General features: G+C 47.3%; 1 protein-coding gene across 3 annotated transcripts; it reads right to left on the bottom strand.

The window, feature by feature from the left end:
• Positions 1 to 36,974: 36,974 nt before the first annotated feature.
• Positions 36,975 to 110,937, bottom strand: oser1 (oxidative stress responsive serine-rich 1). Of its 3 annotated transcripts, none has more exons than XM_038803720.1 (5): positions 110,478 to 110,937; positions 80,581 to 80,697; positions 49,754 to 49,862; positions 42,571 to 42,690; positions 36,975 to 41,487 (listed from the first exon to the last, which is right to left on the bottom strand). In XM_038803720.1, the coding sequence occupies exons 3-5, from the start codon at positions 49,831 to 49,833 to the stop codon at positions 40,770 to 40,772; spliced, it is 918 nt and encodes a 305-aa protein (XP_038659648.1). In that variant the 5' UTR covers positions 49,834 to 49,862; positions 80,581 to 80,697; positions 110,478 to 110,937; the 3' UTR covers positions 36,975 to 40,769. The 3 variants fall into 3 exon arrangements, with proteins under 3 accessions (XP_038659648.1, XP_038659647.1, XP_038659646.1); XM_038803719.1 differs by having other exon boundaries at positions 80,581 to 80,674; XM_038803718.1 differs by lacking the exon at positions 80,581 to 80,697 and having other exon boundaries at positions 110,478 to 110,936.
• Positions 110,938 to 144,179: the final 33,242 nt, after the last annotated feature.

Genomic DNA, 144,179 nt, shown 5'->3' with positions numbered 1-144,179 from the left:
CAGAGAGCCAGCATGGCCTCAATGGTCTGAATGGCCTCCTGAGCTGTAGCCATTATATACTTCTATGAATTAGCATTAATGCCAAATCAGGTACAGGAAAGGAAAAGAAAATTGATTAAGAGGGTGAAGTGACGGAAAGGAAGGATTTTTAAAAGTCAGAGTAGCAATTAAAACTTCGAAGAGATTCCATATTTGTGAAAGTTAATTTTCAGTGCCAGAGAGGTTGATTGATGGTAATGAACCATTATTGCGACGGTATATTAACCCTTGCTGCCACAAAAAATGAAGTTTTTTCATATGAGTTTTGTGCTTATCTTCTGATAAACACAATAATGTGACACCATTCAATGCATTTCAATAGCGAGGAAGGCAGGGAGAATCTGTTTCATAGATTCTGCGCACTTGCACCTAGACAGCAAATGTTGGCATGTAACTTCTCATCTGCCCCTTGCCTGAAGTTGCTGTACCATTTACGCATAAACAGCAAAGAATGTCACTATCCTCATTATTGCGACAGCAAAATCTAGGTCAAAGTCCCTTGAAAGAGAACAGGAAGAGAGAATAACGTGCTGACTGGGAAAGACCTCAGTCAGCGAAAACGTCTTGTGACTCAAGCACCTACTGAGCAATTGTTCAGCAAAAAAACTTAGCACATCACAAAAATAAGTTTAATAATCTTTATTAGTGTCACAAGTAGGCTTACTTTAACACTGCAAATGAAGTTACTGTGAAAAGCCCCAAGTCACCACACTCCGGCGCCTGTACGGGTACATGGAGGCAGAATTCAGAAAGCAAGCATGGAATTACCTCAGTCTGGGCAATACTTTGTACAAATGTATGTAGTTACGAGTTAGAATCATAAAAGCCCTACAGGAGGGCAGCACGGTGGCGCAGTAGTTAGCCCTGCTGCCTCACAGCGCCAAGGTCCCAGGTTCAATCCCAGCTCTGGGTCACTGTCCGTGTGGAGTTTGCACATTCTCCCCGTGTCTGCGTGGGTTTCGCCCCCACAACCCAAAATATGTGCAGGATAGATGGATTGGCCACGCTAAATTGCCCCTTAATTGGAAAAAATTAATTGGGTACTCTAAATTTAAAAATAAATTTTTAAAATAAATCAACGCCCTACAGTGCAGAAGGCGTGCATTCAGTCCATCGAGTCTATGCCGACCCTCCAAAAGAGCCCATTCCCCTGTAACCCCACCTAACCTGCACATCTTTGGACACTGAGGAGCAATTTAGCGTGGCCAAACCACCTAATCTGCTATTATTTTTGGATTGTGGGAGGAAACCGGAGCATCCGGAGGAAACCCACTCAGACACGGGACGAACGTGCAACCATTACACAGACTGTCACCCAAGGTCGCAATTGAAACTAGGCCCCTGGTGCTGTGAGGTAGCAGTGGTCACCACTGTGCCACCTTGTTGTTAATAAACCATTAAGGTTCAACTTTCCAAGCGTCTGAACTACTTCGAGAGGGGATTGGAATAGGCTTGGACGCAGTGTGGTACATTTCCATAGTAAAGGAGTTCGCTGCCGGACTTAATTAGGAATTAAATGAAAATAGTCTGAAATTGCCTGGCCCCACATTCCTCCCCTCAATCATCAGCCCAAAATGAACAATTACCCGACTGTACATTTCATTGCTTATTGTGGAGCCTCGCCTGGTTTGCCTTCCAAACATCTGGATCTACACTTCAAAAGTGATGAATTAGCTGTGCCGAGCTTTGGAATGGTCTCTTTCCTTCTTGTACATCAACACCTTTCTGACACTATTGCACATAAGAGTGGCTGAGTTTTCCCCGGTATGCTGGCCAACATTAAATCCTCAGCCAACATCAGTAAAATTGCTCTTTGTGGGATCTTACTGTGCACACCAGTGACTATTCTTCCATGCCACTTCATTGCCCTGAGGTTGCAACTGTATAGATGTCAGTTCCTTCCTACTTATTGTCGAGGGCTCAGCGTTTTAGGGGGCTTGCATAAGCTTTTGTAAATCTTCCTGTTAGCGTTAGATGAATTATGACAAACATGAAAAGCGCCTGACTCTGATTCAGTCCCTCCACAGCTAGGGTCATGACCACGAGCAGAGGTCGGATGTGAAACTGGCCGGGGGAAATGATGACGAACATTGAGATATTCCTTGTTAAAGTCACTGACGTCATGAACTAGTTACTAGAGGAAGAGAAACCGTCGGATTCTGGACATCGAAATTCAAACTTTTTAGGGTAGGAATGTCTCCACCAATAAAATAAAATAAATTTCTGACTGACAGTAGGTAACAAATGTCTCAACTGTGCCCCCTAGTTCTAGATTTCCCCCAAGAGAGTAAACATCCTCTCAGCATCTACCCTGTCAAATCCCTTCAGAATCTGTTTCAATAAGATCCTAGGACCGTAAAGCAAAGGAGCAGAATGAGGCCATTCAGCCCATCGGCCCATTCAATCATGGCTGATATGTTTCTCATCCCCATTGTCCTGCCCCCTCCCCATAACCCCCGATCCCCTTAATAAGATCGCCTCTCATTCTTCTAAACTCCAATGAGTATCGGCCTAACCTGTCTATCATTGCTCATAAGACAACACCCTCACCCCAGGATTCAATCACATGAACTTTTCCTGAACAGCTTCTGATGCAAGTAAGGAGACCAAACGTGTTCACAGGAATTCCTGTGTGGTCTCACCAATGCCCAGTACAACTCCAGCAAGTCTTCCCTGCAGATATACTTGTCTTGCAATAAAGTTGGACTTTCCATTTGCCTTCCATATTACTTGCTGGTCCTGCATACTAATGTTTTGTGATTCATGGAAACCCAGGTCCCTCTGTACTGCCACGTTCTGGAGTCTCTTTCTATTGAAATAATATTCTGCTTTGCTACCATTCCTGCCAAAGTGTCATTCACATTTTCCCACATTGTACACCATCTGCCAATGTTTTTCTCACTCACCGAACTCACCTACATCCCTTTGCAGACTCGTCGTATTCTGCTCGCAATTTGCTTTTCCAACTCTCTTTCTATCAGCAAATGTGGCTGCAATGCAGTTTGTCCGTTCATCCAAGTCATTAATACAGTATCGTAAACAGTTTGGATCCCAACACTAATTCCTGGAACATTCCTCTAGTTACTGTTTACCATCCTGAAAATGCCCCATTTATCCCAACTCCGTTTTCTGTTGAATTTATGTCTTTCTAGTGCTATAATGAATGGAGCCCAAACACGTAAAGATGCTCCAATAGCCGGCTGTCAATGTTTTTTTCGTGCTCCTCATCTCTCCCAGGATGTTGGGTGGCTGGTGGGTGGGAACACACGATTAGGAATGGGCCATTCAACCCCTCAATGCTCTTCTGCCATTCAATTAAGTTGTGGACCATCTGTACTTTAACTCCATCTACTCACTTTGGTTTGCTACTTATTAAAGCCTCACCTGACATTTATTAATGTCAGTTTCTGAGATTTACAAGTGGTCCCTTGACCTGAACAGCTCTCTTTTTGGGGCAGGGAGAGGGGGAGTTCCATATTTCCAGCTTACGTACATAAAGATATAATCCTTCTAATGGTCTGCCTCTAATTGTGTCATACCACGGTGTCCTGAACTCACCCACCAGAGGAAATGATTTCTCTTTATCGGCACAATCAAATTCCTTTCTTGCAATGTGATGGTGAGTAGAATTTGCACCATGACAATATAACTTAATGGACCAGCCTGTCCATTCAATATAACTTAATGGACCAGCCTGTTGTTACTACACCCAGGGCAAGTGCGCGGTCAATTACAGCCCTACTCGTCCCAGAGTCACAACACAAGTGAATTAACCAATAATTCTTATAAAAATTGACAAAGTCTTTGGCCCTTGTCTGCCCAGTAATTACATTCACCAGGAGTGTAAGTTGAAACGCGATTATTGTGTATTTTTATCAAGAATAACGAAGAAATATGCAGTCATTACAACTGGATAATAAGCAAGCTAACCTACTACCCCTTTTACTGTCCCACCCTCTGCCTCACACACAAGGTAGACAAACACAGAGGGGGGGGGGGGGTGAAAATAATAAGGATGAAGGACAAAAGTTAAGAGTCTTTGCTTTCAATGGTGGTTCTGTAGCAGGGTTTCCTCACAGACCACTGGCTGATAAAAGTCCTTGGTTTGCAGCTTGCAATGGTCTTTGCTGCAGTTTAGAAATGTATTACTCACAGCTTTTTCATGAGAGGCACCTTGACTTCACATCAAACTCTGCTTTCTGATCATGGTTCATTTCCAGGCCTCTGCCCTTTCTGGAAAGTGAGTTGGTCGGTTTACATCATCCTTTTCAGCAGAGAGAGTTGGTCAGTTCTTCCCTGCTTGCAGCCTGTAATGGCTCACCTCTACATAGATACATCCAGGCTCCCAGATGAGGGAGCCTGGACATCCCAAATATCGCCACGGTTTGTAAACCATGTAAAAATATTTCCATAGGGGTGGCACGGTGGTGCAGTGGTTAGCACTGCTGCCTCACAGCGCCGAGGACCTGGGTTCGATCCTGGCCCTGGGTCACTGTCAGTGTGGAGTTTGCACATTCTCCCCGTGTCTACCTGGGTTTCACCCCCACAACCCAAAGATGTGCAGGGTAGGTGGATTGGCCGCACTACATGCTGCACTAGGGGCTGGTTTAGCACAGTGGGCTAAACAGCTGGCTTGTAATGCAGAACTAGGCAGCAGCGCAGGTTCAATTCCCGTACTGGCCTCCCCGAACAGGCGCCGGAATGTGGTGACTAGGGGCTTTTCACAGTAACTTCATTGAAGCCTACTCGTGACAATAAACGATTATTATTAAATTGTCCTTTGATTGGAGTTTTTAAAAAGAAAATTCCATAAAACGGGCAGCAGGGAACAGCATGGATGTATGACAAAGTTCACACAATATTAGTTAATTGGGATAACATTTTACATCTGCTTTTGAATGCAAATGACTCTGACATGTTAGGCCACTGTCCCCACTGGTGATGCACAGAAATAGAGTTGGAGTTTAGTTTGAAAACTTCCTTTTTGACATTCATGGAAATTCCGAGCACAAAGCCCTTTCTTTGGAATTATTGACTAGCCAGTGCAGTGAATCATCAACAGTTACCCAATATGTTGCACAGCTGAGTCTGTGTTGAAACATTAATGTGGCAACCATGGTGAATAACACATCACGTCTAACCTCATCTTAAATGCTGACACGGCCTCTGCTTCAAATAACCTCGCTCGCAGCCTTCCAACCTGGTGTAAAAAAGGGAATCCTGCATTTTGGTTTATAACCATTAAATTAGTGACATGCGTGCTTTACAAATCACCTGCTACAATCAGGGAGGTGGTTCTCCTCCTGGTACTTTCAGCTGAGGTTTCCTGTGGCTGGAGAATTGGTAACCAGAGGGCACAGATCTAAGGTGGGTGACAAACAAATTCGAGGAGGAAATGAGGATTTTTCTTTCTGTACACAGTGATTTGATACGATTTAGAACATAGAACATAGAACATTACAGCGCAGTCCAGGCCCTTCGGCCCTCGATGTTGTGCCGTCCTGTGAAACCCCTCTAAAGTCCCTCTACACTATTCCCTTATCGTCCATATGCCTATCCAATGACCATTTGAATGCGTTTAGTGTTGGCGAGTCCACTACTGTTGCAGGCACGGCATTCCACGCCCTTACTACTCTCTGAGTAAAGAATTTACCTCTGACATCTGTCCCATATCTATCTCCCCTCAATTTAAAGCTATGTCCCCTCATGCTGGACATCACCATCCGAGGAAAAAGGCTCTCACTGTCCACCCTATCTAATCCTCTGATCATCTTGTATGCCTCAATTAAGTCACCTCTTAACCTTCTTCTCTCTAACGAAAACAGCCTCATGTCCTTCAGCCTTTCCTCATATGATCTTCCCTCCATACCAGGCAACATTCTTGTAAATCTCCTCTTGTAAATTTGGAATGAGCTTCTTGAAAAGGGTGACGGAAACAGATTCAATAGTAACTTTCAAAAGGGAATTGGGTAAATATTCAAAAGAACAGGACAGCAGTGTGAGGAAAGAGCTAGCACAGGCATGATGGGCCAAATAGCCTCTTGCGCTCTCTCATTCTAGGGAAAGAGGAGCTGGGAAAGAAGACAACATGAATCAGGAAGTTTTTTTTAAAATATAATTTTTATTGGAATTTTTTACAGAAAATATAAAACATAACGACAAACAATGAAATGCAACAAAATAACCCATAATAACTGTAACACCCCAGACCGTATCGACGCATGTATCACATCCCCCCACCCCCCCAACCCCAATGAACAACAAAAGAACTTAAAAATAAATTTAAATTAAATAAACAAACATAGTCATCGTCCGCCCCGCCCCCACCTTTTCCCTCCCCCACCTTTTCCCTCCCCCACCTTTTCCCTCCCCCACCTTTTCCCTCCCCCTTCCCCCCCTCCCCCCCGGGTTGCTGCTGCTACTGTCCCCGTACCCTATCGTTGAGCCAGAAAGTCGAGAAAAGGTTGCCACCGCCTAAAGAACCCTTGTACCGACCCTCTCAGGGCGAATTTGACCTTCTCTAGCTTAATGAAACCCACCATGTCATTGATCCAGGTCTCCACGCTTGGGGGCCTCGCATCCTTCCATTGTAGCAAGATCCTTCGCCGGGCTACTAGGGACGCAAAGGCCAGCACACCGGCCTCTTTCGCCTCCTGCACTCCCGGCTCCACCCCAACCCCAAAAATCGCAAGTCCCCATCATGGCTTGACCCTGGATCCCACCACCCTCGAAACCGTCCTCGCCACCCCCTTCCAGAACTCCTCCAGTGCCGGGCATGCCCAGAACATATGGGCATGGTTCGCTGGACTTCCCGAGCACCTGACACACCTGTCTTCACCCCCAAATAACCTACTCATCCTCGTCCCAGTCATGTGGGCCCGGTGCAGCACCTTGAATTGGATGAGGCTAAGCCGCGCACACGAGGAGGAAGAATTAACCCTCTCCAGGGCATCAGCCCATGTCCCGTCTTCGATCTGTTCCCCCAGTTCCCCCTCCCACTTAGCTTTCAGCTCCTCTATTGACGCCTCCTCCGCCTCCTGCATAACCTTGTAGATATCAGATATCTTCCCCTCTCCGACCCAGACCCCCGAAAGCACCCTGTCGCTCACCCCCCTCGCAGGAAGCGAAGGGAATCCCTCCACCTGACGCCTAGCAAATGCCTTTACCTGCAGATACCTGAACATGTTCCCCGGGGGGAGCCCAAATTTCTCCTCCAACTCCCCCAGGCTCGCAAACCTCCCATCAATAAACAGGTCCCTCAGCTGTCTGATGCCCGCTCTGTGCCAACCCTGAAATCCCCCATCAATGTTCCCCGGGACGAACCTATGGTTCCCCCTTAACGGAGCCTCCATCGAGCCCCCCACTTCTCCCCTATGTCGCCTCCACTGCCCCCAAATCTTGAGGGTAGCCGCCACCACCGGACTCGTGGTATACCTCATAGGAGGGAGTGGCCATGGCGCCGTTACCCGGGCCCCCAGGCTTGTATCTCCACAGAACGCCCTCTCCATCCGCTTCCATGCTGCCCCCTCCCCCTCCATTACCCACTTGCGCACCATCGACACATTGGCCGCCCAATAATACCCCGAGAGATTGGATAACGCCAGCCCCCCCCCCCCCCATCTCTACCCCGCTCCAAGAAGACCCTCTTCACCCTCGGGGTCCCATGCGCCCAAACAAAGCTCATGATGCTGCGAGTCACCCTTCTAAAAAAGGCTCTAGGGATAAAGATGGGCAAACACTGAAAAAGGAACAAGAACCTCGGGAGAACCGTCATTTTGACGGACTGCACTCTACCCGCCAACGATAGCGGCACCATGTCCCACCTTTTAAATTCCTCCTCCATCTGCTCCACCAGCCTGGTAAAATTAAGCTTATGGAGAGTCCCCCAACTCCTGGCCACCTGCACCCCCAGGTATCTGAAACTCTTCACTGCCCTCTTAAATGAGAGTCTCCCAATTCCCTCCTCCTGATCACCCGGGTGTACTACAAATACCTCACTCTTGCCTAAATTTAACTTATAGCCCGAGAAGCCCCCAAATTCCGCTAACAGCTCCATCACCTCCGGCATTCCCCTTTCTGGATCCGCCACATACAGCAGGTCGTCCGCATACAGTGATACACGATGTTCCTCCCCACCCCGCACCAGACCCCTCCATCTCCCTGACTCCCTCAACGCCATAGCCAAAGGTTCAATCGCCAGTGCAAAGAGCAAGGGGGACAGGGAGCACCCCTGCCTGGTCCCACGGTAGAGCCTAAAGTACTCCGATCTCCTTCCATTGGTAACTACACTTGCCATCGGAGCCGCGTGGAGCAGCCTCACCCATTTGATGAATGAATCAGGAAATTGATTGCTCATCAAGTCTGTGCTTTAAAAGTTTGTAGAGTTAAGGAATAGCGAGGGAGTTGATGCATGACATGTGCATCCTCGCTTTAGATTTCACGGCCCTGACCTTTCCCACGGATGGTGGCAACTCGGTGACAATGGGCTGGATTCTCTGGCCCCCGAGCTGCGTGTTTCTGGGCAGCGCGCCGTTCGCAGGCAGTGGGATACCCTGCCCCCACTGCTGGTCAATGGGATTTCCCATTGAAGCCTCACCACATCGCCGGGAAATCTGCGGGCGGGAGTGGGCTGCTGGCGGGAATAGAGAACCCAAATGGCCGAAGAATTCCAGACAATATTTCATTGAGCTGTATTTCACTGACAATGAGAAATAAAATAAAGCCTTGCATTTATGTAGCACCTTCAAGCACTTTGCAGCCTATGGAGTATTTTGAAAGTGCAACTACCATTGTTGCGTAGGAAAATCAGCACGCTATTTGCAAACAGCAAACTCCAAATACAGCAATATGACCAAGTGCGTAGCCAGATCTCTGTTTTTGTGATTTTTTTTAAGGGGTGATGCACTATCAATTACGACGAGATGAGAGTAGAGTGTAATCGAGGCTTTATTACGCAGAGATGTGTAGCCTCCCGCAGCTGCTGCCGAAATGGCTGCAGCTCGGTGAGCACACACATTTATACTCCGCCTACTGGGCGGAGCCAGCAGGCAGGGATCTACCCCCGTACCTGTAGTACGGGAGCCTTACCATATTACATCCCGTATGTGATATATACAACAGTGGTGACTACCACATTCTACCACTACCCCCTGTTAAAAAAATAGTCCAGCGGGGAGGAGGAGAACTATTTACATGCATTTTAAGATAAACATTTTGGGGAAAGTTCTCAAATTCAGCCGATCGGGTGCCTTGATCCTCCGTTGTGAGCGCCGCAGTCCCGGTGGCGATGCAGGCGCCTGCTCGGTCGCCATGACTCCTGGTGCGTGTAGTCCTCATCTTCAACCCCGGGTGGGACCAAGGGGAGGACAGATCGTCCAGGAGCGGGGGCTGTGGTGAGGTGCGCTAGGGGGAGGAAGGGTGGCATCAGGGCAGAGGGGGGTTGGGGACCCAGCTGGTGCCAGGTCACTGAGGGAGACTGTGTCTTGGCGGCCGCCGGGGTACACCCGTAGGCGTACTGTGGGTTTGCATGGAGTAGCTGTACCCTCTCGACCAATGGGTCCGCCTTGTGGAGCCGCACGTGCTTGCAGAGGAGAACGGGTCCTGGAGCTGCCAGTCACGTTGGGAGCCAAACCCCTGGACTTCCTGGGGAAGGCAAGGAGATGTTCATGGAGGGATGCATTAGTCGCAGTGCAAAGTAGCGATCGGATGGAGTGAAGGGCGTCGGGGAGGACCTCCTGCCAGCGGGGGACCGAGAGAGTTTTGTACCGTAGGGCCAGCTGGACGGCCTTCCAGACCGTCCTAGTCTCCCGCTCCACCTACCCGTTTCCCCGCGGGTTGTAGCTGGTCGTCCTGCTCGAGGCGATGCCCTTGCTGAGCAGGTACTGATGCAGCTCATCGCTCCTAAATGAGGATCCCCGGTTGCTGTGGATGTAGGTGGGGAAACCGAACAGGGCGAAGATGGTGTTGAGGGCTTTGATGACGGTGGCAGACGCCGTATCGGGGGATGGGACAGCGAAGGGGAATCTGGCGTATTATTCGACCACGTTAAGGAAGTACGTGTTTCAGTCGGTGGAGGGGAGGGGCGCTTTGAAATCCACGCTGAGGCGTTCAAAGGGGCAGGAGGCCTTCACTAGATGCGCGTGGTCTGGCCGGTAGAAGTGCGGTTTACACTCCGCGCAGACCTGGCAGTCTCTGGTGATAGCCCTGACCTCCTCGATGGAGTAGGGCAGATTGCAGATCTTTATGAAGTGAAAGAACCGGGTGACCCCTGGGTGACAGAGAACGTCGTGCAGGGTCCAGAGTCCGTCCACTTGTGCACTGGCACATGTACCTCGGGATAGGGCATCGGGGGGCTCGTTGAGTTTACTGGGACGATACAAAATCTTGTAATTGTAGGTGGAGAGCTCGATCCTCCACCTCAAGATTTTATCATTTTTGATCTTGCCTCGCTGTGAGTTATTGAACATGAAGGCTACCGACCGTCGGTCAGTGAGGAGAGTGAATTTCCTGCCGGCCAGGTAATGCCTCCAATGCTGCACAGCTTCAACGGTGGCTTGGGCCTCCTGCTCGACGGAGGAGTGCCGAATATCGGAGGCATGGAGGGTGCGTGAAAAGAAAGCCATGGGCCTGCCTGCCTGGTTGAGGGTGGCGGCCAGAGCGACGTCTGATGCATCGCTCTCGGCTTGGAAGGGGAGCGTCTCGTCGACCGCGTGCATCGCGGCCTTGGCCTGGTGAGCCTCGGCCGTCAATGGGAAAATGGTGGATTGAATGAGTGGGCAGGCCCTAGTTAGGGACCCACTAGGCGTAGTACGAGAAAATCTCCAGGCATCGTTTCAGGGCCTTGGGACAGTGGGGGAGGGGGAGTTCCATGAGGGGGCACATGCGATCAGGATCAGGCCCAAGAACTCCATTTTGCACCACATAGCCGAGGGTGGCTAAGCGATTGGTGCTGAACCCGCACTTCTCCTTGTTGGATGTTAGGTTGAGGAGTTTGGCGGTGTGGAGGAATTTGGAAAGAATAGTGTCGTGGTCCTGCTGGTCGTGGCCGCAGATGGCGATGTTATCCAGGTACAGGAAGGTGGCCCGCAGTCCGTACTGGTCAACCATTCGGTCCATCTCCCGTTGGAAGGCCGAGACCCCATTAGTGACGCCGAAGGGAACCCGAAGGAAATGGTAAAGGCGGCCGTCTACTTCAAACGCGGTATATGCCTTGGGATAGGGCATCGGGGGCTCATTGAGTTTACCAGGGCGATACAAAATCTCGTAATTGTAGGTGGATTCACCTTGCGAATGGGGAGCTGGTGGTAGGCAGATTTCAGCAACACTGTCGAGAAGTTCCGGTACTGTGCAATCTGATTGACCATATCAGATATGCGTGGGAGGGGGTACGCATCGAGCTGCGTGTACCAATAGATGGTCTGACTGTAGACAAGGACCATCCTGTTTTTCTCCCCGGTTTTCACAACTACCACGTGGGCTCTCCAGGGGCTGTTGCTGGCCTTGATGATACCTTCCCGCAGCAGCCGCTGGACCTCCGACCTGATGAAGGTTCGGTCCTGGGCGCTGTACCGTCTGCTCCTGGTGGCAACGGGTTTGCAATCCGGGGTGAGGTTTGCAAACAGAGAAGGCGGGTCGACCTTAAAGGTCATGAGGCCACAGACAGTAAAGGGTGGTAGGGGCCCGCTGAATTTCAGGGTCAGACTTTGGAAGTTGCACTGGAAGTCCAGGCCGAGTAGCCGGGCAGCGCAGAGTTTGGGGAGGACGTAGAGCCGGAAGCCGCTGAACTCTACACCCTGGATGGTGAGGGTGTCGGTGCAGTGCCCCCTGGCTGGTCGGTGCAGTACCCCCCTGGCCGGTCGGTGCAGTACCCCCTGGCTGGTCGGTACAGTACCCCCTGGCTGGTCGGTGCAGTGCCCCCTGGTCAGTACAGTACCCCCTGGCTGGTCGGTGCAGTGCCCCCTGGTCAGTGCAGTGCCCCCCTGGCTGGTCGGTGCAGTACCCCCTGGCCGGTCGGTACAGTACCCCCTGGCTGGTTGGTGCAGTGCCCCCTGGCTGGTCGGTGCAGTACCCCCTGGCCGGTCGGTGCAGTACCCCCTGGCCGGTCGGTGCAGTACCCCCCTGGCCGGTCGGTGCAGTACCCCCTGGCTGGTCGGTGCAGTACCCCCTGGCCGGTCGGTGCAGTACCCCCTGGCCGGTCGGTGCAGTACCCCCCTGGCCGGTCGGTGCAGTACCCCCCTGGCCGGTCGGTGCAGTACCCCGCTCGCGGTCGGTGCAGTACCCCCCTGGCTGGTCGGTGCAGTACCCCCTGGCTGGTCGGTGCAGTACCCCCCTGGCCGGTCGGTGCAGTACCCCCCTGGCTGGTCGGTACAGTACCCCCCTGGCTGGTCGGTGCAGTACCCCCCTGGCTGGTCGGTGCAGTGCCCCCTGGCCGGTCGGTGCAGTACCCCCTGGCCGGTCGGTGCAGTACCCCCCTGGCTGGTCGGTGCAGTACCCCCCTGGCTGGTCGGTGCAGTACCCCCTGGTCGGTCGGTGCAGTGCCCCCTGGCTGGTCGGTGCAGTGCCCCCTGGCCGGTCGGTGCAGTACCCCCCTGGCCGGTCGGTGCAGTACCCCCCTGGCTGGTCGGTGCAGTACCCCTTGGCCGGTCGGTGCAGTACCCCCCTGGTCAGTGCAGTACCCCTTGGCCGGTCGGTGCAGTGCCCCCTGGCCAGTCTGTGCAGTACCCCCCTGGCTGGTCGGTGCAGTGCCCCCTGGCCGGTCGGTGCAGTACCCCCTGGCTGGTCGGTGCAGTACCCCCTAGCTGGTCGGTGCAGTGCCCCCTGGCTGGTCAGTGCAGTACCCCCTGGCTGGTCAGTGCAGTGCCCCCTGGCTGGTCAGTGCAGTGCCCCCTGGCTGGTCAGTGCAGTACCCCCTGGCTGGTCGGTACAGTACCCCCTGGCCGGTCGGTGCAGTACCCCCTGGCCGGTCGGTGCAGTGCCCCCTGGCCGGTCGGTGCAGTGCCCCCTGGCCGGTCGGTGCAGTACCCCCTGGCTGGTCGGTGCAGTACCCCCCTGGCTGGTCGGTACAGTGCCCCCTGGCTGGTCGGTACAGTACCCCCCTGGCTGGTCGGTGCAGTACCCCCTGGCTGGTCGGTGGCGGTTGCAGGCGATGAGCCGCCCGATGAGGTGCCCGACGAGCAGGGGTCCTGAGGCAAGCAAGATGGCGGCACCCACGGGCCGCACGTGCGGGATGCAGGAACAATGGGCCTGGTTACAGCGGCGATTGAGCGGGCCTGGCACACAGCAGTGAAATTTCCTTTCTTCCCACAGGCTTTGCAGAGTGCACTCCACGCCGGGCACACTGCCGGGGGTGCTTTGTCTGTCTGCAGAAGTAGCACTTGGTTCCCCCGGGGTTGGCTGGCTGCCGCGCGGCACAGGCTTGGGTTTGGCTGGGGGCGGTCACTGGTGGGGTCCACGATGGGGTGTTTGCTGGTGGGTTCCACGATGTCTAGGAGGGGGGCGCCGTGTGGTCGGGGGCGTACACTTGGAGATTATGGTGACCGTTAGTGAGATTGTGAGTTTCTTGGTCACTGCGAGGTCGAGGGTAGCCCCTTCTAAGAGGCGCTGGTGGATGTACGCCGACCCTATGTCCGTAACGAAAGCGTCCCTGATTAGGAGTTCGGAATGTTCAACGGCCGAAACGGCCTGGCAATCGCAGTCCCTCGCCAGGGCGTGCAGGGCACACCAGAAATCTTCCACAGACTCACCGGGGAGTTGATGCCGCGTGGACAGGAGGTGCCTGGCGTAGAGTTTGTTGGTCTGCTGGATGTAGTTCTGCTTCAGTAGCGCCATGGCCTCAGCGTAGATCAGTGTGTCCCGGATGATGGGAAAGATGTCCGAGCTCAGCCGCGTGTAAAGGATCTGGAGCTTCTGCGTCTCTGAGGGTGGTTCTGTTGCAGATTTGATGTATGCTTCAAAGAAAGCTAGCCAATGGGCGAAGGCCGACTTAGTGTTCTCTGCTTGAGGGTGCAGCTGCAGGCGATCCGGCTTGATGCGGAGATCCATGGTTGTAAAATCTCTGCGTAATAAATTGATGCGCTATCAATTACGACGAGATGAGAGTGGAGAGTAATCGAGGCTTTATTACGGAGAGCTGTATAGCCTCCCGCGGCTGCTGCTGAAATGGCTGCAGCTCGGTGAGCCCACACATTTATACTCCGCCTACTGGGCAGAGCCAGCAGGCAGGGATCTATCCCCGTACCTGTAGTACAGGAGCCTTACCGTATTACATCTTGTATGTGATATATACAGCAGTGGTGATTACCACAAGGAGTACATATTAACCAGGACATCAGGAGTAACTCCCTTTGCCCTTCTGTGAAATTGTGCCATGGAATCTTTTTACATCCACGCTAGAAAGAGAAGGTTTAATATCTCATCCAAAAGATGGGGTCTCCAGGAGTGTAGCAGTCCCTCAGTATTGCACTGGAGTGTCAGCCTTGATCTTAGGCTTAAGTCCTGGAGAGGGACTTGACCTCATAACCACCTGATGAACCACCTTAAAAAATATATATGTACGGGATATATGTACGGGATGTGGGCATCGCTGGTTAGGCCAACATTTATTTCCCATCCCATGTTGCCCTTGAGAAGGTGGTGGACAGCTGTCTTCTTGAACCACAGCAGTCCTTGAACCTTGAGGTCCACCCATAGTGCTATTAGGGAGGGAGTTCCAGGATTCTGACCCAGCGACAGTGAAGGAACGGCTGATGGGGTTCCCAATTTATCTGCTGCCCTTGTGCTTCTAGATGGCAGTGGTCGTGGGTTTGGAAGGTGCTGGCTAAGCAACCTTGGTGAGCTGTTGCAGTGCATCTTGTAGATGGTACACACGGCTGCCACTGTTTTCGGTGATGTGGAGATGCCGGTGTTGGACTGGGGTGAGCACAATAAGAAGTCTTACAACACCAGGTTAAAGTCCAACAGGTTTGTTTCCAATCACTAGCTTTCGGAGCACTGCTCCTGCCTCAGGCGAATGAAGAGGTAGGTTCCAGAAACATATATATAGACAAATTCAAAGATGCCAGACAATGCATAGAATGCCAGCATTTGCAGGTAATCACGTCTTTACAGATCCAGAGGTAGGGGTAGCCCCAGGTTAAAGAGATGTGAAATGTCTCAAGCCAGGACAGTTGGTAGTATTTTTCAAGCCAAGGCCAGATGGTGGGCGATGAATGTAATGCGACATGAATCCCAGGTCCCGGTTGAGGCCGCATTCAGGTGTGCGGAACTTGGCTATAAGTTTCTGCTCGGCAATTCTGCGTTGTCGCGTGTCCTGAAGGCTGCCTTGGAGAACGTTTACCCGGAGATCAGAGGCTGAATGCCCTTGACTGCTGAAGTGTTCCCCGACTGGAAGGGAACATACCTGCCTGGTGATTGCTGCGCGATATCCGTTCATTCGTTGTCACAGCGTCTGCATGGTCTCGCCAATGTACCACGCTTCGGGACATCCTTTCCTGCAGCGTATGAGGTAGACAACGTTGGCCGAGTCACACGAGTATGTACCGCGTACCTGGTGGTGGTGTTCTCACGTGTAATGGTGGTATCCATGTCGATGATCTGGCACGTCTTGCAGAGATTGCCATGGCAGGGTTGTGTGGTGTCGTGGTCGCTGTTCTGAAGGCTGGGTAGTTTGCTGCAAACAATGCTTTGTTTGAGGTTACGCGGTTGGCATTTTTCTGGGCCAGAGAAACTGGCTAAAATATCACATTACTCGGGTCACTGTGTGTGGAGTTTGCACACTCTCCCCGTGTGGGTCTCACCCCCACAGCCCAAAGATGTGCAGGGTAGGTGGATTGGGCACGCATTGCCCCTTAATTGGAAATTTGCTTTTAAAAATCACATGGCTAAAAGGATACTGGAGTTGATAATCATGACCTCAGGTTTTGTGGCAAATTCAAAGGGTAATCAATGTGAGAATATGACCTTTCATGAACATCATGGAGAGATGAGGGTGAAATGCTATGTATGTGCGGCTAATGGTGAAGATACACAAATTGTCAGAAACTCAGTGATTTACAATTCCGGGATATTTTCTCACTCCGATTTGACAACAAATTTTGTGCCATCCAGAACTCATTGTTTTTTTCAGCAGATTTGGTCCCATACCCTCATATAGCACAGCGGTAGCACAGTGGTTAGCACTGTCGCTTCACAGCGCCAGGGTCCTGGGTTCGATTCCCGGCTTGGGTCACTGTCTGTGCGGAGTCTGCACATTCTCCCTGTGTCTGCGTGGGTTTCCTCCGGGTGCTCCGGTTTCCTCCCACAAGTCCCGAAAGACGTGCTGTTAGGTAATTTGGACATTCTGAATTGCCCTTGGTGTGCCCGAACAGGCGTCGAAATGTGGCGACTAGGGGCTTTTCACAGTAACTTCATTGCTGTGTTAATGTAAGCCTACTTGTGACACTAATAAAGATCATTTTTATACACATAGTTGAAAGATCTCGAAAATCTTGAAATTCAATGTGAATATTCAGACAGATCAAACAAAACACCTTGATGCTCGTAAATCTGTGGTTTGTGACTTAATCTCAAAGGGCAATTCCAAGAATTGACATCAATCGCAAGTCCAAAACAAGAAACACAACAAGGAGCTAATTCAATCTTTCAGGAGTTCTGGAACAGGTCCAGCTGGAGTCATCAACATCTTGGACTTTTTTTCTTTCATGTTCCATTGAGCTTAAAAAAAAATCAAATCCCCAAAATCACAGATAAAATACACTCAACCTACAAGTGCAGGCATGCATTTCAATTCCTGCTGTTTCCACATTGACCTTTACTTACAGAGTACCTCCCATGACTTCAGGACGAGTGTTTTATACCCATTGAAGTGTTTTGGAAGAACAGTCATTATTGTATTGTAGGAAAAGCAGCAGCCAAGTTCAAGGTTCCACAATGAAATAATGGCCAATTAAAAAAAAATGTTGTTTGAGGGATAAATAATAACACCAGGAATAACTCCCCTTCTGTTCCGTGAAAGTGACATGGGATCTTTTACATTCACTTGAGAGAGCAGATGGGACCCCAGCTTAAACCCCCATCCAAAAGAGTGCAGCACCCCCTCCACACCCCCTCATTGGGCAGCACGGTAGCATTGTGGATAGCACAATTGCGTCACAGCTCCAGGGTCCCAGGTTCGATGCTGGCTTGGGTCACTGTCTGTGCGGAGTCTGCACATCCTCCCGTGTGTGCGTGGGTTGCCTCCGGGTGCTCCGGTTTCCTCCCACAGTCCAAAGATGTGCAGGTTAGGTGGATTGGCCATGATAAATTGCCCTTAGTGTCCAAAATTGCCCTTAGTGTTGGGTGGGGTTACTGGGTTATGGGGATAGGGTGGAGGTGTTGACCTTGAGTAGGGTGCTCTTTCCAAGAGCCGGTGCAGACGCGATGGGCCGAATGGCCTCCTTCTGCACTGTAAATTCTATGATAATACTGCACTCTGAAATGCAAACTGAACTTAGAATCTCTTGACTTTTAAAAAATTCATTTACGGAAAGTGGGCGCTGCCGGTTAGACCAGCATTTATTACCCACCCCTAGTTGCCCTTCAGAAGGTGGTGGTGCGTTGCCTCTTGAACAGCTGCAGTCTGAGATGTAGGTACATCCAGAGCACCATTAGGGAGGGAATTCCAGGATTTTGACCCCGCGACAGTGAAGGAACGGCGATATATTTCCAAGTCAGGATGGTGAGTGACGTGGAGGGGAACCTCCAGGTGGTGGGGTTCCCAGGTATCTGCTGCTCTTGTCCTTCTAGATGGCTGTGGGTTTGGAAGGTGCTGCCTAAGGAACCCTATCTAAGGAACTCAGACGGATGGAAGTGTAATTTATGGCCAACATTTCACCTGCTCTCGTGATGCTCCAAAGCACTATAAAACACATTCGGTGAGGTAGAATCAAGTCAAGTACACTGCGGTTTCCATTACTTCCCAAGCCCAAGCAATTAATTCCAAGTACTCCAGTCAGCTTCAATAAAAAATCCATACTATTCTTCAGAATTTTAAAAACAGTGCAAGTGAAGAGAGACCCAGTATAAAACAAAGCACCTTTCATTCATTGAAGTATTTTGAAGTGTATAGCCACTGTTGTATTGTAGAAAAACTGGTGCACAACTTGGGTAGAACAGGTAATATCTTTGAGTAGTGTAGGGTGAAGGATCAAAATTGACCAGGACCTTGCTCTTCTTCAAAAGAATGTTATGGGATCATTTACATTAACTGAAGGGGTGGTCAGGGCCTCGGTTTAACATCTCATTCAACCTCCATCAGGTAAAGCAGTCCCTCAGTACTGCACCAACATCAGCTACAGTTTTGCGCTCAAGTCTTTGGATGGGACTTGAACCGGCAACCTTCTGAGGCAGTGGTGAAAGAGCTACACACAAAGCCAAGGATGAGGCCAACAATTGGATCGCTGATGCACTGTATTGGGGAGGGGCTAGGTGCTGATCAAAGGGAGCTCTGCAATGAACTTGTGTGTTTACCCAATTTGTGGGACATGAGCTGCCATTAGGGCGGAGGTGTATCTGTAAGAAATGAGAAGGTGGTGAAAAAAGTATGCAATCCAATACAGTCTGTCTGTCTTATGTTTGATGTGGTAATGAACATAAAAATGTATAAAGACCATTTTTTAAAGAGCTTCAAAGTGTGTGCTCGCCATGACCTAAGAAACATTGGGTGAGATGTAGTCATGGGGGAGGGAAATAATCACTACCTTGACAAGATGATAGAAAAATTAGGTTGTAACCACAAAGACTATATGCCAAGTGACAGCGAGTGTCACACATCCTTAGTTACAGCTGAAAGGGAGGGTCTTTTTTGAGACCAGGAGAGAACAATCTCATCCTTTGATCCTTTAAAGTCTTGACGTGCAATATATTTGTGGTTCTATTTTTATCAACTGCATTTTTCATTTGATGCTGAAATAAAACTCAAAGGCCTATTGTGTTAAAGCAGTATCTGCTGAATGAAAGAGATTCTTTATTTGAAATTGAAAGCAAACAATGAGCATTATAGATTGATAGCATCCACTGCAATAAGGCTTCTCAACTAATTAACGCAAGATGCCCAAAACCACATTCACAGCAATACGATCAAATGTTGAGAGACAAGTAGATACATCAACAGACATGAATGCAATGATAAAGTAATGTACTTCTAGGCCTACAATACAGGTGACTTCCATATTACCAACTTCTAACATTCCTGTCTCAGGAAAGCAACCGTATATATTCATACTAAATCGAGAAGACAAGCTGATCTATTTAGTCACCCCCAGAGCCTCCTGTCTCTCTCTCTCTCTCTCTCTCCCTCCTTCCCCAGCCATGTAATCTCCTAGAAGAGGGAAGCCCAGGGTCAATTAAAAACTCGGAACATATCATGTGAAACTAGTCCAGCAGCTCACCTGGCCAGAGTATTCTCTTTTAAGGCATATGCTTTGATCTTCAGGAGCTGATCCTTGTCTTCACAGAGGTTCTGTGTTCTATTAAACTATACAAACAATTGGGAGCACAAATATTCTCGGGAAATTCGGAAACACCAGACTTTGTCTGGCCCTAAGATGTCGGTCCATCAATAATTTAGCTGCTGGCACTCCTGTCAGAGAACGTTGTCCGATGTGACATTGTCCGATATCCTCGAAGAAAGTTGCTACCCAGGTTAATAGGGCTGATAAGAAGGCATATGATGTGCTAGCCTTTATCAGTAGGGGGATTGAGTTTCGGAGCCACAAGGTTATGCTGCAGCTGTACAAAACTCTGGTGTGGCCGTACCTGGAGTACTGTGTGCAGTTCTGGTCACCACATTACAGGAAGGATGTGGAAGCTTTGTAAAGGGTCCAGAGGAGATTTACTAGGATTTTGCCTGGTATGGAGGGAAGGTCTTACGAGGAAAGGCTCAGGGACTTGAGGTTGTTTTCGTTAGAGAGGAGAAGGCTGAGAGGTGACTTAATAGAGACATAGAAGATAGTCAGAGGGTTAGATAGGGTGGACAGTGAGAGTCTTTTTCCTCGGATGGTGATGACTAACACGAGGTGACATAGCTTTAAATTGAGGGGTGGTAGATATAGGACAGATGTCAGAGGCAGTTTCTTTACTCAGAGTGGAACGCCCTGCCTGCAACAGTAGTAGACTCGCCAAATTTAAGGGCATTTAAGTGGTCACTGGATAGACATATGGATGAAAATGGAATAGTGTAGGTCAGATAGGCTTCAGATGGTTTCACGGGTCGGCGCAACATCGAGGGCCGAAGGGCCCGTACTGCGCTGTAATGTTCTATGTTCTATGTTCTAAATTGAGGCATTCTGGTTTCCAGAGTCATACCTGACTGCTTTTTAAGAACCGCCTTGAAGATTTGGACTGCTCGTTCAGCCAGTCCATTGGTGCAGTTGGATGTGCTTTATACCATTCGTGGAGGTGAAATTCAGCACTGGTGAAAACCGTACCATGACTAATCTCTCCCTCTCTCACAATGACTTTTGGGCAGCACAGTAGCATGGTAGTTAGCATAAGTGCTTCACAGCTCCAGGGTCCCAGGTTCGATTCCCGGCTGGGTCACTGTCTGTGCGGAGTCTGCACGTCCTCCCAGTGTGTGCGTGGGTTTCCTCCGGGTGCTCCGGTTTCCTCCCACAGTCCAAAGATGTGCGGGTTAGGTGGATTGGCCATGCTAAATTGCCCGTAGTGTCCTAAAAAGTAAGGTTAGGGGGGGGGGGTTGTTGGGTTACGGGTATAGGGTGGATACGTGGGTTTGAGTAGGGTGATCATGGCTCGGCACAACATCGAGGGCCGAAGGGCCTGTTCTGTGCTGTACTGTTCTATGTTCTATGTATCCCATGGATGGAAAACCCTGATGCAATTTCTCAACCCTGACATGTGACGCCATAGACTTCATTTCTAATACTTCCATCCACTTTGAAAGGGCATCAGTCAGGAGCAAAAACATTGTGCCCAAAAATATCCCTGCATAATCAATGTGGACTTGCACCCATGGCCAACCAGGCCATTCTCGAGGATGCAAAAGGCAACTTCTGTTCCAACTGGCACTGATAATAATAATAATATTTATTGTCACAAGTAGGCTTACATTAACACTGCAATGAAGTTACTGTGAAAAGCCCCTAGTCACCACCTAGGCGCCTATACGGGTACATGGAGGGAGAATTCAGAATGTCTAATTTACCTAACAGCACGTCTTACGGGAATTGTGGGAGGAAACCGGAGCGCCCGGAGGAAACCCACGCAGACACGGGGAGACGTGCAGACTCCGCACAGACAGTGACCCAAGCCGGGAATCGAATCTGGGGCCCTGGAGCTGTGAAGCAAGTGCTTCCGTGCTTGATCGCAGTGCTTAACTAATCTCTCAATGTCAGCATCTATGCCAGGCCACCAAACATAACTCCTGCCGACCATCTAAAGTTTTGACACAATTAAGCCGAGAGCAACCCCCTTCCTGGTACAGGGACGACTACTCTTGCTCCCCAAATCTGATGCCTTCCTCACAACTTAGTCTTTCCAAATACAATATGGCTTTATCTCTTTGGACCTTGGCTCGTTGGTCCATCCTGTTAACACTCGGTGCTTCACTTTGGACAATTGCAGGTCTCTGCTGGCCCCATACGTGATTTGCTGCTCCGAAACTGACAATGTATCCAGTAGATTTAGCGCCATCACAATTTCCTGTGGTACTGGTGTGGATGCTACACTCTCAGGCAAGGGCAGGCAGCTCAGTGCATCTGCATTTGTTAATGTGTTGCAGGCTGATGTTGGAATGTATCCTCGTATGCTGATAAGATTAATGCCCAATGCTAAATTCTTGCTGATGCAATTGGAAAGATAGTCCTGTCTACCTTAAAAGGATCCAAAAGTGGCTGTGGTCCATTACAATGGTAAAATGCCTTCCAGGGCTTTTCACAGTAACTTCATTGAAGCCTACTTGTGACAATAAGTGATTATTATTATTATACACACGCTGGTGGAACTTCTTTACGCCATACATGAGTCAACCCTTCATTTCCAATCTGAGAATAGCCTTTTTCGGCCTGAGAGAGGGTTCTGAAGGCATATCCTATGGGTCTGTTAGATCCATCATCCATTATAGAAGACAAAACTACACCGACACCATAAGGGGTGTTCCAAGTTAACACCCAATTTCTGGATGGGACGAAGTGTACCAATAAACAAAGTGAATGTAATAACTGCTTTACCTTGTTAAAAGCTTCTCTCGGAGGCATCCCCCAAAACCAACTCTGGTGCTTCTTTAATAATGTATTTATTTATTTTTAAAATTTAGATTACCCAATTATTTTTTCCAATTAAGGGGCAATTTAGCATGGCCAATCCACCTACTCTGCACATTTTTGGGTTGTGGGGGCGAAACCCACGCAGACACGGGGAGAATGTGCAAACTCTAGTGTTTCTTTAATAATGTATGTAACGGCTAACATGCCGCAAATTCAAGCAGAAAACATCCATGATAATTCACCTGTACATAGAACATAGAACAGTACAGCACAGAACAGGCCCTTCGGCCCTCGATGTTGTGCCGAGCCATGATCACCCTACTCAAACCCACGTATCCACCCTATACCCGTAACCCAACAACCCCCCACCCCTTAACCTTACTTTTTTTAATACACTACGGGCAATTTAGCATGGCCAATCCACCTAACCCGCACATCTATGGACTGTGGGAGGAAACCGGAGCACCCGGAGGAAACCCACGCACACACGGGGAGGACGTGCAGACTCCGCACAGACAGTGACCCAGCCGGGAATCGAACCTGGGACCCTAGAGCTGTGAAGCATTTATGCTAACCACCGTGCTGCCACTTTTCTACCAAATCACTTTTCTACCAAAAAGGAATGTTTGGCAAAACACAGTGAATTTTGATGCAAGCAGTTTGTCAAAATGCTCAATTCGACGAGAAAATAACTTTTATGCCATTAAAGACTGTACGGCAAAAAATATTGAATTTTGATGCAGGCTGTTTGTCAAAATGCGTAATTTGCCGAGAAAATTACTTTTCTACCAAAAACGAATGTTTGGCAAAACATAGTGAATTTTGATGCAAGCAGTTTGTCACAATGCTTAATTCGCAGAGAAAAACACTTTGATGCAATAAAAGACTGTTTAGCGAAACATGGTGAATTTTGAGGCAAGCAGTTTGTCAAAATGCTTAATTCGCCGAGAAAATCACTTTTATGCCATAGAACATAGAACGATACAGCGCAGTACAGGCCCTTCGGCCCTCAATGTTGCTCCGACATGGAAAAAACTAAAGGCCATCTAACCTACACTATGCCCTTATCATCCATATGCTTATCCAATAAACTTTTAAATGCCCTCAATGTTGGCGAGTTCACTACTGTTGCAGGTAGGGCATTCCACGGCCTCACCACTCTTTGCGTAAAAAACCCACCTCTGACCTCTGTCCTATATCTATTACCCCTCAATTTAAGGCTATGTCCCCTCGTGCTAGCCACCTCCATCCGCGGGAGAAGGCTCTCGCTGTCCACCCTATCTAACCCTCTGATCATTTTGTATGCCTCTATTAGGTCACCTCTTAACCTTCTTCTCTCTAACGAAAACAACCTCAAGTCCATCAGCCTTTCCTCATAAGATTTTCCCTCCATACCAGGCAACATCCTGGTAAATCTCCTCTGCACCCGTTCCAAAGCTTCCACGTCCTTCCTATAATGAGGCGACCAGAACTGTACGCAATACTCCAAATGCGGCCGTACTAGAGTTTTGTACAACTGCAACATGACCTCATGGCTCCGGAACTCAATCCCTCTACCAATAAAGGCCATCACACCATAGGCCTCCTTCACAACCCTATCAACCTGGGTGGCAACTTTCAGGGATCTATGTACATGGACACCGAGATCCCTCTGCTCATCCACACTACCAAGAATTTTACCATTAGCCAAATATTCCTTATTCCTGTTATTCTTTCCAAAGTGAATCACCTCACACTTCTCCACATTAAACTCCATTTGCCACCTCTCAGCCCAGCTCTGCAGCTTATCTATGTCCCTCTGTAACCTGCAACATCCTTCCGCACTGTCTACAACTCCACCGACTTTAGTGTCATCTGCAAATTTACTTACCCATCGTTCTGCACCCTCCTCTAGGTCATTTATAAAAATGACAAACAGCAACTGCCCCAGAACAGATCCTTGTGGTACGCCACTCGTAACTGAACTCCATTCTGAACATGTCCCATCAACCACCACTCTCTGTCTTCTTTCAACTAGCCAATTTCTGATCCACATCTCTAAATCACCCTCAATCCCCAGCCTCCGTATTTTCTGCAATAGCCGACCGTGGGGAACCTTATCAAACGCTTTACTGAAATCCATATACACCACATCAACTGCTCTACCCTCGTCCACCTGTTCAGTCACTTTCTCAAAGAACTCGATGAGGTTTGTGAGGCATGACCTACCCTTCACAAAACCTACCCTTCACTATCCCTAATCATATTATTCCTATCTAGATGATTATAAATCGTATCTTTTATAATCCGCTCCAAGACTTTACCCACCACAGACGTTAGGCTCACCGGCCTATAGTTACCGGGGTTATCTCTACTCCCCTTCTTGAACAAAGGGACTACATTTGCTATCCTCCAGTCATCTGGCACTATTCCTGTAGCCAATGATGACCTAAAAATCAAAGCCAAAGGCTCAGCAATCTCTTCCCTGGCTTCCCAGAGAATCCTAGGATAAATCCCATCAGGCCCCGGGGACTTATCTATTTTCACCTTGTCCAGAATTGCCAACACTTCTTCCCTACGCACCTCAATGCCATCTATTCTAATAGCCTGGGTCTCAGCATTCTCCTCCACAATATTATCTTTTTCCTGAGTGAATACTGACGAAAAGTATTCATTTAGTATCTCGCTTATCTCCTCAGCCTCCACACACAACTTCCCACCACTGTCCTTGACTGGCCCTACTCTTACCCTAGTCATTCTTTTATTCCTGACATACCTATAGAAAGCTTTTGGGTTTTCCTTGATCCTACCTGCCAAAGACTTCTCATGTCCCCTCCTTGCTCGTCTTAGTTCTCTCTTTAGATCCTTCCTCGCTTCCCTGTAACTATCAAGCGCCCCAACTGAAACTTCACGCCTCATCATCACATAGGCCTCCTTTTTCCTCTTAACAAGAGATTCCACTTCTTTGGTAAACCACGGTTCCCTCGCTCTACCCTTTCCTCCCTGTCTGACTGGTACGTACTGATCAAGAACACGCAATAGCTGTTCCTTGAACAAGCTCCACATATCAAGTGTGCCCAACCCTTGCAGCCTACTTCTCCAACCTACACATCCTAAGTCATGTCTAATGGCATCATAATTGCCCTTCGCCCAGCTATAACTCTTGCCCTGCTGGGTATACTTATCCCTTTCCATCACTAATGTAAAGGTCACCGAATTGTGGTCACTGTCTCCAAAGTGTTCACCTACCTCCAGATCTAACACCTGGCCTGGTTCATTACCCAAAACCAAATCCAAAGTGGCCTCACCTCTTGTTGGCCTGTCAACATATTGTGTCAGAAAACCCTCCTGCACACATTGTACAAAGAACGACCCATCCAATGTACTCAAACTATGTATTTTCCAGTCAATATTAGGAAAGTTAAAGTCAGGGCAGCACGGTGGCCTAGTGGTTAGCACAACCGCCTCACGGCGCTGAGGTCCCAGGTTCGATCCCGGCTCTGGGTCACTGTCCGTGTGGAGTTTGCACATTCTCCCCGTGTCTGCGTGGGTTTCGCCCCCACAACCCAAAAATGTGCAGAGTAGGTGGATTGGCCACGCTAAAATTGCCCCTTAATTGGAAAAAATAATTGGGTAATCTAAATTTATAAAAAAAAAAAAAGGAAAGTTAAAGTCTCCCATAACAACTACCCTGTTACTTTCGCTCTTTTCCAGAATCATCTTCGCCATCCTTTCCTCTACATCTCTAGAACTATTAGGTGGCCTATAGAAAACTCCCAGCAGTGTGACCTCTCCTTTCCTGTTTCTAACCTCAGCCCATACTACCTCGGAAGAAGAGTCCCCATCTTGCATCCTTTCTGCCACCGTAATACTGTCCTTGACTAGCAGCGCCACACCTCCCCCTCTTTTTGCCCCCTTCTCTGACCTTACTAAAGCACCTAAACCCCAGAACCTGCAACAACCATTCCTGTCCCTGCTCTATCCATGTCTCTGAAATGGCCACAACATCGAAGTCCCAGGTACCAACCCATGCTGCCAGTTCCCCTACCTTATTTCGTATACTCCTGGCATTGAAATAGACACACTTCAACCCACCGACCTGAACACTGCCGCCCTCCTGCAAAGTCAAATCTGTGCTCCTGACCTCTCTACTCTCAATCTCTCGCACCCCAAAACTACAATCCAGGTTCCCATGCCCCTGCTGAATTAGTTTACAGGTCGTCAATTTTGCAGATGTATCCTTAAACTCAAAGTCGCAAGTACCTGTACACACCCGTGTTCCCCCATTGCAATAGTTGGCGCTCTAGTGTCTATTTCCATCTCTATAGATTTACCATTAACTAAAAGCAGCACTATGATGGCCACTTTCATGTTACTCAGATGTGTTTTTGGGGTACCTGTGCCTCCTCTGTTGCTCTAACCTTGCCTTCCATGGGGTCGACCTGGTAACCCAGGTAAGCCACTTTCATTGGCATGAAAAGTATATTTCTTCTTCTTGAGGCAAACTACAGACTTTTGATCTTCTTCGCACCTCTTCCAAGTTAACTAGGTGCTCGGCCTCCATCGATTGCACTATCAATACATCATCCAGATATACTATTGCATGTGGCAATCTGTGCAACAATCCATCGTTCTCTGGAATATGGCACAAGCTGATGATGGGCCCAAAGGCAGGCGTATGCTGAAACAACTCCGAGTGTGTTAATTGGAACAGAACTTCAGGAAGCATTGCCCAACTCAAGCTGCTGTCTAACTTCGTACAAGATTGGCCAGTGTTACATACAAATCTTCAATCTTTAGATGCGGCACGTTAGCACAGTGGTTAGCACTGTTGCTTCACAGAGCCAGGGTCCCAGGTTCAATTCCAGTCTTGGGTCACTGTGCGGAGTCTGTACGTTCTCCCCGTGTCTGTGTGGGTTTCCTCCCACTAGACGTGCTTGTTAGGGAATTTGGACATTCTGAATTCTCCCTCAAGTGTATCGAACAGGCGGCGGAATGTGGCGACTAGGGGATTTTCACCGTAACTTCATTGCAGTGTTAATGTAAGACTACTTGTGACAATAAAGATTATAATACCAATGATCTTGCTGGCCTCTCCTGTACAGGTCGCCAATTTTGCAGATGTATCCTTAAACTCAAAGTCGCAAGTACCTGTACACACCCGTGTTCCCCCATTGCAATAGTTGGCATTCTAGTGCCTATTTCCATCTCTATAGGTTTACCATTAACCAAAAGCAGCACTATGATGGGGCCACCTTGCCCACTTTCACGTTACTCAATGAATGAATAATCAAATCCTTTGTAGGGAAATCTTCTACACTGTGTACTTGCGATTTATTACTGAATTTGGCGCTGTGCAGGCTCTTATATAAGTGCCTCAAGTACACCTTCCTGTGGCATGAATAGTATTGTGCTCCTTAAATCTGCAAGCTTCTGGGAGTGATTACCTCCGCACCGGTAACACTGCTTTGATCCTTTGTGCTGCATTCATTCTCCTAACTCTGCTTGCTGCTACATCTGCTTCCCATTTTAAACCAGCGTCTTCACTTTTGGCACCACTGCTAACCGCAGCTTCCTGTCTTAACCACTGAACTGTGTTGCCATTTTGTCTGCACCGAAACTCCTGAGCACCCTACTCCATGCTCTCCATTGCTAGGTAGGGTGCTCTTTCGGAGGGTCAATGCAAACTCGATGGGCCAAATGGCCTCCTTCTGCACTGTAGAGATTCTATGAACCAATGTTTATTTACAACATACTAGCTCAGGCTCTTGCACCTTTGTGGCTGCCAGTCAGCGTCCAGAATCGATCGGAGGCAAAAATCCCACGCTTGCTCGGTTGAGCCCCCACCCTAGTCCCTTGATTGGACAAGGTCATGTGACCCTTTCAGCCAATCGCCCCTCACTGGGGCCAGACACCACAGTGTCTTTTTCCTAACGGCTCGCAGCACAAAGCCATTCTGCTGCCACCTTCAACCCCAGGTGGTCTCGGGTCCTCGCCACTTAAGGTCTGCCGACTGCAGCCTTAGAACATAGAACATAGAACAGTACAGCACAGCACAGGACAGGCCCTTCGGTCCTCGATGTTGTGCCGAGCAATGATCACCCTACTCAAACCCACGTATCCACCCTATACCCGTAACCCAACAACCCCCCCCCCTTAACCTTACTTTTTAGGACACTACGGGCAATTTAGCATGGCCAATCCACCTAACCCGCACACCTTTGGACTGTGGGAGGAAACCGGAGCACCCGGAGGAAACCCACGCACACACGGGGAGGACGTGCAGACTCCGCACAGACAGTGACCCAGCCGGGAATCGAACCTGGGACCCTGGAGCTGTGAAGCATTTATGCTAACCACCATGCTACCCCTTGTGCTTCATGGGAGTCTCTTTCTCTATAGGGTTTTTGCACAGGTGTACTGGGCCCAGCCTTGGCCCGAAGAACTACAAAATGTCACATTGCACATGTACCACTTGTTCCCAGTCCATGCAGGTGAGAAACTGTCTGAACTTTGAATTCTATGAAACTCCTGATGTTTGCCAGGACTTGGGAGTTCCTCACTGGCTAGCTAAAGGGGAACCTCACCACAAAAAATGGGGTTATGTCTATAAACAGTTACCTCCTACTCCTTTGTCTATTAAATATTCTTGATAGAAGAGGTGCAGTAAAGAGTGAAAACTGGAGGAACTGGCCCTAATTTTTTTTTTTAAACAGTCTTCCTTAGACTCGTGGGGGATGCCAGAGGACCAGAGGAATTGCAAACATTACAGCTCAAAAAGAGGTAAATGATAAGCCTGGCAAAACTTGGGTGCTGGGGAAAGTTTGACAAACACTAAATCAGGACAAATAGTCGTATGAACAAATGTTCTAACTAGTTGCTTGGACCTTTTAAAGAGATAACAGAGTGTTGATGATGGCAATGCCTCTGGAGGATAATGTAGAACTTCATAAGGACATAGCTGGTGGAACAAGACCATTACGGTACAACTCTAAAGAGGGTGCAAGGGCACAGGAAACTGTGGATGTGTATTGAAAGAAGTCTTACAACACCAGGTTAAAGTCCAACAGGTTTGTTTCAAACACGAGCTTTCGGAGCACGGCTCCTTCTTCAGGTGAATGGAAAGGCTTGTTCCAGAAATGTTTATATAGACACAATGTGGAGATGCCGGCGTTGGACTGGGGTGAGCACAGTAAGAAGTCTTACAACACCAGGTTAAAGTCCAACAGGTTTGTTTTAAACACGAGCTTTCGGAGCACGGCTCCTATTAGGTGGCCTATAGAAAACCTGAAGAAGGAGCCGTGCTCCGAAAGCTCGTGTTTAAAACAAACCTGTTGGACTTTAACCTGGTGTTGTAAGACTTCTTACTGTATATAGACACAGTCAGAGATGCCCCGGAATGCGAGCACCTGCAGGCAATCAAATCATCAAAGATGCAGAGAGAGAGGTAACTCCAGGTTAAAGAGGTGTGAATTGTCCCACGCCAGTTCAGTCGGTAGGCCTCTGCAAGTCCAGGCTTGTTGGTGGGGGCCGAATGTAATGCGACATGAATCCCAGATCCCGGTTGAGTCCGCATTCATGCGTGCGGAACTTAGCTATAAGTTTTTGCTCAGCAATTTTGCGTTGTCGCGTCTCCTGAAGGCCTCCTTGTAGAATGCTGACCCGGAGATCAGAGGCTGAATGTCCTTGACTGCTGAAGTGTTCCCCAACTGGAAGGGAACAGTCCTGCCTGTTGATAGTCGCACAATGCCCGTTTATTCGTTGTCGCAGTGTCTGCATGGTCTCGCCAATGTACCACGCTTCGGGACATCCTTTCCTGCAGCGTATACATGATGTGTATTGAAGCAGTAGGGCAGGTTGGTGCATGGTTAATAAAACATACAATATCCTCAGCTTTATTAAGAGCGGCATAGAGCATAGGAGCAAGGGTCTGGGTGCCACACTCGAGAAAAGATACAAAGGCACTGGAGAGGGTGCAGATAAGATTCATGAGACTAGTTTCAGGGATAAGGAACTTTAGGTGTGAAGATAGACTGGAGGAGTGGCAACAATTTTCCTCGAGAGATGAAGTTTGAGGGGGTGTGGACAGAACAGGTCGGGAGAAACCGTTCCCATTCATGAAAAGATGGGAGTATGAGAGAGAGCACAGATTTAAAGTAAACTGACAAGAAAAGCGAAAGCGACAGGGGGATAAACGTGTTCACGCAGTGAGTAGTAAAGGTGTGGAAAGCACTGCGGAGTGCAGCAGAGACAGATTCAATTCGGCATTCAAACAGGAATTAGACCTATCAGAAATTGGAGAATGTGCAGGGTTACAGGGAGAAGGCAGGAAAGTGGGACTAGGTGAACTGATCATTTGGAGCGCCAGTTCAAACACAATGGGTTGAATGGCCTCCTCCTGCACCTAAAAATTCATAAGAACATAAGAACTAGCAGCAGTTGGCTATCTGGCCCTTTTGAGCCTGGTCTGCCATTCAATGACATTATAGCTGATCTTTTGTGGACGCAGCTCCACTTTGCCGCCCGAACACCATAACCCTTTGTTCCTTTATTCTTCAAAAAACTATCTTTATCTTGAAAACATTTAATGAAGGAGCCTCAACTGCTTCACTGGTCAGGGAATTCCATAGATTCACAACCCTTTGGGTGGTGAAGAAGTTCCTCCTAAACTCAGTCCTAAATCTACTTCCCCTTATTTTGAGACTATGCCCCCTATTTCTGCTTTGACCCGCCAGTGGAAACAACCTCACTGCATTTATACTATCTATTCCCTTCATAATTGTATGTTTCTAGAAGAACCCCTGCATTCTTCTCAATTCCAACCAGTACAGTCCCAGTCTTCAACTCTGGGGTTAATCTAGTGACTCTCCTCTACACACCCTCCAGCGCCAGTACATCCGTTCTCAGGTAAGGAGACCAAAATAGGACACAGTACTCCAGGTGTGGCCTCACTAACACCGTATACAGTTGCAGCACAACGTCCCTAGTCTTAAACTCCATCCCTCTAGCAATTAAGGACAAACCTCCATTCACCTTCTTAATCACCTGTAAACCAACTTTTTGCGACTCATGCACTAGGACATCCAGGTCCCTCACCCATTTGGTGAACAATGGTAGTTAGGAAGCTATTTTTGATGATATCTGCCCGATTATAATTTCAGCTTCTTTCACGAAAGTTTATTCGTCAAATAATGATTCTCATCAAATGTAAACCTGCCTTTTCAACGAAAACAGTTCCCAAATAGGCCTTCATATTCCACGACTAGTCAGAAGATCAGACAGGTTTGTATTGATATTCTTATTTTCACACAGAAAGCTTTTAGTAACTTGTTCCACTTTTTCCAGAATCAGACTCTCTGTTCAGGTCTCTGCTCAATAATGTAAAAGTGAAGTCTCCGTAATCCCCGATGGCCATAGGTTGCTTTCCCCTTTGAGGGGAGAGAGCTGACTGGTGGCAATTTAACCAAAGGGTCATCACAACCTCATGAATAACCTCAGGCGGTATGGGAATTGAAACTGCGCTGTTGCCCTCACTTTGCATCACAAACCAACCGTCCAGCCAACTGAGCTAAACAGGCCCCTGGTATTTAAAGTAATGTTGTAATGAAGACACTGAATCGGGGCGTGAATGTTTGTGGGTTCTACTAGTTCTATTTAGGTCAGTTCGGCTCGAGGTAAATAAACATCCAGGAAGGTTGAAAAACCATCCCATTATAAAATGATTGCATTGAATATACAGTACAGAAACAGATCATCCAACCCAAACTGCATATCAATACGCCCACATTTTAAAGTTAATTCACAATTGCTTTGAACCACTATTCCCCAAAAAATGCTAGTGACCACTGATTAACGTAGAAGTCAGTGGCCCAATCTTCCAGTTGTTGTAGACTCTTCCCCCCCCCCCTCCCAAAACAAAGATACACATTAGGTGCCCACTGAGATCCTGATGCAGACTCCATGGGAATTGCCCAGGCAGTGTGACCTTTGTCATGAATTTGCCAAGCAACAGCAGAAAACCGAAGCGAACAAAATACAATAGGATGAGAGATGTCCAGCGACTACAGTATTCAAAAGGCACCATTGATAAATGTCTCTCTCAATAACGCGATTAGAAGGCCGCTTAGATAAGAATCTGGTGTGAATCTCTTAGGAGAAACAACTCCTAGACGATTGGAAAGGTCAATGAGGTACACACAAGTTAGTGTATAATCAAGGAAGTTGATGGGGCTGACAGCTGAATAGGTGTAATTGGTTCAAAGATCAGAAAGCAGAGACAATCATCTAGCAGCCTCAGAATGCACAGAGGCCAGTTTCCAGCCACCAAGCCTGAAGGCCAAAGTTTTTCAGCCCGCAACCTAGATGTCAAGTTTACATGAAATAAGCCTCTAAATCTTGGAGCCAAGGACAGTGGAGAAAACCTTTGTCAGGGCAGTTTTAAATATGTTTGCTGGACCAGGTAAGGATGCTCCCCAGACTGGAGTATCATCCCTATAATGTGCAGTAACTATGAGCTGGTGATTTAATTTGGAGGTTGATTGGGAAACAGTAAAGTCTTGCAGAGTTCAGGTAGCGTGGATATATTGAAACAAAGAGTACATTCTATATAAACTAAGTGTTTACTAATTCATCCATTGTGTATTGTCCTGTTAGAGTATATTTGTCTTTTCTTTAATCATTGTTACAAGGTATTTGCACTGCAGCTTCACGGCACCGAGGTCCCAGGTTCGATCCTGGCTCTGGGTCACTGTCCGCGTGGAGTTTTCACATTCTCCCCGTTTGCGTGGGTTTCGCCCCCACAACCCAAAAAAAATGTGCAGGGTAGGTGGATTGGCCATGCTAAATTACTCCTTAATTGGAAAAAAATTAATTAGAACAAAGAACAAAGAAAATTACAGCACAGGAACAGGCCCTTCGGCCCTCCCAGCCTGGGCCGATCCAGATCCTTTACCTAAACCTATCGCCTATTTTCCAAGGATCTACTTCCCTCTGTTCCCTGCCTGTTCATATATCTGTCTAGATGCATCTTAAATGATGCTATCATGCCCGCCTCTACCACCTCCGCTGGCAAAGTGTTCCAGGCACCCACCACCCTCTGCGTAAAAAACATTCCACGCACATCACCCTTAAACCTTCCCCCTCTCACCTTGAAATCGTGAGCCCTTGTAATTGGCACTCCCACTCTTGGAAAAAAACTTGTTGCTATCCACCCTGTCCATACCTCTCATAATTTTGTAGACCTCAATCAGGTCCCCCCTCAACCTTCATCTTTACAACGAAAACAATCCTAATCTACTCAACCTTTCTTCATAGCTAGCACCCTCCATACAAGGGCAATGTGTCCAAGTTTGCAGATGACACTAAGATGAGTGGGAAAGCGAAAAGTGCAGAGGATACTGGAAGTCTGCAGAGGGATTTGGATAGGTTAAGTGAATGGGCTAGGGTCTGGCAGATGGAATACAATGTTGACAAATGTGAGGTTATCCATTTTGGTAGGAATAACAGCAAATGGGATTATTATTTAAACGATAAAATATTAAAGCATGCCGCTGTGCAGAGAGACCTGGGTGTGCTAATGCATGAGTTACAGAAAGTTGGTTTACAGGTGATTAAGAAGGCGAATGGAATTTTGTCCTTCATTGCTAGAGAGATGGAGTTTAAGACTAGGGAGGTTATGCTGCAATTGTATAAGGTGTTAAGTGAGGCCACACCTGGAGTACTGTGTTCAGTTTTGGTCTCCTTACTTGAGAAAGGACATACTGGCACTGGAGGGTGTGCAGAGGAGATTCACTAGGTTAATCCCAGAGCTGAAGGGGTTATCTTATAGAAACATATAAAATTATGAAGGGGATAGGATAGATGCGGGCAGGTTGTTTCCACTGGTGGGTGAAAGCAGAACTAGGGGGCATAGCCTCACAAATTGGGTATTGTAAATTTATTTTTTTGTTACAAGGTGGGCAGGCTGTTTCTTCTCCCAGGGGTTTCACTTTCTCCTCACACGGAAATGAAATCATACACCGCTCCCAACTGGTATGCCCTCGCAGATAAACGGACTTCATGAAAACTTCTATTGGGCAATTACCCTGCTGCTTGAGATTTTCCAAAAAAAGGTCTCCAACTCTCGAGTTAGAGATGTCAGACTGTCCAAACTTACTTACTTGGATCATTATTCAGGAAAAGTTAGACAAATCTAACACTGGGTAACTATGCAACTTAGCCCCCCCCCCCCCCCCACCCCCAACTAATGGGGCCTCAACCACTGCCTCCCCTGTCCAAAAAAACTAACCTCGCCACCCTCCCCCTTTAACCCAACTAAACATTCACCCAATCTCACACGTATAATCACAGTAACCTCATTGCAGTGTTAACGAATGCTTCCTTGTGACAGTAATAAAGATTATTCGAACACAAAACAAAACTGTTTAAATGTCCTAGCTTTTCAGTTTTTCAAAAAGGGATGCAGCTTACCATCCAATGATCCAGTGCTTGGAGGAAGTTGTATTGAAAGGATGCTCTGCATTTGTGAAGAAGCCAGGATTGGAAGGCCCAGCCAGAAATAAGGATTGCCAATCCTCAGAAGAATCGAGCCATTAATATAAAACTTTAGGCATCAGAATTATACCAATGATAGAGGGGATGAATTATGAGGACGGGTTGCATCCACTCAGGCTTGTATTCCCTTGGGTATAGATGATTAAGGAACAGGTTAATTGAGGTGCTTAAGATGATAATGCAGGGCAGCAGGGTGGTTAGCACTGTTGCCTCACGGCACCGAGGTCCTAGGTTCGATCCCGACCCCAGGTCACTGTCAGTGTGCAGTTTGCACATTCTGCCTGTGTTTGCGTGGGTCACCGTCTGTGCGGAGTGCGCACTTTCTCCCAGTGACTGCATGGGTTTCCTCAGGGTGCTCCGGTTTCCTCCCACAAATCCCAAAAGACGTGCTGTTTGGTAATTTGGACATTCTGAATTCTCCCTCCGTGTATCCGAACAGGCGAATGTGACGACCACGGGCTTTTCACAGTAACTTCATTGCAGTGTTAATGTAAGCCTACTTGTGACAATAAAGATGTTATTTCCCGCACTTTGTTTTTATTTCAGATTTCAAAAGCCTGCAGTATTTTGCTTGTGTGTTGGGATATCAGGTAACACTTCACACCAGTAAGAATAAAAATCTGGAACTCCTTTCTCCAAAAAGCCGCTAAGATTGGTGACCAATTTAAAATTTCAAAACCGAATGAGTAAGTCCTTATTGGGAGAGACTGTTAAGGGTTATGGAAACAAAGCAGGTGGATAAGGGTTAAATTCAGATCCACTATGATCTAATTGGGTTTATCTTGCATCTTTAACATAGTAAAATAACCCAAGATATTTCATAGTTTAAACTAAATTTGATCCTCAGAAATCTGCCCAACAGAAGCAAACATCCCGCCTGTGGGTTAGTGCACCAATGGTAGCAAATCCACACCTACTAAATTAAAAAATACCAAAATAGGAATCACCTCGGAGCATGAACGGGCCATGTTAATTATGGTTAAATGAAGCCACTTATACAAAATGTGAAAAATTTAGAAATAGTAACATTTTAAAAGCCACCAACTTAACTTGGATTCATTGCATCAGGTCGACATCAATCTCGTACAATGTTTCTTTGAGTGGTGCACTCACCAATACAAAGTCACAGTGACCCCATTATATATTTACAGGTAGTTTTATTTTTGATGCATAAAATATTCACTATAAATGGGAACACATTATTAGCACAAGGTTTTGGAGAAATTCAAAACGGGGTTGTAGAATTGTGACTGTCCAATTAACTGTGCAAAACTAAGAATTCAGACAAATATTATACTGGATTAGAACCCTCCACTTTCAGAGTTCCTATTGTGAAATAACAGTTTATACAACACACATATGCACATTGCTAGAGTTTCATCATTGCCTACCTCAATGTTCCTTCCAGGCTATGCTTTTTTATCCCCCCTAAAGTTAAGAAAATCAGGGGCCATGAAGATTCTCCCATCTACTTCAAAGTCCATCTTGCAGAATAACTATACCCTCCATCACAAACATTCCCCTCAGCACAACATTGGTGTGTGGTAAAAGGCAAGCATATGGTTAAATAACACAGGTTCCAGATTCTATCTGAAAGGTCAGTAAACAGGGGGATGACTTTGTGGTTAACAGCAAGAACCTTTATACTCTAATGCAGTGCTTCTCAACCAAAGATGTGCGGGTTAGGTGGATTGGCCATGATAAATTGCCCGTAGTGTAAGGTTAATGGGGGGATTGTTGGGTTACGGGTATATGGGTTACGTGGGTTTAATTAGGGTGATCATTGCTCGGCACAACATCGAGGGCCGAAGGGCCTGTTCTGTGCTGTACTGTTCTATGTTCTATGTTCTATTTGATGTGTCGGACCGGCAGTTTCTTTTTCAATGTGCCAGGGACCGGTGAGCGAAACAAGCCAATCCAGGATTACTGTCTCTTTCTTTTCTGGAAACACTCCACGTACCGGCAGACGATGGCTCGCGTACCGGTGCCGGTACGCGTACCACACTTTGAGAAGCACTGCTCTAATGAACCTATAATATTTCTGTCAATGAGGGACCACGATCAATGGAATTTATAGATCCAAGTACAGTATGTAGGAGTGGGCAGATATGGGAAAGGAATTAAAAATAAAACTCTCAAATCAAACACTGAACAATAAGCAGCAAATTTTATAATTCAGATAATATTACACATTTTGTACAATTCAGAGGATGTTACACTGCAATCTCTACAGTGAACATTTTATACATCAATCCTTAATAGCTTCGTCATGAGAATTGTTGCAATTTTTCTTAAATGGGATCTCGGCAAAGTTTTACTGCACTCTTGGAAAAGTGCAAATTCCGGAATCTACCTTTCAAGTTGAGGCCCCACTTCGCTTGGGATGAATATACATGTTGTGCACAATGCAAATACTTTGCAAACAGCATCACCTGGGGATGGAAATGATTAGTACAGCATCGCAGAACTGAAATCTATCTACCACAATGCAAATTTTCAAAGCACGTAGCAAGAGGGAAGCAGTTCGCTAATTTCAATGGATTGCAGGCTCAGTTAGCACACATCATTAAAATTGCTCTATGAAGTTGTGATTACATTTTCAAAAAAAAAAGTTAAGGGTATTTTACTGGCAGTTTCTATCCCTGATCACTTTGCAATTGATGTGTTTAAAGCCCATTTGCACCTCACATCCCTGCCACTACCGCCTCTGTTAAAACCTGTTTTCCTAAATTAGTTTGCACTCTTAGGAGTAATTTGGCACATTGTTTGAATGTAGTGTTTATCATGCTGATGTTTTATTTTTAAATAACCAACAGCTTCCAGAAGGAACAGGATGTGTATGGGCACTGTAACCACATATGGTGAACTTATATAAAGTTACAATTATTATTAGTGATAACATGGTTTTCAATCTAGAATTCAAGGATGGCTATATTCTGGTTGACTGAACTGCCCCCTGGAGCGGCCCTCACAAGCAACTTGGTTGCATCAAACCACCCTGCTGCCTTTTCAGAGAAACCTAGTGGAAAATATATGCCAACCTGGTTACTGAGACACATGTCCAGGGTGTTTAAAAACATTAAAGCTGCATTACGGTACAATATTCCTCTTTTCTCTGCAAAAAAACAAGTTTCACCCTAATAAGTGGTCAAACCACCACCCAGCAGTGCAACAGAAACCTCAGCAGCTCTGGTCAAACACAAGCCTAGGATTTCAGTCAAGCTACCACTTCAATTAAGATCAAACAAGGCCACCGAACGAAGAAGTGTGAAGTTTATTCAAAAACGCAACGTTAGTTTCGAACGTTTGTGCCTCCAAAGACTTTCCCCACAGCCAAATCCGGCTTGTCCATTCAAAAGGACGTGAATTCAGTTTATATTAGTGTAATAGTGAACTATGTATAGTCCCACAGAGTATTCAAGACTACATCAGAATTGTCCCTATGTTTAACTCGACTTTTGAGCCATCAGAAGAGATGGCTTTATAGACACACTCCTTATCCTTGCTTCAATTTAGCTTTAACAGGAAATTGGAACAGTTAATTCAACTGACTCAGCTCAAACTGCCAGAAGTTACAAACCTAAACAGACTGGCTGGACAAAATTCCAAATTAGATCACTTCCTTAAAATTTCAACTCTGGCAAATTATTGAATAATCCCCATCGCCTTTATAATCCAGTCGCCCATGGTTGCATTACACAAAGAAATAGAAATACAAACTAGAGGAGTAATAGAACCAACCACAGCATTTTCATCGTCAATTCAGCTGAGAGTATCCAACCCAGCAGATGAGGAGTCAATCCAGGGACATTCATTCTTTACTTTGTTGCTCTGGACTCAATAACTTAACCAGAGCAGAAAACATCAACAACAAGCTCTTCAAAAAAATTGAAGGGCACAGATTAGATCAGGTAATTTGCAAGTTACAGTATCTATCCAATAACACCTGGTTAACAAATCCCAAATCAAAGCTGTAGTGGCTGTCAAGGTATTAATACACTTGTTAACCTCCTCTGACACAAGGAATAAGCTGATGCTAGCAAAGATAGATAGCAAAATGGATAAGCACTCCAATAAATTTATATATATATAATATATATATAAAAATAAAGAGATTAAAGTAACACTAATATTATTAATGCAGATCATGAGTATATAACCCTCTTAATTAAGATAGCAATCCTGTCATTCTTGTTGCCGAGATTTGCACAGCCTCAATATTTATTCTGCAAATTATTAGTTATTACTAGTGAATTAGCATGCAACTCAATCAGAGCCTCTCCAGTCAGCCATGTCAAGGTTACCGGTAGTGGGCGTGGGAAGAAAAAAAGGAGGGACTATAAAAAAATAAATCATTTTCCATTGCCCCCAACATTATGCTTCACCTCACCATGAAAAAGGTTTCTCACTGAATTTTGACAACAGCCATTTTACTGGTACTGTTGGAGACACTTGGTTAAACATTGAGCAGGATCTGTTGGAAGCCAGTTAGCCTCATTTCACATTGTCACTATGAGGGATGCAGATCGTCTTCATCCAAAGATGGTGTTGGGTTTAAATTCAAGTGTCAGATAGGAAGAGACAATATTTTAATTCACAGCCACGCAACAGTTGCAAGCTATTCTATGGTTTGATTGGTGAGCTGTGGCAAAGTGAATTTTTTTTTCCTGAGTTCAGCTTGGCTAAAAGAGACTCCATAATGGAGATGTTCTAGGGATCTCAGAATTATACAAATCAACACCAATATACGTGGGACATTTAATTGATGGCTAAAAACTTATCTTTGTCTATTTGTACCACCCATGTGTACACTAAGAAAAAATTCACAGCCCAACAGATACTAAAACAATTATTTCTTTTAATTTAGCCATTATAGTCGCTTAATCCATCACAAAATAGATTTGATCAGGAGTCCTCCTTTGAGCGGCTCCAGCTTACTTTATGCAGAGCATTGAAATGCCAAGAAGTTAGGTAAGCTCTTCTTTAAACCACCTACTCCCAATGTGTTAATGTGGTACGAATGCCCCCCACTCCTCACCCATACTTAAGAGATGGCATCGGGCTCAAAGCAGTTTGCCATTTTTGGAAGCCTCTGGTCAAGCACAGCTCGGTTGAAACTGTAACATTTGGTCTGCATGCTGTAAAAGGTCAAAGGAGCATATATGGCACGGGTGGTAGAAATACTAAGAGTTGCTGAAAAATGTGCAAAGTCTTGTGCAATGTTTAGAAAGCTTCAGAGTTTAACCTACCGAAGAAGAGACCCAACTTCTGTAAATAAATTAGAACCAGGCTATACTCATTCCTTACCTCCCTTCTCAATTAAGAAAAAAAAACACATTGCGCAGAGAAGAGTGAAGGCGACAAGGCTTGGGCACCACAACTTAATACTTACAGGAAAATGCGACATCAGAAATGGCTGTCATACAGGCTTAGTTCTCTTAGGACCACCTAGATTTAAATTATACAGCAATGCAGCTTTAAAGTTCTAAACCAAGGGATTTTAAGATGTTTTCCTGTTAGAGGAAAATGCACACTCAGGCAGTCAGGGAACTTCCCACTACCCATTCCTTTTTTAAAAGTTAAACAAGTCATCTGCCTGCTATGAATGTTTTGCGTGAATGCAATAAACTTTGCTAATCAAGTTGCTTGCTGACTTTATTATGTAAACAGTTAGCCGTAGACATCTTAAGCCCGTGCTCTTTTAAAAAAAACACATTAGTCTAACAGCTTCATGTTTTTACTTGCGTCTTACACAAAACCTCCAAACTACATCAAGGGCAAACAAAAAGAGTGAGGGGAGCGGGGGTGCAGAAATATTTTAAAGAATCACCAAATCAAAATTAGGTCTTGCATAATTCCTTTAAGCCAGCATTCCTTTTGCCTGTTCTCATTCCAGTCACATTAGTTTGAAAATAATCAGCCACTGAGTATCAGATCTTTCTCTTAAGTGTACATCATTTCTGCCATGTGTGACATTTTCTTTGGGATGTACAGGTAATATTCCATATATCCCGAAAGGTCTTCGATTGTGATGTCTTCGACAAATGTCCTGGCTTCCTCGGAGCAGGAACGCGGGGAACCAGAGACCCTGGAGCCCGTCTGAGTTCTTCTGCGAGGCGTCGTGTGGCGGCTTGCCTCGGCTGTGGCTATTTCGCACTCCGATATGACGCTGCGGAGCCCAGTGAAGGAGTACACCTCAACGTCTTGCCATCGCTTGCAGCAGCACTCTTTCTCCTTCGGTGAGCAGTGGCATGGATCGGTCAGGTGAAGCTGCGAGAGGGATTGGAAATCGGAGGTGTTCTTGGCCACCTGACTCGACTCCAGTGCTCCTGCCACCGCTAGTTTCGGAGACTCGTGTGGGGAGTTGCTGCGGGATTCAGTGCCACTGCCACCAGCAGACTCTTCTGATGATTCCAGTGAGAAGACGGTAGGAACCTTAGCACCGAACACGGCTTCTGGCTGTCTGGCTTTGCAGCACTCTTTTGGAGGTTGGACAGACAGGCCTTGGTAAGCCTCTGTTTGGTTGCTGTGTTTCACCTGACAACTGGCTGCAGGAGCTGCAGAACTGCAATAGGTAAATTTAGGAGGATGAAGAATTGGTGATTTTGAGCGCCGTCTTCGCTGTGTTCTGATGGCACCCCGTGCTGGTTTTCTGGTAGAACTGTATATTCGGTTTCCCATGTGCAGATGAGAAGATAGAGAAGAGAGAAAAAAGGTATTTTAGAACAGTGGGTGAAAATTGCAAAGTCTTAAAATCTCAAATGTCTGCTCTTATTGGGCTAGGAAACATGAAAAACACAACAGTATAGTGGCAAACCTGCACAAGAAAGCTGTATAGAAGGATAAATGTTTCACTTATTTGATGCTATCACTGTTTTGCTACTTTTAACATATCCTTGAACAGAGAGGTGGTACATCAGTGAATTGTCTCACCTGAAGGGTGATATCTCTAACACAGTGAAAGTCAGCCTCCATTATGTGCTCAAGCTCGGAGCTGGAGATTGAACCTATAAATGGTCATGGGCGACAGGACAAAACATTCCATCAGTTAAGGCAGGCTACACTGATGAAGGCATCACCAGTCATTGTTGCTCTGCATTGGCCCGGAAGGTGGCATACGTTTTAGAAGATGGCTCACCTTCGGCTTTCTTACTCCTTAAACTTAAACTCCTTAAAACGCAGTGAAAATATTCACTTTATAACAATAATAATCTTTATTAGCGTCACAAGTAGGCTTACATTGTCCGCGCGAGTTTCCTCCCACAAGTCCCGAAAGACGTGTACTTAGGTAATGGGGACATTCTGAATTCTCCTGCTGTATACCCGAACAGGCGCCGGAATGTGGCAACCAGGGGCTTTTCACAGTGGCGACCAGGGCTTTTACTGTTAATGTAAGCCTACTTGTGACAATAAAGATGATGATTAAAAAAAAAAAAGAGCACCCAGAGGAAACCCACGCAGACACGGGGAGAACGTGCAGAGTCCGCACAGACAGTGACACAAGCCGGGAATAGAACCCTGGTCCCTGGCGCCGAGGCAACAGCGCTAACCATTGTGATATTGTGCCGCCCTTTTTCAGTTCGAACGTTTTCTCCCCCAAACATTAGCCACCCATCAGTCGATCATGGGGATTTGGAACATTAAAGAACCACAGACTAGATCGGCCAGTCTAATGGTAGGTTTTCAAAAACTTCAGGCAGAATGTAGAAGCACTGATTAAGAAAATAATTATCAGTTTGCTTACCCGTGCCAGCTTTCTTTGGAAGCACACGTTGTCCTCGGTTTAGCTCCATCGGGACTGCCTCGCACGCATGTCCTTGAAGTTGTCGTTTCGGTATTTATGCGGACTGATGCAGGTGCAGCACTGATAAGAAACACATAAAAAAGCAATGTTAAAATTCCAGCACATCCAAATGCTTTCTTTCGTGTTCAACACAAACTTCCAAAGGCAAATCCTGTTCACCAAAGACGGAAATAAATCGAGAATCATGAACTATTAATCCTTTTACTGCCACTGAAAATGATATCCCTGTAGAGAGGAGTCTCCGCTGAATTGAAACGTAGGCAGAGAGTACAGTTGGGAATTCAGTGCACAGGAGCAAAGAGATGCGCTTTTCTGTACTTTTTGTCCAGCCTCCAGGAGTTGTTGAGCTTTCATCCTAGTTGAGTTTTCTTCCTAGTTTCCAAGCTAAGTGCAACTTTTGATTACTTTATCGGTGCAAATTATTGACCAAGAAGATAAATTAAATAAATAAGGTTGGGCAGATACAGCAGGGCTAATGGTGTGCTGTGGCTGGCAGCATGTGGAAATCTGTGGAATGCACTGCAATCCTGGAACAATCATAACTCCAGTAAGTGTCAGCAGCTTAGGCAACTTTGGCTCAGAATTGCTGAGCTGGAGTCTGAGTTGCAGACATTGCAGGGCATTAGGGAGGGTTAAGACTTTGTATGAGGAGGCAGTCATACCCCTTGGGTGTTGCTCAATGGTCAGGAACAAGTGTGGGTGATTGTGAATCAGGTAGGTAAGGGGAATCAGCATGTAGCGTTGCAGAAAGTCCACGCTTGCTACCTTCATGGATGAGGAGGACTGCAAGATGGATGAACAGATTGGCCATGGCATCATGGTGAAGGACGTCATTCAAAGAGGGCAAATGTGCAAAGAGGAATGTTGCAGTGATAGGAGACGCATAGTTAAGGGGATAAATATGTTCTCTGCAGCTGTGACCAAGAACCCACCAAAAGGTTGCATTGCCTGCCCAGTACCAGGGTCAAGGACATCTCGGTGCAGTTAGGAACCGGTTATTTTGGTAACGTGGGAACCAGTATCATAGCAGAACACCATTCCTAGTTTTACTCAAGAGAATTTAAGGATATTAGGGACCAAATTAAAACGTACAACATCAAAGGCAATCATTTCTGGATTGTTGTCTGAGCCACAAGCAAACTAACACAGGGTAAAGCAGTTTAAGGAACTAAACATGTGGTTCAATGCAGGATTTTTCAAAATGCTGATCGTGACCCGCAGGTGGGTGTCGGGAGGATCGTGAAGTTCCCTTGGGGGCCCCGATCGTGAGGTAAGCACTCGCAGCCATTACCAGTATTTAAATTGAGAATGGGGGCCATTGCTAGCTTTTAAATGAGAACTAAATGAGGCTGTGTTCAGTCATAATCGCTTATTGTCACAAGTAGGCTTCAATGAAGTTACTGTGAAAAGCCCCTAGTCGCCACATTCTGGCGCCTGTTCAGGGAGGCTGGTACGGGAATTGAACCTGCGCTGCTGGCATTGTTCTGCATTACAAGTCAGCTGTTTAGGCCGCTGTGCTAAACCAGCCCCTACTCTTCCAACCATAAACGGCAGCAGTGAGCAGGTCACATGCCTTAGAACATAGAACAGTACAGCACAGAAGAGGCCCTTCGGCCCTCAATGTTGTGCCGAGCCATGATCACCCTACTCAAACCCACGTATCCACCCTATACCCGTAACCCAACAACCCCCCCCTTAACCTTACATTTATTAGGACACTACAGGCAATTTAGCATGGCCAATCCACCTAACCCGCACATCTTTGGACTGTGGGAGGGAACCGGAGCACCCGGAGGAAACCCACGCACACAGGGGGAGGACGTGCAGACTCCACACAGACAGTGACCCAGCCGGGAATCGAACCTGGGACCCTGGAGCTGTGAAGCATTTATGCTAACCACCATGCTACCCTGCTGCCCCTTGTACTTATACCGGACGGCAAGCATGGTTTTGGTGCCAAATCAGAGGAGAGCTTCTTCCATTTTCTGTTGTCACAAGTAGGCTTATATTAATACTGCAATGAAGTTACTGTGAAAACCCTCTAGTCGCCACGACACTCCGGCACCTGTTCGGGTACACGGACAGAAGTTACTGTGAAAAGCCGCTCGTTGCCACATTCCAGCGCCTGTTCGGGGAGGCCGGTACAGGAATTGAACCCACGCTGCTTGCCTTGTTCTGCATTACAAGCCAGCTGTTTAGCCCACTGTGCTAAACTAGCCCCTGAACTAGTGGCATAAATAGAGTTAAATGATTTAATCGCAATTACAAAAACATGGTTACAAGGTGATTAAGGATAGGAAATAAATACTCCAGGATCCACAACATTTTGGAAAAAACAGACAGAATTGTAAAGGAGATCCTGATGGCAAAAGATAACAAGGACACTACTGAGAAAGGATCTGGCCTCAGGTCATGAAATAGAATGAGAATGATGGAAACTATGAATAACAAAGGTTGGAAAACAGAGTAGTTTACAGCACTTCCCCAACAGTAGTTATACTGCTGGGCGGAGCATTAAACAATAAATTATTGAAGCTTGTAACAAAGGAAATCCAATCTTTATATGGACTAGAATGATCAAGTTACTAAGAGTGGTCTAGAAGATGAATTTATGGAATGTTTTTGAAACAGTTCCTTGGAGCAATTAGTTGTGGAACTGAGAGATTAAGCTATCATAGATCTAGTATTGTGTAATGAAGCAGGTTAGTAATGTAGCAGTGAAAGAGCCACTGGGAAATAGTGATCATAATACCACTGAATTCCATGTTGCGTTTGTTTAATTTAAGTGACATAATCGCAAACAGGAATCTTTAGAAAAACCAATAACAAAGATACGAGGGAAGAACTGGCCAACGTTAACTGAATAAATAGGTTAAACGGTTTGGAGGTAAGTAAACCTCCAGCAGGAAACATGTAAATAAACAATTCAAGATCTTCAACAAGAATACATTTCATTGAAAAACAAAAACTTGGCAAGATAGAGACATCCATGACACACTCAAAGTTAAGGATAGTAGTAAATTTTTAAAAACATTAACAATGTTGCAAAGAACATTGATACATTAGCAAGTCTGAAGATTGGGAGTGTTTTAGGAACCAGCAAAGGACCACCAAAGGTTGATAAAAGAAAAAAAAAAGTAAACTAGCCAGAAATATAAAAGATCCTAAATTATAAGTATATGAAGAGGAAGAAAGCAGCTAAAGTAAACATTGGTTCCTTAGAAGCAGAGACAGGAGAAATTATCAATGGGAATGAAGAAATGGCAGAGGCATTGAACAAATATTTTGTGCCTGTCTTCACAGTAAAATATACAAGTTTCATACCAAAAATAGAAGGCCAGTTACCCTCAGTTGTTGGGAAAATGCTGAAATCTATTAATAAGGAAGTTTTAACAATGCACTTAGAAAAAAACATAGTATGATTATAACAAGTCAACATGGTTTTACTAAAGGGAAATCCTTCAAGATGTGTAGCCATCTGTGATGGCCACGACCCGATTACAAAATGGACACTTTGCAAAGAATGCAGAGAAAATGGACAATGCTGAGAAAGCAAGCAGGTGCAAGGTTTGTCTGTTGATTGGAGCTGTAGCTCCCAGACAAGACCGATACTGCAAAGCCATTACATACTAATCAGCCATCTCCAGGGACAAAAGAGCAACATTTAGGTAAACGATACTAAAGCAGACACTCTGGCGCCAGAGGAGACAAGAACAAAGCAGGCCAACAGCCACCTAGGACACACCCAGCAATCAGGACACCCACCCCTTTATTGGAGGAAATCGATACCGATGATCAAGATACGGTCCAATTAATTGGGACCAGGTTCAAGCCCCGCCCAAAAGCGCGCAAAGCCCTCTTGGCGTATAAGAAGCCCCAAGAGAGAATCGTTCTCTTGGCCTTGGCCCTCAGTGAGGAGAGACCTGCCTAGCAGCTGCACCAGAACAAGTAAGTGCAAAGTCAACGCACGCTACGAGACAGACGCTCCTAGCTACTATTCCATACCAGCTCGATCCCAGCAGCCTGAGAACCGGACAACGGCCATTGTTCCTCTGACTGAGTGGGCACCCGAAGCTAAGTATAGGCTTTAGTAGTAGTGATAGTTTAGGTGGTAGAGTTTTGTGCATGAGTCTATTTGACTGTGTGTGTAAATAAATTAGCATTGATTTCGAACTTACTAACTGGTGCATCGAGTCTTTGATCAGTATTTGGTTTTGAACCGTGTGGCGGTATCGAAAGATACTTGGTGACTCTTGAGCAAACAAAATTAGAATTAAGGAAGGCGACCATATTAACCGCCATAAACAGAGCCAATTAAAGAGAGAACACAACGAGCAACAGATGTAACTAATAAGGCAGTCAAAGAAACTAGTAGATGCACTATAGCTGGATTTCAAAATGGCATTTAATAAGATGCTACACAAATGGCAAGATTGTGCTCATGGAGTTAGAGGTGATATTTTAGCATGAATAGAGGATTGGTTAACAAATATAAAGCAGAACATGGGCATAAATGGGGTTTTTCCAAGTTGGCAGGCAGTGAGTAGTGGAGTCCTGCAAAGTTCAGTGCTGGGGCCTCAGCTATTTACAATCTATATTAAACGACTTAGATGAAGAGACAGGGGGTAATGTATCGAAGCTAGGTGGGAAAATAAGTTGTGGGGAGGACTGAGAGACTGCAAAGAGATATAGGCAAGTGAGAGACCAATGAGATGTCAGGAGGAGTATAATGCAGGGGGAATTGTGAAGTTATTCAGTTTGGTTGCGAAAATAGAAAAGCAAAATTAATAATAATCTTTATTAGTGTCACAAGTAGGCATGCATTAACACTGCAATGAAGTTACTGTGAAAATCCCCTAGTCAACACACTTCTGGTGCCTGTTCGGGTTTTGGTGTTCAAAGAGACTTGGGTATGCTCATATAAAAGTGATAGAAAGCTAGCCTGCAAGTGCAGCAAGTAATTCGGATGGGAAATAACATGTTTGCTTTTATTGCAAGGGCATTGAAATAAAAATATAAAGTCTTGCTGCAATTGGGGAGACCATATGTGGAGAACTGTGCGCAGTTTTGGTCTCTATATTTAAGAAAAGGGCATACTTGCACTGGAGGTGATACAGCAACCATTAGATTGGTCCCTGGGTTGAAGAGGTTGTCCTGTGATGAAAGACTAAGTAAATTTGGCCAAAATATGCTCTGGAGAGAGATGAACTAATTGAAAATTCTGAAGGAACTTGATACGGTGGACAAATTGTTTCTGCTGGCTGTGGAGTTTAAAACATCGGTCACAGTCTCAGGATTAAGGGTAATCATTTAGAACTGAGATGGGGAGAAATTAGTTCACTCAAAGGGTTGTAAATCTTTAGAATTCTCTACCAGAGAGTTGTGGATGCTCCATAATTCAAACATAAATAGAAAACAGAAGCAGGAGGCCATTCAGCCCTTTGAGCTTGCTCCACCATTCATTAAGATCATGGTTGATCATCAAGGTCAAACCTTGATCCCTTGAACCCCAAGAGGTATATCTAATTAATTCACAATGTTTTGGCCTCAACTAATGAAAGAAGGATGCAAAAGACAGATTTTTAGTCTCAAAAGGAAATTAAGGGATATGGGGAGTGGGCAGGAAAATTGGGAGTGGGCAGGAAAATTGAGTTGAAGCCAAAGATCAGCCACACTCATATTAAATGATGGGCAGGCTCAATGGGCCGTGGGGTCTACTCCTGCTTGTGACGTGTGCTAATGGAGCTTGGGAAAATCAATCAGCCCATTGTGAATTTCTTTGAGAACTTGAGCACTCGTATAGCGCAATGGTAGGGCCCAGAGATGGCAGAAAGATGACAATGAAATGGAATGGAATGAAAGCAATGAGATAGCACAAAGGGATGGTATGGAGAAATGAAGATTATTGAGAGGATAATAAATGAAGGCTCTCTACAGACATATGGACCGCAAAGGAAAAGAGAGTGGGTAGCTTACCGTGGCTGCTCTGCCGAGGTAATTAAACTTTTATCTTGCACTGTAAAGAACTCTAGGATGGAAGAGTGTGGTCAGGAAGCTACCATAACTAATATGTTCGCCTCCCTCAAGTAAGTCTCCGATTCTTCACCTGAAAATAGTTCATCCTTCAGATCACAATCCATAACATTGCACAACCAAGATAGCAACTAATTTGACTGCTACCTCCAGTGCTGTCATTTAAGTAGGTCTTGTATCCTACTCCGTCTTGGCCTTTCCTCGAGCAACCTGATGGTGCCCAATCTGGCACATTTTTAAGACTCAAGTAGCCAAACTCCCCTCTGGCATATAGGAAATGTTACACATCACCTGGGCTATCTTGTGATAGGCAGGGAGCAAAGGAATCCTGAAGGTCAGGGAGGCAGTGGTTTTGGTATTGTTTCACAACTGATAATCCAGACACCCAGGGTACAGGTAGCACAGTAGTTAGGAATGTTGCTTCACAGCGCCAGGGTCCCAGGTTCAATTCCCGCTTGGGTCACTGTTTGTGTGGAGTCTGCACATTCTCCCCGTGGGTTCCTTCCGGGTGCTCCGGTTTCCTCCCACAAGTGCCTGTTAGGTCAATTGGACATTCTGAATTCTCCCTCGGTGTACCCGGTGCCAGAGTGTGGCGATTAGGGGATTTTCACAGTAACTTCATTGCAGTGTTACTGTAAGCCTACTTGTGACAATAATAAACATTATTATTATTATGCGCTGGGGACCTGGGCTCGAATCCCACCATGGCTGTTGGTGAAACGGAATTTAAAAGAAATCTGGAATTTAACGTTTATCGATGACCATGAAACCACTGTCAATTGTTGAAAAACTCATCTGGTTTACTAACGTCCTTTAGGGAAGGAAATTTTCCATTCTTACCTGGTCTGGCTTATATGAGACTCCAGATCCACAGCAATGTGGTTGACACTCGGTTCAAGGGCAACAAATGCTGGCCCAGCCAGTGACACCCCAAATAAAAAAGACGGCATTCACTACGACAGCCATCTCCCTCCACATGATTTGACTCTCTACTCCAGATACTTGATTGTTTCTGTATTGCATCTCCATTTCAGAATCCCTGACATTAGCAGATGATGAGATATCTAGCATCACTGCCATTTGTACTTACCGCTCAGAGTCCACTTTAAGTTTTTTGAATGCCATCTGCAGGCTCTCATCATCCTCACCACCTTTGCTCTCTGATTCCATGTTGGGGCAAACAGCTTGGGAGATGCTATCTGGAACAGAGAACACACGCACACCATCAATTTTGGAGCAATTCAGACTTTGCTCGAAAAATATGTGTTTTGCATTTTCAACAGACTTCCATAAAGCACTTGAAAAAAATGTTACACAGATTCCAAAACAAATCTATTAATCCCCTACCTAGTTAAATTCAAAACACTGAAAATAAATTTTAAGTTAGTCAAAGTCGAACTTGGCAAGATAGTTATCTTTCCTGCCAAACACATGGAGAGTATGGATAAAAAAGAAACTGATCTCGCAACCTCTTCCGAGAACTTAAGATTTATTAATTATTGATTTTCAGACCTGATCTGTATGACTGCCATTCAGATGTCATGCTGTGTCCCCTTTCCAGCAGCTCAGATCCTCCCCAGGACATTGTAACACAACTCCAATACTTTACCTCGAGTCTATATCGAGTTTGAGAACCACAGTTCCCAGTGGGTTTCGGGACTTCTGCACAATTGTCAGCTGGGAAAGGGCCGCACATGCACAGTTTGTCCATTTTCAAGTGGTTCCCCGTGCACAAGCACAGAATGGAAAAAAGAAAGTGCAAAACTAGTCAAGTGACCTGAAGAGAAGTGCCATTGCGGAGTCGGAGTCGGAGGAGGAGGGAGCGAGAGCACTAGCACAGGCTTTGTGAAGCAAAGTGGGCTCAAGAGAAGGCCTGAAGATCTGAGAGGCCAGCTGAAAGTACCCTTTGGAGCAGAGTGGTGTTTTGTTTGGCACAGCTGATAATCTGAAATTGTGCTTGGAAGGCGAAACTTGAGATTCTTTTCTTCGGGATCTCTGCATACACAAAAGGCAAGACTGAAACCCTGGAGATGGATTCTTGTTGAAATCACTTGCGAGAGCGTTCCAAGGAGAGTTCTTTGAACATGGAGATTAGAAACCCTCATGAGAAAGACAGAGTTCCAATGAATTCTAGAAAGTGGCCAGAACAAAGATGTCTAACTCTCGTAGCATTTCACAGCCACATGTGCAATACGTTTTTGTTCTCCATCCTAAATCTTTTATATACAATTGTATATTTATGACGTTTCGTTCTACACACCTCAATCACCGTAAGCAGTCCTATTCTATCCAATTGTTCCATTCTAATGAACACCAATATTTTCAAGTCTATCTCTGGATATACATTTCATCATTTCTAGCAGCATCCTAGAGAATCTGTGCTGAAACTTTCCCAAAGTACTATGATGGGGAAAAAAAATAATAAAATCATGGAAGATATACACGGAAATATTGAACTTTTTAAAAAGACCAGGGTTTTATATTTTAAAATGGCCATAAACCCAAAGATGGCTGAGAATGTACAGTTTGCCACTGACTGGAATGGCTGCAAGGTTGTTCCCTATATTTCCAGACAAGGTACTTTTAACAGAATCCAAAGAATGATTACCATCGCTAGTAAAGACCAAAGGAACATAACAACCTCATCTCAAAGACCCTGGGTGTAATTTCTCAATGGACTGGTGTTTTCCGGGTTTCAAGTTGGAATATATAAAAAAAGGGGATTAAAAGTTAGTTGAAAGTTTCCCAGGGCCAGCCTGTCTGCTTCTCTCTGTTGGTCTGTGTGCGCACGCAGTGAGAAAAGTAGCTGGAAGTCTTCCCGCACTGAATTGTGTGATTCAGTACCAGAAGCAGTGTCCTTGTAAAAATATCCAAAAGCTCTCGCTGACTGTGGAAGTCAACCAGCCAGCAAGCAGGAACGCAGTTTGAAAAGAGAACAAATATCTCTACCAAACTGAACACCCGAATTGAAGAATCAACTAATTGCCTGAGGAAGTCAACTAACTATACTGGAATAGATTTGTAACGGTTGCATGCTTCATCATCTATACCTCACAACCAAACGACTGGTCTCCATAACTTTTTATTTATATTTACTTATGGTGGGTGGCATGGTAGCACAGTAGGTAGAACTGCTGCCTCACAGTGCCAGGGACCCGGGTTCAATTTCAGCCCTGGGTGGTATTTGTGCGTTCTCCCCATGGGTTTCCTCTGGGTGCTCAGTTTTCCCCTCACCGTCCAAAGATGTGCAAATTAGGTGGATTGGCCATGCTAAAATTGCCCCTTATAGTGTCCAAAAGGTTAGATGGAGTTAGTGAATTACAGGGATAGGGTGGGCCTAGAAAGTCAGTGCAGACTCGATGGGTCAAACGGCCTCCTTTTGCACTGTAGTGATTCTATGATTGGACTTCATTCTTACTTCTAATCTGTAAGACTGTAGATTCAGGCGTTTCATCATTTCTCCTTAACTTTTTGTAGTTAATAAATTGACTCTATCTTAACACTAGAAAGTCTGGTTACATTGGCTCCTTTTTTTAAAAACATAACTATTGGGTCTATAAAAGGTATCCAAAGGAAAGCGGACCATGTTGGATTAAACCTTGTTGCCACCAGCAGAGGGTGTGTTGAATAAAGACACGGAGTCAGTCATCCATTCTCACCCGGGTTTGTCACAATTTGGGGGTTTCCCAGTGGAGGTGTCTCGCCCAGGTCAATAACTAGAGGCCACAATTTAAGGTGACTGGGAAATAGAGGCCGTAGATAGCTTAAACCCCTCTCCACAGCAAATGGATTTGGTTGCACTGACTGCCTGATGAGAGATTCAAAAATAGTCAATCCTTCAAAAAGTAAATTGGATGAACAGTGGGGGAAAAACATTTGCAGTAAAATGCCAAAAGAGCAGAGAAACAGAACTAACTGTAATCCTTCTCCCAACCAACTGGTGCAGACTCAATTATCAAATGGTCTTTTACAAAATTTGTTCAATCGATGTGATAATTAGTGGCAAAGCCAGCATTGATTCCCATCCCTAATTGCCTTCAAGAAAGTAGTGGTGAGCTGTCCTCGAACTGTGGCAGTCCCCCTTGTGAAGGTACACCCATGGTGCTGTTAATGGGGTGTCCCAGGATGTTGCCCCTTCTGTGCTGTATTATTTTTTGATTCCATAATTACAAGTTGTGCAAATTTGAAAAGAACCTCTGATAATCTTTGAAGTGTTGGTGCCATCATGTGGTCAATAAAACGTACTGCAGTATTTCAGCAGAGTAAAAGCACCTAAGCTGGCTGTTTTGCTTCAATCGCAATCATATAAAAGAATAATTCCAGGGCATCTGAAATATCTGTAACTCCTTCCATGAACTTCAAATGGCCACCAAAGGAATCACAAATATTACTGCTGACAAGTAAAAAAAAATAATTCAGGCTTATGGAGAAAGAGCACGCGCAAATGTCCTTCTATGCTGTATGTTTCTATGATTCGATTCGTAACGTTCAGGCAATTAGCCACGCTGCCTCAATGCACAGGTAGATTAGATACGGAAAAAAAGGAGATATTCTTGGAGAGAGTGAAAACAGCAATTTTAATTGAAGGCAGTATTTTGTAAAAACACATTGGGCTCATTTTCGCAGTCTGTGGATTTTGAAAGATTGCAGCCACGATCCAATTCCATGATTTCTGACCCTATACCCGGGGTTTCCAATTTTCCCCAGGGCCTAAAGGGAGTGAACTGGTTCAGTGCATGAGCTCGCACCCCACATTCCCAACCTGGCTGGCTCCATAACAGGGATAGGCAAGTCCTAGTCCACCACATTTTTCATAGACAGGCCAGCTTTTCAAAGACTCATGGTTCACTGCATCTCAGGAGGTACTGTGAGCCATAATCTGCATGAGGGAATCTTTTAAATGACAAGTTCAAAAAGTCCGCTGCATGCTAAGGAATGCCCTTCCAACCCTAACTCCCCCTCCTCAGTCCCCTATTCCACGCTATTCCCCTATGCCACACTATGGTATTTCCATGCCCATTCATCTGTTGAACACAGTCGGAAACCAATGAACCCTCTGGTGACAATAGGTGGTGTAAAATATAAGTTTTTAAAAAGGTCAATGACTGGTAACTTTCTACTTTACTTAAAAAATAGTTTCTACTATTGGTCTCAATAGTCAAATCCATTAAATTTCAATATCTGCCAGAACAATGCAGCAATGGGTAGCACTGCTGCCTCAGTGCCAAGAACGCGGGTTTGATCCCGGCACCGGGTCCCTCTCCGTATGGAGTTTGCATATTCTCCCCGTGTCTGCATGGGTCTCACCCCCACAACTGGAGCACCCGGAGGAAACCCACGCAGACAAACAGAGAAAGTGCAAACTCCACAGTTACCCAAGGCCGGAAATGAACTTGGGACCCTGGAACTGTGAGACAGCCGCCCCAGAACTAGTGTCGTTAATCAAGCATCTTTTCCCTGGTGCTCAAGTATTTTAACACAGAAATTTCCCGGCAACCTTGCTACTCACCTCAAGGATGAAAACCCAGCCCATTCTTTCCATACATTACGTGGCTGTGCATCCATGTTCATTTCCCATTAAAAGTTACAATCCTCTTCCTCCATTCATTAAATCTTTATTTGTAATTCCTTAAACATTGCAAAGAGCCCCAAGTTGCTTCACAAAGGTTAGGCAGTAGGGCCGATAAGCATAGGAATAAAAGCAGAAAATGCTGGAAAAAGTCAGATCAGGCAGGATCTGGAAAGAGAGGAAGAGTTAATATTTCAAGTTAATGAAGACTCTTCATCCACAGATGTTGCCTGACCTGCTGAGTATTTCCAGCATGTTCCATCTGAAGCACAGTATTTGATATTTGTAGATGAATTATTCCTAAAGCACTGTGGGCGTACCTACACAATACTGTGCAACAGATGGAACATGAACTGCAGCAGTTCAAGGAGGCGATTTACCGTCACCTTCTCAAGGGCAATAAGGCGGGCACAATAAATGTAACCCTATCCAGCAACGGTTACATCACCATAACAAATACATTTAAGCACAGGGATGCAGACTAGAGCAAGGATGGTGATAAAGGAGGTGAATTTTAAAGTATAGAATGGTATTGGCTCCACACTGTCCCATTGATGGTGAAAGAGAGAGAAGAAGCTCAGTCACAAAAATGGAAGATGTGAAGTGGGCTATGAGGCTGGAAGGAGTTTCTAAGATGGTTCAATTGAGGATTGTTGGGATAACAGAAAGCTGAAGCAGATCAATCAGGAGGGGTGGAGAAGCATTAGAATGCTAGACAATAGAATACAGGCTAAATGAAGTTGTGGATGTGGACATCCAGCGGTGGCCATGAACTGAGCTGTCACAGGAAAGGTCGCTCCCGCCTGGAAACTTCTTTTTGACCCAATGAACGGGCACCAAACCCGTGAAAAAAACAAACCAATCGGTCCGCTAACACATCAGATTTGGGATGCCGGCAAACCACCAGACAGGTTGCAATGAGAGTAAAAGCAAAGAGAGAAAGACCCCATCTTCAGAGCCAGGGGACCCGCTTGGCAACGTGAATCCGAACATGGAGGATCCAACAGAGTCGCTAACACCATCCCAGCCATCAACGGAGAGGCTGATGGAGTTTCTCTCGATAGAACTAGAAGTATAGGAAAGCAGTAAAGGTGGTCCGTCGGCAGTTCGAGACCACACTGGGCCCCATATGTGGAAGGATGGACAGGGTGGAACAACAACTGGAGGTCCAAGGAAGTCGAACAGATCGCCTCGTTCGAGGCCAACGGCGACCCAAAAGACACTGAAGGCCAAGTTAGATGACCAAGAGATCCTGTCCCGGTGCCAAAACCTCCGGATCGTCCGGCTACTAGGGGGCACAGAAGATGGGAGCCCAACCGAGTTCATGTCAAAGGAGGGTAGCTTCACCAAATCCCCAGAGCTAGACCGGGCCGACAGGCCGCTCTGCAACAGCCGAGACCAGGGGAACCACTGTCGGCAGAAATCGTAAGACTCCACAAATCCAGAGTTGGGTGAGGAACAGGTAGTCTTGCAAATGGGAAGGGCATATCATTTGTGCCTGCCAGGACATTAGGGGTGCACTGGCCAAGCGCAGACCGGAGTTCAATGTGGCCAATGTAGCACGCTTTAAAAACAAAGTGCGATTCGGCATGCTATACCCTTGGTCTTACTGATCCCAAGAAAGACAAAGACCCGGCGATGTGTGGGTCATACAGACCCATCTCACTCCTGAACACTGATGCTAACCTTCCAGTGAAGGTTCTGGCGAGACGATTGGAGAGTTGCTTGCCAGAGGTGATCGCGGAAGATCAGACCGGGCTTGTCAAGGGCAAACATCAGATGCCTGCTGAATGTGGTCATGTCCCCACCTGGGGAGGAGACACCAGAGTGATCATCTCCCTGAACATAGAGAAAGCCTGGCCAGGTGGAGTGGAAGAACCTCTGAGGTACTGGAACGGTTTAGGCCAGTGTTCACCCGTGGGTGAAACTGCTGTACAGCTCTTCCATGGTGAGCGTACGGATGAATGCCACCAGCTCAAATGATTTCTAGCTACACAGATGCCCGGTGTCCCACTGTTGTTCACTCTGGCAATTGAGCCACTGACCATTGCACTCAGCAGAGGGGTGGAGAAGCATTCAGAGAGGAGACAGGTTGCACACGATCTCTCTCTCTCTCTCTCTATGCAGATGACTTACATCTCAAATCCCCTAGCCAGTATGGAAAAGATAAAGTGGGGCAGCACAATAGCACAGTGGTTAGCACAATTGCTTCACAGCTCCAGCGTCCCAGGTTCGATGCCTGGCTGGGTCACTGTCTATGCGGAGTCTGCACGCTCACCCAGTGTCTGCATGGGTTTCCTCCGGGTGCTCCGGTTTCCTCCCAGTCCAAAGATGTGCGGGTTGGGAAGATTGGCCATGTTAAAATTACCCTTAGTGTCCAAAAGAAAAAGGTTAAGTGGGGGTTACGGGGATAGGGAAGGTAGGTGGGCTTGAGTAGGGTGCTCTTTGCAAGGGCTGAATAGCCTCCTTCTGCACTGTACATTCTATGAAACTCCCAAGGGAGCTTGGAGCCTTTTCGGGATACAAACTAGATCTGAGCAAGAGCAAAATCTACCTGGTGAAGCCCCAAGGGAGGAGAAGCAGAGCAGGGAATGCTGTCGTTCAAACAGGCCCAAACCAAGGTCAGATACCTGGGAATCCAGGTAGCCTACAACTAAACCTGGGTCCACAAGTAGAACCCGTCTAGCCTGGGGAGGAGATCAAGGGGGACATGCGAAGGTGGGACTCACTCCAGCTTTCCTTGGCGGGGAGAGTGCAGACGATAAAAACGATCCCAGGTTCAATTCACGGCTTGGGTCACTGTCTGTGCGGAGTCTGCGTGTTCTCCGTGACTGCAGAGGTTTCCTCCGGGTGTTCCAGTTTCCTCCCACAAGTCCCAAAAGACGTACTGTTAGGTGAATTGGACATTCTGAATTCTCCCTCTGTGTACCCCAACAGGTGCTGGAGTGTGGCGACTAGGGGCTTTTCACAGTAACTTCATATTAATGTAAACTTACATCTGACAATAATAAAGATTATTATTATTACTAAGGTAGGCAAACTAATCTTCGCCTTCGTGAGGGCAGGAAATAATCTCAGGGTCTGAAGAACCGTCCTGCAGGGAGGGTGACGCTCAAGGGGGCTTAGCACTGCCAAATCTCCTGTTCTACTACTGGCCAGCAAACATAGAAAGAGTGTAGGGTAGGCTGGGGGAGCCAGGGAATGGATGCAGATGGAAGAGGCTTTGGAACGTCCCTGCGGGCACTGGTCAACATCACACTCCCACTCCCCCCAACCAAGTATTCGGCAAGCCCGGTGATGGTAGCCTCAGAGAGGCTGGAACCAGCTTAGGCACCATTTCAAGCTAAATGACATGTCCGTCTTCACAGCTCCTATCTGCAAAAACCACAGATTCATCTCGGCCTAATTGACGCCATATATAAAACCTGGAGAAGGGAGGAAGGAATATAGAGGGTCAGAAACCTGTATGTTGACGGCAGAGTGGTAACCCCGGGGGAAACTAACAGGAGGTCCACCTCCCGAAAGGGAATGAGCCCCAGTACTGTAAGATAGAGGAATTCCTCTGCAAGGAGGTTCCATCGTTCCCCCAGTTACCCAGGCACACCCTGCTAGACAGACTGAGTGATAGCAGGACAGGTTCGGGGAGAGAATGTGGACGACTACTTGTTGAGGTATGGGCTCCACTGGACGAAATGAGAGAGAGGGGTATGAGGAAGAAGTAGGCTTCTAGCTAGGAGGATGACTCTGGAGCAAGATCTTACGGAGTGAATTCCACCACCCCATCAACCTGATGCACAGAGCACATCTGACCAGGACATGCATGAGTAGGTTTCACCTGTGAGCAGAAGACAGATGTGAGCAATGTCAGGGAGGGTCCAGCCAACCACTCCCACATATTCTGGTCCTGCCCAAGGCTGATCAGATTCTGGATCACGTTCTTTAAGGCCACGTCAGAGGTCGAGGGGGATAAGGTGGAGCCATGCCCATTAATGACGGTCTTCGGGGTGTCAGATCAGCCAGAACTCTTCAAAAGGGAGGGGAGCGACACCCTGGCCTTCGCCTCCCTGATAACACGGCAGCAACTCCTACTCGGATGGAGATCGGCAGCGTCGCACAAGGCCTCAGACTAGCTGGCCAAACTGGTGGAATTCCAGAGGCTAGAAAAGATCAAGTTTTCCATCAGGAGTTGGAGGAAGGGTTCCATTCCAGGTAGAAGCAGTTTACCGCCATCTTTAAAGCCCTGTTTGTGACCAGCAGCTGGGGTAGCATCTATACTACTACAAAACAAATTGTTCGTATGGGTGCCCGCAAGCAATTTCAGGTGTCCTGCAACTTGTTGAATAATATATTTTTAAAAGAAGATGGAAGTTGCAATATGTACTACAAAATGAATATTTAGGCTTGCAATGGAGGCGGTTTGGATGAGATTTAAACACATTGGGTTTGGGGGGGGGTAAGTAAGTGCAAATGTGTCAAGAAGGCGGTTGGGAAATCCGCAAGGATAAGGATTCAGGTGGCATCAGTAATAATAATAACAAGAATCTTTATCAGTGTCACAGGTAGGCCTACAGTAACACTGCAATGTGGGTATGCAGAGGAAGAATAGGTAATTTGGACATTCTGAATTCTCCCTCCGTGTATCCGAACGGGCCCCGGAGTGTGGCGACTCGGGGATTTTCACCGTAACTTCATTGCAGTGTTAATGCCAGCCTACTTGTGACAATACAGATTATTATTATTCAGAATGTCCAATTACTTTGGATTTGGCTTTTGTAAAGGGCATGAGGTGAAAATCAGCGAATCATTTAAGATCTATTGGGAGAAAAGGCAAGCGCACAAGTCCACTCATGATTGGGCAAAATAGATGACTTTGTGTTCCGAGATTAAAAATGCAATTCATTACAAGGCTCATTTGACTGATGCTTTTCTACCTTAAGAATAAACCAGCCCTCTTTAATATACTGTGCCGCTACAGTTAGGGTCGTAACTACACTCACCTGACAATCACAGAAAAAAGTTAAACGAAACTGCTACTACATCTCACTTTATTTATGAAAGTAAGGAAAATAAGGAAATGATACAACCTTCGAAACAAACAGTATTTCTTTCCAAGTAAATATTTTCTTGTCAAAAGTTAAACAATTGACAATGGAGACAATTGTGTGCAAAGTTGCTCCTATTCACTGCACATTATTAGTTATGGGGCTGACGAGGCTGACCAGGAGCCTTCAAACAAACAGTTGGGCAGAAACAGCTCTCAATCTTTAAAGATCAGCAGGCACCAGAATTTTTTTTCATCAACTTTGTAGAAACAGATTTGGGAAAGAGGAAAACAGACAGTCCTGGTCGGAGAAAGCTCAGTACCTTTAACAGTCATGTTTTATTGGAAGCAGTGATTGGGCCCCCATATACGTCTGAAATCAAACACCATTCTCTATCCGTGATAGCTCAGAACTCTCTGCTGATCAGCACTGTCAGTTGAATTTGTAATGATAATAATGGTGTGGGTACGATAGGCAGCGATTTGCTAACATTAAAACGTAATTTAAAAAATGTGAGCAAGCTGATTTGCTGAAACAGCCTTATATTACTTGACCAAATTCACTGAGCTATCAAATCTGCAACCTCACTCCCTAGCTAATAAGCTGCTGCAGCATAAAAACCACTTCGACCATACAAAACAGCAGCACAACTAAGCACAATTCCACCTCCCAAAAGTGGTGCTCTCCCCCCTCTGCCCAGCAGGTCTCTCCACAATTTATTTGCCAAACTAGTGAGTTAATGTAAAAGAAAGTTCTCAGAAACTCAAACACAATTAAATTGAAATAGAAATGGAGAGATTTTTGTTTAGAAAATATCTTATTGAAAGAAATGGCAGAGATACCCAGCAAGTCTGGCACCATCTGTGGAGCGAGGAACAAAGCTAATATTTCAGGTCAATGACCCAAACAACAGACCCAAAATTGTTAATTCAGTTCCTCTCCCTCTACAACGGTGGTAGACCCCAGTATTTTCCAGCATTTCCTCCTTTTATTTTAGATGTCCAATATCATACAGTGAGAAGTTACACAACCCCAAGTTAAATTCCAACAGGTTTATTTGAAATCACAAGCTTTTGCTGCTCCTTCATCAGGTAAAGGTGACTTTAACCTGGTGTTGTGAGACTTCTTACTATTGTAGCCATGCTGGCCACGCAAAATGGACACTGAGCCAAACTAAAATGGAAGGCTGCTGAGAAACAGACAGTTCAGCCAGAACAGCAGTCTGCAAAGAGCAGTTTGCATTCTGCAGCAGCAGAAACCAGTTTGGGCTCAGGTGAAGAGACCTTAGCTAGGTGCAAATGGCAAAACGCTTTGCATGCTAATGAGGCCATCAGACTTGAACACCCACACAATAGATACATTTGGTTCTGAATGGACACATTCCAATCAAGACCCAGACATCGAGGCACCAGAAACCTCCGAACAAAAGGACATAAGAAACGCCCCCTCCATCACGGAGACCCCCTCGCATTGGGGAATTAATCCAGTATCGATAAGAAATTGATCCAATAGGTAGAGCCCGCCCGAGAAGAGGGAAGGACAACGGAACCCCTATAAAAGATAGGGACCTCGTGTTGTCCGGTCTGTTAAACCTGTGCTCCGGCCCCGACTGACACCTGGTATCCTGACTCCAGCCGTTGAGCACCAGCCGCCGAAACCGTAAGTTCAACGCCCGCTACGCGATCCAAGCCCGCTAGACTCCCAAGTGCCAGAACGCTTGCTGAAGGCTGCAGACAAAACCAGGACGAAGGCCTCGTTCTCTGACCTTGCCTGTTCCTGTTAGATAAGTATTCTGTTTGCTTATGTTTAGTTGTAGCTTAGTCTCTTAGTGTGTGTGCATGAGTATTTATTATTAACTGTATAATAAATATTGATCGTTTGAACTTGACTAATCGGTGTATCGTCTTTATTACTTTGAATTTGACCTTGGAATACTTGTGACGTTGCCTATACGGCAGCTGGCGACTCCAGAGCTTAAATAATTACATAGAACAGAGCCTAGCAGTGTTAAGCACACGTCGAACTCGGAGGCGTGTTAATACACTCCAATAAACGCGTTTTACGCCCATAGTAAAACGTGCAACATTTAGTGGCGACATCCGCCGGGACCCTGTTGTAAGTGGAAACACCACAGTGTCCAGGACCCTGAAATTTGAATTAGAACTCCAAATTGCAGAGAAAGAAAGAGATCACAAGTATTCAAGGTGTTCAAAATAATAAGCGAAATTCGGAAGTGTGTTTTAGTGCATGCGTACTAACAGGGCTGTAAGGTAAAACTGAAAGCTTTTTGTTGCGACAAACTTTCGGTAGTTTTGTGATCGGAAAATAGCGTAAGCCGTACCCTTTTTACGAAACACCACCCCAGCAACCCCCTGTTCCAAATTATAAAAAGAGAGTCAGAGGAAATGGCCATGCAGGCAATGGAACGTCTGATGGATCCAGCAAAGTTTGTGGTCGCAGCGACCAGCAGCAGTAGCAGGGTAGGCCAGTGTCCCACGTGGGAGCTGGAACTCCGCAAATATTTACAAGGAAAGGGATGGCCCCTTTGGAAAGAGTTTTGTGCAAATGAGGAGACAGGTCCCGGAAGTATAGGTCATACTTGGTGGGAGAACCTCTCTCAGATACACAAAAAGAGTTTAAGTAAAGCACGCAAGCCGATGGCGATTGTGTCCTGCTTGGCACAGTTGCGAGGCGCAGAGGAGGTCATCAGGACGCTCCGGGCAGATTTAGAGGAAAGGAACCGAATGAGTAAGGTCGATGTCAGGGACATCGAGAAAGAAAACCTGGAATTAAAAGGGAAGTTGGCAGAGAAGGGTAGAGAGGTGGATGATGCCAAGAGGGCTCACCAGTCTTGTCTAGCTCATCTGAACAGTTCCCAGACCCAGTATGAGAAAGCCTATCAGGACGTGCAACGTGCCGTTCTGATAAGACAGGAATCGGAAAAGCAGGTGGAGGCATTGCAGAGGCAATGTTCCGATCTCAAAGCAGCTTTGAGAGCACTCCACGCTGCAACGACCGAACAAAGACAAAGCACAGTTGACCACGCGAAATGCAGGAAACAGATTGCGGAACTGCAATCTCTGCTTTCGGTGCAGAATGGCTTCCAAAGCACCTTTGGAGCTCAGTTAGATGGGGAAAATGCCCCAGATTGGCAGGAATTAAGCGAGACAGCGCAGCGTTATGTTCAGGGAACATGTGCGCCCGCAGCTCAGCAGAAACGACAGGCACCCCAACCCCCCACAGCTCAGATCATAACCGCACCCATGAATCCCGTAACCACACAGAGGAAAGCCGAATCAGAAGGCGCCCCAGACATAACTTACACCACCCCGTTAACAGTAACCCAGCTAAGGGACGCTTGTGAAAAGATCACTCCGTTCCTCCCCACCGCAGACCCCCACCAGTTCTTTGCGAAAGTAAAACAGCAGGCTACCATGTACGGCCTGGATGAGAGAGAGCAGGTTAAGCTCACCGTGCTGAGCTTAGACCAGAGTGTAGTGGCAGCCCTCCCCGACCCACAAAACGTGGCAGGAGGCAGCCTAGAGGAGATGCACACTGCTATTTTAGATGCCATCGGGTACAATAGAGGTGACCCCGTAGAAGGCTTGAATAAGTGCAGGCAGAAGAGATCTGAACACCCCACAGCATTCGCCGGAAGGCTGTGGATTCACTTCAGCGCAGTTTTCGGACAGCTAGATAGAGCGCATTTAACCCGCGAAAACATGGTTAAGTGGACGCGCACAATTATCTCACACGCAACAGAGGCAGGACAGAGCGCTTGCAATAATTACGACCCCTCAGAAGAGGCCCATAACGAAAAATGGGTCCTCAAAAGATTGTCCCGCGCTTGGGAGCAATCGCTTCAGGCAAAAGCAAAGGTTAGATCCCCAGAAGAGGCTCAGGCTGCTGCAGACATCCAAGCAGTCAGAGAGCACCAGAAGCCCGCATGGGTAAATGAAGGCAAGAGCAGCCCTCAACAGAAAGGTCAGGAATGCTATAACTGTGGACAGTTAGGGCATTGGGCAAAAGAGTGTAATGCACCCCAGCGATCTCAGAGAGGCCAGCAGACAGGCACTCTGAACCGCAACAAGGCAAAACCCATCCACAATGTAGCAGTACAGTCAGGACCCACCAATGTGGACGAGACGAACTGACGGTGTTCGGGCTCCCCCACTTGGGTCTGTGACACACTATGGGACTCATCAGGGAGGCCCGTAGTCACGGCAAAAGTCAAAGGGAAGCCCATAGAGTTATTGTGGGACACAGGAGGATCCCGCACCACCATTAACTCCACAACCACGGCACACGCAGACACGTGGCCGACCACCTCCACCATCACACTTAGCGGGTTCACCGGACACTCGCAGCAGGGACATATCACAGCACCCGTAGCGATCCAGCTAGGGAACATTAGCACAAGGCACCCCGTAGTTTTAGTAAATCTTCCCCGGACAGCAGAGCACATCCTGGGGATAGATTTTATGAACGCCCACAGCTTGTCGTTCGACCCAGTGAACCAGTGTGTCTGGCGAATGGCGAGATCAGACAGAGCCCCAGCCACCCTCACAGTAGGAGACTACGCTAATCGGATTAGCGCAGTGGGAGAGTACTCATTCGACCTGACTACACTCCACACCGACCGACAAATTAAGGCCCTACTAAACAAACACAGGACAGCATTTGCAAGTCACCGTCATGACTGTGGCAGAATGACTGGACAAGTTCATGTTACCGGACAGGACCCCCGACCGCAAAAGCAGTATAGATTTCCCCTTGAAGCAGAGGTGGAAATAGAAAAGGTTATAGGCAGCTTGTTGGACCAAGGTGTACTGAGAACGGTAGCCTCCACCAACAATGCCCCTATTTGGCCAGTGAGGAAGCCCGATGGATCATGGCGTCTGACCATCGATTATCGGGAACTCAACAAAGTAACCCCCGCAGTAGCCCCAACGGTAGCTACTAGTCCCGAGACCATGCTCAAGCAGGGTCTCAACGCCAAGTACTTCACGGTATTGGACATCAGTAATGGATTCTGGTCAATACCATTGGCAAAAGCGTGCCAATACAAATTCGCATTCACTTTTAAAACACAGCAGTACACGTGGACATGCCTCCCACAGGGATTCCACAATTCCCCCTCCATTTTCCACCGACAGCTGGCAAGTGGATTAGAGAAATTTTCCCGACCCGATTGTCTGGTACAGTATGTAGACGACCTACTACTGCAGACAGACACAAAGGCAGAGCACATTTCGCTTCTGGCCGAGCTCCTAGAACTCTTAACTGAAATTGGCTGTAAAGTTAACCCGAAAAAGGCCCAAATATTGGAAAGTAAAGTGATGTATTTGGGATCAGTCATCACGCACGGCAAACGCGAGATCGAATTCAAAAGAATTGATTCGATTGTCAAATTGCCCCTTCCCCAGAATGTATCAGCCCTCCGGTCGTTTTTAGGACTGGTTGGCTACTGTCGGAACCACATCGACGGATTCGCGACAAAAGCCGCCCCACTTTCAGACCTCCTTAAGAAAGGAGCCCCCTGGGAATGGCTTCCGCAGCATACAGGCGCTGTGGAAGAGTTAAAACGAGCCCTTAGTGCAGCACCCGCGCTGCTAGTCCCCGACCAACTTTCACCGTACGCAATAGAGGTAGCGAGCACAGATCTGACCCTCTCGGCCGTGTTGCTTCAAGAACGGCACGAGCAGCTAAGACCAGTGGCTTATGCCTCCCGACTGTTAGACCCAGTTGAACAAGGATTTTCTGCCTGTGAGAGGCACCTCCTTGCTGTCTTCTGGGCAGTGCAGTATTTCTCATACATCACCGGACTCAACCCCATCACCATTCTAACCGAACACACACCCACACAGCTACTACTAGACGGTCGACTGAAGGACGGTTCAGTTAGCCAGATTAGGGCAGCTAGGTGGACCCTACTTTTACAAGGACGGGACATTACAGTAAAACGGACACGCACCCACACATACTTAGCAGACAACCTCCAATACCCCGGACAGCCCCACGACTGTGAAATCGTAGCTCCCCTGCATAACACAGGACCCTTTTTAGCAAAAACACCCCCCAGGAAGATAGGGAACCCAAAACAAAGCCCCCAGCCCACAGACACGTGTGGACCCTTGAGGATTTATGTAGACGGTTCCTCCACAGTTTTAAATGGTGAGCGTATCACAGGATGCGGCATCTATGTAGAGGACGCGCTCTCGAAGAGATAGCTCTTAAGTTACCAGGTCACTTAGGCGCACAGGCAGCAGAGCTAGCAGCCATAGCGTACATAGTGGACCACCCCGATTCTTTCCCCAGCCCAGCAGACATATATTCAGACAGCTTATATGTCTGCAACAGTTTAACAGATTTTCTGCCCCTGTGGAGGACACGAGGTTTTGTCTCCGCAGACGGAAAACCCCTTCCATCAGCCCCCTTACTCCAGCATATTTTAGCGAAAGCGAAGGACAGGACCTTCGGCATTATAAAAGTTCGAAGCCACCATAGGTCATCACCCCCTGGGAATGTAAAGGCCGACGCGTTGGCTAAGGCAGGTTCCAGGAGAGGACACTTATGGACCCCCCCAGCTAGCGCACCAGCTAGCGCCCCTGTGAGCGCAGTCCAAGTCTCACAGACTGATATTAAAGATCTCGTGGCAGCACAAAAACAGGACGGAGACCTCAGGGAGGTTTTCAAGGGAAACTTTGTGCCTGCTTACGAGCACTTTAAACACGCACTGACCACACATGAGGGTGTGATCATTAAGGACCGACTTTATGTGGTCCCACAGCAGGACAGGAATCAGATGATTGCCTTGTTCCATGACGGACACGGGCATCAGGGAATTGATGCAACAACGAGGCACCTCAGGCAACTCTGTTGGTGGCCTGATCTCAGGAATGATGTAACGCACTACATAGAGAATTGCCTGATTTGTGCTCAGAATAACCCGGACAGGTATTCTAAGAAGGCACAACTTCGGCATACTCGCCCAGTTAACGGCCCTTGGACAAACCTCCAGATCGACTTTATAGGTCCATTGCCCCCTTGTAGGAATGGCTATAAATACGTTCTGGTGGTGATAGACACCTTTACCAAGTGGGTAGAGGCATTTCCCTCACGAACAAATACAGCAAAGACAGCTGCAAAGATCCTGACCCACCACATCTTCACGAGATGGGGTTTACCCCGAAGTATCGATTCGGACCAGGGATCTCACTTTACAGGACGGGTCATGAGGAACGTCCTGACAATATTCGGAATCAAACAGAACTTCCACATTGCGTATCATCCACAGTCCAGCGGGATTGTGGAGCGCATGAATCGGACCCTAAAAACTACCCTTAGGAAAATGGTTCAAGAGAACAATTCCACATGGGATTCAGTGCTCCCCTTTGCACTTATGTTCATAAGGAACACTGTCTCCACATCGACAGGATACACACCACACACACTCATGACCGGACGCCCTATGAAAGGTACAGAATTCCTTTTAGGACTGGACATGACAAGCCCCGAAGTGACGGCCCTCACACATGAAAAGGCAGTTAGAGATCTAGTTGCGACTGTGAGGTCTGCACAGCTCGCAGCCGCAGTCCAGCTAGGGAAACGCCGACAGCAACGGACTGCCTGTTTCAATAAGACCGTACACACCACAGAATTCCAGGTTGGGCAACAGGTAATGTTATCTGTTTATAACCCCAGCAGTTTTTTGGCTCCAAAATATTCCGGCCCCTACTCAATTTCGGACAAAATTAGCCCCTCCGTTTACAGGATAAAGTATCCTAATGGGAAGACCGCGTGGTTCCATATAAACCAGTTAAAGGCATATGGAACACAGGCCAACCATGCTCACCATGTCCTGCTAGACGCGGCAGAACACTTCACCCCGCCCACCAGAAACACCTTTCCACCATCCCCCTCACAGACCAGTTCATCAACGGACTCGCCCACGACTCCGCCCACAGACCACTACAGACCACGCCCCGACACGCCCACAAGCTGCCACAGCAGAGACAGTAGGACAGACACTGACTCTGAAGACAGCGACACCACACAGCCATACAGCCCACACTGCACCAACTACGACCCCGACTCCAGTGACCCCATGGAAGTCACTTACCTTAAAAACCCAGAACCACCACCCGACCCCGACTACCCCGACAACACACTCGACGCTACACAATGGCACAGGGACAATTCCTACAGACTTGTCCGCAATGACGAGAGTGACCCCCGGTCACACAACTCCAAAATAGCATGCCTGATCCACACAAGGGTGTGGGATCCGGGAGAGCAGGACGACACGGTGTCTGACTCCCGACACGGCAACCCCTTTGTGACCCTGTTCACAGAGGTAGAATCAAAGTGAGGTGTCCAGATGATGTAAGATAGGAATCGTTTGAGGGAAACGATGTCCTTTCTGATGGAACCTGCACGTATGTTTGTCTTCGTTTCATGTTTGTTTGTCTCAGGATTGTACATTGTTCAGCTGGAGGATGGACATCTTCTTTTCAGCTGAAAAGATTGTGACCACCTCACATACACGTTAGCTTGTCTGCCGAAACTTTTGAGAACTTCGGTTTGATTGGAGATCTTTTCCAAAGTTGTAAGGCCACACGCCAAATAGCTTGTCCGCAGATATTTCTGAGAACTTCAGTTGTATCCTCTGGTGAACCGACACGGTTCACGACTTGTTCCCTGTTTTCAGAACGGAGCATCTTGGCTCCCTTGGTTTTTTAGGTGCCCCTCTATTCGGCGAAATAGAGGCTGCAAGTCATGGTAAACACATTCGTACCCGTTTTCTCCAGGTTACTCAGGCAGTGGACAAACGGCACTGAGGACCCGCCCTGTCTGAGAACCAACCCTTGGTCAGCCAAGCTCGGGTATGGCACAGCACGCCCTACCCGGGGATCCCATCCAACTCATACCCGTAGCGGCCCATACGCAACTCATTCGGATGTTTCTTTCCAAATTTGTTTACATTTTACGTTAGGTAGCCCTTCGGCCGCCATCCCACATGCTATTTACATCCGGAAACATTCGGATGGTAAATCAGCAAAGCCTGCGAGACGGCTCGCAGAAGGAAGGATTGTTAGGTGTATGCTGGTCTTTAAATTCGCTTTTTGAAAAAAAAAAATGAGGGGAGTCACAGGGTGTGACTTAGCCAGTCATTTTAAAGGGTCAATTGGGTTTTGAAAGACAGATGCACTAACAAGTAAAGGTCTTAAACTGTGTATTGACAGATACTGTGCTTGATCCCAAAGGTTTCAAAGGACGAGACAGAGGTCGAAGCCAGGATTGTCAATACCGGAGGAAGAAGGAAGAGAAAGAAGAAGAACAGCAAAATGATGGAAGCCCACTTATTACTATTTAATGTCATATGTATATGTGTGGAAACAAGACACGTTTCCCCCACAACCCCCACCGTAAATGTTTCTAGTACAGCAAACCCCCAGTGCTCAGCTCTGATCAGCGAGGTTCAGACCTGGTGTACTAAATTCATGACGTGGTACTCCATGTCCTACATAATCGAATCACTGTTGGTGATTGCGATCCTCACCATCCTAGTGCAGACCCTCAGGTTGAGGAAATGGAAGAGGAGAGCCTCTCGTTCCAGCACCTCACCCATCTATAGAGTGCAATCCCCCATCTTCGGATTCCACCAAACCCCTCAACCCCTCACTGATTACAACACTCTGTAAATAAAATTCAGCCATGTATTATATTGTTCCATACTCGACTGCCGAGTTGGGAAGTGTGATGTTGTGGTGTGAATGGTTAAGATTTTAGAGTGATTAAATGTTTAAGTTAAGGTTAAGGTTAATAGTGATAGGTAGAGGTTCCCAATTGTAGTAATGCATGTCCCTTTGACATAGGGCCAAGTAGAAATGTTAGTTAAAATTTTTTTTTTCTCTTCTTCCCATAGTTTAGAACAGAGTAGAACAGGAACTGGCAAGAGGTCAGAACACAAGGAGGCAAAGTACATAGGTGATCCTTCACAATAGTATGATTGTGAGGATCACAAGGAGGGAATGTAGCCATGCTGGCCACGCAAAATGGACACTGAGCCAAACTAAAATGGAAGGCTGCTGAGAAACAGACAGTTCAGCCAGAACAGCAGTCTGCAAAGAGCAGTTTGCATTCTGCAGCAGCAGAAACCAGTTTGGGCTCAGGTGAAGAGACCTTAGCTAGGTGCAAATGGCAAAACGCTTTGCATGCTAATGAGGCCATCAGACTTGAACACCCACACAATAGATACATTTGGTTCTGAATGGACACATTCCAATCAAGACCCAGACATCGAGGCACCAGAAACCTCCGAACAAAAGGACATAAGAAACGCCCCCTCCATCACGGAGACCCCCTCGCATTGGGGAATTAATCCAGTATCGATAAGAAATTGATCCAATAGGTAGAGCCCGCCCGAGAAGAGGGAAGGACAACGGAACCCCTATAAAAGATAGGGACCTCGTGTTGTCCGGTCTGTTAAACCTGTGCTCCGGCCCCGACTGACACCTGGTATCCTGACTCCAGCCGTTGAGCACCAGCCGCCGAAACCGTAAGTTCAACGCCCGCTACGCGATCCAAGCCCGCTAGACTCCCAAGTGCCAGAACGCTTGCTGAAGGCTGCAGACAAAACCAGGACGAAGGCCTCGTTCTCTGACCTTGCCTGTTCCTGTTAGATAAGTATTCTGTTTGCTTATGTTTAGTTGTAGCTTAGTCTCTTAGTGTGTGTGCATGAGTATTTATTATTAACTGTATAATAAATATTGATCGTTTGAACTTGACTAATCGGTGTATCGTCTTTATTACTTTGAATTTGACCTTGGAATACTTGTGACGTTGCCTATACGGCAGCTGGCGACTCCAGAGCTTAAATAATTACATAGAACAGAGCCTAGCAGTGTTAAGCACACGTCGAACTCGGAGGCGTGTTAATACACTCCAATAAACGCGTTTTACGCCCATAGTAAAACGTGCAACACTATACCCACTCCAGTCCACGCCGGCATCTCCACATCATGGCCAACATCATACATACATACGAACATTCCAACTACAAGCCTGTCAGCCCTTCATACCCGCTCCAACATTCAATAAGGTCATGGCTGATCTTATTGTGGCCTCAACTCCAAATTTCCACCTACACTCAAATCAACCTTTGCCTTAAAAATATTCAATTCCCTGGAAAGCGGTGGAGGCAGGGTCAAAGAGTTCCAAAGACCCACAACAGTCAAAGAAAATTCTCCACCTCATCTTAAAATAGGAGGGAGGCCTCTTATTTTTAAACTGTGTCCCTGAATGCTGGTCTTGTCCTAAAGTCCTTCAGGACCAGAGGTGTTTCAACAAGATCACCTCTTATTCTTTTGAACTTCAATGGATACAGTAGCCCAGCCTGCCCAAGATAGTCCCGTCATCCCAGGTATCAGTCAAGTGAATCTGCTCTGAGCTGCTTCAAATGCATTCACATCCTTTCTGGAATAAAGGCGACCAAACTGTGCACAATACACCAGATGTGGTCTTATTAACAGTGTACAACTGGAGCAAAACATCCCTACTTTTGTATTCCATTCCCCTTGCAATAAATAAATGACAACATTCTATTTGTCTTCCTAATCATTTGCTACACAGCACACTATTTTTTGTGATTCATGTACTAGGGCATCCAGATCCCACTGTACCCGAGTTTTGCAACTTGCCCCCATTTAAATAATATGCTGCTTTTCTACTCTTTCAACCAAGAGTTCATATTTTCCCACATGATACCCATCTGCCAAATTTTTCCAACTCACTTAGCCTATCTATATCCATTGAGACTCACAACGTCCTTTCCTAACTATCCTTTGTCTCATCAGCAAATTTAGCGACAATATGCTCGGTCCCTTCATCCAAGTCATTGATATAGATTGCAAATAGCTGAGGCCCCCAGCACTAATCCATGTGGCACTCCACTAGTTACATCTTGCCAATCCAAAAATTATCAATTTTGCCTCCTATTTCCCGTTAACCAAATAATCCCCAATCCACGTTACCCCAAGCACTAGTGTTTTTCAAACTTTTTTTTGGCGACTCACTTTTACCAAATGGCCATCCCTCATGACCCACAATTATGCATGATATTTGGCAAAAAATGTTAATCTGCGAAATACTATTTCCTGGTACAGCAGGCACTGAAATGAAGATAATTAGGTGGTAAAGGTTATGCACGTTCAATTAGAATGTTCTACTGCAGGAATATTGGAAACATTTGAAATTCACTTGGAGTTGTTACTGAGAGGCCGGGACTCCTGCTTCCCGCAAGGAGTTGCGTTGAAATTGAATGGCCCAAAATCAGGCAGATTCCTCAACAGAGGGAAGAGAGAGAGAGAGAGAGAGAGAGAGAGGAGCAACAAGCTAGCCAGAGTGAATTTACAAATCAGTGAAACCTGTTTCCATTGTTTTAAGAGAGAAAATGCAGAGTGATCCTAGGTGAGTTTAAATTCCACAGATTTCGCCACAGCGTGTTTTAATGGGAGTTGCGGTTAGGGTGGGGACAAGCAAGAGAACAGCGGAGACACTCTGAGCTTATCGCCCTTCATCAATGAGCTGTTTTTGCTTTCACAAGAGTAGGAGGAAGGCAGAGTATTGGGCAGAATGCGATGGTGTGTTCAATCGGAGATGTGCCAGTGGCGACAGCGCTCAGGAAAGATTTGGTTAGTGCAGTATTTTATCATTTAGGGCCCAGGGAGTGGGGAAACATACATTGCAACCGTAGATGCTCAACTGTGTGGGGCGGATCTAAACAGCGAATCTAAGGATCAGTTTTGGTGACCCATTTTAAACAGCCGTGACCAGCCCCAGGGTCGAGACCCACACTTTAATAAACACTGCATACAATATGAGCTCTTATTGTGCTTAGTAACCCTTGATGTGGCACCTTGCCACATGTCTTCTGAAAATCTAAGTACAGCACATCACAGATTTCCAGTTATCTATATTGCTTGTTATTTCATAGAATCATAACTGTACAAAGAGGTCCTTCGGCCCATCAAGCCTGCACTGCCAAAAAATCTACAAGAGAGCCTCTCGGGGCTTGCCTCCCCCTCACTGGGTAAGTGAAAAAAAACAAATGAATTCCAATAAATTAGTCAAACATGATCTGTATCCGCAGTATTTTCCTGTGTACGAGTGATCTTACAGAGACTTGGAATACTACAGGTCTGTCAGGCAGAACTTAGTCCACAAGAACGGATCGAAGGTCATTCAAACTATATTGGCATTCCACAATTGAAACAGTTGAGCCAATTTCAAATACTTCTGTCTTATTTGGAGTCACTGAATAATATAGCACAAAAGGAGGCTATGCCCATTATACCCGTGCTTGGAAAGTCCATTAATCCCATTCCGCTGCTCCTTCCCCACAGCCCTGCAAATTTTTCTCCTTCAAGATTTCCTTTTGCAAATGATTAAGTCTGCCTCCACCAACGCTTTCAGACAGTGCATTCTATTGCATAACTCACTGGGTTGTTTTAAAAATATTGCCTTGGATTCGATTACCAATCAAAATTTGCAGATTGTAATGTCTAACTTAACATAATACAAAGCCTACATGACAAAAAGCGATTATCATTATTATTTGGTGAATCTCTCACGACTTTGAATTTTGGTAAAGTTCCCATAACTATTGTTAACCCCTCTTCCCTGCCTTCCAAAGTGCTAGCTGACTGGCTGAGCATTGAAGAGAAAGGAAAGAAATTGCTACCGAATGTTGTGTAGAGTATGGCTGTGTTATAGTGTTATTATTTTGCATCTTCTTATTTAAATTAATTTGATGTCATCACTAAGTGTTGTGACATCATTAATTGTTGTTGTTATTATCACATATATTTGTGTTTAACTGCCATTAGTTCAAATCCTACTCAGTTACTGTTAATTTGATGTTTAACGAGCTGCTCCCGTTGAGTCCACACTATTTTTTGTTAATTTAGAGTAGTTCCAATTATCTTTTCTCCAATTAAAGGGCAATTTAACATGGCCAATCCACCTAACCTACACATCTTTTCGGTTGTGAGGGTGAAACCCACGCAGACATGGGGAGAATGTGCAAACTCCACACGGACAGTGACCCAGGGCCGGGGTTCAAACCCGGGCCCTCAGCGCCGCAGTCCCAGTGCTAACCACTGTACCACATGCCACCCTCGTCCATCCTGTAATTTAAACTTCACACATATACAAATAAATAATATATATAATAAATACTTATAACCTGTTTTAGAATACCTATTTGTGGTCAGGTTACCACATGTTTCTGGCGACAATAATAAAAAATATATAGTTTCAACACATCCAACACAAAGTTTGCTAAGTTTACCAAGGAAGACAAGTTAGCAGCATCGTGACTGGTTTAGGTCTATCAACGTGTTTGTGGAAGAGAACGAGACTGGACTGAATGTGGAAATGTTGGAACACGTTTTCTTGGCAAATGGGATTGCTATGGCTAAATCTGTGAAATCGAAACTCACTTAAGAAGGCTCTGCATTTTCTCTCAATTCTCCTGAATGTATGTGGGGCAAAGACTTACACAAGCTAGTGAAAAAATTAGCTACACCACAGAAATCAGGGACATTTCATTTGCAGAGAATCACCACAATCCTAAACCCTCTGTTAATATTGTTATGGGCCAGAGTTTAGAGAACCCCACAATGTATCATGGAGCTCATCTGACCCACAACTTTTAACAGATTGTAGTATGGGGAGCACACGGCCCACAGGTGTGATACAGCAGAAATGGAAAAGTATTTTTTCAAAGCAAAACAATGTTTATTCTATTAACTCAAGTTAACCTTTTTAAAACATAGTGAACATCCTAGCAATCATCAATTCAAATATAACTCCCAAAGAATACAACACTAAGTAATCCTTAATAACTTCCCAAACAACATCCAGAAGACAAAAGAAACAGCTTTTAACAGAAGCACATCAGGTTTACAATCACTGCTGAAAACATTTATAATTCTGAATTCACCAAATGATCAAGAGATAGTCTTTTCATGGCAGAGAGAACAGCAGTACACCTGCTTTGTCTGACTTCAGCTCCAAAACTGAAAACGAAACTAAAATACACCCTGCAAACAGCCTAAAACGAAAGTAAAAAGCTGACAGACAGCCCAGCTCAACCCACATTCTGACATCACTGACAATTTCTTAAAGGTACGTTTCTTAAAGGTACTCTCACATGAGAATATACAATGTTTCACATTCCGTCGTCATTTTCGGAAGATGGGACAGTCTGCAGCTAACTTGTCGCTGAATTACGCCAGCTCTCTGAACATGGAGAGTTTAGGGCAGTTTTGGAAGACATGCTTCAGGACGGACTAATTTGTGGCGTTAACAAGGACAGCATTTGCTGGGAGAAGCCACGTTTACTTTTAAGGCCCTAGAAATTTCTCAGGGCATGGAAATAGCTGCCAGTAACACAAAAAGTATTCAGAAGGAATATTTCTGACGCAGGCAGGTGAGCTGCGTCAAGTAAAGAAAGAAGCTGCAAGTAAAAAGGTGAAAGTGGAGGGTCACACTGTGCAATCATTTTAAATTTATGGATGCTGTCTGTTACCAGTATAACAAGATGGGGCATTTAGCGAAGAGGTGCCGAGGTGCTAAGAGAAAGTCAGTATCTAGGTCTCAGAATCACTGCACATGGCTCGTCTTCTGTGGAAGGGAAGTTCAAGTAATTAAGGAAGCTCAGGTGCCCAGGAAATGTGGCCGAGCTCAGGCCATTTGTAAGTTTGACATGTTTTGCCAGACATGTCAACATTGTTTGTCCCACTGTACCTATGTTTGCACAAAGAAATCAAATGGAAGTGGGAGGCTGCACATAAGAAGGCTTTCAAAGTCATGAAAGCGCTGCTGCACTTAAAGAATCTGTGAGCCCATTGTGATCCAGGCAGGGAACTTATTCTACTGTGCAATGTCTCGCCTTATGGTGTGGGGGCAGTACTTCCCATGTAATGAGGACAGATATGAAAACCCATTGATTTTGCCTCTGGAACACTAGCAAAGGCTGAAAAAGGGTATTCACCTTTGGACAAAGGTCTAGCTATTGTTTTTGCGGTAAAAAGTTTCCACATGTACCTTTATGGTCATTCATTCATCATATGCATCGACCACAAGCCATTGGAGAGCCTTTTAAGCGAGTCAAAATGTATTCTTCCCATGGCCTCAGCAAGAATAGAACGCTGGGTGTTACATTGTCGGCGTATCAGTACAACACCGTGTAGAGGGCAAGGCAGGACAATGTTAATGTGGATGAGTTAAGCCTCTCCTTTTACCACATTTGCCAACCCAGATAGTGTCTCCTCCCAAGATGACTTTCTTAATAGAGCGACTTGCCAAACCTCCAGTGAATGCTAAACAAATTAAGAACAGGGCCGACAGAGATCCTATTCTGTCACAAGCTATATGATTTCTGATGCAAGGATGGGCATTTACCATAGATGGTGGCGCAAAGACGGGTTAACTGTGCAGGATGGTTGCATATTGTGGGGGTCAAGAGTGGTCGTTCCATCCCCTGGTCGTTTGCAAATAATCAACAAAATTCATGAGGCTCATGCAGGTGCATCTTGAACGAAATGTCTAGCCAGGTCGTACGTTTAGTGGCCTAATATGGACCGGGATTTGGAGGACAAAGCAAAATCCTATTCTTCATGTCAATCTAACCAGAAGATGGCATCACTAGCACCAATGCATTCTTGTGAACTGATCGTCCTTGGTCGAGACTTCATGTGGATTGTGCAGGTCCTTTCATTGGTCACATATTTTTAGTCATCGTGGATGTACATTCTAAGTGGTTAGAAGTATGCATTATGAGCAACGTCACAGCTCCAACTACAATGGATAAGCTATGCCAAGTCTTTGCAACTCATGGATTCTATCGTTTATGAGTGAGGTGTTCAAAGAGTTTATGTAAAGGAACGGAGTACACCTTACCGTGCCTTTTCATCCAGCTTCAAATCTCAGAATTTACAGAGTTTACAGTGCAGGAGGCCATTCGGCCCATCGAGTCTGCACCGGCCCTTGGAAAGGGCACCCTACACAAGCCCACACAACCACCCTATCCCCATAACCCAACCCAACCTTTTTGGACACCCAGGGTAATTTAGCAAATCCAATCCACCTAACCTGCACATCTTTGGACTGTGGGAGGAAACCGGAGCACCCGGAGGAAACCCATGCAGACACGGGGAGAACGTGCCGACTCCAGACAGACAGTAACCAGACCGGGTATCGAACCTGGGACCCTGGAGCTGTGAAGCAACTGTGCTAACCAGTATGCTACCAGGCTGCCCGTGCTATAAATGGCTTGGCAGAACGAGCTGTACCGACATTGAAAGGATTGAAGAGGATGGTACGCGATACTTCAGGGACCAAGTTCTCGAGGTTCTTATTTCAATATCGTACCACACCACAAACTACTGCAGGACTCTCTGCAGCTGAATTATTGATGGGTAGAAGACCAAAGTATCCCCTGAATCTTCTACAGCCAGATGTCATAGCAAAAATGGGAAGGAAGCAAGAAAAGCAGCAGAGGCATGATTATTATGCAAAGGAGAGAAGTTTTAAGAGATTGCATTTATATCAGGAATGTTGGCAGTACCCAGCATTGTTGCCTGGTATTACTCTTAACTGAAGTGGTCCAGTTTCTTTGGGAGTGAAATTGAACAATGGAAGAGTAGTTCGCAGGCACCAGGATCATATTCATCTATACCATGACTCGGAGACTGCAAGGTGCTTATGGGATAGGGCTGAAAAATAAGAGTTGAGGAAGTTTTTTTTTGGCAAACACTGGCACCAAGATGAAGGGAGTTCTTGACAATGGCGAACATTGGAACTGAGAAAGCAAGTATAGGAGATCAGCTAGTATATTAAAATGAATATGACCTTCCCACAACTCAAAGTACAGCAGATGATTGTACAGCATTATACAATGGTCAATGAATAGTGACAGGATAACACAACTGGCCTTAATGTCCCTGAGTGATACGATGATTCTAACGAAGATTTCTTTAAAAGGCTATCATTTAATATATATAAAAATGAGTAAAATAAATTTAGATTCTACAAGCAATAGTTTTAAAAGTAGCAGCTGTGACTATGGGGAATTACTGTCCTTATTTAATCCCACCTCCCAATATGTAGATGGTACTAAACTGATAGCAGTGTCATGGGGGTGTCCCTTTAAGAAATGATTTTGTCTTATCACGTGGCTTCAGTGATGTCATCGTGGGTGGAGCTGGTTTGTGGCTCTGTGGGTTTTACTTTCTCTTTTTTTAAAATAAATTTAGTGTACCCAATTATTTTTTCCAATTAAGGGGCAATTTAGCGTGGCCAATCCACCTACTCTGCACATTTTTGGGTTGTGGGGGCGAAACCCACGCAGACACGGGGAGAATGTGCAAACTCCACACGGACAGTGACCCAGAGCCGGGATCGAACCTGGGACCTCAGCGCCGTAGGCACCAATGCTAACCACTAGGCCACCGTGCTGCCCTTCTTTCTCTTTGAGTTTTGGACTGGGTTTGAATTGCACAAGTTGAAAGAAGTGTTTCTCTAACTTCATTTTAAAAGCTGTTTCCAGTCTACTTGATAACTTAAAATAGATAACTGTTTTCCATTATCTAAATAATAGATAATTAGGTGTTTGAGAAGGGGAACAGAGTATCACTAACAAGTCTTATACCAGTAAGAGTGCCGTGTGCTGGGCCACACCTTTGAAAAGGGGCATCTGGTTTTACTTGGATTTTGTTATTAAATTGGAACAGTTAAAGGGGGAATTCATTAAGGGTTATACATAGATTACTGTAGCTGTGTTGGGTCTTAATGTTTGTAGTTGATAGAAATGCTTAATGTGTGTGGTTGTACAAATGTTAACTAAATTTGTAGAATAAAGCTTGTCTTTTTTATTAAAAGCGCCTACGAACTGTTGAATAACACCTGAAAGGCAGGCTCTTGTACTCATCGCAACCAAAATCAATAAACAGTTATAGGTCAGGTGAACTCCATAATATACTTTGGTGTTTTCTAAATCCTGGCCCATAACAGCAGTGTTCCCCCTCAGTCACAACACACCCACCCACAAACACATCACAACACACCAACCCACCCTTCCCAAAAATGCAACCCCCCCCCCCCCCCACACACACAAAATAAAGGAAAATGTACATAAGCGCATAAAAAGAACTTAAGCCGAGGAAATAAGTCAGCAGGTGATAGCCATGTTATTGTTCGATATACCTCGAATTATGTGGAACAGAGACATTGGGGAGTCCATTAAACATGGAAAGAATCCATTTAAGATAGAAAGCTTCTGCAGTTACAATTGATGCCAACTTTAATGATCTAAGCACTCAAAAATCTTGATGCCAAGACAAAGCTCATTTTTCATTTCATTCCTTTATAACAGCTTTGTACTTATATTCATTACTACTTAACAAGATCATACATTTAATGTAACATGTAAAATATTCCAATCTCTGCTCAACCTTTACTCAAAGTAATGATCAAGATGAAAAGATGATCAAGCAATCATTAATGGCAGCTCCAGAAGTTAAGGTTTTTGTCAAATATAGTTGAACTCTGTAGAATTCATTTTGTCCATACATAAAATCTCATTTGAAGGTTTACCAACAGACAAGCCTGCTTCTCACAAAAAAGGTTATGTTCTTGAAACACACAGTTCTACAGAGATGCAGCAACTCATGATCAAAAAGGAGTTTTCAACTCCTTTTTGATCATGCATTGCTACATCTTTTCATATACATTTATTATTTAACAAATGAAGCTGACCAACTTTTAGCCTATATTTATCCCTCCGATGGCATATTTACTACCTATGGAAGAAATGGCAAAATTGCTCAGGGCATTGGACATAATGAGTGGAGGTTAATGATGATGCCTGGGTAAACAGCCTGCAATGGCGATGTACATGGGGACATTTTGGGCTGCTCATGGGAATGCCCCGATCATCAGGGTATAAACAGAATTCAAAAGTGTCAAGGGATTGTCACTGGAGCTCTTCCAAATCTTTCTTTACAAGCTATTTCACTGCAACTGTTATGACCCACTTTGGAGAAAAGGTTCCATTCTTACAGCTCTTCTAAATTGCTGCAAACCAAGAAAATCACAAGGGATATTTTGCCTGTTTTGAACTCATGTGGCTTATTCCTATTGGTTTGGACAGTAAACTGAGAGAGTGGATTGTCTGACCGTTATAGAATGCATATAATTTTCATTTCTCTGGTCCCTATGCTACAGTAATTAACAGTAGTGTGTGAAGCATATGGATCCAGATGTATTTGCATACTGACCGTAGATTTCATAGGAAACAGACACATGCACAGAGGAGCACACACAGGCACACCAGTTGGCTGAATGCATTGTATGACTTATCAAATCCACCAGTGCATGATCTAGTTAAGTACTGACGAATGAGTATGAAAATGTTATAAAGGAACTAAATGAGAAATCGGCTTTGTTTCGGCACATTGAATTTGTGACCATTACAGAAATGTGTTCCTGCAGCCTGGGGTGCAGTTTAGTTCCTTGGGTAAATGAAAATCAAGCAGTTTAATTGACCAAAGCTATGAAGGTGAAACATACTACCAATTAATTCAAGGTGCACAGAGCCCTCACACTAGAACTGTTTGCCAGTAATTCAATGAGCAACTGAACTGCTGCAGGAACACGTTACAGCAATGGTCATACATGCAACAGCCAGCTTTGATGACCTAACCGCTCCAAAGTCTTAAAGCAAGACAAGGCTGAATTTTCATTTTGTTCCTTTATAATGGTTTTGTACTTATATTAGTCATTTGGTCATGCAATGCATTCAACCAAATGGCACTTTTGCGTCCCTGTGCACTTGCCTGTACTCTATGTAACCTGTGGTCAGTATGCAAATTCCAAGCCAGGATTTATGCGCTGCACACAGTGCAGTCATCATATGCTGCACACAGATGTCACAGAAAGACCCGAGAAGTTAAGAAACTGATATCCGTTGCAGCAAAATAAGTTTAGGTATTTGCTCACTGGATCTCAATGAAGTGTCAATATAGAACTGTTACATTTTTCAAATGGTGGAATCTTACATTTCTTCCCTTGACCAATAAATATTTTGTATAAAACAGATTAGGGACATTTCTTCCCTTGACCAATAAATATTTTGTTTAAAACTGATTAGGGATTTGTCTTTTTAATATCACAATGGCATCAATTTATCTTCAAGTAAATGTCCATTTCTTTTTTTCCCTCCTCCAATTTCAGTCCTACCTTACGCAGACGGACAAGCAACTGGAATTTCCCTCATTTAGTTTCTCGAAGTCCCTGATCTTAATCTTGCTCTCATTTTCATTTTCTATGAAGCCTGGTGAAACATTGACTAGTTATCTTTGCAGGTGAAAGAAAAGTTTGCGTATGAACAACTTGACATTTTTAAATTGCACTCAACAATTTCAGACACAAGAAATTCTAGATCTCAAAATTCAGCAAATATATACCACCATGGTGTAATTGACACCAAAATCGGAATCCTCTATCAAATACACTTAAAACATGCAGCTTAGATTATCATGTTTCGACAGATCTACCCACATAAGGTACCAAATTAAACAGTGTGATAGTAGAGTTAAACAATACCTAAGACCACCATAAAATATAGGAGCAAAATTAGGCTACCCATTCCATCGAGTCTGCTCCGCCATTCAATCATGGCTGATATTTTTCTCATCCCCATTCTCCTGCCTTCTCTACATAACCCCTGATCCCATTAATCAAGAATCCATTGCTAAGAGGTACTAAATGGGAGACCCTACTTTAATTGGTGTCAAAGTTATGTAGGCATGCAGTAATTACCTGCAGAATTTCACAGATGATACCAGGTGAATATGCATGAACACAAGAAAAGTGTAGTGTCCGAAATAAGTAGGTGATCAGAAATACTGCCTACATGCTATCAAGAAAGATGTATTGAATACCTCAAGTGTTAATGGAAAATAGACTTTGGTCACTAAAACATGAAACTGCACTCATTTGAAAAAAGCTATTTTCATGGTGGATTCTAATTTGGTCCTTTACAAGTCTGGCACTTTTCCTCAAATCCTGTCATAGAACCAATTAAAATAATAACTATGAATGCTGAAAATCAGTCACTATTTATCAGAAAAGCGAAAGCAGATGATTGGTGCTGTGGAAGGAAATTCTTCAGCAAATTCCAACGGTGTTCCTTCCAAAATCTCAATCTGCTGCCTTCCTTTTCAGATCAACAAACAACATTATGTCTGGTTCCAGCCATTTCCCTCTTTCATTTTACTATAATTGGATTAAACTTGTAGCTCAAAACCAACATGGAATGCTGAAAACATTTTTGGACGCTATAACATGCACTTACATAGCAACTAGTGTCACAGGATTGTTAGCAAGCAAAGTCTGATATTGTGCCATGTGATATATACAAGCACAGGTGACCAAACATTGGGTCAAAAGAGGTCATTTCTAAACAGTGTCTTTTATAGGAGCTACAGAGGACGATTGCATGGGAAGGGAATTCTAGAGCTTAGGGCCTCACAGCCAAAGGCACGATCACAAATAGTGGGAGGATTGAAATTAGGATATGCAAGAGGTCACAATCGGAGGAATGAGGGGTTACAGAGTTACAAAGGTAGGGAGAGGCAAAGTCTTTAAGGCATTTGGAAACAAAGAACCAACCTAGGGCAATCACCACATGCGTGATGGGTAAACAGAATTTGGGACAGGTGAGGAAAAGAACAATTTTTTTAAAATATAATTTTTATTGGAATTTTTTACAGAAAATATAAAACATAACGACAAACAATGAAATGCAACAAAATAACCCATAATAACTGTAACACCCCCAGACCGTATGTATCACATCTCCCCAACCCCCAACCCCAATGAACAACAAAAGAACTTAAAAATAAATTAAAATTAAATAAACAAACATAGTCATTGTCTCCCCCCCCCCCCTTTTCCCTCCCCCCGGGTTGCTGCTGCTACTATCCCTGTACCCTATCGTTGAGCCAGAAAGTCGAGAAAAGGTTGCCACCGCCTAAAGAACCCTTGTACCGACCCTCTCGGGGCGAATTTGACCTTCTCTAGCTTAATGAAACACGCCATGTCATTGATCCAGGTCTCCACGCTTGGGGGCCTCGCATCCTTCCATTGTAGCAAGATCCTTCCCCGGGCTACTAGGGACGCAAAGGCCAGCCTCATTCGCCTCCTGCACTCCTGGCTCCACCCCAACCCCAAAAATCGCGAGACCCATCCTGGCTTGACCCTGGATCCCACCACCCTTGACACCATCCTCGCCACCCCCTTCCAGAACTCCTCCAGTGCCGGGCATGCCCAGAACATATGGGCATGGTTCGCTGGACTCCCCGAGCACCTGACACACCTGTCTTCACCCCCAAATAACCTACTCATCCTCGTCCCAGTCATGTGGGCCCGGTGCAGCACCTTGAATTGGATGAGGCTAAGCCGCACACACGAGGAGGAAGAATTAACCCTCTCCAGGGCATCAGCATGTCCCGTCTTCGACCTGTTCCCCCAGTTCCCCCTCCCACTTAGCTTTCAGCTCCTCTACAGACGCCTCCTCCGCCTCCTGCATAACCTTGTAGATATCAGATATCTTCCCCTCTCCGACCCAAACCCCCGAAAGCACCCTGTTGCTCACCCCCCTCGCGGGAAGCGAAGGGAATCCCTCCACCTGCCGCCTGGCAAATGCCTTTACTTGCAGATACCTGAACATGTTCCCCGGGGGGAGCCCAAATTTCTCCTCCAACTCCCCCAGGCTCGCAAACCTCCCATCAATAAACAGGTCCCTCAGCTGTCTGATGCCCGCTCTGTGCCAACCCTGAAATCCCCCATCAATGTTCCCTGGGACGAACCTATGGTTCCCCCTTAACGGAGCCTCCATCGAGTCCCCCACTTCTCCCCTATGTCGCCTCCACTGCCCCCAAATCTTGAGGGTAGCCGCCACCACCGGACTCGTGGTATACCTCGTAGGAGGGAGCGGCCACGGCGCCGTTACCAGGGCCCCCAGGCTTGTATCTCCACAGGACGCCCTCTCCATCCGCTTCCATGCTGCCCCCTCCCCCTCCATTATCCACTTGCGCACCATCGACACATTGGCCGCCCAATAATACCCCGAGAGATTGGGTAACGCCAGCCCCCCCCCCCATCTCTACCCCACTCCAAGAAGACCCTCTTCACCCTCGGGGTCCCATGCGCCCAAACAAAGCTCATGATGCTGCTAGTCACCCTTCTAAAAAAGGCCCTAGGGATAAAGATGGGCAAACACTGAAAAAGGAACAAGAACCTCGGGAGAACCGTCATTTTGACGGACTGCACTCTACCCGCCAACGATAGCGGTACCATGTCCCACCTTTTAAATTCCTCCTCCATCTGCTCCACCAGCCTGGTAAAATTAAGCTTATGGAGAGTCCCCCAACTCCTGGCCACCTGCACCCCCAGGTATCTGAAACTCTTCACTGCCCTCTTAAATGGGAGTCTCCCAATTCCCTCCTCCTGATCACCCGGGTGTACTACAAATACCTCACTCTTGCCTAAATTTAACTTATAGCCCGAGAAGCCCCCAAATTCCGCTAACAGCTCCATCACCCCCGGCATTCACCCTTCTGGATCCGCCACATACAACAGCAGGTCGTCCGCATACAGTGATACACGATGTTCCTCCCCACCCCACACCAGACCTCTCCATCTCCCTGACTCCCTCAATGCCATAGCCAAAGGTTCAATCGCCAGTGCAAAGAGCAAGGGAGACAGGGGGCACCCCTGCCTGGTCCCAAGGTAGAGCCTAAAGTACTCCGATCTCCTTCCATTGGTAACTACACTTGCCATCGGAGCCGCGTGGAGCAGCCTCACCCATTTGATGAATCCCTCCCCGAATCCGAACCGCTCCAGCACCTCCCACAGGTACCCCCACTCAACTCTATCAAACGCTTTCTCCGCATCCAGCGCCACCACTATCTCCGCCTCCCCCTCCACTGCCGGCATCATAATAACATTTAGCAGTCTCCGCACATTCGTGTTGAGCTGCCGTCCCTTGACAATTCCTGTCTGATCCTCGTGTATCACCCCTGGCACACAGTCCTCTATCCTGGTGGCCAGGTTCTTCGCCAGCAACTTAGCGTCAACATTGAGGAGCGAGATAGGCCTGTATGATCCACACTGCAAGGGATCCTTATCCCGCTTCAGGATCAGAGAGATCAGTGCCCGCGACATCGTCGGGGGCAAAGCCCCCCCCCCCCCTCCCCCATGCCTCATTGAAGGCTCGAACCAACACGGGGCCCACCAGATCCGCATACTTTTTATAAAATTCCACCGGGAACCCGTCCGGCCCCGGCGCCTAAAAGAACAATTTTTGATGAGCTCTTATTTATGTACGGTGGAGACGTCGGCCAAGAAAACAACTTGTCACGACGACAGGGAAGGCATGGATGAGGGTTTCTGCAGAAGAGCTGAGGAAGGACAGAGATATGCAACATTACAGAAGTTGGGATATCTGGGCTCGGTAATGTGGGGAAGTGCTGGTTTAGAAACTTATCTCAAGGTCAAATAGGAAGCCAAGTTTTCAAATGAGCTGGTGTGGCCTGTGATCGTAATTGGTAAGAAACAGAGCTTGAGGCACAGACTGAAGTCAATACATTGAGTATTTCTGATATTCATTTGCAGGTTCCTGCAAATTACAGACAGTGGAGTGGTCAAGAAAGATGGTGGCAGAGTCGGCTTATATGTGGAATTGAACATGCTTTTGGGTGATATTACAATTGACCCCAAATGAGAAACAGTAACTGTGCCGTCCAAAATGCAATTAAAAACATAGATAAGTTCCATGCACCATACATCTGGAGGAGTACCCCATAAGAAAACAAAAACAGAAAATACTGAACAATCACAGCAGGTCTGACAGCATCTGTGGAGAGAAGAGAGCCAACGGGAGTCTGGATGACTCTGTCAAAGCTAGAGAGAACTGGAAATAAGGTCAGATTTGATTTATTGTCACATGTACCGAGGTATAGTGAAAAGTATTGTTCTGCATAGTCTAGACAGATTGTTCCATACATGACAAAAACATAGGACAAATATAAATACACAATGTGGCTCAGGCATCGGATAACATAGAGTGTAGTACTATTCAGTAGAGAAAAAGTGTGTGAAGAGATAAGTTCAGTCCACAAAAGAGGGCCATTCAGGAGTCTGGTAACAGCTGGGAAGAAGCTGTTTTTGAATATGTTAGTGCGTGTTCTGAGACTTTTGTATAGTCAACCCGATGGAAGAGGTTGAAAGAGAGAATAACCCGCGTGGGAGGGGTCTTTGATTATGCTTCCCACTTTCCCAAGGCAGCGGGAGATGTACGGACAGCACGGTAGCATAGTGGTTAGCACTGTGGCTTCACAGCGCCAAGGTCTCGGGTTCGATTCACTGCTGGGTCACTGTCTGTGCGGAGTCTGCACGGTCTCCCAGTGTCTGCGTGGGTTTCTTCTAGGTGCTCCGGTTTTCTCCCATAGTCCAAAGACGTACAGGTTAGGTGGATTGGCCACACTAAATTGCCCTCAGTGTTCAAAAAGGTTAGGAGGGGTTATTGGGTTAGGGTGGGAGTGAGGACTTCAGTGGGTCGGTGCAGACTCGATGTACCGAATGGCCTCCTTCTGCATTGTATGTTCTATGTTGTAGTCAGAGTCAATGGATGGGAGGCAGGTTCGTGTGATGGCCTTTCTGTGGTTTCACTTGGGCCGAGCAATTGCCATACCAGACAGTGATGCAGCCAGATGGAATGCTTTCTATGGTGCATCTGGAAAGATTGTTTGAAGTCAATGTGGACATGGCGAATTTCCTTAGTTTCTTGAGAAACTATAGGCGCTGTTCTGCTTGCTTGGTTGTGGGTAGACCAGGACAGATTGTTGGTGATATGCACACCGAGGAATTTTAAGCCGTCAACTATCGGCACCATTGATGCAGACGGGGTGTGTACGATAGTTCGCTTCCTGAAGTCAATGATCAGTTCCTTAGTTTTGCAGACGTTGAGGGAGAGATTGTTGTCGCTACACCACACCACTAGGTTCTCTATCTCCCTCCTGTACTCGTACTCATCGTTGTTCGAGATCCAACCCACTACATTGTGTCATCAACAAACTTGTAGATGGAGTTGGGCCCACATTTCACCATTGTGTGTGTATAGGGAGTATAGTGAGAGTTTGGCTCAAGTTAGAATCAGAGTTTGATGGGAAATGGAATGAGAGTTTGGTCAAGTTAAAAATCAGAGCTTGATGGGAAATGGAATGGCAAGTTTGTGCAAAATGCGTATATGCATCGTGAAATGAATTGCTTCTGTGAGAAGGCGTTATCGCGGCCTTGGCTGTCTGGGAGAGCCTGTGAACTATCCGTTGGAGTCTACAACTGTGAGAACCTCACTCCTTAGGACTTTTGATAAAGAATTGCTATGCTACGAAACTAATGAACTAACTGTATGACTAATGATGAAAGAAATAATTATAATTATATGAAGGAGGGGTTTTGTAATAATATATAGTCAACTGTAACTAAGAAACAATTGTCTTCACTTGCTGTAACTTTGAAGTTACACTCGTGTAGCCCCGCGGTAAATAAAAGGGTTCTTTGAAGTTATCTGGTGTTCGACTGATAGAATGTAGAATATATAGAATATAGAAAAATACAGCACAGAACAGGCCCTTCGGCCCACGATGTTGTGCCGAACGTTTGTCCTAGATTAAGAACAAATTAATCTGCATCCCATCATTCTACCGTAATCCATGTACCTATCCAATAGCCACTTGAAGGTCCCTAATGTTTCCAACTCAAATACTTCCACAGGCAGTGCATTCCATGCCCCCACTACACTCTGGGTAAAGAACCTACCTCTGACATCTCCCCTATATCTTCCACCATTTACCTTAAATTTATGTCCCCTTGTAATGGTTTGTTCCACCCAGGGAAAAAGTCTCTGACTATCTACTCTATCTATTCCCCTGATCATCCTATAAACCTCTATCAATGATTATCTCCGGACTGAAAATTTCGTATTACCTGTATCATACGGTGGCCCGTACGGGGATCTCTGGTGCGTCGACAGAAGCAGACAGTGTAAGCGGCAGATCACCTCCGGACGCGTGGGGAAAATAGGGCCCCCAAATGTGAGTATTTTTTTCCACTTGGTTTTTCCCCTTCGCTGTCCCAGTCGCGAGCCTGTCCTACTGCCTGCTGCTGGAGACGTCCCTATGAGATTCAGGTCAGCCCGGAGAACCCCAGAAAACCAAAGAGCCGGGTTGGAGTCCCTGAGGTTAAATTCCTCAAAAGAGCTGGGTTAGAGTCCCCGAGGTTAAATTCCTCAAAAGAACAAGGGCTGGAGTCCCTAAGAAATAGTTAAAAGAAGTAAAGAGGTATCGATGCCAACATGGTCCTTGTTATTACCTAAAACCTTCGCGATAAAAGGCTCCCGTTAACTTTGTAAGGCAGGTGACATAGAATCTTTATGGTGTCACCTTCTAGCTGTTAATTGGTTTGTACGGAGCGCGATTACTCCGTGATTTAAATTATAATCTCCTGCAGATGCGGATAACTCTGCTTAACAACACATAAACAGGGCAAAAAGCGTGCAGACCCTGGCATAAAACATTACACACGTAATCTCCTTAATCAATTGAAAAACAGGGCAGGATAACCCTGTAATAAATTCAAAATTGGATTAGTGATCTAGCATCACTATTAAATTGTAATCGGATGGGCCATCTGGCATCAGATAAAAGGGTATAATGGGTAATACGTTAGACACCACTTTTGAAAGTGGCAGTGCACTGCAAACGCTTTGTGAACAGTATCCGGAACACTCTAAACAGCTCAGATTATCAGGGGAATTGCATAAAAATTTAGGAAAAGAAAAATGGCCACTGGGGGGAAAACTAATGCATTAAAATTGGGTATAAAATTGACAGAGAAAGGAATAGTTAAAACAGCCATGGTCTTGGAAAAAAGGAATGCACATATGGGAAAAGAACCAAGTCATTAGGCTATCCGCCTTGAATCTGTATAATAATCCATAATTCGGGGGCAGCAGGGTAGCATGGTGGTTAGCATAAATGCTTCACAGCTCCAGGGTCCCAGGTTCGATTCCCGGCTGGGTCACTGTCTGTGTGGAGTCTGCACGTCCTCCCCGTGTGCGTGGGTTTCCTCCGGGTGCTCCGGTTTCCTCCCACAGTCCAAAGATGTGCGGGTTAGGTGGATTGGCCATGCTAAATTGCCCGTAGTGTCCTAATAAAAGTAAGGTTAAGGGGGGGATTGTTGGGTTATGGGTATAGGGTGGATACGTGGGTTTGAGTAGGGTGATCATGGCTCGGCACAACATTGAGGGCCGAAGGGCCTGTTCTGTGCTGTACGGTTCTATGTTCTATGTGAGTTTAAGCTTAAGTGGGATAAGGTGCTGTCAGGGACTGCGGAGTCCCCAGATCTTATCTCCCAGAATTCTGACATAATAAACTGCTTTGTTACTGATACTCAGGTCTTTGTGTGAATATTTTCACCCCTAACATTTGGTGCAAGTCTGGAAGGATGTTGCTGAACGGCCGCCGCTCGAGCCGGTACAAGGCGAGTAGTCAAACCTTTGACCGCCAAAAATTAGAGTCACTCGGCAAGGCGGACAGATGGTGAGGTAACATCCAACGAATCTGGTATCAGGGCCAAATGAGTAAAAGAGTCAGTTTAAAATTTCTTTTTTTGGGGGATTTTAAAGAGCAAAATACTCTGGTAAAAAAAACAATGATCAAAAATGGGTGTGATCCCTGTGGAACAGAGAAAAATGGTGAGATACACAGAAGTGAGATGAGACAAATAAAGCAGGAATCATCTTAGTTCACCAGTTAAAAGAACAAATTACATAAATTAAACCTTCACAGCATTTGGAAAACAGGCTAGTTTAGGGGAATTGAGCTCTGACTCCTTTAAGCATAGCAAAGATAGCAGCAGTACAAATTGTGCAAACTGGCAAAAACATCACAAAACTGCCAACAATGAACTGAACTGAAATGTCTCAAGAAAAAAAAAAATCAATCAAATAAAGTAAAGTCCAAAAGATCAGAAAGGGGCTAAAACACTCAATTAGTTTTTGTTCAGGAATATCTGAGGATGACAAATCCCCCTCCCAAAACGAAAAATGGGGAGTAAAGTCAATACAAGATTAAGGTTAGGAACTTAACAATGGATTCCCGTCTAAAATAACTTCAGATCGTTTCAGGCCGTCCAGATAGACTCGGCGGCAGTTCAGTTCATTTGAAATAAAAGAAAAATAAACATCCAGTAATGCTTCTTTCCAAAAACTGGTTAAATAGTGAACATTGAAAATTGAATTCAGTTTGAAGAACAAGAAATTAATTTGAGTAATATTGAAGGAAAGAATAAATAAAGTTTGATGCCATATAACAGATAAAAATGACATCATGCCAAGTTCTCCACCACTTTCGATTCTGTACAAAAATTTAACCATTTCAGCAAGCAGGTCACCTGCACAAAGAAATATAGTCTCCAAGAATAGCTAATGCATCTAAAATTAATCAGTGGCAATTGACTTAAATGGAATAACATAGATAAAGTTTTCGAAGGAGAACAAAAATTTTGTTCAGTATTTTAATTGAGCTATTGTGAAAATGTTGTCTCTTTACTCCGATATTTCCGACCTGTGAGTATGTATATGCTTGGTCTGTGAATGTTAATATCTCTCTGCTACGATTATCTTCTGAGAAAGTAACCGTGGGTTTATAACCTGGAATTTTAGAATAGGCTCCAGAAAGATTTTTACTTAACTGTAGAAGCCAGGTATTTCTAAGACACCTAATATAGGAAAAAAATAGCTGTTTAAGCGTAAAAATTAATTCCCAGTTTTAAAATGAAAGAAAACACATATTTTGCAATTTTCATTGTCATCATTTTAAAAGTAACACAGAAGTCTGATAAGACAACCAGTTCTCATTATATTTCTCCAAGGGCAAGGGCTGAATCCATGGCAACGAGGCGGTAGGAGTGAAGGATTCTATGGTTCTCACGCCGTTCGAGATTAGAGTGAATTAAATCCCATGATTTATACAAGCTTAAACATTTTAGACTGTGTTGCCTTGTTTTTAATAAATGGACAGTTAGAACATCGAATCAAATATATATATTTGATTCTAACATTCTCAAAACAACAATTTGTTTACAATAGTCAGGTCAGCATTAGACCAGTTTTTGCTGGCTTTGATAAAGCACAATATCGCATTCTTTAACATGCAAAAGTAAGCAGCCAGGCAACAATTAGAAGTAATGTTACATATTGAAGATGGACAGCTTGCCATCAAATCAAATGTGTTTGAGTCTATCTGAAACCAATTAGGATTATATTGGGGTGTGATCAGATTGCTTGGGACAGATATGAAACAGTATACCATGGACGAATTTGCCGTCATTTTAGAGAGAGAGTTAGGTTAGGTTAGAGAGAGGGTTAGAGAAAGAGAGAGAGCCAGAGACAGAGAGAGGGACTGATAGAGACAGCGAAAGTTGAGAGAGCAAAAGACAGCGAGTCAGGGAGAGACAGAGACGGAAAGGCAGGTAGATAAAGAGAAAGAGCGACAAGAGTTCCAAAGACAGACAGAGTTATGAAGAGAGGGAGGGAGAGAGATAGACAGAGAAAGAGTTTTAGGCATCTATACTTTGATCTGAACTATTCACCGTCTCTCTGTATTCATATTTCATTTTCAGACTTTAACTTCAGACTTTGACTTGACTTTCAAGTTGTAATCAATAGAAGACAAATAAAACAATTCTTATTTGTACCTGACAAGTTTTAACTTGAATTTCTACTGAGTTCCTGGTAACCTTGAATTGATGGTTTCAAAATCCCTCAACTGACACAGTCTAAAATCCTTCATTAACTTATTGTGGTGTGTCGTCTGACATTGTGATTTAAAGATCATAGTTGAGTACAGTTAAAAAAAAATTATTTTCAAAGGCTATCATTGACATTTCCGGGGTAATTCTGATACACAAGGAATTTTAATCAGGGTGCAAAATCAGGTATGTAAGAATAAGAAAATATTAGTTTTATGGTGTTCAGTGGAAGTTAGGATAGTTGAAATACATATGACAAGTTGCAATGCATATGACATATGATCAAGCCGGTGTTTCATTAGTTCAGGGTTAAAACTTCCCTGACACAAATACTTTGCAGTCATCAGTGGGGTAAAACTAACCTGTCTCACAATGCAGATGTTTTAATTATGAGATTGTAGAATTAAGTATAAAAGGACAGGTGGGTAAATAAAATATGTCCATGATCATGTTTCTAATTTAAACAAAAGTAGGGTGGTGACAACATGACGTCTCGGAAAGAACCATGTTAAGTACGCAGCCTTGCAGGGCCACTGTACTGAGGACTATCGTGAAGGTGTTTTTAAAAAAAAAAACTGAGTGCGGTCTGTGGGTCAGGAAGTTTAGGATCCAGCTGCAGAGTGAGGATCCAAGTCCTAGGTTTGGGAGTTTTGATACGAGCTTGGCTGGGATTATGGTGTTGAAGACAGAACTGTAGTCAATGAATAGGAGTGTGACTTAGGAGTCCTTGTTATTAAGATACTCCAGGGATGACTGTAGGGCCAGGGAGCATGCGTCTGCTGTGGACCGGTTAGACCATAAGATATAGGAGCCGAATTACGCCACTTGGCCCATCGAGTCTGCTCCGCCATTCAATCATTTTTAAAAATAAATTTAGAGTACCCAATTAATTTTTTTTCCAATTAAGGGGCAATTTAGTGCGTTCAATCCACCTACCCTGTACATCTTTGGGTTGTGGGGGCGAAACCCACGCAAACACGGGGAGAATGTGCAAACTCCACATGGACAGTGTCCCAGAGTAGGGATCGAACCTGGGACCTCGGCGCCGTGAGGCAGCAGGGCTAACCCACTGCGCCACCGTGCTGCCCCCTGCCATTCAATCATGGCTGATATTTTCTCATCCCCATAACCCCTAATCCCGGTTGTGGCAGTATGGGAATTGGATCAATGCATTCTGGGAATATGAAGTTAATGTGTTTCATGACCTCTCAAAGCACTTCATAATGATAGATGTCTAGGCCACCGGGTGGTAGTTGTTGAGGCACATTGCCTGGTTCTTCTTTAGTACCCGTATGATGGTGGTCTTCGTGAAGCTGGTGGGAACAGAGTAGGGAGAGGTTGAAGATGTCTGCGAACACACCCACCAGTTGGTCCGTGCAGGATCTGAGTGCGCGACCAGGAAATCTGTCAGGACCTATTGCTTTCCGGGGGTTCACTTTCGAGAAGGCCGATCTGACTCTGGAGGGTGTGACAGTAGGTATGGGCGTGTCCGAGGCTGTTGGGAAAGTTGACAATGGTTTGATGGTTTCCAGCTCGAACCGAGCATAGAATGCATTGAGTTCATTAGGGAGGGGTGCGCTGCTGCCGGAGATTCTACTCGGCTTTGCAGTCCATTATGTTGTTTAAGAGGGAGGGGGGTGGGGGGAATCCACAGAGTGGTGGGGCTGGATAGGGGGCCAGTGTGGACAGAACATGTAAATGAGGTTGATTACGGCTAAGAAGGGTGCTGATAGTGGCACGTAAAGAAATTAGAATGTGTGAATGGCAGAACAAAAGGTGAGCAGTGTGTAAAGGGCAACTAGGAACAGTTGGCCCAAGTCGAGTGGGTGGAGGAGAGGGGAACAGTGTTGAAGGAAAAACAGATCAATGGATGAAAATAAAAATGGGGTGAAAGAGAGAATGAGAGAGTTCACAGTCTGAAGTGGTTGAACTCAATGTTAAGTCTGGAAGGCTGTAATGGGCCTCATAGGAAGTGGTGATATTATTCATCCAGTTTGCGCTGGGCTTCACTGGAACATCGTAGGAACGTCGCAGCAGGCCAAAAACGGACATGTGGACATGAGAGCAGGACGGCGAGTTGTAATGGCAAGCAACAGGAAGGTCTGGGTCCTGCTTGCGGATGGACATGTTCTGCAAAGCAGTCACCCAGTCTGCGGGCTCTCCAATGTAGAGTAGACCACATAGGGAGCAGCAAATGCAATAGATCAGATTGAAGGAGGAGCATGTGAAACTCTGCCTCACTTGAAAAGAATGTGTAGGTCATGGGAGGGTGAGCAGAAAGGCGGTAAAGGGGCAGGTGCTACACCGTCTACGATTGCATCAGAAGGTGTCGTGGGGAAGAGGGTGAGGTGTTGGGGCTGATGGAGGAGTGGACCATGGCACCTCAAAGTGAACGGTCCTTGCGAAATGCTGACGGGGGAATAATGGGAAGATGTGATTGGTGGTGGATTCATGATGGAGTTGGCGGAAGATGATTCTTTGAACACAGAGACTGGTGGGGTGAAAAGAGAGGACAAGGAGGACCCTATTCTGATTCTGAGAGGGAGCAAAAGCAGTGCTGTGGGAGATGAGTTGGACACGGTTGAGAGCCCTGTCGACCACAGTTGTGGGAAACTATTATTAAAGGAAGAATGAAGACATGTCAACAGCACCGTTTTGGAAAGTGGCATCATCGGAATAGATGCGACAGGGGCGAAGGAACGGAGTCCTTACAGGATGTGGGATGTGAAGAGCTGCATTCGAGGTAGCTGTGGGAGTCAGTGGGTTTGTAATAGATATTAGTGGACAGTCTATCCCCAGAAATTGAAATAGAAAGGTCAAGAAAGGGAAGGGAAGTGTGGGAGATGGACCCTATGAAGCTGATAAGAGGGGTAGAAATTGCAACAAAATTAATATATTTTTCAAGGCACAGACGGGAACATGAAGGGGCGCAGAAACAGTCAATGTACCGATAAGAGAGTTGTGGGATGTGGCCAGGGTAGGACTGCAACCAGGAATGTTCCACATACCCCATAAAGAGACAGGCAAAGCTGGGACCCATACGGGCACCCACAATCACACCTTCGGTATTGAGGAAATGAGACATGTTAATGGAGAAATTGTTTAGAGAGAGGAAAAGGTCAGCCAGACGGAGGTGAGTGGTGGTGGATGGGGATTGTTTGGGCCTCTGTTCGAAGAAGAAGCAGAGAGCCCTCAGACCATGCTGGTGGGGAATAGTGGTATAGAGGGATTAGACGTCAATGGTAAAGAGGAGGCGGTTAGGTCGAGGAACTGAAAGTTGTTGATATGATAGAATAGTACAGCACAGAACAGGTCCTTTGGCCCCCGATGTTGTGCCGAGCTTTGTCCGAAACCAAGATCAAGCTATCCCACTCCCTGTCATTTTGCTGTGCTCCACAGTATAAATAGGGGCTAGATACAGTGCAGACTTTGTTTGCACTGAGTGCTGAGCTTGTGGCATTTGAGTGCTACAGTGAGAGTTTGGTGACTGAGGGAGTATAAGGGTTATTTAAAGTCTAGTATTTCTTTTATTTAGTTAATTAACTTAAAAGTTGCTGTTTGGTCTATAAGAAGGTGAATTTTGAATCAGCTTTAAACAAGGTTCTACTTGGACTTACTTGCAGCTGGAGCTTGTTAATTAGTTAATTGCATTAGGCCAGTTTTTAGAAGCTTGAGTCACAGTATAAATAGGGGCTAGATACAGTGCAGACTTTGTTTGCACTGAGTGCTGAGCTTGTGGCATTTGAGTGCTACAGTGAGAGTTTGGTGACTGAGGGAGTTAGGTGAGGAGGGAGTAAGGTACTCCTTTCATTTAATTTCCTATATTTATCAAAGAGCGTGAAGGGAACCAGGAGTTTAGAGTACAGCTGACTGGGAGCAGAGTCGGAGGGCGGAGGTCCAGTTGGTCCACAGGGCAGCTAATTCTGTAAAGTAAGAGGGGATGGAGGCTAGGGCAGTTGCATGCTCCTCCTGTAGGATGTGGGTGGTGAGGGATACCACTGGTGTCCCCGCTGACTATACCTGCGGGAAGTGCACCCAACTCCAGCTCCTCAGAGACCGTGTTAAGGTACTGGAGCTGGAGCTGGATGAACTTCGGATCATCCGGGAGGCAGAGGGGGTCATAGAGAAGAGTTACAGGGAGGTAGCCACACCAAAGGTACTGGACAAGAGTAGCTGGGTTACAGTCAGGGGAAAGAAAACTAACAGGCAGACAGTGCAGGGATCCCTCGTGGCCATTCCCCTTCAAAACAAGTATACCGTTTTGGATGCTGTTGGGGGGGATGACCTACCGGGGGAAGGCCCCAGCGGCCAGGTCTCTGGCACTGAGTCTGGCTCTGGGGCTCAGAAGGGAAGGGGGGAGCATAGAAAAGCAATAGTAATAGGAGATTCAATGGTTAGGGGAATAGATAGGAGATTCTGTGGTCGCGAGCGAGACTCCCGAAAGGTATGTTGCCTCCCGGGTGCCAGGGCCAGGGATGTCTCTGATCGTGTCTTCAGGATCCTGAAGGGGGAGGGTGAGCAGCCAGAAGTCGTGGTGCACATTGGTACCAACGATGTAGGTAGGAAAAAGGGTGTGGAGGTAATAAACAAGTTTAGGGAGTTAGGCTGGAAGTTAAGGGCCAGGACAGACAGAGTTGTCATCTCTGGTTTGTTGCCGGTGCCACGTGATAGCGAGGCTAGGAATAGGGAGAGAGTGCAGTTGAACACGTGGCTGCAGGAATGGTGTAGGAGGGAGGGCTTCAGGTATTTGGATAATTGGAGCGCATTCTGGGGAAGGTGGGACCTGTACAAGCAGGACGGGTTGCATCTGAACCAGAGGGGCACCAATATCCTGGGGGGGAGGTTTTCTAGTACTCTTCGGGAGGGTTTAAACTAATTTGGCAGGGGAATGGGAACCGGATCTGTAGTCCAGCAACTAAGGTAGACGATAGTCAGGACGCCCAAGCACGTAGTGATGCAGTGGGGAAGGTAACAATGACAAAGGAGAGTACTTGCAGGCAAGGAGATGGGTTGAAGTGTGTATACTTTAATGCAAGAAGCATCAGGAATAAGGTGGGTGAACTTAATGCATGGATCGGTACTTGGGACTACGATGTGGTGGCCATCACGGAAACTTGGATAGAAGAGGGGCAGAAATGGTTGTTGGAGGTCCCTGGTTATAGATGTTTCAACAAGATTAGGGAGGATGGTAAAAGAGGTGGGGGGGTGGCATTGTTAATTAGAGATAGTATAACAGCTGCAGAAAGGCAGTTCGAGGGGGATCTGCCTACTGAGGTAATATGGGTTGAAGTTAGAAATAGGAAAGGAGCAGTCACCTTGTTGGGAGTGTTCTATAGGCCCCCCAATAGCAGCAGAGATGTGGAGGAACAGATTGGGAAACAGATTCTGGAAAGGTGCAGAAGTCACAGGGTAGTAGTCATGGGCGACTTCAACTTCCCAAACATTGAGTGGAAACTCTTTAGATCAAATAGTTTGGATGGGGTAGTGTTTGTGCAGTGTGTCCAGGAAGCTTTTCTAACACAGTATGTAGATTGTCCGACCAGAGGGGAGGCCATATTGGATTTAGTACTTGGTAATGAACCAGGGCAGGTGATAGATTTGTTAGTGGGGGAGCATTTTGGAGGTAGTGACCACAATTCTGTGACTTTCACTTTAGTAATGGAGAGGGATAGGTGCGAGCAACAGGGCAAGGTTTATAATTGGGGGAAGGGTAAATACAATGCTGTCAGACAAGAATTGAAGTGCAGAAGTTGGGAACATAGGCTGTCAGGGAAGGACACAAGTGAAATGTGGAACTTGTTCAAGGATCAGGTACTGCGTGTCTTTGATATGTATGTCCCTGTCAGGCAGGGAAGAGATGGTCGAGTGAGGGAACCATGGTTGACAAGAGAGGTTGAATGTCTTGTTAAGAGGAAGAAGGAGACTTATGTAAGGCTGAAGAAACAAGGTTCAGACAGGGCGCTGGAGGGATACAAGATAGCCAGGAGGGAACTGAAGAAAGGGATTAGGAGAGCTAAGAGAGGGCATGAAAAATCTTTGGCGGGTAGGATCAAGGAAAACCCCAAGGCCTTTTACACATACGTGAGAAATATGAGAATGACTAGAGTGAGAGTAGGTCCGATTAAGGACAGTAGCGGGAGATTGTGTATTGAGTCTGAAGAGATAGGAGAGGTCTTGAACAAGTATTTTTCTTCAGTATTTACAAATGAGAGGGGCCATATTGTTGGCGAGGACAGCGTGAAGCAGACTGATAAGCTTGAGGAGATACTTGTCAGGAAGGAAGATGTGTTGCGCGTTTTGAAAAACTTGAGGATAGACAAGTCCCCCGGGCCTGACGGGATATATCCAAGGATTCTATGGGAAGCAAGAAATGAAATTGCAGAGCCGTTGGCAATGATCTTTTCGTCCTCGCTGTCAACAGGTGTGGTACCAGAGGATTGGAGAGTGGCGAATGTCGTGCCCCTGTTCAAAAAAGGGAATAGGGATAACCCTGGGAATTACAGGCCAGTTAGTCTTACTTCGGTGGTAGGCAAAGTAATGGAAAGGGTACTGAGGGATAGGATTTCTGAGCATCTGGAAAGGCATTGCTTGATTAGGGATAGTCAGCACGGATTTGTGAGGGGTAGGTCTTGCCTTACAAGTCTTATTGAATTCTTTGAGGAGGTGACCAAGCATGTGGATGAAGGTAAAGCAGTGGATGTAGTGTACATGGATTTTAGTAAGGCATTTGATAAGGTTCCCCATGGTAGGCTTATGCAGAAAGTAAGGAGGCATGGGATAGTGGGAAATTTGGCCAGTTGGATAACAAACTGGCTAACCGATAGAAGACAGAGAGTTGTGGTGGATGGCAAATATTCAGCCTGGAGCCCAGTTATCAGTGGCGTACCGCAGGGATCAGTTCTGGGTCCTCTGCTGTTTGTGATTTTCATTAACGACTTGGATGAGGGAGTGGAAGGGTGGGTCAGTAAATTTGCAGATGATACGAAGATTGGTGGAGTTGTGGATAGTGAGGAGGGCTGTTGTCGGCTTCAAAGAGACATAGATAGAATGCAGAGCTGGGCTGAGAAGTGGCAGATGGAGTTTAACCCTGACAAGTGTGAGGTTGTCCATTTTGGAAGGACAAATCTGAATGCGGAATACAGGGTTAATGGTAGGGTTCTTGGCAATGTGGAGGAGCAGAGAGATCTTGGGGTCTATGTTCATTGTTCTTTGAAAGTTGCCACTCAAGTGGATAGAGCTGTGAAGAAGGCCTATGGTGTGCTAGCGTTCATTAGCAGAGGGATTGAATTTAAGAGCCGTGAGGTGATGATGCAGCTGTACAAAACCTTGGTCAGGCCACATTTGGAGTACTGTGTGCAGTTCTGGTCACCTCATTTTAGGAAGGATGTGGAAGCTTTGGAAAAGGTGCAGAGGAGATTTACCAGGATGTTGCCTGGAATGGAGAGTAGGTCATACGAGGAAAGATTGAGGGTGCTGGGCCTTTTCTCATTGGAACAGAGAAGGATGAGGGGCGACTTGATAGAGGTTTATAAGATGATCAGGGGAATAGATAGAGTAGATAGTCAGAGACTTTTTCCCCGGGTGGAACACACCATTACAAGGGGACATAAATTTAAGATAAATGGTGGAAGATATAGAGGGGATGTCAGAGGTAGGTTCTTTACCCAGAGAGTAGTGGGGGCATGGAATGCACTGCCTGTGGTAGTAGTTGAGTCGGAAAATTTATGGACCTTCAAACGGCTATTGGATAGGTACTTGGATTAGGGTAGAATAAGGGAGTGTAGGTTAACTTCTTAAGGGCAGCACGGTAGCATTGTGGATAGCACAATTGCTTCACAGCTCCAGGGTCCCAAGTTCGATTTCGACTTGGGTCACTGTCTGTGTGGAGTCTGCACATCCTCCCCGTGGCTGCGTGGGTTTCCTCCGGGTACTCCGGTTTCCTCCCACAGTCCAAAGATGTGCAGGTTGGGTGGATTGGCCATGACAAATTGTCCAAAATTCTATGATTAACCTAGGACAAAAGTTCGGCGCAACATCGTGGGCCGAAGGGCCTGTTCTGTGCTGTATTTCTCTATCTATCTATCCATGTGCCTATCCAATAACCGCGATGTACGAACATTGGAAGAATCATGGATGTAGGTAGGAAGGGACTGGACAAGAGGAGGTAGCATGGAGTCAAGATAGGAAGAAATTAGTTCGGTGGGGCAGGAACAGGCTGACGCGATAGGTCTAATCGGGACAGTCCCATTTGTAGATTTTGGGAGGTGGGCGCGCTGGTATTGGGAGAGGAGGTTGGAAGCTGTGGAGGGAAGATCTCCAGAGGACATGGGGTCAGTGATAATCCTGGAAACCATAACACGGAGTATTTGTTGAGCAAATAATTAATCTACGTCAGTTACCTTTCATAAATAGCCAGTTCAGTAATAATCTCTATTGGACGACTTCCGGTGGCGGCCATGGAATGAGCGGTCGCACATTTGGCAGCTCCCACTTGGTGTTTTTTTTTTTCCCGGTCCTTTTCCCCGGTTGCTGGGAGGATGTTTTGGAGGAAAAAGGTGTAGAGGGGATTGAGGAAGGTTACACTCCACTGGTGAGGTCGGTGGATGGATTTGTGGCCCATGAGTTTAGAAGAGCGGAGCTGCAAGAGCAAGAAACATGGGGAGCACAGTAGCAGAAGTGGATGGCACTGTGGCTTCACAGCGCCAGGGTCCCAGTCTGTGCGGAGTGTGCATGTTCTCCCAGTGTCTGCATGCGTTTCTTCCGGGTGCTCCGGTTCCTCCCACAGTCCAAAGACGTGCAGGTTAGGTGAATTGGCCATGATAAATTGCCCTTAGTGACCAAAAAGGTTAGGAGGGGTTATTGGGTTACGGGGATAGGGGGGAAATGAGGGCTTAAGTGGGTCGGTGCAGACTCGTTAGGCCAAATGGCATCCTTCTGCACTGTATGTTCTATGAAACTCTTTGTGCAAAACCGGGAAAGATGGCAGAGAGCAAAGGATTGACCCTGCCAGCCCAATAGTCGACGGAGCAGTTGATGGACTTTCTGAACGAAAAGTTCAGCAGAGGAGGGAGGCTCAGGAGGACCTGGCGGAGGTGGCAGACCAGCTGAAAGCGAGGATCGACCTTGTGGAGTTGAGGCTGAGACCCAGAGCCAGGCAATCCAGAAGGTGGAGGAGAACGAGGAGCAGCTAAAATTGGGATGTGAGGGAAACCCAGAAGCGGCTCAAGGAGAACCGCTCCCGGAGGCAAAATTTGACAACAGTGGGGATGCCAGAGGGCATCGAGAGAGCGGACGCAAGCTCTTATATAGACAAAATATTAGAGCTGCAACTAATGGGGGAGGGGGGCTTTGACCGCCCCTTGGCGGTCGATCGGGCTCATAGGGTGCTGATGAGGAAGCCGCAAGTGAATGAGCCGCCGAAGGCGATGGTGGCAAGGCTAAATTGGTTCTTGGATAAAGAGATGATCTCGCAGTGGGCCACACGGATGAGGAGATAGACCTGGGAGGGCAATGAGCTCTGGATATACCAGGACCTGGATGCGGAACTGGTTAAGAGGAGACCTGGATTCAACCGTGCCAAGGTTGCCCTCTTTAAGAAAGGGGTGAATATTGTGGTGGGGAATCCCCATGAGTAAAGAAAGTGCTGTTACAACGGGGACACGGGTGGATTGGCCTTACCAAATGTAATGAAGTGTTCTCAGTCCTCTACTGTACTCCCTGTACACACACGATTGTGTGTCAAGATTGAATTCCTATTCGATCTATAAGTTTACGGATGGCGCGACTGTGGTGGGTTGTATCTCAAACAACTACGAATCAGACTACAGAAGGGAGATAGATTATTTGGTTGCATGGTGTACTGAAAACAACCTCTCTCTAAATATCGGCAAGACCAGGGAACTGATCATCTACTTCAGGAAGCGTAGCACGACACTCCCGGCTGCATCAATGGCTCTGAAGTGAAGATGTTTTATAGCCTTAAGTTCCTGGGGTCACCATCAGCAACAGCCTTCCTGGTCCACTCACATTGATGCAACAATCAAGAAAGGCCAACAAAGTCTCTACTTCCCATGGAAGCTAAAGAAATTCAGCCTGTCTGCATCGACTCTCACCAACTTCTACAGATGTGCCATTGAGAGCATCCTATCTGGCTGCATCACAGCTTGGTATAGCAACTGCTCGATCCAAGATTGCAAGAAACTGCAGAGTGTGGTGAACTCAGCCCAACTCATCACACAAGCTTGCCACCATTCCATTGATTCTGTTTACACCTTCTGCTGCCTCAGGAAGGCAGGCAGAATTGTCACAGACCCCTCCCAACCAGGCTTTGCCCTCTTCCAGACCGTTCCATCTGGCAGAAGATAGAGAAGTCTGAAGACCCGCACATGCAGACATAGAAATAGCTTCATCCGCACAATGACTCTACCTGTAAGAATACTATTCACAACCCCCTATGTTGCTCTTGCTCATGTATTTGCTTTGCTTGGCCCTTGTTCTGCACTGTAACAAATCAATATTTGTCGATGTACTATTTGTCAATGTATTCTGTCGATTATTCTTTTTATCTATTAAGTACAGTGTACATTCCCTTGGCCGCAGAAAAATACTTTTCACTGTATTTCGGTACATGTGACAATCAATTAATCAATAGAACTGTTACTTAGCAGCAAATATAGTCGTGGTTAGGAGGGATGGAGTCGGTGTGGGAGCAGGTGGAGACGGCCTCTTGTAAGGGCACAAGTTAGTGGCACTGTTGATGGTGCCTTTGCCGCTCTCACTGACCAGGTACTCCACGAGCCTGGTGGTGGCAGCCCTAAGTGTGTGGGGACAGTGGCTGCAGCATCCGAGGTTGGAGGGTGCCTCAGTCTGGGCGCTGATTTGTGGGAATCATAGATTTGCACGGGAGGGACGAAACGACACAACACACGCATGGTTCCGCGGGTGGCGGCAGGCAGGGATTGAATGGTTTGGGGACAGCTTTCCTAGTCTAGACGAATTGGAAGAGGGGTTTGAGCAGCCCAGTGGGAGTGGGTTCCGGTACTTACGGGTGCGGGATCATGTTAGGAAGCAGGTACCATTGTTTCCTGAACTACTGCATCCGGGGCTGCAGAACAAGGTGGTGTCAAAAACAAGAGTTAGCGAGGGAAAGATGTCGGAGATTTATAAGGAGTTAGTGGATTGGGAGGGAGCCCCAATAGGAGAAGTTAAACAGATGTGGGAGGAGCTGGGGAGGGAAATAGAGTCTGGGTTGTGGGAGAAGGCTTCGAGGAGAGTGAATGCATCCTCTTCATGTGCTAGGCCTCCTTATTCAATTAAAGTAGTACATAGGGCGCACATGACGGTGGCCAGAATGAGCAGGTTCTTCAAGGAGGAGGAGGATAGGGCATGAGCACTGCACGGGGAGGCCCGCGAACCATGCCCGCATGTTTTGGGCGTGAACAAAGCTGAAAGGGTTCAGGCAGGGGTTCGCTGACGTAATGTCCAAGGTGCTGAAGGTGAAGGTTGCCCCGAGTCCAGAAGTGGCGATTTTCGGAGTGTCAGAAGATGAGGGGGCGGAGAGGCTGATGTTTTGGTGTTTGCCTCCCTGGCAGCACGGAGTCAAGATTTTATTGGAGTGGAGGGACTCGGTGGCGCCAAAGCCAGGGCTGTGGATGAGTCACCTCGCTGAATTCCTTAGGCTGGGAAAAAAAATCAAGCTCACCTTGAGGGGTGTCAGTGTGTGTGTGTGTGTGTGTGTGTGTGACGGGGGGGGGGGCGCAGAGATGAAAGCCGTATATCGACTTCTTCAAGGATAGGTAAGAATTCAGCAGGGGTGCTATTTATTTACTATAAGATTTCCTGTTTGTTCTCTTTTTGGTTAAAAAAAAAAATCTTTATTTGTGTCACAAGTAAGGGCAGCACGGTGGCCTAGTGGTTAGCACAACCGCCTCATGGCGCTGAGGTCCCAGGTTCGATCCCGGCTCTGGGTCACTGTCCGTGTGGAGTTTGCACGTTCTCCCCGTGTCTGCGTGGGTTTCGCCCCCACAACCCAAAAATGTGCAGAGTAGGTGGATTGGCCACGCTAAATTGCCCCTTAATTGGAAAAAATAATTGGCTAATCTAAATTTAAAAAAAAAAATAAAAAATTTGTGTCACAAGTAGGCTTACATTAACACTGCAATGAAATTACTGTGAAAATCCTCTAGACACCACACTTTGGCACCTGTTCAGATACAATGAGAGAGAACTCAGAATGTCCAATTCGCCGAACTGCACGACTTTCAGGACTTGTGGGAGGAAACGGGAGCACTGGAGGAAACCCACGCAGACATGGACAGAACGTGCAGACTCCGCACAGACAGTGACCCAAGCCAGGAATCGAACCCAGGTCCGATTAAGTGGCATTTTTGGAAGAATTTTGCCACGGCCACATAAAACTAGCGAGCAGTAGAAAGTTGATGTCAATTAATGCAGGCAGACGCAAAGAACAACTTGCATTTATCTAGCACCTTCAAACATATAAAATGTCCAAGAGCACTTCAAAGGGTTGTTATAAAACAAATTTGACAGGTCAGCACAGAGGCACTAGGGCAGATGATCAAAAGCTTGGTCAAAAGGTAGGCTTAAAGTACCATCTCAAAGAAGGAAAGGTGCAGCAAAGCAGAGTACCTTAGGACAGTCATTTTCAAACTCGGGTCGCAGGGTCATCGGTCACAGCATTCCCGATTGTGGGAAGAAACGCTCAATGGCCTCGACCAGCTTTTAAAAATGCCGTAGGTCACGTGCATGATTGCACCCTCAGCAGTGCACAGGCCCGGAGCACAGCTAGGCGGAATGCCGCCTCCTGATGTCAGCGTGATGACCCAGGAGCAGATTCCTTTTAGATGAAGTCTTCCTGCCTGGAGCAGCGGCAGAGAGCAGTTCACACTGATGTCATGCGCTCTGGGCACAAGAGATATTCCTCCATTTTTAGCTGCCAGCAGTGCTGGTGAGAGCTCCAGGATCTCTGATGAACAACCCATTAAGAAGCTGAAATCAGGAACAAAGCAGTAGAAAGATGATTTCTTGAGGCATGGGTTCATTAATTGTTCCACTGCAACGCAGAATGCAAAGCTCATGTGTGTTACATGCAGGGAAGTACTGGCAAATAAAAATTTAAAACCCTCAAAACTTCAAAGACATTTGAAGGCTAAGCATGGTGAGTTCTAGGACAATTCTCGTGAGTTTTTTCAACAGAGGCAATGAGAACTTAAATCATAATCATCTGTAGTCCTTAGCAGAAATGTAGCATTAAATGACAAGGCAAGTGAGATTGTGACGACCAAGCAGGCTCAGCGCAAATGGTGCGTTGTGAAGGTTGGTCTGTTGGCAAAAAGTTTGAAAAACACTAGCTTAGGGAGGGAATGCCAGAGTGTAGGGCCTGGGCAGCTGAAGGCATGACTGCGAATGATGTAACAATGGAAAACCTCAGTTTCTCTCTCAGCTGGTATCTCCATACTGAAGTGACACCCGGTATTACAGTGGTTAGCACGGTTGCTTCACATCTCCAGGGTCTCAGGTTCGATACCCGGCTTGGGTCACTGTCTTTGCAGAGTGTGCATGTTCTCCCCGTGTGTGTGTGGGTTTACTTCAGGTGCTACGGTTTCCTCCCACAAGTTCCGAAAGATGTGATGTTTGGTACATTGGACATTCTGACTTCTCCCTCAGTGTAGGACCCAAACAGGCGCCGGAGTGTGGCGACGAGGGACTTTTCACAGTAACTTCATTGCAGTGTTAATGTAAACTTACCTATGACAATGATAAAAGATTATTATTATCGGTGATGGAGGGATTGGATGTTTGCAGAAGAATGGCAGTCAAGCGGGCTGCTTTGTCCTGGGCGGTGTTGAGCTTCTCAAGTGCTCTTGGAGCTGCACTCATCCAGGTAAGGGGAGAGTATTCCATTACATTCCTGACTTGAGCCTTGTAGATGGTCAGGCTTTGTGGAGTCAGGTGAATTACTCACCACAGGATTCCTAGCCTTTGACCTACTCTTGTAGTCACAGTATTTATATGGCTAGCCCAGTTCAGTTTCTGATCAATGGCAAGCACAAGGATGTTAACAGTGGGGGGATTCAAAAATGGTAATGCCATTGAATGCCATGGGGTGAGGGTTAGATCTTCTCTTGTTGGAGATTGTCATTGCCTGGCACACGAGTGGTGCGAACGTTACTTTCTAATCGTAAGCCCAAGCCTGCTAATGTCCAGGTCTTGCTCCATTTGGACATGGACAATCAGTTGATTGTTACATGAATACGAACATACACACAAATGTTGGAAAGGAGAAGTAGGCCATTCAACCCTTTGATCCTGCTCTGCCATTTAATAAGATCATGACTGATCTTTTGTGTTTTGAATTCTGCATTTCCATCTATCCCCAATAAATACCTGTTAGGCAAAGGAATCAAAGGTTTCAAAGGTTATCTACCTCTGCCTTAAAAATAATAATCTTTATTGTCATAAGCAGTACATTAACACTGCAAGAAGTTGCTGCGAAAAGCCCCTACTCGCCACATTCCCGCACCTGTTCGGGTACACAGAGGGAGAATTCAGAATGTCCAAATTACCCAACAGTCCATCTTTCGGGACTTGTGGGAGGAAACCAGAGCACCCGGAGGAAACCCACGCAGACACAGGGAGAACGCGCAGACTCCGCACTGACGGGAGACCTGGCACCGTGAAGCAACATTGCTCACCACTATGCTTCCTGTTCAATAACCCTGTCTTCACCTCCTCCTGAGACAGTGTTTCATAGTCACACAACCATCAGGAAATAATTGCTCCTCATCTCTGTCCTAAATGGGAAATTTTAAAACAATATCCCCACAGTTCTGGTGTCAATCACAAGAGGAAATATCCATTCCATGTCTACCTTGTAGAGACCATTCAGGATCTTGTATCCTTCAATTAAATCACTCTGCACTCTTACTCCAGCAGATACAAGCCCAGCCTATCCAACCTTTCCTCATAAGGTAACCTGCTCATTCCAGGTATCAATCTAGTAAACCTCCTCTGAATCACCTCCAAATAAGGACATCAAAACTGCACAGTATTTGAGATGTGGTGTCACCAATGCCCTCCATGACTGATGCATAACATCCTAATTTTATGTCCACTTCCTCTCATAACAAAGGGTGGCATTCCATTTGCCTGTATCTGCAGACTAACTTCTGGTAGCTCATGCACTTGAACACCTAAATACCTATTGTACCTCGGAATTCTGCAGTCGTTCTTAGTATGGAAAAAGCCAGAATAGATATCAGAAAAAGGGTGGCCTTCAGCATTTAAACTATTTTAACATAGATCAGGTATAGTTGCTGCCTATAGATCTCATGAGTTATGCAGATACATGTAGATTACAAAAATACATCAACTTGAACCAAACTTTATTTTAAAAAAAATCATAAATGTAGATCAAACATATTCTCCCAGAGTTTCCGTGGGTTTCACAGCCACAACCCCAAGATGTGCAAGGTAGGTGGATTGAACATGCTAAACTGCCCCTGAATTGGAAAAAATGAATTGGGTACTCTATTAAAAATAAATAAATAAAATGTAGATCAAGTACCTTCTTTTCAACTGGTGCATTTGCCACATTGCACTACCAATTTAATTAAAATACCACCACATAAAGTCATTATTTCGCTGATGCACAGCTACTCAAAACAGCCAGTATGGATCCCCTGTGAAGTCGAGCACAAGAAGAAATTCAAGACCAAAGAGGAGGAAATGACGAGCGTCTTACAGGCGGTGGTGCTCCCATGAATCTGTTGCGCTTGTTCTTCTCGTTGAAACTTGCAAGTGCATGATAAAATAGGACTGAACCAGCACGGCTTTGTCGAAGGTTGGTCATGTCTGACAAATCTGTTAGTGTTCTTTGAGGAGGTAACAAGGAATTTAGACAAAGGAGAACCAGTGGAAGTGATTTATTTAGATTTCCAGAAGGCCTTTCGATAAAGTGCCGCATAAGAGGCTGTTAAATAAGTTTGTGAGCCTATGGTAAGAGCAAGATCCCGGCATGGATAGAGAGTTGGCAGACTGGCGGAAGGCAGAGAGCGGGGATAAAGGAGTCTTTTTCAGGGTGGCCGCCAGTTACTAGTGGTGTGCCTCAGGGGTCAGTGCTGGGACCACAACTATTCACAATATACATTAATGATCTGGAGGAAGGAACGGAGGGCACTATTGCTAAGTTTGCAGATGATACAAAGAGATGCAGAGGAATAGGTAGTATTGAGGAAGCGGGGTGGGGGCTGCAGGAGGGCTTGGAGAGCCTAGGAGAGCGGGCAAAGAAATGGCAGATGGAATACAACGTGGAAAAGTGGGAGGTTATGCACTTTGGAAGGAGGAATGGAGTATAGACTATTTTCTAAATGGGGAAATACTTAGGAAAGCTCAAAGGGACTTGGGAGTCCTTGTTCACGATTCTCTTATGGTTAATGTGCAGATTCAGTCAGCAGCTAGGAAAGCAAATACAATGTTAGCATTCATGTCAAGAGTGCAAGAATACAAGAGCAGTGATGTACTTCTGAGGCTGTATAAGGCTCTGATCAAACCCCATTTGGAGTATTGTGAACAGTTTTGGGCCCCGTATCGAAGGAAGGATGTGCTAGTCTTGGAAAGGGTCCAGAGGAGGTTCACAAGAATGATCCCTGGAATGAAGAGCTTGTCGTATGAGGAATGGTTGAATACTCTGGATTTGTACTCGTGGCGTTTAGAAGGATGAGGGCAATCTTATGGAAACTTACAGGATACTGCGAAGCCTGGATAGAGTGGATGTGGAGAGGATGTTTCCACATGTAGGAAAAACTAGAAGCAGAGGACAGAATCTCGGACTAAAGTAGGGGATGATCCTTCAAAATAGAGATGAGGAGGATTTTCTGCAACCAGAGGGTGGTGAATCTGTGGAACTTTGTCGCAGAAGGCTGTGGAGGCCAAATCACTAAGTATCTTTAAGGCAGATATAGATCGGTTCTTAATTAATAAGGGGATCAGGGGTTATAGGGAGAAGACAGGTGAATGTGAATGATAAAAATGTCAGCCGTGATTGAATGGGGGAGCAGACTCGATGGCATGAGTGGCCTAATTCTATGTTTTATAGTCTTATGCTGGCCTTGGAAAGGGTCCAGAGGAGGTTCACAAGAATTATCCTTGGAATGAAGAGCTTGTCATATGAGGAACGGTTGAGGACTCTGGGTCTGTACTCGTTGGAGTTTAGAAGGATGAGTGGGGGATCTTAATGAAACTTACAGAATACTGCCTGGATAGAGTGGGTGTGGAGAGAATGCTTCCACTTGTAGGAGAAGTATGAGGTCATTCACTTTGCCAGCAGAATATTTTTTAAATATAGTGAAAAAAACTACTGGAAATGTCAGTAGTAGATTGTTTCAGGACATCCAAGTTGACATGCAAAGGTACAGCAAATAATTGGATGGGCAAAGGGTTTGGAGAATAAGAGTCGTTAATGTACAGAGGTATCGCGAGGTTACAGCTGAATTACTGGGTACAGTTATAGCCGTAATATTCAAGGGAGGATATACTTGCATCGAAGGCAATGCAGTGAAGGTTCATTAAATTGATTACTAGGATGAGAGAGCTGTTCCAGTGGAGAGAAATTGACTTCTATTCTTTGAAGTGATTTCATTGAAACCTTTCAGAATGAGAGCAAGCAACAGGGTAGGTACTGCTGAGAGGCTGTTTCACTGGCAGGGAAGCCTAAAACTTTGGCTGGGGGGCTTGCCATCTCAGAATAAGGGGGTAGCCATTTAAGACTGGGATGAGGTTAAATGTATTCACCTGCAGCATAATGAGCCTGTGAAATCTGCTACAGTAGGGAACTGTGTATGCTCAATCATTGAATACCGTATATTCAAGGGTGAGATTGATATATTTTTTGAGTCTAAGGGAATCAAACATGTATTTGATCAGGAAAGGGTCATGGTCAGTGATCTGATTAAAAGGTACAGCAGGTTCAAAAGGACATATTGCCTACTCTTGCTCCTATTCCTTATGTCTTAAACTCTTTTGCTCTTCATCAATAGTGCAAACAACCAGAAAGGGAAGACAGGGCCTCAGTTTAAGATTACATCTAAAAATCAGCACCTCTGATAGCACCGAGTTGGTTCTGCTTTGGGGCCATCAGTCTGGATTGTGAGATGTCTCAGGGCTGGGGTTTGAGCTCACTGTCTTCTTTTGACAGAAACAAGAATGTTGTTGATTGCCGAAGCAGAAAAATACACCAGGTCCAAAATATTTCCATAAATTAATCTCTTGTCCAGATCGGTAACTCTCAATATTTAAGTCAATAATGCACAACATGCCTGGTTATCGATTTTAACTTTTAACCAAATTGAACAACTGCACTGCTTAGCAGTAGCTAGGGAAGAGGAAACAACAACAAAACAAAATTGCTCAGGTCCCACTCCTGGTTGTTAAGTGACGACTTCTGTGAGAAAATATACAATTGGGTACGGTTGCATGCGGGTTACTTTACATGACTAACAATCCAGAGGAATGAGTTTAAATCCCACAAGAAGTTAGGGAATTCAGTTAATGACATAAATCAGGAATTTAAAAAGCTCTCAACAATAGCGATGACCAAATTACTAGCTTTTCTTAAAAACACAACTTTAAAGATCCTTTGGGGAAGGATACCTGTCACCCTTAGCCGGTCTGACCTACATGTACCTCCAGACCCACGGGCCTAGCACTGCCCCAAGACTGGAGTGATACAAGCAAGTCCACTGCCACCTTCTCGAGGACAAATGGAGATGGACAGTAAATAAATACCGGGCTTGTGACATCCAAATCCCGTCGATAAATTAAAAGATACCGTGCAACATTTCCCACTTACATCCTCCCACAGTCGAACACCAAGGAAGCAAACATTAGGTCCAGTCATGCCCCTACAACCGAACAGCCTGTCAAATACTCAAACTACTTTTATAGAGACAGCAGGGGCTCTCTACTGCTTGGGAAATGATTAAACACACAACACAGGCCAATTATTATTATTGCCACTGGCCTGAGAAAGGTCTGAATAAACAACCCGAGACAAAACTCAAGTGAAGTCTTGATATGACACTGCACATTTAGACACCGACTCAGTGCAGACGTCCCCGGCGCGGTGACTCAGATGACAGCTTCACACAGAGAAGGGGAATCATTCACTTGCGCGCCAACATCTTTCCCGAAAAACAACGATCGCACCAGGCTTTGTTTTTTTCTGTTTGGCTGTCGCTTACCTTCCGTCTCCTCGGATCAGGCAGGAGTGGGCGAGCAGCAGCGGGGATCCTGAGGGGCTGGGCCGCTGTTTTGTGTGTGTGTGAGTGAGTGGACGGGCGGGATTGGAGTGAGGAACAGGCCGGAGCCTGAGGCCTAGGCCCCGAGTTTGCCTCCTCCTCCCCCTCACGCAGGCACACACACACAGTCGGAAGCTTTGAAAAGACCGGGCGACGAGTTAACGCAGGTGGGGAGGCGGGAAGGAAGCGACAGATGACAGCGGCCGCCCCGGCTTTTCAAAAAAAATAAAAGAGGAGTTAGTGGTCGGAGGCTCCTTCCTTTCCTGCCCCCTTCGCTCTCTGCGTGCGTGCGTGCGGTTGGACCCGACGTCAGCTGTTTACATTCAATCGTCCAGCTGACGTGTAGCGTGCGCGCGCCGTACGAGGCCACGCACGGACCGACGCGCGCGCGCAGGCGCAGGCCGGACTCGCTCGCCTCCCGCCCCAGCCCGCCGCCGCTGTGTGCGAAGAAAGCGCGTGACGTCGGCGGCTGACGTCAGCCGAAATGACGTATCTGCCCCCTCTGTACCCCGGCCTCGAGCCGATTTTTAAATTCCCGCCCAACCGCTGCGCTTGAAGGGACCGGCGCAAGTGTCCTCCCCCGGGCTTCGTTTATTAACCCAAGTCTATTTTCCTGTCAGCGATTGCGATAATGAGGGGAAGTAATTCCCTTTTTTTTATTTTTGCGCACTAGCATTAGACAGGAAATCAGAGATGAGTCTGATTTGCACACAGATGGGGAGAGTCAAATTAGTCACAGTGCCATCGAGGAGGAATGTCTGGAGAGTATACAGGATGGGTTTTCTAGACCAATACCGACTAGAAAACGGGACATCTCGGACTGGGTGTCGTGCAACGAGGAAGGATTTGTCGGCAACCTAGTGGTGAGACAACCCTTGGGGATGAGTGACCATAACATGACAGAATTCTTTATCAAGGTGAATCACGAGGAAGGTGATTCAGAGATCAAGGTCCTCAACCGCAATAAAGGCAACTATGATGGAATGAAGTATGAGTTGGCTATGACAGACTGGAAAAGATTTGCTGAAAGGAAGGACTGCGGACAGGCATTCAAGGAATGAATGGGCGAATTCCAAAAATTGTTTATTCCTCTTTGGCGCAAGAGTGGAATGGGAACTGTGGCCAAACCATTGCTTACCAGGGAAAATAGAGGTAATATTAGATTCAAAGAAGAATACAAATTGGTAAGAAAAAGCAAAAGACCCGAGGACTGGGAAACAGATTAAAATTCAGGAAAGGTGGACCAAGGGATTGATTAACAAGGGGAAAATACAATTTGAAAGTAAATTAGTGGGGAACATAAAAAATGACAAAGTTTCTATAGATTATGTGAAGAGAAAAAGATTGATGAAAACTAATGGAGGCCCCTTACAGTCAGAAACGAGGGAATTCATAACGAGGAACAAAGAAATGGCTGATGAACTAAACTCGTACTTCACAAGGAAGACATGAATAATGTATCGGAAGTTCTGAGAAACGCAAGTTTTAGTGAGGAGCTGAAGGAATTCAATATTAGTGAAGATTGAAGGCGGACAATTCTCCAGGACCGGATAATCTGCACCACAGAGTGCATAAGGAAGTGGACCTAGAAATAGTAGATCTATTGGTGGTCATTCTCCAAAATTTTTTGGACTCTGGATTGGTTCCTGCAGGTTGGAGAGTCGCGAATGTAACCTGCTATTCAAAAGGGAAGTAGAGAGAAAACGGGGAACTACAGTGTTAGGATATTGTCTGTTGTCTGTCCTGTGTTCCGTTTTAATGCCCACCATGCTGCCTGTTCTGATCTATATTCTTCAGCTTAGCTGCTACAAAGTTACTCCACCCTTTGGGATTTCTGTTCTGATGGGCTGGCCCAAAAACATCCCCATTAGGTTCTGTGGCAGAACCCGTGACATTGTTTGATCAACTTGGCAAGCAGCCAGTTGGTATTGGTGCAACTTTGAGCCTTCTATCGGGGCCTGTGGTTGGTGAAGCCAGTCAGAAGCTTTCAGGAAAGAAGGCGGGTCTTCTGGAGAGTGCCCCATCTTTTGTTTAGTTCTATGTGGAAAGCCAGCGAGTAAGGACCCTGAAGACTCTCTCTCTCCTCTCTTTGCTGAATGATTTTAAGAGGCATTCTAGCCAAATCTATGAAGACTTTCTTATTTAAAGGAGCACGGACAGCCATCAGAACTTGGGAAAAGATCTTGAGTGTGAAAGGGCAAGTTTTCCCAAAGGTCAGTAACCTTCGAACTGTGTGCCAGGGGCTGTGAAGAGCTGACGAATTGAAGCATTTGTGATAAAGTCGGCAGAGTCTTAGCTTCTGCTGCTCGGCAGGAGTAATTTTCAAAGTCAGGGTCGCAATGTGAGTGGGTTGCAGGAGGGTGTTGGGAGGGTCGCGGAGCTATTCATGGCAACGTTCTAGCGGGAATTAATGTTCAACGGCCACAGCAGCCGGCTATTAAAAGTAACAGCCTCAACAGGCTTTCAGAATGTTGGCCACGCTACACATGCGTCCCGGTAATCAGAGCGCAAGCCCGGAGCCCAGTGAGAAACACCACCTCCCAACGTCAGCATGCTGACCCAGGAGAAGATTTTTAAAAAATTCGTGCTATCTTCTTACCTGAAGCGACTGCACAGAGGTGATCGCGCGCCTCGAACGCTGACGTCACATGCTCTGGGTGTGATTGCGATTCCTCCATTTTGTTAGCAGCAAACAAGCAATAGAGGCTGGATTAGCTCACTCAGCTAAATCGCTGGCTTTTAAAGCAGGCCAGCAGCACGGTTCGATTCCCGTACCAGCCTCCCCGGACAGGTGCCGGAATGTGGCGACTAGGGGCTTTTCACAGTAACTTCATTGAAGCCTACTCGTGACAATAAGCGATTTTCATTTCATTTTCATAGCATTGAAAAATTAAAGTGGATTGTTTTGTAATAAGGAAGAGCGGGCCAGAGGCACAAACAGGCCAGGATGTCACAATTCAATCTGCTGTAGAGGGTGGCTCAGGAGAATCCACAGTAGGACAAAGCAGTGGTGGTAGTGTGAGCTGTCAGGAGAGTCCACAACAGGACAAAACAGTGTTCATGTGAACTCCAGGGCCTCTGGTGAACAGCCCATTAATAAGAGGCTGAAATCAGGCACAAAGCAGTATAAATATGATTTTTTTAAGGTATGGCTTTATTAATTGTGCCAATGCAAATCAGGATGCAACGCCCAAGTGTGTTATATGCAGGAAAATACTGGCAAATGAAGGTTTAAAATCCTCAAAACTTCTGTGGTGAATGTAGTCACCATAATATAAGTTGTCTGCATAGTACTGTGGCCTATGGCCAGGGAATGGTAATATGATCTCTTTCCATGTATTGTACTGGAACCCTGGTGGGCTCCGCCCCCTCGGACGGTATATAGACCGGCCGCCTGGGCGCAGCGCTCATATGTTACAGCAATCACAGGCAGGCTCGCTCTCATTGTCTTGTAGTGAATTGATGTTGCATCAATTTATTATCCAACGACATCACTATGGAAGCCGCTCTGAAGCCTGATAAACTGGAACTTGACGCACGAGCAGCAGAAGCTAAGGAAATCTTCTCCCACTGGCTCCGCTGTTTTGAGGCCTACCTCGACTCCTCTGAAACGCCTCCCTCCGACGCCCTCAAGCTGCGCCTCCTCCACGCCCGGGTGAGCCACCGAATCTCGGGTATGATTGAGGACGCAGCCACGTACGAAGCGGCGGTCGCGATTTAAAAGAGACAGTTCGTGTAGCCCATGAACGAAGTGTTCGCGCAGCACCTCCTCACTACCCACCGTCAACGCGCCGGGGAATCGCTGGACGAGTATCTAGAGAACCTGACTCTACTCACCCGCAACTGCATCTACAGGGATGCGAAGGCCGATGAGCACATGAAACTGATGATCCGGGACATCTACGTGGCTGGCGTCTGGTCTAACTACATCCGGCAGTGACTGCTGGAAAACGGGGCCACTGACCTACAGGACATGGTAAAACTAGCCATCTCGTTGGAGGTGGCCTACCAGAGCCTCAGCGCATTCCCGGCAGACCCAGCGAACCCCTCGTGGGCACCACAGACACAGCCTTCACCAGACCCGACTACGTCCCAAGCCTGTGCCGCGTGGCTGCCCATGCATCCCAGGGGACAGTCTTGCTACTTCTGCGGGCAGGGCCAACACCCCGGCAGCGTTGCCCAGCCCGTACCGAAACATGCAGCGACTGCGGCAAAAAGGGACATTTTGCCAGAGTCTGCCTGGCCTGATCCAAAGCCCCAAAGTCAAAAGCTTACCAGGCCCGATCCACGGACTCACAGGCCCACAGACTCCATAATGTGGCTGCGTGCCTGCCAGTACCGCCCCCTTCAGACGCGTCATCCGCCTCGTGGGGGGCGCCATCTTCAACTCAGCCCGACACGTGCGACCTGTGGGGCCGCCATCTTGTGACCCCGATACCTCCGACCATGCAGACTACCCGCAGCTCGGCGCAGTCACACTCGACCAGTCGCGGCCAAAACATCTGAAGAATTAGATGATGGCCGTCCGGGTCAATGGGCACGAGCCCCCTGTCTTTTCAACTCCGGGAGCACAGAGGGCTTTGTCCACCCCAACACGGTAAGGCGCTGCTCCCTCCACATCTACCCCGTGTCCCAGACAATCTCCCTTGCCTCCGGATCCCATTCGGTACAGATTCGGGGTACTATGTCGCGAACCTTGCGATACAGGGTGCTGAGTATGCCCATTTGAAACTGTATGTCCTCCCTCACCTCTGCGCCTCCCTACTGCTTGGACTCAACTTCCAATGCAGTCACTGAAGCCTGACCCTAAAGTTCGGCGGACTCCTACCCCCCCCTCCCTCATTGTATATAGCCTTGCGACCCTTAAGGTCACCCCCCCCCCCTCACTCTTTGCAAACCTCACCCCCGACTGTAAGCCCGTTGCCACCAGGAGCAGGTGGTACAGTGCACAAGACATGGCTTTTATCAAGTCGGAGGTCCAGCGACTCTTGAGGGAGGGGGTCATCAAGACTAGCAACAGCCCTTGGAGAGCACAAGTGGTGGTTGTCAGGACCGGGGAAAAGAATCGGATGGTTGTGGACTACAGCCAGACCATTAACCGGTTCACGCAACCTGATGCGTACCCCCTCCCCCGCATAGCAGAGATGGTCGACCGGATCGCACAGTACCGGGTGTTATCCACGGTAGATCTGAAGTCTGCCTACCACCAGCTCCCGATCCGCCCGGAAGAGCGCACCTACACTGCTTTTGAAACAGCCGGCCGACTCTTCCACTTCCTCAGGGTCCCTTTCGGCGTCACTAATGGGGTCTCGGTTTTTCAGAGAACAATGGACCGAATGGGCAGCACGGTAGCATGGTGGTTAGCATAAATTCTTCACAGCTCCAGGGTCCCAGGTTCGATTCCCGGCTGGGTCACTGTCTGTGCGGAGTCTGCACGTCCTCCCCGTGTGTGCGTGGGTTTCCTCCGGGTGCTCCGGTTTCCTCCTACAGTCCAAAGATGTGCGGGTTAGGTGGATTGGCCATGCTAAATTGCCTGTAGTGTCCTAAAAGGTAAGGTTAAGGGGGGGGGGGGGGTTGTTGGGTTGCAGGTATGGGGTGGATGCGTGGGTTTGAGTAGGGTGATCATTGCTCGGCGCGGCATCGAGGGCCGAAGGGCCTGTTCTGTGCTGTACTGTTCTATGTTCTATGAATGGTGGACCAGTACGGGTTGCGGGCTACATACCCCTACTTGGACAATGTTACCATCTGCGGCTATGATCAGCAGGACCACGACATCAACCTCCAGAGGTTCCTCCAGGCCACTCAATCCCTCAACCTCACATATAACAAGGAGATGTGCGTTTTCTGCACAACCCGGCTAGCCATCCTTGGCGATAACGTGGAAAACGGGTTCTAGGGCCCGATCCCAACCGCATGCGCCCCCTCATAGAACTTCCCCTTCCCCACAGCCTCAAGGCCCTCAAACGGTGCCTGGGGCTATTCTCTTATTACTCCCAATGGGTCCTCAACTATGCGAACAAAGCCCGCCCACTTATCAAAGCCACTGTATTCCCCTGACGGCTGAGGCCTGCTCGCCTTCAGCTGCATCAAGGCAGATATTGCCAAAGCCGCGATGCCACGTGGTGGACGGGTCCGTCCTCTTCCAGGTAGAGAGCGATGCGTCAGACGTAGCCCTGACCGCCACCCTCAACCAGGTGGGCAGGCCAGTAGCATTCTTTTCTAGGACCGTCCACGCCTCCAAGATTCGACACTCCACTGTCGAGAAGGGAGACAAGCTATTGTGGAAGCTGTGCGGTATTGGAGGCACTACCTAGCCGGTAGGAGGTTCACCCTCGTCACCGACCAATGGTCAGTAGTCTTTATCTTTGACAACGCACAACGGGACAAAACAAATCTTGAGGTGGAGAATGGAACTCTCCACCTATACTTACAATATCAAGTATCGTCCTGGGGAGCTCAACGAGCCCTCAGATGCCCCTCCCGCGGCACATGCGCCAGCGCGCAAGACGACCGACTTTGGGCTATCCACAATGACCTCTGTCACCCGGGGGTCACTCGGCTTATCCACTTTATTAAGGCCCAAAAATCTGCCCGACTCTACCGAGGAGGTCAGGAGCTATGACCAGGGATTGCCAAGTCTGCGCAGAGTGCAAACCGCACTTCTAGCGGCCAGACAAGTCCCACCTGGTAAAGGCCTTCCGGCCCTTTGAGTGCCTCAGTATCGACTTCAAAGGACCCCTCCCTTCCACCAACCGTAATATATACTTCCTGACCATCATTGACGAGTACTCCCGCTTCCCCTTCGCTATCCCATGTCCTGACATGACCTCGGCCACTGTTATAAAGGCACTGCACAGCATTTTCACCCTGTCCAGTTTCCCTGCATACGTCCACAGTGACTGGGGCACCTCTTTCATGAGCGATGAGCTGCGTCAGTACCTGCTCAGTAAGGCATCGCCTCGAGCAGGACTACGAGCTACAACCTGCAGGGAAACGGGCAGGTGGAGAGGGAGAACGCGACAGTATGGAAGGCCGTTCTTCTTGCCCTTCGGTCTAGAAGTCTCCAGATTCCCCGCTGACAGGAGGTCCTCCCCGACGCGCTCCACTCCATTAGATCGCTCCTCTGCACAGCCACAAACGATACCCCTCACGACCGTTTGTTTGTCTTCCCCAGGAAGTCCATCTCTGGGTTCTCGCTTCCATCCTGGCTGACAACTCCGGGACCTGTCCTTCTCCGGAAGCATACGAGGAGCCATAAGATCGACCCCCTGATCAAGAGGGTCCAGCTGCTGCACGCCAAACCCCAATACGCCTATGTCGCGCACCAAGACGGACGGCAAGATACGGTCTCCCTCTGGGACCTGGTTTCCATTGTCACGCGCTCCACCGCCTACCGCCACCCCCTGAACCCCCCGGTGCTCCCGAGCCTACACTGCCACCATCCACTACCCCCATGCCGTCATCCACCACCCCCCTGCCTATCCTCACTCCTCAACCGTCGCCGACACGCTGGACCGAAGCTCCAGACAACACGCTCTCGGAGTCAACAACTACAACGCCCATACCCGCCGCACCACCAGAGCTGAGGAGGCCCAAAAGAACAATCCGGCCTCCAGACAGACTGAATGTATGATGACCCCACTTTACCCCCGCTGGACTTCATTTTTAACAGGCGGTAAATGTGGTAAATGTATTCACCATAATATAAGTTCTCTGTAGAGGACTTTGACCTATGGCCAGGGAATGGTAATATGATCTCCTTCCATGTATTGTACTGGAACCCTAGTGGGCTCCGCCTCTGGCACCGTCCCCCTCCCCGGACGGTATATCGACCGGCCGCCTGGGGGCGGCGCTCATTTGTTACAGCAGTCACAGGCAGGCAAGTTCTTGGATAATAAAGCCTATGTTCACTTGCTCTCATCGTTTTGTAGTGAATTGATGGTACATCAACTTCAAAGGCATTTGAAGACTCAGCATGGTGGGTTCAAATACAAACCTCTTGATTCTTTTCAAAGACTGCGGAGATGATGTTTCTATTTGTAGGAAAAACTAGAACCAGAGGACACAATCTCAGGCTAAAGGGACGATCCTTCAAAACAGATTAAGAGGAATGTCTTCAGCCAGAGGGTGGTGAATCCGTTGAACTCTTTGCTTCAGAAGGCTGAGGAGGCCAGATCACCGAGTGTCTTTAAGACAGAGATAGATAGGTTCTTGATTAATAAGGGGACCAGGGGTTATGGGGAAAAAGCAGTGGCCTAATTCTGCTCCTATGTCTTATGTTCTTATGATGCAGTGAGATCTTAAATTATCAGCTGAAGTCCTCAGCAGAAATGTTACATTGAACGACAAAGTACAATTAGCCTCTTACATGGTAGCTTACCATGTAGTTAAAGAGAAAATGCCCCACACTAGCAGAGAGATTACTTTTTCCTGCAGCATAGACATAGTTTGTACGGTCCTAGATGAGAGGTTAGCTGAAAAAGTGAAATGCATCCCAGTTAGTGGCTCACCGAATTTGTGATACTGCTGAGAATTTAGAAACCCAGCTTATTTCTTGTTTGAAATCAGCACAGGAGTTCTCAACACAACTGGTTGAAAGTACAAATGTTTCAGATTGTGCAAACTTGCTAGTTTCCATTAGGTAAGTTTGGCACAAAGAATTTGTTGAGGATTTGCTGTGGTACCTGACATTACCAACTCACATGACTGGCGCAGAGATTTTTGAAACATTGAATAATTACGTGGTTGGAAAGTGCGGGCTCGACTGGGTTCATTGCAGAGGAATCACAAGCGATGGAGCAGCCAACAAACAGCGGAGTTATAACACGGGTTAAACTGGTCAGGACATTGTTTTATTCACCGTGAGGAACTGGCATCGAAAGGAATTCCATCCAATCTTGAAGTGGTGTTGGAAGGAATTGTTAAAGTTGTGAATCTCATTAAACACAGTGCACTTTTTGAGACTCCGATAGGGGGCCGAGCACTCACATTTTTCCATACAGACGTACGTTGGCTGTCAAGGGGTCGGGTGCTAGTCAGAGTTTACGAACTGGTATTAAACCCATGCTTTCCTCTTTGAGAAATTGTCCCCTCTAGCTAATTCATATGCTGTTGAAACTTGGATGCTAACTATGTCTTACCTTGCAGACATCTTTTCAATTCTAAATGAACTGATCTCAAATTGTAAGGGAAGGATGATGATTGCTTTCGGCATGGTGAAGAAATCGAAGCTTTCCAAAAATCATTGAAAGTTTGGCAATTGTTAGTACAAAACCAAAATTACTACATGTTCCCCACACTGCTATGACACATCGAAGAAAACAGCATTAGAAAGGAATCTGTCAGTGGACTTATTCAGTCGCATCTGGCTGCGCTGATCAACAGTTTTTTTTCCTAATTTCCAGAGGAGAAGTTTAAGATTTTGAGAGAGAAGAGGTGTGTGAAAAATCCCTTTGCGTTTGAGACCCCAGAATCAATTATTAACTTGCAACTGACTCCAAATGAAGAAACTGACCTGCGCTTCAGCAGTGACAGCACATTAAAAACACGGCACAAGTCAATGAGGCTGTCAGATTTCTGGAGTAGAGTCTCCAAGGAGTATCCAGAGCCGAGTAAAACAAGCATTTTGTTGCTTTTTGCCCTTCACAATGATATGCTTGGATTTTCCGTCTTTACAAAGATGAAGACAGCACAAAGGAACCGGCTGAATCCTGCACCCGATATGCACATAGCTCTCTCCTGTGAACCTGATTGGAGTGAGATTGTGAGGACCAAGTAGGCTCACCTCTCACATTAAAGGTAAGAGAAAATGGTGGGTCCCGAAGGTCGGACGGCATGGGTCACGAAGGTCAGCCGCCGTGGGTCGCGAAGTCCAGCCGGCGTGTGCCGCAAAGGTCAGCTGGCGTGGGTTGTGAAGGTTGGCCAGCATGGGTCCCGAAGGGTGGCTGGTTGGTAAAAATGGGTCCCAGGCAAAAAGGTTTGAAAAACACCGATTGTACAGGAATCAGGCAAGTGAAAATTGCTAAATTCCAGGATCAAAGCTGTGTTGTTCACATGGAGTCGAAAGCTTCCTCTGGTGGTAGAAAGGCAGAAGTTCACCAACTTGAGCAGCACCATCTGGTGGCCGGCAACATGAACTAAATTGATCTGAACACCCTGAACCTAGCTCCATCTGGTGGTCAAAGAGTGGAATCCCACTGACCTGGAATTCTTAGGTGAAACACCATCTAGTGGTCGATGGATGGGATTGCGCAAACCTGAACCTCTTGAGTAAATCTGTTTCCCTGTGGCTGCAACCACGGGCAAAATTCTCCAACCCCCAGCAGGGTCGGAGAATCGCCTGGGGCTGCCGAAAATCCCGCCCCCGCCGTGGCAGAGATTCTCCGCCACCCGGGAAGTGGCGGTGGCGGGAATCTCGCCACTCCGATCGGCAAGGCCCCTGCGGTGATTCTCCGGCCCGGATTCGGGCGGCTTCGTGCAAGGGCACAAGTTTAGGGGCACTGGTGATGGCGCCCCTGCCATTCCCGCCAGCGCAGTACTCCACCAGTCCGGTGGTGGTGGCGGCCCTGAGAGTCTGGGGGCAGTGGAGGAGGCATGTGGGAGCAGAGGGAGAATCGGTGTGGTCCCCAATCTGCGACAATCATAGGTTTGCCCCGGGGAGGATGGATGGGGGGGTTCCGTATTTGGCGGAGAGTGGGATAGACAGGATGGGGGACTTGTTCTTGGAAGGTAGCTTCCCGAGTATGAGGGTGCTGGAGGAGAAGTTTGCACTGGCTGGAGGGAATGAACTCCGATATTTACAGGTACAGGACTTTTTGCGGAGGCAGGTACCAATCTTCCCACTCCTGCTGTTAAGGGGGATTCAGGACAGGGTGGTCTCTAGAGGATGGATAGGGGAGGGGAGCGTCTCGGACATATATAGAGATCTTGTGGGTTCAGAGGAGACGCAGACCGAGGAGCTGAAGCGAAAGTAGGAGGAGGAGCTGGAAGGGGGAGACGGAGGAGGGCCTTTGGGCGGACGCGTTAGGAAGGGTCAATGCTACCGCAACATGTGCCAGGCTCAGCCTGATCCAATTTAAGATTGTTCACCGGGCTCACATGACAGTGGCCCGGATGAGCAGATTCTTTCGGGTGGAGGACGGATGTGCGAAGTGTGCGGGGTGGGGGGGAGGGGGGCGCTGGTGGGCAGAAAATCATGTCCACATGATCTGGGAATGTCCAAAACTGAGGGGAGTTTGGCAGGTGTTTGCCGACACCATGTCCACGGTATTAAATACTAGGGTGGCAATGAGTCCGGAGGTGGCGATTTTTGGGGTATCGCAGGACCCGGGAATCCAGGAGGAGAAAGAGGCATACGTTCTGGCCTTTGCTTCCCTGGTAGCCTGGATGCATATATTGCTGGCATGGAGGGACTCAAAGCCCCCAAAATCGGAGACCTGGCTTTCAGACATGGCAGGCTTCCTCTGCCTGGAGAAAATTAAATTCGCAATGAGAGGGTCTCAGCTGGGGTTTGCCCGGAGGTGGCAACCAATCGTCGACTTCCTCGCAGAGAACTAATCGTCAGCCGAAAGTGGGGTGGGCGCCTAGGCTAGGGTTAGGGGGGTAAGTAATGGCAAGACCTGAGGGGGAGGGTGGTGGAATTTGCACGATGTATATACTTCTCTTATTATTTATATTGTTGATTCTGTTGCTGTTAAAATGCCAAAGAAAATACCTCAATAAAACGTTTATTAAAAAAAACAGTTCAGAAAAGATTTCACAACTGATAACTGGGATGAATGACTAGAGTCATCGAGTTTTACAGCACAAAAAGAAGCCCTTCGGCCCATCATGTCTACACTGGCCATCAAGCGCCTATCTATTCCAATCCTATTTTTCAGTACTTGGTGCATCGCCTTGTATGCTCTGACATTTCAAGTGCTCATCTACATACTTATCTAATGAAGGACGTTTGAATAGATTGGGCCTATACCCATTGGAATTTAGAAGAATGAAAGAAGATCTTATTGGAATATCTGGTTCCTCTTGTGGTGGAAACTAGAACTGGGGGACACTCTCCGCTGGCTGGAGTCATAGCGAGCACAAAGGAGGATGATTGTGGTTGATGGTAGTGATGTCGTGGGAAATTACGACTCCAATGCGCCAGTGCAGCCTTTGGGGTGTCTGAGAAGCAAGAGTATTCAGAGACCTCAAACCCAGCATCAAGCTCATGGTCTACAGAGCAACTGTGGTCCTCGCCCTCCTTTATGCACCAGAAACAAGGTCAATGCACAGCAGACGCCTCAAATCCTTGAAGAGATATCACCAACACTACCTCTGCAAAATCCTGCAACTGACAAGATAGTCATACTAACATGAGCGTCCTCTCCCAAGCCAATATCCCCAGTATCGAGGCATTGGTCATGCTCGATCAACTGTGATGGGCGGGCAACATTGCCCGCATGCTCGACACCAGATCCCCAAAACAAGTGTTCTACTCCAAGCTCCGTAATGGCAAGCGATCACTAGGAGGGCAGAGGAAACGCGACAAGGATACTCTGAACGCCTCCTTAAATAAATGCAACATCCCCACCCGACATGTGAGAATCACTTCCCTTAGAACGCACAAACTGGAGAAAAAGCATCTGCGATGGCGCCAATCATCTCGAACGTCGTAGGGTGGAGCACGTGGAAGCCAAGCGGAAAGAGAGCGCAGAATCTAGAGCGTCTCATCCACCTCATTAAGCACCACCTGCCAAACCTGTGGCAGAGTCTGGATTCAGGATCAGACTATTCAGATAAATTAATGGCTTGTATAGTAGCTCTCCAATTTTCTACAGCAGTCAAGGTTATACCTTGTCAGGCCCAGCAACCTGATCAAGCTTTAGTGTCTCAAACCAAACTGAGGCAATTTTTGCATAACATTTGAATCAATATCTAAATAAAGCATTCGGACCTACCACTGTGCATATTCAGTAATGAAAATGCCACAAAATATATATTTAACATTTCAGCCATATCCTACTCCTCAATCCTAATCACGGTGTTAAATTTTCAAAAGACCTATGTGAATTTTATGGTCTCTAACAGAACTTACAAGCTTTGCCATGGGAATGCCACCTTATCAGTTGTTTTTTTTCCCAATGTATTTTTGAGATTCAATTGTGGCTTTATTTAACTCCAGCTGTATCTCAAACTTATATATGCAATCTTGCCATTGTTTAATACTTAGTTCAATATTTATTTCCAGCAGGATGCGGCCAGTAGATTGCGCCCTATATCTCCCCCCCCCCCCCCCCCCCCCCTCCTCCAAGTCTTTGACCAAATATATTTTACATTTATATTTACACACTACCCCATTACCTCAAGTCTTTGATTTCATAAATTAAAGCTTTCTGGAAGTTTCACAACACTCCCTGATCATGGTTGTCAGACTTAGAAGGTTGGTAGTCTCCTTTTAGACTTCTTTGTCTTTAATTCATTGGTCTTCGGTAGGAGTTGCAGTGTCTGGTGCATTGTCAGTTTGTGGCTCAACATCTGTTCCAAATGTGTTATGGATGGATCTGTTATCTGGATCTAGACTTATCCTCTATTTTCCCCTCCTTTCTGTTATACCTCTCATATTTTCATACTCCCTCTCTCGCCCTCAGCAGCACCCAAGCCAGTTTTGCGATTTTCAAAAGCATACGTGAACTGTGATGTCGGGAACTTGACCCATCGGAGGTGGAGCATCGCGGAGGCCCCAGAGAATACAGGATCGGGCCTGTCAATGATTTGCAAACGATGTCCACTGTACGTGTTGTTACGGTACGCATTGACGCCACTGCCGAGGTGACGGAGAATCGTGATTTGGCATCAAAACGGCGCCCACCGCGATTTTGGTACCAGAACCTATTCTCTGCCCAATCGTGTTTTGCGATTTTGGCGTCGGCAATCAGAGAATCCTGCCCAGGGTCTTTGATCCCACCCAGGAAACATTTTTATTCCTTTTGATGTTTACATTTCTCTATTTCATTAATTTTGTAAAATATTTTTATTCTCCATTTTCACATTTTCTCCAGAATTTACACTCCACCCACAAGCAGTAAATGGTAACAAGTACAAAGTCAATTTCCTTATCAACAACGATCCCATCCTCCCACCACCCCAAGCAACGACCCATCTGACAATATAAACATAAAATAGAACAAACCCTCCCACAGTGGGACAAACAGGAGGAATAAAAGAGAAAGGAATTAGGAATCGCCTATGGTCACCATTAACCTATAGAGTCCCTCCCACTCCCTCTCCCCCTAACATTCAATGCCATCCAATCCCCGAAAGAGTACCGTAGATGACACCCATGCATGGCAAGTCCCACCCCCTCACCGGCTCCTTCCCTCCACTTCCTCTTACAAAAATCCTGCCCCCAACCGCTGTTCCTTTCTCCCATCTTTCCACCCCAGCTAGACTCATCGGGCCCTATTCTGCCAGGCTTCGATGGCCACAGCCCCTCCCCCCACCTCACTCCCGTTCACAGGCCAGCTTAAACCGGCCAGCGTGGAGGACCCCGCCCGAGTCTCTTTCCCCTTTGCCTGGCCCCAAGAAAACTAAGAAATCCCCTTTAGCACACAAACCCCACATACACACCCAAGCTCCAAAGAACCCTCATTGCAAGTGAAAGTCCCATCTCTTCCCTTGTCCAAGTCAACGTTGGCTCGTTTAGCACATACACCCGCCGCAGTGAAAAATTACAGCTACATGAGGCTACATCGGTACATGACCACTTCTCAATTCAGCCACAGTCCTGCCTTCGCAAACATCCGCCGTTCTGAAATAAAAGTCCTTGGATTTGTAGATCACCCTCAACTTAGCTGGGTATACTATGCCGCACCGCACCTTACTGATGTACAATGCCTTCTTCACCCGGCTGAAGGCAGTCCGCCTGCTCGCCAGCTCCACCGTAAAGTCCTGGTACACGCGTATACCAGCTCCAGCCCACTGCACCACCCACTTCTGCTTTGCCCAGCATAGGACCTTCTCCTTCACTGTACCTACGAAAACACAGAGTCACTACTCTTGGCGGCTCACTCTCCTTTGGTACAGACCTCCACGACCGATGAGCCCGATCCAGTTCCTATTGCGAAGGATCATCACCCTCCCCCAATAGCTTCGCCAATATCGTGGCAAAATACTCAGTCGGCCTCGGGCCTTCCACTCCTTCGGGAAGACCCACAATCCTCAGATTCTGTCACCTGGATCTGTTTTCCAAGTCGTCCATTTTGGCTCGCAGACCCTTGTTGATCTCTATCTCCTTCCGCATCTCCTTCCCCATCGAGGTAAGTTGATCGCTATGCTGTAACAATGTCTCTTCTACTTCAGCGCCTCGCCTTGCTCCCGTACCTCCGCCACTGCGTTCAATACCGTCGCCCTCACTGGGGCAATCGCCCCCTTGACCAGCACTTTCAATACCGCCCCCATCTCCTTCCTCATCGCCTCCATGTGTTTTGTAAACTGCCTTTCGAGTTCCGCGATGATCACCTTAGTCATTTCTTCAGCTGTGGGCAATGCGGCCTCCCCTGGTGCCCCAGCCTCCATTTTCCTTGCCGACCCCACGGTGACCTTTCCACTCCCCGCCGGACTTTCAGCCGTTTTTTTCACGGCCGTTTTTTTACATGTTCTCGACATCCTTCTTCACTGTGCCTTCTCCCTGCTTTTGCCGCCTCTGTTACCCCTGGGACCGGGCGTTGGACCCCGAAAATTCCGTTCCCGAGCGGGAGCCCTCCAATGTGCGGCTGCCCCCTGCCCGCCGTCACCGGATGTCCACCTCTATTTCATTAATGACCTTGTGTGAGAAGATTCTCTCGTTATCCTCTGTGTATCTAAAGATTGTAGCTCTGCACATCTTCCCAAAGTGTCTAAACCTTTTACAATGAAGCATTCTGCATTGCTTGCAAGACACTGTTCATGCCTGTGGGTATTTTGGTGCCACAGCGCTGACATGGTTTGATGGTATCTTGAACTTTTGTTCCATACTGTGTCTTCTTCACTGAAATGTTGAGGCACTCTCAATTACGACACGAAAGTTAGGTCAGTAATCAAAGGCTTTAATAAGCAGTGAACAATGGCAGCCTCCATGAGAAGTGTGCTCGCAAAATGGAGTCTCATCTTAAGTACTGTTTCCCAGGGGGCGTAGCCAGAGGCGGAGTCCCCCAGGGTTCCAAGCCTCTTAAAGGGGCAATGTATTCCGATCATCACAAGCCTCTTAAAGGGGCAAGGTATTCCGATCATCACATTCACCCCCTGTTTAAAAAAAAACATAGTCCGTCGGGGATGAAGTGTTTTTAAATTATAAGTTCAGTCTTTGTGGTGGTCTGATAGTCCGTGCTGACTTTCGCCGCTCCGGTGGTGGCGCCGTGGATGCGGTCGGTTCCGATGGTGGTCTATCCGGGAGCACGGTTGCCTGAAGCTTTGTCTGCCTTGGAGAGGGGGGGGTATCAAGAGTGATTAGGGTGGTCGGTGTCGGCTGGGGGGCAGGGGGCGCTATGGAGGGGGCGCTGTCGAAGTCGGCGTTCAGTGTAGGGCCGGGAGCGTCGGTAGAAGGGGGGGGGGGGTCGCTGGGAGGATCGGTGGAGTCGGTGGGAGAGCCAGCAGGGTCGGTGGGAGAGCCAGCGGGTGCCAGGTCTCGCAGGGAGACGGTACCCTGCCTGCCGTCGGGGTGCTCGACGTAGGCATAACGAGGGTTTGCGTGCAGCAGGTGGACCCTCTCGACTATTGCATCCGTTTTATGGCTCCTCACATGCCTCCGGAGTAGGACTGGACCCGGAGTCGTCAGCCAGGGTGGAAGCGAGACTCCAGAGGTGGACTTCCTGGGGAAGACAAACAAACGATTGTGAGGGGTCTCGTTCGTGGCCGTACAGAGGAGCGACCTAATGGAGTGCAGGGCATCGGGTAGGACCTCCTGCCAGCGGGCCATAGGGAGACTCCTTGACCGTAGGGCTAGGAGGACAGCCTTCCAAACTGTCGCGTTCTCCCTCTCCACTTGCCCGTTTCCCCGCGGGTTATAGCTCGTCGTCCTGCTCGAGGCGATGCCCTTGCTGAGCAGGTACCAACGCAGCTCATCGCTCATGAACGATGTACCCCGGTCGCTGTGGATATAAGCGGGAAACCAAACAGAGCGAAGATGCTGCGCAGTGCCTTGATCACGGAGGCCGAGGTAGTATCGGGGCAGGGGACAGCAAAAGGGAAGCGGGAGAATTCATCGATGACGGTGAGGAAATAGATGTTGCGGTTGTTGGACGGGAGAGGCCCTTTGAAGTCCACGCTTAGTCGCTCAAAGGGCCCAGAGGCTTTTATCAGGCGGGCCTTGTCTGGTCGATAGAACTGCGGTTTGCATTCTGCACAGATCTGGCATGCCTTAGTCATGGTCTTGACCTCCCCTGTGGAGTAGGGCAGGTTGATGAAGTGGGCAAGCCGGGTGACCCCCGGGTGGCAGAGGTCATCGTGGATGGCTCTCAGGCGGTCCAATTGCGCGTTGGCGCACGTGCCGCGAGACAGGGCATCTGGGGACTCGTTGAGCTTCCCCGGGCGATATTTAATATCGTACATATAGGTGGAGAGCTCTATTCTCCACCTCAGAATCTTGTCGTTCTTTATTTTGCCCCGTTGTGCGTTATCGAACATAAAGGCGACCGACCGTTGGTCGGTGATGAGGGTGAACCTCCTACCAGCTAGGTAGTGCCTCCAGTGTCGCACGGCCTCCACTATGGCTTGTGCCTCCTTCTCGACTGCAGAGTGTCGAATTTCCGAGGCGTTGAGTGTTCGGGAGAAGAACGCTACTGGTCTGCCCGCTTGGTTGAGGGTAGCAGCCAGGGCGACGTCTGATGCATCGCTTTCTATTTGAAAGGGGATGGCTTCGTCCACCGCGTGCATGGCGGCCTTGATGATGCCGGCCTTGATACGGTTGAAAGCCGACTGGGCCTCATCCGTCAGAGGAAAAACCGTGGTCTTAATGAGTGGCCGGGCTTTGTCCCCATATCTGGGGACCCACTGGGCGTAATAGGAGAAAAGCCCCAAGCACCATTTGAGTGCCTTGAGGCTACGGGGGAGGGGGAGTTCCTTAAGGGGACGCATGCGGTCGGGGTCCGGGCCTAGGACCCCGTTCTCCACGACGTAGCCGAGGATGGCGAGCCGGGTTGTGTGGAACACGCATTTCTCTTTGTTGTACGTGAGGTTGAGGGCCCGGGCAGTCTGGAGGAACTTCCTCAGGTTTGCGTCGTGGTCCTGCTGGTCATGGCCGCAGATGGTGACGTTGTCCAAGTACGGGAAGGTCGCCCGTAAGCCGTACTGGTCCATCATTTGATCCATCGCCCTCTGGAAAACGGAGACTCCGTTTGTAACACCAAAGGGTACCCTGAGGAAGTGAAACAGCCGACCGGCTGCTTCAAAAACCGTGTAGGGGCGGTCCTCTGAGCGAATAGGGAGTTGGTGGTAGGCCGATTTGAGGTCAACCGTGGAGAATACCCGATACTGGGCAATTTGGGTCACCATTTCAGCTATTCGGGGAAGTGGGTACGCATTGAGTTGTGTGAAGCGGTTTATTGTCTGGCTATAATCCACAACCATGCGTTGCTTTTCCCCGGAGCGGACTACTAATACCTGGGCCCTCCAAGGGCTGTTGCTGGCCTCTATGACCCCCTCTTTTAGTAGCCGCTGAACCTCCGACTTGATGAAAGTCAAGTCTTGGGTACTGTACCGGCGACTCTTGGTGGCGATGGGCTTACAGTCGGGAGTGAGGTTCGCGAAGAGGCGGGGTGGCGCAACTTTGAGTGTCGCCAGGCTGCAGACTGTGAGTGGGGGCAGGGGTCTGCCGAACTTCAGTGTCAGGCTCCGGTGGCTGCACTGAAAGTCGAGGCCAAGCAGCAGGGGGGCGCAGAGTTGAGGAAAAATGTACAGTTTAAAACGGGAGTATTTCGCGCCTTGAATTGTGAGGTCAGCGACACAATACCCCGTGATTTGAACCAAATGGGACCCTGAGGCGAGGGCGATAGTTTGGGAGGCGGGATGGGTGCGCAGGGAGCAGCGCCTTACCGTGTCTGGGTGGATAAAGCTCTCCGTGCTCCCGGAGTCGAACAGGCAGGGAGTGTCTTGGCCGTTGATTCGCACCCGCATCATCGAGTTTCGCAGGTGTTTCGGCCGTGATTGATCAAGCGTGATCGCTCCTAGGTGCGGGCCGTCAGAGTCGGACTCACAAAATGGCCGCCCGGAGTCACAAGATGGCCGCCGCCGCCGGTCGCCCGTGTCGGGTTTCGAAGATGGCCGCCGCCAAGATGGCCGCCCCCATGACTCGCACGAGGTCGATGACGCGTCAGAAGTGGGCGTGTCTGGCCGCAGTGCAGCCACGTTGCGGGGTCTGTGAGGCCGGGAGCTTGATTTCTGGGCCCGGTGAGACTTTTGTTTGTGGCCTTTGGGCCCAGCCAGGCAGACTTTCGCGAAGTGCCCTTTCTTCCCGCAGTCGTTGCAGGTCGCGGATCGGGCCGGACAACGCTGACGTGGGTGCTGGCCTTGCCCACAGAAATAGCATGGGGAGCCCCCGGAGTGAGTGGATCGACGCGTGGCACAGGCCTGTAGCGTGGCCGAGTCTGGAGGGGATCGAGAGGGATTCGTAAAGTCCGCGGAGTACGTACGGAGGTTACGGTGGGCCGTTTCGAGAGAAAAGCCGAGCGTTACCGTGCCTTGGAGATCCTTCGCCCCGTCTTCTAGGAGCCGCTGCCGGATGTACGATGACCTGATGCCAGACACAAGGGCGTCGCGGATGTGTAAGTCCCTGTGTTCTTCAGCCGTCACTGCTTTGTGGTCGCAGTTCCTCGCGAGCGCGGTGAGTCTTTCCACGAACTCGTCCAGCATTTCTCCGGAGCGCTGGCTGCAGGTCGAGAGCAAATGCCTGGCATGTACCTCATTGGTAGTCTTTATGAAGCGTTTCTTCAATATTTCGATCGCCGCCTCATAGGTCGTAGCGGTTTCAATCATGGCAGAGATTCGGTGGCTCACCCGGCCATGTAGGAAGCGCAGCTTGCGAGCGCTGTCGACATCAGACGGTGAGGAGTCCAAATAATCCTCAAAACACCGGAGCCAATGTTTAAAGATTTCAGAGGCTTCAGGCGTCCTGCCTTCCAGGTTGAGTCTCTCTGGTTTCAGACCGCTGTCCATCTTGATGTGCACTGCTTATTAAATTGAGGCACTCTCAATTACGACACGAAAGTTAGGTCAGTAATCAAAGGCTTTAATAAGCAGTGAACAATGGCAGCCTCCATGAGAAGTGTGCTCGCAAAATGGAGTCTCATCTTAAGTACTGTTTCCCAGGGGGCGTAGCCAGAGGCGGAGTCCCCCAGGGTTCCAAGCCTCTTAAAGGGGCAATGTATTCCGATCATCACAAGCTTCTTAAAGGGGCAAGGTATTCCGATCATCACAAATGTCTTTGATATTCTCTTGTTTAATAATTTGTACCATCATTGGTGGTTTTCTGAGCCATGGTTTTTATTTTGACCGCTGAGTATGCCTCCATTTTGTTTATGGAGCACTGTTTGTCTCACCAACTGTTTTGCCTTCTACAAAGTTAAGTCTTAGGTTAGATTATAGTAGGTCAAATGGGGTGTCATCAGTAACACGTAACTACAATGTGGTCTTGTATCAGCTCAATGTTAACATCACCATATTCACGACATTCAGCCAGTCAATTCAGGTCGTTGATAAAGGCATCAACTGGTTCATCTTGTTTTCAGAACCCTTTCAATGAACTTGGCTCTTTCAAATATCTTGATACTCTGCAAATTAAAATAATTATCAAAGCTTTTAAGACATTCAAATTTGTCTGATATTTCATTAATGCCTTTTCTGCTGTCATATCATCCTCAATTGCTCCAATAAAATACAATAATGTGTTGACTTATTCAGCCTCTGACTTATTTTCTAATCGGGGCTAGGATTCTCTGGCAGCGGAAACCCTGGAGACATGAGAATCCCGTCCTAGGTCAATGGACTTCTCCATTGTCCGCGTCTCGCCCTTAGCGTTCTTGCAGCTGGCGGGGCAGAATAATCCAGCCCCAGAAACAATTCTAAATCATAAAAATCTCTTCCTTCATCATGCTCAATTCTGTGTTTGATCTGGCACTTCCATCTGTCCAAATGACTCAGGCAATGCAAATTTGGAATCCTTAGCTGCTTTGAGCTTTTAGGAGGTTTGCCTTGATTTTTAAAAACTTCTGTTGCAGTAATAGAGTTTTCCCACACTGACCAACCTTTTCACTGATACCTGCTCCAGTTGCCCACCCTTTTTGGTAATCGTTCCTTAACATTAGTCTTTAAACTAATCACAGGATGCTAGTATTAAGCTCTGTTCACTTTCCTCCCACTGGGGAATCGAGTTTAAGCAGCCAAATGTTTTTTCAATTGTAATGGTGCTGACTTCAGACCCAGACAGTGGGGTATATCAAAACTTGTGTGCATTAGAAATGGAATTTGCCCAGCACTGCCTGCTTTTTGCACCGTTAAATTGAGGATTTTGAGAATTTTTCAAGGTTTTCTCACCCATCTTCCACTATCTCTAGGTTCTCTGACTCTGCTGCTGGATTGGGTATTTTCTTGGACCACCATGTGCAATAGTGCAGCACGTAGTAAACTAAAGAGTATTTTTTCCTCTGCCTCGCTAATCTGCTTTCGAGATTATCTCTGGTGTTCTGGTTGATATTTATTCCTCTACCAACATCAAAAAACCAAATTATCTGGTTGCTATTACATTACTGTTGCAAGAGCTTGCTGTTCTTAAAGTGACTGCAACATTTCCTACACGACAATAGTGATTACACCTCAAAGTGCTTCATGAACTGTAAAGCCCTTTGGCATTTCCTGCGGTCATGAATGGTGCTATAGCATGCAAGTCCTTTTTTTCTCAGGCTGGTTTCCTGCTGTACAAAAGGAAAAGTACTGCAGATGCCGAAAAGCTGAACTAAAAACAGAAAATGCTGGAAATACTCAGCAGATCAAGCATCTGCGTGGAGAGAAACAAGGTGGTTTCAGTTGTGACAGGATTTAAGAAGAATAGAATTTCTTCAAGGTGTGTATTCCTGGAAGGGAAATAGTACTTCGCTCACTGCGAATGCTGTCTGACCTGCTAAATGTTTCCAATCTTTTCTGTTCATAGTTTGCTGTTACAGTTTCTTGTGGCCTACTTTTCCAGTCATCAATTTCTTCTGCCAGATGAAGGAGGCAACAGTGGTAGCACTCAATCAAAGGGTGTGGGAGGGGGAGGTGATGGTGCAGTGGTATTGTCACTGGACTAGTAAGCCAGAGATCCATAGTCATGTTCTGGAGTTCCAGGTTCGAATCCCACCATGGCATGCTGCTCTTTTATAACCACAATGTGTTTTAACCCGTATGGTGGACAAATGATCACACAAGTATTTTAGTTCAATCAGAGTTTATTCATTAGACACAAGATTATTTACTTAAGTAATCACACATTCATGCACACTAGGACTATAACTAATACACCTTAAGCGACCTTAACTTGATTTTGATTTGATTTGATTTGATTTATTGTCACATGTACTGAAGTACAGTGAAAAGTATTTTTCTGTGGACGAGGGAACGTGCACAGTACGTGCAGAGTCGACAAAAAGAATTATGAACAGAGAAAATTGACAAATGGTACATCGACAAACAGTGATTAGTTATAGACAAACAATGATAGGTTACTCTATATCTATCGGTCACTTCCAGGTGACCAGCAGATATAGAGTAGATATGGCCTTATCTGTTTCCTAGCTACTGGCTGCTGGAGTTCTTGTCGGTCGTCTGTGTTCGATTGTCGTCCTTCGATGGATGTCCCAGCTTGACCGAATTTCCCATCAATCTTTGCGGGAGACCATTTTAGATGTCCATAGGTGTATAGTGAAATTTGAATTTCAATAGAAATCTGGAATGAAAAGCCTAATGATGACCATCGTCCATTGTCGATTGTCATAAAAAAAACATCTAGTTCACTAATGCCCTTTAGGGAAGGAAATTTGCCATCCTTTAGTGATCTGGCCTACATGTGACTCCTGACCCACAGCAATGAAGTTGACTCTTAAATGCCCTCTGAAAGGACCAAGCAAACCACTCAGTTCAAGGGAAATTAGGGCTGGGCAATAAATGCTGGCCCCAACGATGCATAAATCCCATGAATGAATAAAAAGAAAAATTCTGCTCCAGGTATGTGCACCCTTTTTTTAAAAAATACTTTTTATTGAAGAAATTTTTCAGAGTACAAACATTTTAACCCCCCCTACATTTGAATTATATCAAAACAAAGTCAAACCCCCCTACTTAACAAGAATCCCCCCCACCCCCTACCCGCGCACCCCCCCCCCCCCCCCCCCCCCCCCCACCCCGCCGACGAACCGGCCGCCAGACCATCTTGTCGTTTCTGGCAGTGTCCTCGGGCAGGCCTTGCCCGTGACACCACCGATACCGTGTTTCCTTCGTTGTTATCCCCCCCCCCCCCCCCCCCCCTCCCCCACACCCTCCCCCCCCCTCCCTCCCGCCCTCCCCTCCCCTCCCGGGTTGCTGCTGTCACGACCTCAGTTTCTATCTCTGATCTAAGAGGTCCAGGAAGGGTTGCCATCGCCTGAAAAACCCCTGCACCGACCCTCTCAGGGCGAATTTGATTCTTTCCAATTTGATGAAGTTTGCCATGTCGTTTAACCAGGTGTTAACACTTGGAGGCCTTGCGTCCCTCCACTGAATCAAGATCCTCCTCCGAGCCACCAAGGACGCAAAGGCTAATATTCCAGCCTCCCTCGCCTCCTGTACCCCCGGCTCCACCCCAACCCCGAAGATCGCAAGTCCCCATCCTGGCTTGACCCTGGACCCCACCACTCTCGACACCGTCCCTGCCACCCCCTTCCAGAACTCCTCCAGTGCCGGACATGCCCAAAACATGTGTGCATGATTCGCAGGGCTTCCCGAACATCTGACACACCTGTCTTCACCCCCGAAAAACCGACTCATCCTTGTCCCCGTCATGTGGGCTCTATGCAGTACCTTAAATTGAATGAGACTCAGTCTCGCACATGACGACGACGAGTTGACCCTCTCTAGGGCGTCTGCCCATGTCCCATCCTCTATCTGTTCCCCCAGCTCTACCTCCCACTTGTCTTTCAACTCCACTACTGGTACCTCCTCCACCTCCTGCATAATCTTATAAATGTCCGAGATCTTCCCCTCCCAGACCCCTGATAGCACCCTATCACTCACCCCCCTGTCGGGAAGCACGGGAAACCCCTCTACCTGTCGTCTGGCAAATGCCTTCACTTGGAGGTACCTGAACGTGTTCCCCGGGGGGAGCCCGAATTTCTCCTCCAGCTCTCCCAAGCTCGCAAACCTCCCCTCTATAAACAAGTCCTTCAGTTGCCTAATGCCCACCCTCTGCCAGCTCAGAAATCCCCCTCCTGTATTTCCCGGTGCAAATCTGTGGTTCCCTCTTAGTGGTGCCCTTATCAAACCCCCCACTTCCCCCCTGTGTCGCCTCCACTGCCCCCAGATCTTGAGGGTGGCCGCCACCACCTTGCTCGTGGTATACCTCGTGGGAGGGAGCGGCCATGGCGCCGTTACCAGTGCCCCTAAGCTTATGTTGCCACAGGACGCCCTCTCCATACGCTTCCAAGCTGCCCCCTCCCCTTCCATCATCCACTTTCGTACCATCGATGCATTTGCCGCCCAGTAATATCCTGAAAGATTGGGTAACGCCAGCCCTCCACTATCCCTACTCCGCTCCAAAAAGACCCTTCTAACTCTAGGGGTGCCATGTGCCCACACGTACCCCATGATACTACTCGTTACCTTCTTGAAAAAGGCCCTAGGGAGGAAGATGGGCAGACACTGGAACAAAAACAAGAACCTCGGGAGGACCGTCATTTTAACTGACTGCACCCTCCCTGCCAGCGACAGCAGCACCATGTCCCACCTCTTAAACTCCTCCTCCATCTGTTCCACCAGCCTAGAAAAGTTCAGCTTGTGGAGGGTCCCCCAGTTCTTTGCCACCTGCACCCCCAAGTACCTGAAACTTTTTACTGCTCTTTTGAAGGGGAGCCTCCCAATTCCCTCCCCCTGGTCTCCCGAGTGTATTACAAAGACCTCACTTTTCCCCAGATTTAATTTATATCCCGAAAAGTCCCCGAACTCCGCTAGTATTTCCATAACCTCCGGCATTCCCCCCTCCGGGTCTGCCACGTACAGCAACAGGTCATCCGCATAGAGCGAGACCCGATGCTCCTCCCCTCCCCTTGTCAGTCCCCTCCACCCCCCTGAACCCCTCAGTGCCATCGCTAACGGTTCAATCGCTAATGCAAAGAGTAAGGTGGATAGGGGACATCCCTGCCTAGTACCTCGATGGAGCCCAAAATATTCTGACCTCCTCCCGTTTGTTACCACACTCGCCATCGGGGCCGAATAGAGCAGCTTTACCCACTTGATAAATCCCTCCCCAAACCCAAACCTTTCCAACGTCTCCCACAAGTATTCCCACTCCACCCTATCGAATGCCTTCTCCGCGTCTAGCGCTACCACTATCTCCGCCTCCCCCTCCACTGCCGGCATCATGATCACGTTTAACAATCTCCGGACTTTTGTGTTAAGTTTTTTTTTTTTTAAATTTAGATTACCCAATTCTTTTTTCCAATTAAGGGGCAATTTAGCGTGGCCAATCCACCTACTCTGCACATTTTTGGGTTGTGGGGGCGAAACCCACGCAGACACGGGGAGAATGTGCAAACTCCACACGGACAGTGACCCAGAGCCGGGATCGAACCTGGGACCTCAGCGCCGTGAGGCGGTTGTGCTAACCACTAGGCCACCGTGCTGCCCTCTTTTGTGTTAAGTTGGCGTCCCTTCACGAACCCCGTCTGGTCTTCATGGATTACCCCTGGCACACAATCCTCTATCCTGGTTGTCAGGACCTTTGCTAACAGCTTGGCATCTACATTTAAGAGGGAGATAGGCCTGTACGACCCGCACTGGACCGGGTCCTTGTCCCGCTTCAAAATCAAGGAGATCAGGGCCTGCGACATTGTTGGGGGCAAAACCCCCCCCTCGCGCGCCTCATTAAAGGCTCTCACCAGCACTGGGCCCACCAAGTCCACAAATTTCCTGTAAAACTCCACCGGGAACCCATCCGGCCCCGGCGCCTTCCCCGCCTGCATCTGGCCTATCCCTCTAATTAGCTCCTGCAGCTCTATCGGCGCCCCCAACCCTTCTACCAGCTCCTCCTGTACCTTTGGGAACCTCAATTTGTCGAGAAAGTTCTCCATTCCCCCTCTCCTCTTCGGCGGTTCAGACCTATACAATTCCCTGTAGAAGTCCCTGAAGACCCTATTCACCTCTTGCCCCTTCTGCACTACGTCCCCACCCCTCTCTCTCACTCCCCCAATCTCTCTGGCTGCATCTCGCTTACGAAGCTGGTGTGCCAGCATCCTGCTCGCCTTTTCCCCGTACTCATACGCCGCACCCTGCGCCCTTCTCCACTGCGTCTCCGCCTTCCTAGTGGTCAGTAGGTCGAACCTGGCCTGTAAACTGCGCCGCTCCCTCAATAGCCCCTCTGGTGCCGCCGCATATTTCCTATCTACTTCTAGGAGCTCCCCCACCAGCCTCTCCCTTTCCTGCCTCTCCTTCCTCTCTCTGTGTGCCCTTATGGAGATCAGCTCTCCTCTAATCACTGCTTTCAGGGCCTCCCAGACCGTCCCCACCTGCACCTCACCCGTGTCGTTCGTACCCAGATAGTTCTCAATGCCCGTTCTAACCCTTCTGCACACCTCTTCGTCCGCCAACAGCCCCACATCCAGGCGCCACAACGGGCGCTGATCCCGTGCCTCCCCCAATTCCACGTCCACCCAATGTGGTGCATGGTCCGATATCGCAATGGCCGAGTACTCCGTGTCCTGCACTCTCGGTATCAGCCCCCTGTTCAATACGAAAAAGTCTATCCTGGAGTACACTCTGTGGACGTGGGAGAAAAAAGAATACTCCCTCGCCCTAGGCCTACCAAATCTCCATGGGTCTACCCCTCCCATCTGCTCCATAAACCCCCTTAACACCTCTGCCGCTGCCGGCCTCCTATTCGTCCTGGAACTCGACCTATCCAGCCCAGGGTCCAACACCGTATTAAAGTCCCCTCCCATGATCAGGCCCCCTGCCTCCAGTCCCGGGATGAGGCCCAGCAGGCGCCTCATAAAGCCCGCGTCGTCCCAATTCGGGGCATACACATTCACCAGCACCACATTCTCTCCCTGCAACCTACCCCTCACCATCACATACCTGCCCTCCTTGTCTGCCACCACTTCTGCCGCCACGAACGACACCCTCTTTCCCACCAGAATCGCCACCCCCCGGTTCTTGACATCCAAGCCTGAGTGGAACACCTGTCCCACCCACCCCCTTCTCAGGCGGACCTGATCTGCTACCCTCAAGTGAGTCTCCTGCAACATCGCTACATCAGCCTTCAGTCCCTTCAGGTGCGAGAAGACCCTTGATCTTTTAACCGGCCCATTCAGCCCCCTTACATTCCACGTAATCAATCGGATCGCTGGGCGACCCGTCCCTGCTCCCTGTCGATTAGCCATGTTCTGTCCCTTGCTCGCCCCGGGTCATCCCTCCCTTTCTGACCCGTTTCCCATAGCGATGCCCCCCCCCCCCCCCCCAGCTCTCCCCTTCTCGTCCCTGGTCTTTCCAGCAGCAACCCGGTATCTCCCCCTAACCCTCCCCCCCCCCCCCCCCCCCCCCCCCCCCCCCCCCCCGGCTAGGACCCCTCCTAGCCGCGATGTGCCCAACATCGTACTCCCGAGAGTCAGCTGATCTCCGCTGACCCGGCTGCTCCTGCCACACTCTGACTCCTCCCGGTTCGAGGGGGGGGGAGGGGCCTCCCCCCCCCGCCATTCCACTCTGACCCCGCTCCAGCGCGGGAAAGGCCGCCATTACTGGCCACGCCCCACTCTTCTCCCCTCCTCTCTCCTCCATCCCGCGCGCGGGAAAAACAGAGGAAAGCCCGCGCTTTCGCCCGGCCACACCCCGCCCCGCCATCTTCCACTCCCCCCCATCCCCATCCACGCCCGTGAAGGATCCCCTTAAAACCCCAGAGATAAACCCGCATGATCAACCCACTCCCCCCCGTCCCGTCTTCCCAACTTAACAATATAAATACCCAATGGCAAATAAATACATAAATACTTAACTACATACTTAAATAACAAAATAATTAAATAGCTATCAACTAACAATGTGCTTAACCATCACCCTCCATCAAACAGTATAAATAACCACAGATAACCATAACCAGAGAAGGAAGAAAAAAACAAAAAAAAAGACCAAACACCCGAAGAAAAAGGGGTAAAAAGGGTAAATGACTAAGGGAAGTTGGAAACGGGAAGAAACACACCATAAGAAGAAAACGACCCGCAATAGAAATTTCAACAGTTCAAATATGCAGAAACACCAAACAACTCGAAACCTTCAAGATATTCAAAAAGTCAAACGTTCAAGAAAAGCCAAACAATCCAAGAAACTGTTACCCAGCTCCGACCTGGCCTGAAAAGATAAGGGCCACTTGCTCAATCAAGAGTACACAGGCGGCTACGACCGCCGGTGCTCCCAGGTTTTAGTTCATGTCCAGCTTTTCTTCTTGTACAAAGGTCCAGGCCTCCTCTGGGGACTCAAAATAATGATGTTGGTCCTTGTAGGTGACCCACAAGCGCGCCGGCTGCAGCATTCCAAATTTGATCCTCTTCGCGTGTAGCACCGCCTTCGTCCGGTTGAACCGGGCCCGCCGCTTTGCCACCTCCGCACTCCAGTCCTGGTACACCCTTACCGTCGAGTTCTGCCACTTACTGCTTTTCTCCCTTTTTGTCCACCTCAGGACTTTCTCCCGATCACATAGCCGCTGGAACCGCACCAGCACCGCCCTCGGGGGCTCGTTTGCCCTAGGCCTCCTGGCCATGACCCGGTATGCCTCTTCCAGCTCCAGGGGCGCAGGACCGGCCCCTTCCCCCATCAGGGAGCTCAGCATCTCCGCAACATACCTCGGGAGATCCGACCCCTCCAGGCCTTCTTCTAGGCCCAGGATCCTCAAATTTTTCCTCCTCATCCGAGTGTCCAGCTCCTCGAAACGGCTCTGCCACTTCAGGTGGAGTGCCTCGTGCACCTCCACCTTTGCCCCGAGGACCGTGGCCTCCTCCTCCCTTGCGGTCATCTCCTGCTGCAGCTCTCTGATCGACGCCTCTTGGGTCGCCTGGGCTCCCACCAACCTGGTGGTCGTCGCGTTCATGGACTCTAAGAGCTCCACTTTCAGCTCCGTGAAAAAACGGAGGAGAGCGGCCTGCTGCTCCTCCGCCCATTTCCTCCATTCCTCCGGTGCGCCGCCGGCCGCCATTTTGATTTTCTTCCCCCGCTTTTTTTGGGGAGCTGCTGCCACTTTTCTTGCCGCTCCACTCCGAGTACCGACCATAAAATCGGTCTAGTTCTCCTCAGGAGACCTTCCCCCACCGGGATTCGTCTTTTCAGCACCGTTGGGGCCCTCCAATTGGCCCGAAAACACCTTTGTCGCAGGAGCTTCCAAATGTGCGACTTAGCTAGTCATAGCCGCAACCGGAAGCCAGGTATGTGCACCCTTGAGCACAGTACTAAGGGACTGCTGCATTGGTGAAGCTACCATTTTTCAGACAAGGCCCTATCTGGCTGTTCATATGAATATAAAGGACTACTTGGCCCTATTTGAAGATAGCAAGGGGCAGGGTGGCACAGTTGTTAGCAATGCTGCCTCACAGCGCTCGGAACCCAGATTCAATTCCAGCCTTGGGTGACTGTGTGGAGTTTGCATGTTCTCCCCATGTCTGCGTGGATTTCCTCCGAATGCTCCAGTTTCCTCCCACAGTCCAAAGCTGTGCAGGTTAGGTGGATTGGCTAAAATTGCCCCTTAGTGTCCAAAGAGGTGGAAGTTAGGTAGGGTTACAGAATTACGTGATAAGGTGGGAGAGTAAACCTATGTAGGATGCTCTTTCAGACGGTCAGTGCAGGCCTGATGGACCAAATGGCCTCCTTCTGCACTGTAGAGATTCTATGAACTCACCCTGTGTCTTGGCGACAATGATCCTGCTACCAGCACCACCAAAACAGACCCAACGGCTAGTTACCTCGGGCAAAATTCTCCCCTACTCGGCGGGGCGGGGGGTCCCGGCGTAGCGGAGTGGCGCCAACCACTTCGGCGTCGGGCCTCCCCACAGGTGCGGAATTCTCCGCACCTTTACTAGACCCGGGCCGGAGTGGCTCCCGCTCCGCCGACTGGCACCAAAATTGGCTCCAAGGGCCCGGCGTTGGGGCTGGCCGAAAGGCCTTAGCCGGTCGGCGTGAGTCCGCGCATGCGCTCCCGGAGCATCAGCGGCTGCTGACGTCACCCCAGCGCATGCGCGGTGGAGGGGGTCTCTTCCGCCTCCACCATGGTGGAGGCCATGGCGGCGGCGGAAGAAAAAGAGAGCCCCCACGGCACAGGCCCGCCTGCCGATCGGTGGACCCCGATCGTGGGCCAGGCCACCGTGGGGGCACCCCCCGGGGTCCGATCGCCCCGCGCCCCCCCCCCCCCCCGCGGGGGCCCGCTCGCACCGCCAATCCCGCTGGCACAGAGGTGGTTTTAACCACGTTGGCGGGAGAGGCCTGACAGCGGCAGGACTTCGGCTCATCGCGGGCCGGAGAATCGCCACGGGGCGCACGCCAATCGGCGGGATGCGATTTCCGCTCCCGCCGATTCCCGGGTGGCGGGGAATTCCGGCCACGGCGGGGGCGGGATTTACGCCGGCCCCGGGCGATTCCCCGACCCTGCGGGGTGTCAGAGAATTCCGCCCCTCATTTGGTGTTTGTGGGGCCTTTCTGTATGCTTACAGCTACGTAACAATAGTGACTGGACTCTAATGTATAAACTGTAATGCACTTTGGGATGCTCTGAGGGCATGAACTACACTATACAATTACAACCCATTTCATTAGACTGACAAAGTCAGAGGGATCTGGGTCAAACAAGACAATAAATGGGAGGATACGGAGAAGTATAGAAGAAGTGAGAGATTTTGGACTGAATGTCCACAGATTCCTGAAGGAAGCAGGCCAGGTTGATAAGGTGTTTTTTAAGGCATATAGAATCCTTCCATTTATTAGCCAAGGCATGGAGTATAACAGCAGGGAGGTTATGCCGGAACTGTATAAAACATAAGTTAGGCCCCAATTTAAATACTGGGTGCTGTTCTAGTCACCTCATTACAGAAAGGTTATAATTGCATTAGAGGGGGCACGAAGAAGAATTGCAAGAATGTTGCCAGGACAGGGAAATTGCAGCTATGAGAAGAGATTGGATAGGATGGGGATGTTCTCCTTGGATTAGAGGATTAAATCAGATCTGCAGGATCTCATTGAATGGCGGAGCAAACTCAATGGGCTGAATGGCCTACTTCTGCTCCTACGTTTTATGGTCTATTTACCCCCGAGTATCTGGCCCCTCTGCTAAAGAATAGATTTAAAGTGATTGGTACAGGATTAGAATGGAGATGAGGAAAATGATTTTCACCCTGAGGATTGCAGAAATCTGGAACTCACTGAAATAGTGGTACAGGCAGAAACCTTCAACTCATTGAAAAAGTGTTTGGATATTCACCTTAAGTGCTGTAACCTTTAGGGCTATAGACCAAATGCTGAAAACTGGGATTAGACTGAGGCGCTCATTTATTGACCGGTGCAGACACGATGGGCCAAACGACCTCCTTCTGTGCCATGAAACTTCTATGACTGGATGATGCAGGATTTACCACTCAGGGAAGCAGGAATAGTTGGATTGTGAGGATCCTCTTGTTAATCCCTGACTATCCCTTATTTCTTCCTCTTAATTTCTGTTATTCTGCTATTTCAATTTTTGTACCTGGATAATTCATGAGACCTTGGATGGGATTCTCTGAGCCTCCACACCGCAATCACGGGGCGGAGAATGGGCGTCAGACCCGCGATCGGGACAACACCGCTCCTGCGATTCTCCGGGGACCGGAGAATCGCAACCAATTGCATGCGTGGTTGACAGGGTGCCGGCCGGGGGCAATTGAAAGAGGCCCCCGCGGAAATTCTCCACCGACAACTGGCCAAGTTACCGCTGGCATGGTTCACTCATGGTTCCACCCGGCGGGAGCTCGGAGTGGCGGCTGCGGACTCTGTCCGCGACGCCCTGATGGGGATCCATCACCGGGGGGTTCTCCAGGCTCGCGATCGGGTGCTCATGATCCCGAGGGGGGGGGGGGGGGGCTACATTGTCGGGGCCGGCCCGCGGTGCGGGTCCGCCATGTTGTGCGGGGCGGCTGCCGCGCACATGCTCGGAGCCACAGCTGGAAGTGCAGAACCCCATATTGGCAGCCGGAGCTGCGAGGAGCACTCCGGGCCCTGCTAGCCCCCTGCAAAATTGAGAATCACTCTGGACACTGTCCAGGAAAATCCATAGTGATTCGTGCCCGTTTTCTCGCGGGCGTGGGGACCTAGCCCCATTATCAGAGCATTCCGCCCTATGTCTTTAAGATGAACTGCACTTTTAATTTTAAATCAGGAAACTCCAGCAGGATGTGCTGTTTGGTCTGACATCAGTGATGATACCTCTTGATGGACTTGCCTGGCGACCAATGAGCTATTTTAAAATTGTAGGGCCTGGGTGGCAAGGTGGTGCAGTGGTTACTACTGCTGCCTCATGGCACTGAGGACCTGGGTATAATCCCAGCCCTGGGTCACTATCCGTGTGGAGTTTGCACATTTTCCTCATGTCTGCGCGGGTCTCATCTCCACAACCCAAAGATGTGCAGGGTCGTTTGATTGACCATGCTGCATGCGGCACGGTAGCACAGTGGCTAGCACTGTTGTTTCACAGCGCCAGGGACCCTGGTTCAATTCCCAGCTTGGGTCACTGTCTGTGAAGAGTCGGCACGTTCTCCCTGTGTCTGCATGGGTTTCCTCTGGGTGCTCCGGTTTCCTCGTACAAGTCCCGAAAGACGTGCTTGTTAGGTAAATTGTCAAGAGAGTGGCTCACCACCATCTTCTCAAAGGTAATTAGGTTGGGCAATAAATACACCCTTGTGAGTGATGCCCAGGTCATGTGAATGAATTTTTAAAAACTTTTAAATTATTTTTAATTATTAATTGATTATTTTTAAATAATCAAAAGTTTTTTGAAGAACTATGCAATACTTTTCATTTTAGTCAACTGTTATTGTACTTCTCAGGATGTAAGCCGTGTTGGTGAAATCGTGCTCACTGATCATCCCCAGTTGCCCCTTGAAAAGATACTAGTGAGTGTTCTCCTTGAACCTCTACAGACCATGTGATGAAGGTCACCCCAAGCTGTTCTAAAAGAAGGAATCTCAGGATCTTTTTTTCTGGCTTTTAAAGGCCAGTACATGCCCAAATTGGGATGGTGTGCAATTTGGAGAAGATGAAAGGAGAAGAACAATAGTGTGTAGCACTGAGAAATGGTGCAGTTATGCAGCACTTGTTGGACCTCAGATTGATCTGAGTCCATGCATCAGTTCCATTGTTCACTGCCAGGTTCCAGTTCATCCAAGAGAGTTCTGTACAAGTAAGTTTACATGC

Source organism: Scyliorhinus canicula, chromosome 7 (assembly GCF_902713615.1).
Source record: "Scyliorhinus canicula chromosome 7, sScyCan1.1, whole genome shotgun sequence".
Lineage (NCBI taxonomy): Eukaryota > Metazoa > Chordata > Chondrichthyes > Carcharhiniformes > Scyliorhinidae > Scyliorhinus > Scyliorhinus canicula.
This window is presented reverse-complemented; position numbering and strand designations above follow the sequence as displayed.

Bases quoted from the DNA above. Each gene is read 5' to 3' on its own strand.
- oser1 (XM_038803720.1), bottom strand. From the start codon at position 49,833: ATGGAATCAGAGAGCAAAGGTGGTGAGGATGATGAGAGCCTGCAGATG. The intron at 42,691-49,753 runs GTAAGTACAAAT...GTTTCTTATCAG, and splicing joins CTTAAAGTGGACTCTGAGCG to TGCTGCACCTGCATCAGTCC. The intron at 41,488-42,570 runs GTAAGCAAACTG...CCGAATATACAG, and splicing joins TCCAAAGAAAGCTGGCACGG to TTCTACCAGAAAACCAGCAC.